Source organism: Prunus avium, chromosome 2 (assembly GCF_965620075.1).
Source record: "Prunus avium chromosome 2, drPruAviu1.hap1.1, whole genome shotgun sequence".
Lineage (NCBI taxonomy): Eukaryota > Viridiplantae > Streptophyta > Magnoliopsida > Rosales > Rosaceae > Prunus > Prunus avium.
In genome coordinates, this window is record NC_142285.1 from 2,212,022 (window position 1) to 2,356,200 (window position 144,179).

The 144,179-nt window shown below is 36.0% G+C and overlaps 10 protein-coding genes and 1 pseudogene across 13 annotated transcripts in view; 5 read left to right on the forward strand and 6 right to left on the reverse strand.

Moving 5' to 3' along the window:
* Nucleotides 1-6,578, forward strand: part of LOC110745273 (protein SEMI-ROLLED LEAF 2-like) — a 12,211-nt gene extending 5,633 nt beyond the window's left edge. For both annotated transcript variants that reach the window (XM_021945354.2, XM_021945355.2), the window contains 13 exons: nucleotides 406-587; nucleotides 692-888; nucleotides 1,017-1,309; nucleotides 1,484-1,633; nucleotides 1,755-2,279; nucleotides 2,390-2,536; nucleotides 2,937-3,009; nucleotides 4,413-4,537; nucleotides 4,727-4,927; nucleotides 5,009-5,146; nucleotides 5,229-5,357; nucleotides 5,853-6,080; nucleotides 6,222-6,578. In XM_021945354.2, the coding sequence (XP_021801046.2) occupies nucleotides 406-587; nucleotides 692-888; nucleotides 1,017-1,309; nucleotides 1,484-1,633; nucleotides 1,755-2,279; nucleotides 2,390-2,536; nucleotides 2,937-3,009; nucleotides 4,413-4,537; nucleotides 4,727-4,927; nucleotides 5,009-5,146; nucleotides 5,229-5,357; nucleotides 5,853-6,080; nucleotides 6,222-6,377 (2,544 nt within the window). In that variant the 3' untranslated portion in view covers nucleotides 6,378-6,578. The remainder of the gene's footprint in view (nucleotides 1-405; nucleotides 588-691; nucleotides 889-1,016; nucleotides 1,310-1,483; nucleotides 1,634-1,754; nucleotides 2,280-2,389; nucleotides 2,537-2,936; nucleotides 3,010-4,412; nucleotides 4,538-4,726; nucleotides 4,928-5,008; nucleotides 5,147-5,228; nucleotides 5,358-5,852; nucleotides 6,081-6,221) is intronic.
* A 3,923-nt stretch (nucleotides 6,579-10,501) lies between these two features.
* LOC110745532 (histone deacetylase 8 pseudogene) lies at nucleotides 10,502-12,497 on the reverse strand (annotated as a pseudogene).
* An 11,698-nt stretch (nucleotides 12,498-24,195) lies between these two features.
* Nucleotides 24,196-29,762, forward strand: TWD1 (FKBP-type peptidyl-prolyl cis-trans isomerase family protein). 2 transcript variants are annotated; one of them, XM_021975189.2, is made up of 9 exons: nucleotides 24,196-24,469; nucleotides 24,738-24,826; nucleotides 25,192-25,269; nucleotides 26,112-26,294; nucleotides 27,583-27,672; nucleotides 27,921-28,105; nucleotides 28,222-28,344; nucleotides 28,461-28,613; nucleotides 29,219-29,762. In XM_021975189.2, the coding sequence occupies exons 3-9, from the start codon at nucleotides 25,233-25,235 to the stop codon at nucleotides 29,543-29,545; spliced, it is 1,098 nt and encodes a 365-aa protein (XP_021830881.1). In that variant the 5' UTR covers nucleotides 24,196-24,469; nucleotides 24,738-24,826; nucleotides 25,192-25,232; the 3' UTR covers nucleotides 29,546-29,762. The 2 variants fall into 2 exon arrangements, with proteins under 2 accessions (XP_021830881.1, XP_021830880.1); XM_021975188.2 differs by lacking the exon at nucleotides 24,738-24,826 and having other exon boundaries at nucleotides 24,197-24,469.
* A 6,069-nt stretch (nucleotides 29,763-35,831) lies between these two features.
* Nucleotides 35,832-41,099, reverse strand: TTA2 (fibronectin type III domain protein (DUF1423)). Its single transcript, XM_088249545.1, has 2 exons — nucleotides 37,597-41,099; nucleotides 35,832-36,636 (listed from the first exon to the last, which is right to left on the reverse strand). The coding sequence occupies exons 1-2, from the start codon at nucleotides 40,745-40,747 to the stop codon at nucleotides 36,077-36,079; spliced, it is 3,711 nt and encodes a 1,236-aa protein (XP_088105671.1). The 5' UTR covers nucleotides 40,748-41,099; the 3' UTR covers nucleotides 35,832-36,076.
* Nucleotides 41,100-48,931: 7,832 nt separating this feature from the next.
* Nucleotides 48,932-56,344, reverse strand: TOPII (topoisomerase II). Of its 2 annotated transcripts, none has more exons than XM_021969074.2 (19): nucleotides 55,642-56,344; nucleotides 54,529-54,821; nucleotides 54,370-54,436; nucleotides 54,007-54,277; nucleotides 53,723-53,922; nucleotides 53,431-53,640; nucleotides 53,200-53,313; nucleotides 52,992-53,102; nucleotides 52,686-52,850; nucleotides 52,263-52,604; nucleotides 52,023-52,156; nucleotides 51,576-51,930; nucleotides 51,294-51,480; nucleotides 51,151-51,200; nucleotides 50,639-51,067; nucleotides 50,362-50,548; nucleotides 50,181-50,248; nucleotides 49,969-50,074; nucleotides 48,932-49,649 (listed from the first exon to the last, which is right to left on the reverse strand). In XM_021969074.2, exons 1-19 carry the CDS (start codon nucleotides 56,209-56,211, stop codon nucleotides 49,099-49,101), a joined length of 4,410 nt encoding a protein of 1,469 aa, XP_021824766.1. In that variant the 5' UTR covers nucleotides 56,212-56,344; the 3' UTR covers nucleotides 48,932-49,098. The 2 variants fall into 2 exon arrangements, with proteins under 2 accessions (XP_021824766.1, XP_021824765.1); XM_021969073.2 differs by having other exon boundaries at nucleotides 49,969-50,077; nucleotides 55,642-56,342.
* Nucleotides 56,345-59,733: 3,389 nt separating this feature from the next.
* On the reverse strand, nucleotides 59,734-60,733 carry LOC110751027 (L10-interacting MYB domain-containing protein-like). Its single transcript, XM_088248106.1, has 2 exons — nucleotides 60,371-60,733; nucleotides 59,734-60,285 (listed from the first exon to the last, which is right to left on the reverse strand). The coding sequence occupies exons 1-2, from the start codon at nucleotides 60,731-60,733 to the stop codon at nucleotides 59,734-59,736; spliced, it is 915 nt and encodes a 304-aa protein (XP_088104232.1).
* Nucleotides 60,734-72,757: 12,024 nt separating this feature from the next.
* On the reverse strand, nucleotides 72,758-73,917 carry LOC148296238 (uncharacterized). The gene is made up of 2 exons (XM_088249546.1): nucleotides 73,558-73,917; nucleotides 72,758-73,444 (listed from the first exon to the last, which is right to left on the reverse strand). The coding sequence occupies exons 1-2, from the start codon at nucleotides 73,915-73,917 to the stop codon at nucleotides 72,758-72,760; spliced, it is 1,047 nt and encodes a 348-aa protein (XP_088105672.1).
* A 2,734-nt stretch (nucleotides 73,918-76,651) lies between these two features.
* RLF (reduced lateral root formation) lies at nucleotides 76,652-81,686 on the forward strand. Its single transcript, XM_021969077.2, has 6 exons — nucleotides 76,652-76,806; nucleotides 78,072-78,148; nucleotides 78,329-78,689; nucleotides 79,581-79,715; nucleotides 80,371-80,421; nucleotides 81,377-81,686. The coding sequence occupies exons 2-6, from the start codon at nucleotides 78,116-78,118 to the stop codon at nucleotides 81,469-81,471; spliced, it is 675 nt and encodes a 224-aa protein (XP_021824769.1). The 5' UTR covers nucleotides 76,652-76,806; nucleotides 78,072-78,115; the 3' UTR covers nucleotides 81,472-81,686.
* A 373-nt stretch (nucleotides 81,687-82,059) lies between these two features.
* LOC110765833 (protein TEEBE) lies at nucleotides 82,060-84,417 on the reverse strand. Its single transcript, XM_021969071.2, has 3 exons — nucleotides 84,208-84,417; nucleotides 83,236-83,733; nucleotides 82,060-82,774 (listed from the first exon to the last, which is right to left on the reverse strand). The coding sequence occupies exons 1-3, from the start codon at nucleotides 84,290-84,292 to the stop codon at nucleotides 82,254-82,256; spliced, it is 1,104 nt and encodes a 367-aa protein (XP_021824763.2). The 5' UTR covers nucleotides 84,293-84,417; the 3' UTR covers nucleotides 82,060-82,253.
* Nucleotides 84,418-98,779: 14,362 nt separating this feature from the next.
* Nucleotides 98,780-100,342, forward strand: LOC110774608 (protein FAR1-RELATED SEQUENCE 5-like). Its single transcript, XM_088248107.1, has one exon. It carries the CDS (start codon nucleotides 98,780-98,782, stop codon nucleotides 100,340-100,342), a length of 1,563 nt encoding a protein of 520 aa, XP_088104233.1.
* A 28,098-nt stretch (nucleotides 100,343-128,440) lies between these two features.
* SMT1 (sterol methyltransferase 1) lies at nucleotides 128,441-134,166 on the forward strand. The gene is made up of 14 exons (XM_021969075.2): nucleotides 128,441-128,601; nucleotides 128,743-128,862; nucleotides 130,087-130,153; nucleotides 130,794-130,867; nucleotides 130,956-131,040; nucleotides 131,133-131,188; nucleotides 132,130-132,184; nucleotides 132,387-132,434; nucleotides 132,581-132,664; nucleotides 132,755-132,871; nucleotides 132,977-133,060; nucleotides 133,148-133,273; nucleotides 133,420-133,517; nucleotides 133,879-134,166. The coding sequence occupies exons 2-14, from the start codon at nucleotides 128,780-128,782 to the stop codon at nucleotides 133,940-133,942; spliced, it is 1,041 nt and encodes a 346-aa protein (XP_021824767.1). The 5' UTR covers nucleotides 128,441-128,601; nucleotides 128,743-128,779; the 3' UTR covers nucleotides 133,943-134,166.
* The last annotated feature ends 10,013 nt before the right edge of the window (nucleotides 134,167-144,179 follow it).

Consider the following 144,179-nt stretch of genomic DNA (forward strand, 5'->3'; position numbering starts at 1 on the left):
TTGTTATGTACTTTTTTTAATATTATAATTACATCGTCACTTTTCTTGATTGCTATTTTGTCTAACTGGAAAAATATGCTCATGGTATGATCATTGACTCGGATAGCTTCTAAATATTATCATCAACTTGTTAGTTGCAATAGCTGTTGGAAGAAATAAAACACGCAGATGAATAACCTTTTCATGAATTAATATTCCATGACCATAATATTTGACCCCGTAGTAGATGCTAGCATACTGGATGGCAGGCATTGATTATCAACTATTGTTTACAAATTCTTTTTCTTTCTGTCTCTATTCATGTCTCGTTTAATTTATGAACTTTTAATCGCATAGTCCTCTTTTTCCAGCCGCAAATCATGATCTTTAGCTTCTAATAACATTTTATTTTCATTTCTAAATCAGGTTGTTTCAGTTGTCTTGGAAAATTATGGAGGTCCAAAGAATAAGTCAGATGCTGGTATACATGAAAAACAAGACACCCAGATTGGGAGTTCAGAAGAAGCTTCTTCTTCAGGAGAATCCATGACAAGTATTTTGTCTTGGAGGCTGCTAGTGAGTGAAAATGGCGAAGTCAATGTCTCAGGGTAGTTTTTTTTGGCACAATTTTCTGTAACTTTCGTTATATATCTAGCTATTTCAACATGTTATAGCTAACATCTACCTTTCTTCTTCTTGTTTTCATTTACAGGGAGGACATGAATAACCCCAGATTTTGGTCAAGGGTTTGCCTGCATAACATTGCCAAGTTAGCCAAGGAAGCTACAACCGTACGACGTGTATTAGAATCTTTGTTCCGCTATTTTGATAATGGCAATCTCTGGTCTCCTAAACACGGGCTCGCATTGTGTGTCTTGATGGATATGCAGTTAATAATTGAAAATTGTGGTATTTAAATTTCTTCAAATTGCTTAGACCTTGTTGACTCTGGGAACTTGACTAGTCTTCCTTTGTGTTGAGATTAGCTTTAATCTTTCAATTTGATATTTTCATGATCTCTGCACTGTTTTTTGCAGGGCAGAACAGGCACTTTATATTGTCCATCTTAATTAAGCATCTTGATCACAAGAATGTTCTTAAAAACCCAAATATGCAGCTGGACATTGTTGATGTTGCCACCTCTCTTACTCGAGAAGCAAAGGTTCAATCATCAGTTGCTGTAATTGGTGCATTGAGTGATATGATGAGACACCTGCGCAAAAGTATACATTGCTCACTTGATGATTCAAATTTGGGGGCCGAAGTCATTGAATGGAACCGAAATTTTCGAGCAGCAGTGGATGAATGCCTTGTGCAGTTAACACATAAGGTGATTGTAACATCCTTTCTATTTTTTAAAGATCAATTTATGCTCAATCATAAAACTTGTAGGGATTTGGTCAATTATATCTAGAATTGCCTCCTTTTTGTGAGATGTTATGGAAAAAACTTTATGGAATAATTATTCTCATAAGCTAGGTTCTATTTCTCTTATATTGTGCAGGTAGGAGATGCAGGTCCTGTGCTTGACATGATGGCTGTGATGTTAGAAAATATGTCTAACATTACTGTTATGTCTAGAACCTTGATTTCTGCTGTTTACCGTACTGGTCAAATTGTGGCAACAATACCTAATTTGACATATCAAAACAAGGCAAGATTGCATCGGGTTTATCACTTCCTCTTATCTACAATTAAGTGCACAAACTTGCCAAGGTTTCATCTGATTTTATTTTTCTTTTCATTTTCTGGTTTGAATATCTGAAACTTTGTAGACCTTTCCTGAGGCGTTATTTCATCAGTTACTCGTAGCTATGGTCTGTGCAGACCATGAAACCAGGGTGGGTGCACACCGTATATTTTCTGTCGTTCTTGTTCCATCATCTGTTTGCCCTCGTCCTTGTGCTCCTACTCCCCACACTGCAAAAAGAAATGATATAGGAAGGACACTCTCGAGAACTGTGTCTGTATTTTCTTCATCAGCTGCACTCTTTGAAAAATTAAACGTGCGATCTGCCTCACAAGAAAACATTTGTCAAGAGATGAAGGACAAAGCTGTAATTGAAGAAGAATCCAAGGTTACTAATGATTCGATGTTGAACAGATTGAAGTCCAAATTTAGCTCAAGAAGACATCAATCAGCTACTAGTGACTCTATAGGTAATGAGGATTCTGCAATCAATTCTCATTCTGTGATGAACCGGTTGAAGTCAACTTATAGCCGAGCCTACAGTATGAAAAGGAATCCATCAAATACGACTGCTGATGAAAAACCTAGGAGTATTTCACATAAAGAATCGGTATGAATTGTTGTCCCTGCTATCCTGTTATATAGACTACGTACATTTGACACTATATTATTGCTTCATCATCTTCTGTTATGACGATTTTTATCTGACTAATTTTGCAGACAATGTCACTTAGGTTAAGCAGTCGCCAGATTGCCCTTCTGCTTTCATCAATCTGGGCGCAATCCATCTCTCCTTTAAATACGCCTGATAACTATGAAGCAATTGCTCATACCTACAGCCTTGTGTTGCTATATGCCCGAACTAAGGTATGGCTTCTACATGTTGAAACAAAAATAGGAAATCATTGTATTTCATTATACAAATGAAGGAATAAATCGTATTATAAATTCCTTAGTAATCAGCTCTACCAATCAAGCCTTATCAACTCTATCATTTAATTCGTAACTAAACCCAAGTGACAATCAACCCTTGGATTAAGCGTAAAGGCCTATAGCAATAACAAGGCACAATGAAGATGCTATGTCTTTTTACCCCTTGTTTTGATCATAATAAGTGTTTAGGGAGTAGTTAATATTACTCTATATAGTTTCAGGGTTAGAGGATTTTCCCAAGTTAAAAATCCACTTTACCCTGAAATCCATAATTAGTTATTTTTCTTATTTGGTCCCCATTTTTCACTTTGTTTCGATTCACTATGTCATGTAGAACACCTCTGACGAGACTCTAATCCGAAGTTTTCAGCTAGCCTTTTCCTTAAGGAGCATATCTCTTGGAGGAGGTGAGTTCTCAAGTCCAAATTTTCTACATTTTTGCAGTTTATAATTTCTTTGAAGGTTCCAAGTCTAACCACATAATGCATTGCTCATACTATGGTGAAATGTCAAGATTTAGATTGCGTAGTACCTAGTATTCCTTGCTCAACTACTGTAATATTTAGAAATCATGTAGAAGTTATGAAATAATTAAGGTTCAGTAAAGCAGCTCAGTTTCTGGTAATTAACAGAGGAGCTGAGAGTAGTTTGCAGGTTGATTTTTCCCTCCCTGTCTTCCTATAACTGAAGCTATCCTTAACTGGGTGATTTAGTTTATAGAAGAATTGAAATTATGCCAGTCATGTGTGATAATGGTGAGTTTCAATTATGAATCTTGTACTTGTTAAATAACTTGCTGCTGGATCTTGTTCTTTAATGTAACCAACGGCAATAGACTAAACTAGCAAATATTAGGAAACTTAGACACACAAGAATTATACTGGTTCGGCAGAACTTTTGCCTACGTCCAGTTGTGATTTCTCTAGGTAGAGAAATCACCGCTCCTTTGATTAATAATAGAGATTACAGAACTTTTGCAAACCCTAGAACTAATCTCAAAAACTCTTGGCTGTCCCTGGCTATTTTTCCTCTCTCTCAAAATAAGCCTTGCCACACCCTATTTATAGATATAGAGTTGGCTTACATGTCCTAAGGCTGATTGAATTCCTATTCCTAAGTGGATTAGGAAATTACACTTATCCAAAACCAAATAGGCTTCTAGAAATCCAAACCTGAATTGAATAAGGAAAAACTGAAATTCTTTCCTAATCCCTCTAGGACAAGAATACCTCTAATTTTCCTAAAACAATCCTAAACTAACTAGGACATATTTGACGAGCCAAAATCCTAACAGTACTTGATCACGAGTCTCAAGTTTGACTTGATTTAAAAGTAACTATGAGTAGAGAAATAGGAGATTAATTGCTGTATTGCTTTGGCTGTAAACCTGATGTTGCATCTTTTCACCTAACCTCAGCTAACTCAGGTTATATAATATCTTTGCTTCTTTTGCACTTTATGGTAATCTTCTTGTTGATTGAATAGCAAGAGATTAGTGGCTTAAGATATTTAGTATGAAAGGACGAGAGCATATCTATCAAATAGGGGCAAGCATTGTATTGTAAGAAGCAATGTTCCTTCAATCATGTCCATTTATTTGTCATATCCTAATTTCCTTTTTCTTTTTTTTTTCTCAAAGATAAAGGGTGTGATTTTAACAATGAAGGTATTTTAAAATTTAGTTTGTAAGTCTAGATTGGACATATTTTAACTAACTTCATTGCATTGAAATGTAATGATCACTAAGAACTCTTTTGTGTTGTAAATTTTGTGATGCCATCTTTGTAATTAGGGGATTTCACATTTTCAGGATTGCAGCCATCAAGGCGCAGATCTCTCTTTACCTTGGCAACATCAATGATCATCTTCTCAGCTAAAGCCTACAACATTGTTGCTCTTGCTCCTTGTGCTAAAGCAGCACTTACAAATGAAACGGTAGGTGCAACAGAGTTGCCAGACCTCATTTTCATTGATTGTTGGTGGAACCTTTTAACTTATTTCTACTTTGACATAAGATACATTCTTAGTCTTGGAAAAAAAAATGTTTCCATGCTCATATACATAAGGTTTCCTAAGGTAATCTTACTCAATACTGATCTGTATGCTTTCATGATTTGGTATCAGGTTGATCCATTTCTACGGTTGGTTGACAATTGCAAGTTGCAAGCTGTCAATTCTGGACCTGACCAAGTAAGGGAAGTTTATGGATCAAAGGAAGATAATGAGGATGCTTTAAGGTCACTTTCTGCCATAGAAATATCTGAGAGCCAATCTAAGGAATCATTTGCTACTATGATAGTGCAGACACTTGGAAATTCACCAAATGTAAGCTTCCAATCACATATTGATTATTGGAACCATATCTAGTTCTTTGTTAATGAGGAGTGTGGTACTTTTGTACTGCAGGAGTCATCAACTATGAGACAGCAGTTGCTTAATGATTTTCTGCCTGATGATGCATGTCCGTTGGGAACTCAGTTGTGCATGGAAACACCCATACAAATTTACCAATTTGGCATAGAAGATAAGGGAACTCGTGATATGGTAAGTTACTTGAACAACCATCCTTTTCTTTTTTTATATAATGTGCAAGCAATTGAGTGTACACAATGGTTTTACTGTGCAGGTTGAGCCCCCATTATTCACAATTGAGGATGATGTCTTACCCAATGCAACTGAAAGTCAAACAGATCCTGACAAAAAACTTTCCACGGAAAGTCTGAGCCTCATAAGTGTTGATGAGCTTTTAGATTCGGTAAGTGTGGTATCTTGCTCACTAGCAGAGTGTTGCGGGTTTGCAGCCTTTGCAGAAATCAGACAGAAAATAAGTAAATAAATGAACATATAGATGAATTAGTTTTTGAAAATTTTAGTCATAGTTTTCTTTCCTGGTTGTCATGTTGGTTCTCATAAAGTTGGTATATGGTGGTGGTGGTGGTGCAACTATGACAAATACAGCTTAAATTCGATTTATCACTTGTTACATGAGATCTGGAAAACTACCTCTGTGATTGGGATCTGGAGAAGGAATTTGAGCCCTCAAATTTCTTATATCAAATCCTTCATGAACTTTATAGCTGAAATTTATAACCCTGTTGTTTATAATCAAAGATATTATATATGATGCCATATAAAACATGAACGTTTGCCATCCATTTGTTCTCTCTCCAATTTTCTGATTCAAGGCGTCTCAAGGGCTTTAGTGGTACACTTACTTGAACATATTGCTAAGTAAGAAAGTGGTATGCAGGTTTTGGAGACAACACATCAAGTTGGAAGATTATCAGTCTCAACTGCTACAGATATGCCTTATTTGGAAATGGCTGGCCTTTGTGAGGCCCTTCAAATGGGGAAGCAGCAGAGATTGTCCACTTTCGTGGTTGCCCAACTGAGACAAGAAAGTTTGATGAGATTTTCTCCTCATGATTGCAACCAGCAAAAGGAAACACCCTCTGTTGTTCCGCTGGGTGCTCCGACGGTATTTCATTTATCATACAACTGTCATTTAAATTTTTAATTCAATCCTTTTAGTGCATGCATATTGTTTCTACTCAATTTTTACTTAGCTTCTTAGTGTCTTCTGAAGCATTCTGATTTTGTAAACAATCTGGGATTGCAGAGTGGAAATCCATTCCTCGATTCAAATGCTATTTCACTCAACCAATCTGTTGGCGACGGGCAAACACTTTGGGCAACTGAATACCAGCATTATCCCCGATTTCAGCTACCTGCATCAAGCCCGTATGATAACTTTTTAAAGGCTGCTGGTTGTTAATGTGTAGAGAAAGGTTCGTAGTCCTTGTAAGAATTGAGTGTTGCATTGGAGCAAAGAATCAGGCTTTAAGTTCAATCCACCAAAAAGTCCATGTCTGTCTGCTGTTGTTTTGTTCTAACAGCTATCTTTGTATCTTTGTATCTGAAATTTTGTGTTGTCTCTGATTCAGCCTTCTTGTTTTATGTTCATATCTCTTCAGCCACGATTCTTTTATTCTTTAATTTTGATGGGGAGGTTTCATTTTATTATGGGCTCCCTTTACATATTTTGATATTGTAAAGATGTGCATAGGTACCTTTCATACACACTGGTGCATGGGCTTATTATTCATACCAGCATTGTTAAATGAAAGAATTTGTATAAATTATTTTTGGGTAGAAGAGAAATTTTGCAATGTAAGTCTCTACATTTAGCATCGGTACGCATTTGAAAAAATCTTAACCATTTAATTGATCCAATGAAATTTAATTATTCCACCTCATGATATTTGTATTAGATTTGTTTTTTTGGTCAGAATGATAGTTATATTAGATTAAAACTCTCCTTTTGTGCAAAGGACCCACTAGTTGTAGTGGTTTGGTGTAGGGTTTATTTATAGTTTTAGTGCTAATAATGGTTATATGACTAAATATCTCTAACTCTTAAACATAATTTCTAAACCGGTGTAGTAGTAAATAAGTTAAAATGTATTTTGTAATTTTGTAAGTCTAATCAGCATGTGTTTTTTCTTTTTTTGGTCTGAACCACGAGGTGGTCCTGGATAGGCCCCAACTATGGGTGGCACTTTTAAGCCTTAACCACAACCCAGACTAATCCCCACTCACACCGGGTCGGCCCGTAAGGAGTAAAGTGCTGGCCAAAATGGTGACTCCATACGAGAGCAGGAATCGACCCCTGACCTCTCTTTGCTCCGTTTGGATGAAGGAATTGCCAATTACATAGAATTCTAAAATGACGGAATTTAGATTTCCGTCATTTCAATTTCTAGCAATTGAAGATTTCAGTGTTTGGATTTATGCATGTCGGATTTCGTAAATGACAGAAATTGAAAATTTCAATGTTTGGATATCTCATGTAAATTATAAATGACAGAAATTAAATATTTCGAAAGAAAAAAAAAACTGATAACCAACATAGAAGGTATTCCTCGAAGTATAAAATAACATATCGTTTGATGAACTAAATAACTCAACTTAAACAAATAGAACATATTAGCAAACCAAATCACTCCCCACGTGCAATAAACATCTGCAACATACTCTTTTTTTTTTCTCAATTGGGAGTGCCTTCAGCATCTGAAATTGTTTGTCATTTTCTATCAGCCAAGCACATGCTTTGAGTTGTTCATTTTCACTAAGACCTGGTTCTGATTAACTTTTTCTAACTAAAAAAACAAAAAAAAAATCATGAAGTACATGAAACAAGAGAAACAAAGGTCCAAGTGTGAACAATAAATCAAGAATTAATGATGTCTCGTTGCACTTGATAATTATGGTAGATCTCTACTGCCAATGTGTCTCGAAAGTTTGTCCATTGATCAGTAACTTGAACACTTGCAATCCTATCATGAGCATTATTTCCCTCCAATGTCGAATGATTTGATATGTCATGATCCACAGAAGCTAAAAATTCCAAATCTTGAACTTCTAAAACAGGATCATTACCTTGCTCAGTTTGAATGAAGTTATGCAATACAAAGCATGCATTTATGATTCTAACTTGCGTTTTGATGTTGAAAAATGAAGGTGTACGTAATATACTCCATCGTTTCTTCAATAGTCCAAATCCTCTTTCAACTACATTCCTTGCAATTGAATGACGTAGATTAAATAACTCTTTGTAATTTTCAGGTCGATTGTTCCCACTCCATTCACTCAAGTGATATCTAGTTCCTCTATACGGTGCTAAAAACCCCGGTCCATTAGTATAACCCGCATCCACAAGATAGTACTTATCTACAATAAGAAATTTTAAAAAGCAAATTAGATATAAAGAGCTAGCTTGTATTGAAAAAAAAAAAAAGAGGAGAATTAAGACTATGACAACAGTGACTTTAGGCATCAGTAAACACAAAGATCACAAAACCCATTCAACACATTCATAAATTTAGTCAGAAACACCCAATTTTGATAGCCATTCAGAAACCATGGTAACCCTAAAATAGAAAAATATAAATTGAAGGAGAGAAATGCTTGAAGACTAACCTTCAAACTTGATCCAGAGAGACGTGTAACCCAAGAAGAACTCCTTCTCCTTACTTCTCTGGCTCACAGTTTTTTTATGATGCTTCTTACTTCTCTGGCTCGCAGCTTTTTTTTATAAAGCGACAAGGCAATCTGTTGTTCAGGGTTTCATAGGTTTTATAGAGCGACAAGGCCTCCAAACTTGGCGCTGTTTTTAAGTTTGGCGCTTCTTCTTTTCTTTTTTTCTTTTTTTTTCATGAAAATTTTGGCGTTTTTTATTATTATTTAAATTTTGGCACAACGGAAAATATGAATTCCCGCACTGTGGAAATTGTCAAATGACGCCTATTTTGGTGGAAATTAAACTCGGAAATTTGATGCCTCAATTTCCATGATTTTTTCCGCGCGTCATTTAATAAATTCCGCGCTTAAATTGCCAAACAAGGGAATTGTCAATTTCTCATCTTAAATTCCCAACTTTTAGCTAAATTCCGCGTTATTTTCCCTCATCCAAACGGAGGGTTAAGGAATGAAAGTGCCGAACCACTCACACCAACCACCTTGGTTTAATTAGCATGTGTTTTTAACTAAGCAATAGAGCAGTAAAAAACCTAGCGTTTTTTTTTTCACAAGTGGTTGAAGGGAAATTCGAACTAGGTATTTCAACATTTTCAATAGTACAGAGTAATACACAGCATGTTACGGCGACCTCATTAAAACTTTTCCAAAGAAAACCACGTGGGACAAAACCCATAAGTAGGAAAGAGTACTACCCATGCTATCAACTAAACAAAATAGTCAAAACCAATGTATTAAATGTCGATATTATCAGTGATATTATCCCGATAATATCGGATTTTTGGGGGACCGATATTTTCGCAACAAACCATGGTGTTATCGTTAATATATCGATATTATCCCGATAATATTGGGGACGATAATTTCAACATTTTTATGAATGATTTGGGCAATATATCGCGATACGAAACCCAAAAATATTTATATACATGGTTTTTGTGAAAACCATTTTACTCCTTCAACACCTTAAATGATTTTGCTTATGTACAACGTCAACCAATCTCAGATCCATATGGGTGGCATGTTAACAATTACATGCAAAACTATTTTGGGGATTTATCATTTGATGACTACTCTTCATAATATACTTACTCTACACATAGAGATGATGAAGATAGTGAAAATTTTGAATCTCATAGGAACTCTATGTGGTACTAAGTCACTCATGTATCTTACCATGCAATGTATAAAGTGTAAAATATTGTAGTAATTCATTATATATGAATGATTATGGTGTGTTTAATCTTCTTTCATTAATTACTACATATTTTCTACACTTACAGTATTTGCCAGCTCGCTATATAATCAACTTAAATAAGTTAAATCCATCATGCAATGCATTTCCTTCCAATTTTTTTATGATAAACTAATAGATAATTGACTAAATAAACATCCTGCAAAGTTTCAATAAAAATTTCCAAGTTTTTCTTACAATTTCCGTGATTTTTATTCAATTTTTACCGATACCGATAATATCCCGATATTTCCATCAACATTTCCATGTTTTTGGACTTCCGATATTTCCGATACCACCGATATTTTAGACCTTGGTCAAAACTCACACAAACAAATCATTGCGAATCCACCTAAGTATTAACAAAAGTGAGAAATTTGATCTTCTGCCCCAGCCATGGCATGTTTCAGTTTTTTTGTATAAATTTTTTATATGAAAGTAGGTGTACTCTGCAAGATAACAGTGCCTTCATCTTTAATTGGGGATGCTCATACAGAAACATTGAAGCAATAAGCAATACTCAATCAAATTTTAAAAAATAAAGTAAACGACTTGTTTGTTGCAATAACAATCTTATACCATAGACAGAGTACAAAGAGAGAATGAGGTTTACTAAAATAAATTCCAAATTAAGCTCCTTTTAAGAACGGTACATTGTCTTTCTGGAACTTTTTAATGGATTTAATAACTTCAACAGCCAATGCCTCATCCTCTGGGTAATAAGCTATGGGATCAGATTGTAGAGAAATTGGTGGGTTAAGCACACCTTCAAGTGTGGCATGGAGACAAAGGGCTGAGTAGGTAACATGATATCCACCTTCGTGGACAATCAGAAGACGTCCACTGCAGTGTCAGTCCGCCAGGCTACAAACAATCCGGCCAATCTCTTCGTAACCCTCCATTGTCAAACACTGCCTTCCAATTGGATCATACTGAGAACAAGCAGTGTTATTCTATAAGCTACTTCAATTTTTGTTGACAATAAAATAAAATTTGTTCAAAGGTAGCCAGAGAAAAACTTGAAGTTCTTCCTGTGAAAAAGGATATTGTTAAGGGTTTATGCCAAGAAAATAAAAAAACAGTAATTACTATACAGAAACAGCTCTTTCAAAAGATGGGAAGTCTATACATAAAGATGGTGAGGATTTCAGTTTTGTTAAGCGGTACTAATTTTCATTGTAACTCTAAATTTGTAGAAAAGCAAGACCAGGAACAGAACCTCATGCTCAGCTCTATGTCCAGAATGTATCAAGATATTGAAATTTAAATAGAAATCTGACAATTTATAGCTCAATTAGGCAGATATTAAGTAGATTTATATGGTTCATGATTAAATTTAAGTTCTTTCATATAAATGACGATGTAGATAGTAAAAACCAGACAATCTTCTCAATAAATAAACAATCAAGCAAATCATCTAAATTGGAGTTGAGCAGAAAGATTTAACTCACAAGCCAGTTTGGCATTGTTGTGCTGTGAAAATAATCGCTGCCATATTTGCTGTGAGAGAAATCAGCTGTGAGAGAAATCAGTTTGGCGTTTGGTAAACTTTTTGTTAAAACTGTTGTTGGTATGGATTCCCGTATAATAAAAAAAAGATTGCAGCATAATCATTAAACTCATCGCCTCTTCGAAACTGATTACTGCATAATCAGAAAATGAAAGCACCTTATTAGCTGCTTTCCCTCATAGCTTTCTCTCACAGCAATTTTTAACAATAAGTGATTTTCTCATAGTTTACCAAACAGGTTGGATTTCCCAAAATTTTAAAAAAATCACTTATCACCCCAAATAAGCAATACCAAACGGGCACTTACAGCACTTGAATCTTGGCCAGCTACCAGAACCGTCATTTCAGGCTCAAACTTTTGGATTGCAGGTACAACCAACTCAGTCATGGCATGCCTGTATCCACGGTCCCCTGTCCCATACAGGGACGGATCCAGGAATTTTCCTTCCAGGGGTCAACCTTTGCGCAACCAAAATTTAAAGCCAATTGAACAGCAAGACCGGCATTGTTCAGGAAGCAGAAGCCATCAGCTCGAGTAGGCCTGGTGACCCGGAGGCCTAACCAATGCATAAGCAATTTTCCATGTCCATCAAGTACATGCTTCATTGCTGATAATGTAGAACCAGCAGCAAGAAGCAAGGCATCCCATGATCCGGGGTTAAAGAAAGTCCCAGCACATAGCATCTTACCCCCATCTCTATCTGCTTCAACTAGTTCATTTATGTATTCTGCAGACAACACAATATATTTGAACTTACATCAGACTCTAACTTAACCCGAACCAATATTCTTCATAACTTTACCAACTCATATATATATATATATATATATCTCACAAATGTAAGAATTTAAATAATCAAAGGATTAAAATTTGATACCAGGAGAGAGAAAGGGAAGTAACTCAAAAAGCATAGAAACTAGAACTTGAAAAAGTAAGCAAATTGATCCAAAGTGAATCCAAGTACCTGAAGAGTGGAAAGAGAGCAATTCAGAGAGCAGAGCAGCCCTTCCAGGGAGCCAAGAAAAGTAGGAGCGATAGGACCTCTCTTTAGAATAGAAACCATGTTTTTAACTCTGTCAGGGTTCTCTGGGTGCTTTTCTAACACGTCCAGATGTAAGATAGTTTACTATCTTAAACTCACATAAAGTGGTCTTCTAATCATTATCGGATTGCAAGAACTCCAGATTAATCAAGGACTTAAAACGACCTCATCCAGCAGACTTTGTATCAGTGTTTTAATTGGCTTACAAGGCTAAAGGGGTTTCTAGTTCTGTTAGAATTGGGATTCATTGTTCTATTGCAATAAGGATACCTCAAGGAGATTCTTGATGGGCAAGACTCCTTGAGTGATGCATATAAATAGAAGAGCTCCCTCTAAGAGACGCGACACACAACTCATAAAGATATTCACCCCATCTAGAATATTGAGCTAAGGCAGTCGGTTATCTTAGAGAAGAACTCTCTCCCTCAAGCGTTCATTCCAATGGTAGAACAAGGTTAGTGTTCAAGTCTAATAGCTTATAAGGTTTACACCAGAAACCCAGGATCCATTCCAGTGACGTATACTCCATTGCCAGAGTCCCAAAACACTCAATTACATCATTTAAAATTCCATAAGTTGCAAATTCAATGTTTGGATAACTAATGCAACTAGAAGGGTTCTTTTCTTTAATTGTTTTTTTAAAAAAATAAATAGTACAGCCGGGCGGCTATACTCCTATTAAATATAATATTTCCTTTTAAATATAATATACTTAAAGCGTATAGCCGGGCGGCTATACTGTTTTTGACACGTCAGCACCCGTAGCTGGGTCTTTTTTATTTTTTATTTATATATAAATCGTATAGCCGCACGACTATAGTTGAGTTTTTTTAATTAAAAAAAAAAGGAGTATAGCCGTGCGGCGTTACTGGGGTGCTTTTCTCTTAATTTTTGTTTAATAAATAGTATAGCCGTGCGGCTATACAGTTTTTAAATATAATATACTTATGAGTATAATATACTTAAGAGTATAGCCTCGCGGCTATACTATGTTTTTTTTTATTACAAAAAAATTGTATAGTCGTGCGGGAAAACTCGGGATTTTTTTATTATAAAAAAGAGTATAGCGGCACGACTTTATTGGGGTCTTTTTTATATGAGATATTTAGTCATATACCCATTCTTAGCACTAATAATATACATAAACCCTACACCATTTAATTTCTATAAACAAACCCAAAAAAAAACCCACAAAATGATAGCTGCCCTATTGAATTTAATTTTGATTATTAAATTACTTTGATATCCTATTGAGTATTTTGAGTTTTATATGAGATTTTGGGTTGTGCTTATTTTAAGAAATTGATGGCAGTTTTGTAATTTATAAGAAGTTAAAAGCATCTTTGTTATGTTGTAAATGGGCTTTGGGTGTGTTTCTAAAGTCCATTTCATATAGGGATTTTTATAATTTGGGCCCCTATATTGGGTATAATAGTGAATCTCCCTTTTTATAAATAGAATAGCCGAGCGGTTATACTCTTTGCATAGATATTGCCGAATAAAACACGTATGCATTTTATTCATATTTTTCTCGTTCCGTACTTTACTAACTATGAAAAAGACAAGACCCACCCCGGATTTCCATGACGAACCTTGCTTCCCATCTGACATCTAACCTACGACGGACCCGCTTTACTAAAAAGCCCTTTAAGCCCAACTTAAATAGATAAACCATTTGACTTCTACCGAAATTTTGGCAGAGTCTCCCATGTAATGGGAACAATTCCCAAATTTTAGTACTTGCAAACAAGTACAAAACTAATCCCAACTTTCAGCATGCACAAGTTAAAAGCACACACAACCAAGACTAATGAAATGGGCCTCATGCCCTCTACCCAAACTCAAACGAGCAAACAGAGCAACTAAAGATTTAAGTTTACAACCTGAGAAAAAGGAAAGTAGAGAATGATAAAGGGAAGTTCCTACATTGCGAGCTTACGGAGAGAACAACGATGATGTCTCGATGTGGTGGTCTCGATCCCAAATATCCAAAACCTGGGGGAAGGGGGGGCGCAAAACAAAAAATGTGAGTAAAAGAAAACAAAACGTTTAACATAATTTATATTCAACTTAAATATCCCCCTCCGTTTTAGGAAATAACTATCAAAACTCTATGCAACAAAGTTCTTTTGTATACGTACATATTTACCATCTGATACTCTCAAATATTTTAATTCAATTTAACTTGTACCTTAGGATGCTATAATGAAAACCAAATCTTTAACACTCCTTCAATCCCTTGAAAAACATTGTAGACTCAAATAATTAATCCTTATTATGAAATACAAGCATCAAATCCAAAATCTTTTTCTTCGTAACCATATCCTTGCAAAAACACAATATGCACAGTAATTCCCAAATATTCAATCTCAATTCCAAACTTAATTTCAAATGGTACAGAGTAGTCTCAATGCACGTGCTCAAGAAATCTCAACATGGAAAGTATCTCAACAAATATACCCGTATACATATACATATACCCACACCCATACTCAACACATCATTATCATATACCGGGGGAAACAATCCAACCAGGGGATCGTTTGACTAGCTTGTAGGGTTTCAACTTTCTACCCTGCGACTAAGGATGAGTTGTCCAACTAGGGGACTACCGCTCCACAGCACACATGCCAGAATCCTACATCGCCCGTGCTGCTAAATCAAACCAAGTTCTAAGCACGCAGATTGCATGTCAAGGCCTACAACACACCAGATCAAAGGTGCCCAGATCTCAATCCACATGACGGCATCCTACATCGAACATGTGGGCCCACACACTGGAATCCTACATCAGCCCGTGTGGTAAAAAAAACCAGTAACCAGTATCCAAGTATCAATATTCATCCACACGCCGGCATCCTCCATCGTGTGTGTGGGTAAGGTATTAGTATCCAAGTCTCAGTATCCAAGTAACAGTATCTGAGCAACAGTATCCGAGTAACGGTATCTAAGTAACAATATCCGAGTAACAGTATCCTAGTAATAGTATCCGCCCACACGCCGGAATCCTACATCGGCATGTGTGGGTAAAGTAACCAAGGGGAGGTACATATAATGGCGTGTAACCCCTAGCCAAAATCTGAAATCCACTTTCATAAACCAATATATATATATATATATATATATATATATATATATATATATATATATATATATATATATATATATATAATATAATACACTTTCAAAATTCAATTTCCAATAATCATATCCGAAATTAAGTTCTCAAATTCACATTATGCAAATTCAACACATCTCGATAATATCATAGTTAAAACAATAATGTTCAATATACAAAATTCATAACTTAACCGATATCACCCAATCCAAAATCACCATAGTCCGAAACCCAAATCCATATACTTTAATAATAATAATAAATAATTCCAAGAAATCCTGTATCACATTTATGCAAGCAATTCCATAATTGAAAAACAAAGTACACTAACAAATGTCCACTCACAACAAGTCCAACGCTGCTCAATCCTAAGAGGGCTCTTCCTTTGGAGTACGCAAAGCATGGGTATCTATTCAAAGGAGTAACGGTTTAATTAACAATGTACCCAACTACGAACTTAACCCAAAACTCTAGTTCTCGGGTCTCAAAGTGTGCACAACCTTTAAGAAGGTTTATAAGGTCATTCTAGTACGACCCGAAGGATGAGACGCTCTCAGAAGACTCATGGTTAACTGAGCGATCAAACTTTCTATATTGGTCAATCGAGCCCACAGGGCCCATGACCTCCAATTTCCAATCCGAAAGTTCATATAAGTCCAACAAGTCCCGAAGGTTTCGTCTCGATTAAGCGGTCGGATCATTCTTAATTGCACAATCGGACGACGATCATTTTGCCTAAATTAGAATTATTGATTCGGAGTATTCGGGACTCCGATTCTCGATCCGCAAGTTCTTACACGATCCTAGAGGTACAGAGAACACCATATTTGAAATTGGAACCAATCAAACGGTCTGAACCTATCGAACCCGGATATCGCATAATAGTCGCATTATCCGCTCTATAGTCAAACAGTAACCAATTTCAAATTTGAGCATACTATCGTGCTCATGACTACATGGGGAGTGTTTTAGAACATAATGGGCCTCCATAAAGTAGTCCATGGGCCGCCACCTGCCGCTAGCAGCGCATGGGTGCCTTGAGTAATTTCCGGTGACCAAAAACTCCAAATCTCCGATCAATACTCATACCATCGTATCAATCACAACTAGAGGCACAACTTTTGGTCTTGGACCCCGGCCAAAAAGTGGTTGGAACTAGGTGAATCGAAGCCAAACCCGTGAGGGTTTTAGCTGGAACTTCCCGGCTTCACAATCGCAGCGACAACCACCAATGGTTTCGCACGACCTAGGGGAAAGCAAGAGGGAGGAGAGACAAACTTGTTCCAGGTGGTGGTGTAGCCTGAGGTGGTCAGAAAGGTTGCCAGTAACGGTGGAAGTTTCTGCTGAAACTTCTTGTCAATCCAATCCTAAAGCCTTGAGGTTTTGAGCTGGGAAAATGGGCGGGTTAGATAGAGGACGTCAATACAAAACTTTTGCAACCAATTTCGCCTGAAACGGATGCCGGACGACGACAAAATCTATAGTCAAAGTTCCGGCGTCGCGCGGAGAGAGAGTAAGGGTCGCCGGGAGAGAAAATAAGTACGTGTATTAAATATGAAAAATACGTACATACATGTTCAATACGAGCATAGTACTATTTATTTTATTAAAAGATTAAAAAATCGAGTATACCCCTGCGGCTGTACTATTTCTTATTAAAAAATTAGGGGAAAAGAGAGTATAGCCGTTGGGCTATACTATTTCTTTTAAAAAACAATTAAAAAAAAATATTACAACTTAAAAGTTCGGCCACTATATAATATTTTAATATATATTATTTGTATTCAATAATACTTGAATTTTGTGTGTATTATTGAAAATTTTGTAAACAATACGTGTATTAAATATGAAAAATATGTACGTACATGTTCAATACATGTATTGTACTATTTCTTTTCAAAAAAACCGAGTATAGCCGTGCGGATGTACTATTTTAAAAAAAAGAGTATCGCCGGTCGGCTATACTATTTATTTTTAAAAAAATTTAAAAACCAATGGAAAATGGGTCACCTCGAAGAAGATGTGCAAATACGAAGGGGGTGAGTCAAAAGGCTTAATAGTTCCACGGACCATCAAAGGAAAAATTGAAATTACCCCTACCATTGCAATTATGGTATATTCAAGGAATCAGAAGAAATGGCCAAGTTGAAGCAACAACAAGTGGAAAGGGGATTTGAACTATTTCGTAAGTTTGCAAAAATAGTGGATCCGGCAGGAAACTGGGCCAACATCACTGTGGCCGGAGTCATGAATTTCATGGGTCGTGGTCGCCGCACTTGAAGAGTATGCAAACTTCGAATTTGTCAACAGCAGGGAAATGGAACTATGAGGTGGCCTCTTTTTGTATTATGTAACTATGGGGTGCCCTGTTGTTGTATTATGTAAGTTTGGAAATAGGATTTTATGGAATGATCATGCCTCTTTTTGTATTTGTGCGTATACAGTTTATCGGTGTCCAGTTGAGTGGCGATATAGCAGCAATAAATATTCAATAAACATGCGTATAATGGCAATATTATGTCAATAAGAGTACAATAGAGAGATGATAGAGTTGCAATATGATCCTATTACAGTACGTACTACATCATAATGTTTTTAAAATTATTTGCTCCTCAAAAATTCAAGAAAAAAAAAAAGTAATTACAACCTGGAAAAAGGATGAAGTATACATCCCTTAAAAGACAGATGGCCTACATTACAGACCTTCAAAATGAACTCTATATATATAATGCATGCCTTGTAGCACCATCACATCCCCCCCTAAATTATAGAAACATGACACCCCAAAACCTCATGCTCCTTCCTCTTTCAACCCCTAAATTATCCATTGGATGCCCAATACTAGATGACTGCTGGGGGGGTGGGATACCCTGCAACTCCATAACAGAATTGGTAGGGGAGAGTGGTTCCGGGAAGACGCAGCTTTGTCTCCAACTTACGGTATGAGCTCAGCTCCCACCCTCACATGGCGGACTAGGGGGCTCCTCCGTCTACATATTCACAGAATTTAGCTTCTCATTTTGTCGATTGCAACAACTAGGCAACCTTTATCATGCATCATACCCCAACTTAATAAGGTTGGAGCCATTGGAAGACATATATGTTCGTGGTGTTCATGATGCTCAAGAACTCATCCATGTCCTTGGAGACATAGAAGCATTTATTGCCATTGATCACACCCGCCTACCTGTGAAACTCATTGTCATTGATTCCATTGCTGCATTGTTCCGATCACAGTATCAGACAACATCGGCAGATTTCAAACGACGGTCTGAAATGTTCTTCAACATATCTGAGACATTGAAGGATTTAGCAAATAAGTTTGGGTTGGCGGTGGTTGTCACCAACCAAGTGGTGGATTTTATTGGGCCACATGATGGAGTGAATGGGGTGAGGTTGGGAAACTTGGAGTCCCTGGACACATCAGGCAGACGGGTGAGTCCAGTGATAGGCTTTTCAGTACCTGCGCAAACAGGGTTAAAACTCCTACAAAACTTGCAAGAATGACAAGGTTATTGTAGTATAAATGATTCTCGCAAGGTTGTTCTCCGCAGGGATTATTAAATAACTCGTAGCAACCAAATTCTAATTAATTATTGTAAAAGAGAAAGTTGAGATGTTTGATTTTAAGACCTTAACTTAAAACGAATTTAACTAATAAAAATAAGGCAATATGCAAACTTAAAGCTAAGGGCAAGAGAAACAGTTGTGTTTTTAGAAATCAAATTAAGAAAGCACTAGGGATCCGCCGTCACCTTAACAATTCTATATAGTTCTCCCAATTACTTATGACCTATACATGCATATTTCGAAGGTTAGGTATTCCTAATATATGCCTACTTGGACCCCCAACATAGAGCGTATATCACACATGCAATCCGTCTGTGGTATTCAGATCAAATCTAAACATACATGACTCATTAAGTTCTGTGAAACCTTTTGAAAAACCATGCAACCCTTAAGACGTGGTATTCATCCTAAGTGAACTTGCACATATTAATCACAAGAAGCCTTCGTCAATTTCAGGGACCGACCTCCGACCGAAACTGCATCAAATTACTTTTCTAAACATCCTAATGGTGATCAAGCATTAAGACACTTAGATAGTTTAACCCAATGATGAATAATTCGAAAACCTGCATGCATATAATCATAAGCAAATTGGACAGAAACTACATATTCTTGCTAAGGCTCGTGGCCTCACCCTAGCAAAAGAGAGTTAGTTACACATGTTCATAATAAAAATAATCAAGTTCTTCATTAAAATAATAAAGATCGAAAACACCTTGAAGTAGAAGTTCTTCTAAAAATCCTAGCAAAGTCGCGTTCAAAAGCCAAAAGAGAAGTCCGAATTCTGTGAAATAGAACTTAAATACTCCCTAAAACCTAGCTGCCCTCCACCTGCTTTTCTATCCCCACAAGGAAACTAAATAAAATAAAATAATGACATGACATAAAATCCAAATTGGACTAGGAGAATCTGGCCCCAATCTGCCCAGCCACGTTTTGGCCTCAAATCTGCTCCAAATCCGGCCCAATACAGCTCGTTTTAAAGATAAAAACGTTCTGAACACTTCTCCAGAAGGCCACGAATCCATCAGAGGTCATCTCGGGCTCCAAAAACGCCATAAAAGCCCAACACGTCACTTTCCAGCACTGCACACTGCTCCTTTATTTTATCGCCAGAAAATAACCGCTTGGTAGAAAAGTCTGAAATTTTGATACGATCAAGCCAAGTGACTCACGAACATCCTCCAACTGGAATTACTCCAAAATTCATCCATTTGATTATGTTTTGCTCCAGAGGAAGTCGAAAGTCCTATATTGAAAATATAATTCAAAGTATCAAAATTCTTCCAAAATATTAACCAAAATATATTAAGAATGGGGTTAAATATATAATATGAAATATGCCCATCATCCAGCTTTGGGAGTAGCTTGGGCACATTGCATAAATTCAAGAGTGTTCTTGGCAAGACATGAGCAATCTATTGGGGTTAACATTCGTAATGCTCCTTCAACAACTATATGTAGTCAAACACATAGGACATTTCACCTTGTATTTGCCCCACATCTGGCCTATGCATCGGCCGAATTTGTAATCAGAAAAGAAGGTTTAGTCGGAGTATCATGGTAACTGTGTAATAAAGGAATTCTAAGAACTTTAATGTTTTTTTATCCATTTGGAATTACATTCCAGACCCTTTAATTTCGCACTCAAATTATAATAGCAATCTGGAAGCAATACCAGTACAATAAAAGTACAATATAATAGCAATCTGGAAGCAATACAACATGCTGTAGCAATGCAACCCAAATTATGCAAATTTAAAAGAATTCCCATTCAACATAACACGAAACCCACCACAAATAAAAGTAAAGTTTACATGACCTACCAAAGCAACACAAATCATATTGTCTAAGATACATTGCGCAATGGAATATTGTTTTTACAGGTGCTTTTATTGTGGCCTGCGGAACCACACCTTGAGCACTTTCTTCTAATGGTGCCCTCTCCGTGCGAGGGAATTCTTATCTTCTTTCGTCTGCCTGACATGACCCTTGCCATGGGAGGCAGCACAACTTGACTTCGAACATCTTCAGGAATATCCCACATTCTGTGAGGCTGTACCGGGTAGATGCTATCCGAATAAGCATCCATCCAAATTTTCCGAGTGTAATACCGAGAAGCCTTTAAGTATACATTTACTTTCAAGAAGCGGCAAACTGCAACTACATGCTTGCAAGGTAGCTGCTCAAGCTGAAACTTTCTACAACTACAACTGTTGTTTGTCAAATCTATGAGCCCGTCCATATAACCGTCCAAAACATTATACTGTGCATTATTTACTTTAACCACATTCATCCTTGCAGTATCCTCCAACCTGTTCCTCAACTTCTTCTCTCCAAAATTGGGGCACAATGTTGTTGTGTAATTCAAAGCCAAGTCACGACGTTCGATGAACCATTTCACAAGGAGATTAATAATTTCCCCTATCAAATGAACCACTGGCATCATCCTTGCAAACCTAAGGACTGAGTTGATTGACTCCGCAATATTTGTTGTCATTACATTGTAGCGGCGTCCATTCATGTGAGCTCTAGACCACTTATGTAACCCTGCCTCTTCAAGATATTGAGCAACATGTTCCTTTTGCTTGATCTTGCGAAAATGACAATCAAATTCAGCAATGGAATAAGATTTCGCAGCCTTCTCAAAGTGCATAAGTATGTGATCATGCTTTTTCAACTTGCAAGTGCGTTTCATGTTCTCCTTCATATGATAAAAGCATATGCCATGTTGCGCAGTTGGAAAAACTTTGTTCCACACATTCTCTATGCTAACATTGCGATTAGAAATAATAACAAGATTAGGACACTCACCAATGGCTTCATGAAGTTTAGTGAAAAACCAATGCCATGATGCATCCGTCTCCAAATCCCCGATCCCAAAAGCAAGAGGATATATATTTCGATTACCATCGAATGCATTTGCTACAAACATAACACCCTTGTACTTGGATTTTAAGAGTGGCATCCACGGCTATCACTGGGCGCATGGAAGAACGAAACCCTCTAATACATGCGCCAACCGCCATAAAGAAATACACAAAGTGATTGTTCTCATCAGTTTGGATGTGTGTTTTTGTGCCGGGATTCATACGCTCCAATTCATAGCAATAAGCTGGAAGGATATAATATGCCTCCTCCGTTGATCCTCTAATGGACAATAGAGCTAACTCCCTTGCTTTCCAAGCTTTCGAATAATGGATGCTGAAACCAAACTTGTGTTTCACATCTCTCATAATGTCACTTGCTGTGTATATTGTCCGAGAATCCTTAAACTTCCTTTTAAATGAAGTGGCTACAAGTGCTGCAGTTGCTTGACGATGGTTGTCACTTACAAACCTCAAATCACATTCATGGACAGTTGTACACCTCACAATCATGAAGCTGTATTCTCCAACTCTCAATGCTCGGACTCGCCATGGGCATGGACGTTGACAACAAACCACAAGCAACCTCTTAGTGCAAGACAATTGCACCTTAAATTCAAAGTGGCCTCTTAATGTCATCAACTGTAACTCCATCAACAATGCTTTCTTTGTAGAGAAAATTTGCCCAACTGTAATTTTCGGATTTTTTTCACTTCGCGAAAACCCCCTATCCAAATATGCTTCTCCATCATTTACACCAGCTTCATTGTACCGGTTCTGTTCACCTATTTGATTCCAATAATGTTCACAACTGGGTTCAGATTCTCCTCCTAAACGCATTATTGACAGTTGGGCAGATGTGTTCAAGCAGCCCAAAATAGGAGGGGCAGAGTACACTGACACTTCATTTCTTTCAGTACCATTATCACCACCATGCATCTGATCCACCTCGCTAAAATCAATCATATCCATAAAATCTGTCCATACTTCACCTCCCACATCAGTGCCATTTGTATTATTCCAAGTTACTTCATTGCTTTCAACAATGGCAACTGAAGAATAACCCATCCGACTACTATCTGTCGTGATATGCATACTATCAACTACATCATATGTCAGTCCTTTATCTTCTATACTCACGAGTAAGGGAGCTAGTTTTGAAGGTGTTACCTCAGAATTGTACTTCATAAAAAATTTGACATCATCATCGTCCTCAATCTTTATGTGCTTCGACTCATTCGAGGCCACCAAAACTGAGAATTTTAAGCTAACCTTGTCTTCCCTGCTGTTTATATTACCAATCTGATGCACACGGTCCAACAGTTCAGCAAATTTGATGGTCCGTGGAACTATTAAGCCTTTTGACTCACCCCCTTTGTATTTGCACATCTTCTTCGAGGTGACCCATTTTCCATTGTAGCACACGAGAATAACAATTGTCTCCATTTCTGACCATGACAAAACAACATTTCATTAATACAATATAACCACAATAACCATACAATACAATAGCAATATAACCACAATATAATAGCAATATAACATCAACATAACAGCAATACGACAGTAAAATAAGAGGAACACAACAGCAGTACACCAGTAACACATCAGCAATCACACTATACAGATCTACTACATCAAATGGAAAATCCCAAGTTTCAAGATTCACATATCCAGACCAATTTAAGTGCAATTGGTATAAACCCAGATGACTGAGCATGAATATTCAACAAAACCTAACCCAAAGCAATTAAAGCCAAAACAAATTTAACACAAACCCAAACAATCAAAATATAACCCATTTCACATAATCCAACTTATTTTAAGAAAATAACCATCAACACTACCTTTTCGAGGTCGGCGATCCACTAAAGCTTCAAGGTTGCAAGCAGCTATTCAGAAGACATACCTAAAGGGAGAGGTTCGCGATTCCAAACAGAGAGCAAGAGACCGAATAGAGGGAGAAAAAGACATAACGAAGCTAGAGAGAGAAAGAGCTGCGCTATGAGAAAGAGAGCAAAGAGAGAGACAGAGAGTTGCGCTAGAGAGAGAGAGAGCCAAGAGAGACACAAAGAGCTGCGTTAGACAGAAACCAAAGAGAAAGAGAGCTGTGCCAGAGAGAGAGAGAGCTGAGTGACCTAAGAGAGAACAAACTTTCTAAACTTGTGAAAATTCAGCTTCGTTATGCATATAAAATTGGTGGCATATATGGCTATTTCCCTAAAAAAAAAAACCTAAATACCCCACCCTCTCTCTCGCGCGCGTAAGACCCCCTTCCCCTGATTCATTCTCCTCCCGACGGCGTCATCTCTTCTCCCCGACGATTCACCGCCGCCCAGCCAACTCAGGCCACGGCACCGGTCCCATTAGAACGGCGTTGAGCTCCTCTACCCAGCCCACCTGATTTCCCGGCCGTAAAACTCGAGGATCGGTGGCTGTGTCGACTGGCAGTTGCGCCAGTTTTCCGGCGACGTTTTGCTTTGAACCAGGTATGAAATCGCATCCTCTCCTCGTGTTTTTGCTTTTTTGCTGTTTCTATAGGTTATTAAGATCGAATTCTTAGTTTGAAACTCAGTTCAAAACCTAGAAATTTTCAGTTTTTGGATTAATTTTCCGGCCACGGTTTTGACGAACCAAGTGTGACTTACTGGCTTTGATGGATTGTTGTGTTAAATTGGGTCTGCAAAATTTTTTATATTTGTTTATTAGAGGCTGTTGTGATTTGATGCTTGCAAAAATCCAATTCCTCTCTTCTAGAATCCTCTTCGGTCGTTGAAAATTAAAGACATTCTAAAGAGTTCAACCACAAAAACAACCCACTCATCATAACAACAGAAGAGATCCAAGTAAGTCCAGCTTTTATTTTTTCTGTTTGTAGTTTTTTGTTTGTTTGATTCCCGAGAAAACTTGAAAGAAAATACAAGAAAATGAAAATGTTGGGTTTTGGTGTGTTCCCATTAGTGTTGTGTTTTCTTCCTCGAAGAAAATGAAAATGTCAGGTGTTCCATCTCAGCGACCGTATTTCCTTGTTTGTATCTTTTATTTGGTTTTCTGAACATTTCTGGACATTTCCTAGTAACCAAACCAGCAAAGAATCTGGTTTAAGTTATATTTGTTGAAATGTACGGAATTTCTTCCTCTGTTCGGAATTTCAATACAATTCCCGTGAAGTTTGCGTGTTTATTGGGGTCTTTCATTTGGGTCTGTGCAGAAATTTGAGAAGACCCATTGGACTGTAAAGATTTTCAAGTAATGGAGGATGTTCTGGACCAGCAAAGTCAACCACTTGGTATGTATAATCATACTTTGACCTTCATTTTCAGTTAAAGAAATAATTTTTAGTTTCTACACTCCATTAAATCTTTGAGGTACACTCGGATACTGTAAGACATGTCAAAACTATCTATATTGTTACTGTAAAAGCAAATCCGTTATGTAGTTCTATAACAATCTTAAGAGGCTAACATTACTTGAATGGATGGTGTCCAATAGAAACTGAATTGAAATCTTGTCGGATGCCAGAGGTATTTTTGGTTAATGCTAGGATCGAACTGAGTGTTAAAACTTCATTTATAAGTTCCATAATTTTATAAGTAGAATTTTCTTCAAATCCTGGTTGTGTTTCAACAACTTTCAAATAAGGTGGTTTTGAAGTGATTGAGTTGAAATAAATACATGAAGATCTTTTCTTATCCTTTTCTCTAACATGACAAAATCTTCAATCTCCAATTCTTGTTGGTCATTATCAAGCCAAACTATTGTTCGGTTAGAACTTGATAGCATTTTGGAAATAATTTATGTTTCGAGAAGGAACACAATGCTTGGACACAATGACGGGGGCTTTTCTCCTCCCCATACACTGATTCATCATTCCTCATTATTTTTATGTTAGTAACTGACAAATCCCTGTATTCACAAATCATAATAAATATGTGGGGATGTCAGTTATATAGGCCATGTATAATGTGTACAGGTGAAAGAGAAGAATGTTGTTTTCCCCTCTGCTTAGGAGTGGAGCAGATTTTTAAATGACCATATATTATGGTGCACTATGAGCATTCTATTGAAACTCATGTGAGTTTTGGAAAGAGACGTCACAACATAGGCTAGTGACAATTATATTCTTTGTAGGTCAAGACGGTGAAAGTGAAATAGTAACTGAAGATGCTGCATTTGTTCATGGGGAACCTCCTCAAGATGCTAATGGCCTCCCAAAAGTTGATTCTAAGGTGGAAGTCCTTCATGAGAAAGTCACGAAGCAAATCATTAAGGAAGGTCATGGTCCAATACCATCCAAATATTCAACATGCTTTTGTAAGTGTCAAATGCTTGCGTATTCTTGCACTTCTGCCACAATAACGTTTAAATACTAGTAGATATTGTTTCCTTTTTGGTTTTTCTATGTACATTAGTTGAAAATCCAGGAATTCTTTTGTGCGCATGTAATTTCTTAGCATTACTTACCATTGCATTCTTGGGCTTTGTGATATGATCTGATATAATGCATTTTAGGTGTCTTTTGTTTGGCATTAAACATACAGTTTTAGATGGATCCGATTTCTTGTTGGAAATTTGATGTTATCACATAAACTAGGGTTCTATAGGGTTTTGGGAGAGTGTAACGGGAAGGGTGCGATCAATTAAGTTGAGGGTCCCAATTTGGCATGCAAGGCTTCAAAATCTTTACACTCACTACTCTAGAATACTCACTTGTGCATATTAGTATAACAATAGTTGGTGTATGAGGAGATCATAGTGCATGAATACAGTAAATAGGTGTTTATGTAGAAAAGAAATAAATCAATTCTCCAGTATTTTGGTCTAGAAATCAGCCTTGTATCAAGTTAACAGACAACCTTGAATTAAGCCAGTCTGCAAGCTGTAAGTCGCCATCACTACCGGCATACTTTCCCGCAAGCTGGAGACTACATATCATTGGTTGAATGTTTTGTTTGCACAGTAGTCAGTATGAAGATAACTTTATTTCACTCTGTTGATTGCTTTTCATTTCAGGAAAGAGAAAACGCCAAACAATAAAACTTTCATTTTTTTTAACGTATGCCTCATCAACTTTGACTTGTTTCAATATGATTTCAGTTACATTTTTATATACTTCCTCCAATGCAGTTTCAACTACTAGTTACCTGCGCAAGTATTTGTTAGTATAGGCAGTAAGGCATATGAATGAGCTTGAGACTTGCAAACAGACACACATGACATTCACGTAGACAGAGGTTTCTGTACACTTAAACAACACAGTTTGTTATAATACAATTTGTGTAATAGTATTCTATCATTCCAGGAAAGAAAGAAAAAACAGAAAAACAAAACTTTCATTTTTTTAATGTATGCCTCATCAACTTGGACTCATTTCTATATGATTTCAGTTACATTTTTCTACACATCCTCCAATGCAAATTCATCTAATAGTTACCTACTTGTTAAGGTAAAATGCATCGTCAAATTATTATTATTTTTTTATTTTTGCTTGGATAACCACATAGAATTACATTTTTGTACACATCCTTCTCATAGCTGGTTTACGTATAACTTTAGTTAGTCAGGTTCCTTCAATCACTAAGTGACTGCATATATGTGACAGTGCACTACAGGGCATGGACTCAAAGCACACGGCATAAGTTTGAAGACACATGGGATGAACAACGACCACTTGAAATGATTTTAGGAAAAGGTATTCGCCTTGCTGAGTCATCAGTTTCTTAAAATATATACAAAATATATGCAAATGGATTCTGACACATTCCTTGTTCAACCTGCGGTTAGTTCTTCGATTTGTTTATTGCATTTATTCTCTCTAATTACTCAGATCATTTGTGTTCATAAAAAATTCAAGCATCCTATATTAGTATTTATTTAGACAAGTGACGAAAATAAATGCATTGGGCTTCTCCTGAGAGAAATATTTTGTTTCTACAACAGAGAAAAAAGAAATGACTGGCTTGGCTATTGGTGTCTCCAGCATGAAATCTGGAGAGCGTGCCCTTTTACATGTAGGCTGGGAGTTAGGGTATGGGAAAGAAGGAAGCTTTTCTTTCCCGAATGTTCCACCCTTGGCAGATATATCATATGAAGTTGAGCTTATTGGGTTTGATGAAACCAAAGAAGTAAGTTGCTTCCAAATGTCTCTTCACAAGTAGTTATCATGGAAGTTTCAAAATCTCTCTGAGTGTTTTGCTTCAGTAATATGCTAACATATATCTGTGGACTCTGCCTTTCATAGGGGAAAGCTCGTGGTGACATGACTGTGGAGGAAAGGATTGGAGCAGCAGATAGAAGAAAAATGGATGGAAATGCTTTATTTAAAGAAGAAAAACTAGAGGAGGCTATGCAACAGTATGAAATGGTTATGCACTTGTAATTCTTAGATATTATATTTATGGTTCTAGATGAGCTTCTGAGTTGTACAGTCTCTTTATTTAGATTTCCTTTTTGACAAGATTCTGGTGGGTTTTCTGTTAGGCCATAGCATATATGGGTGACGACTTCATGTTCCAGTTGTTTGGGAAGTACAGGGACATGGCTTTGGCTGTTAAAAATCCATGCCACCTTAACATTGCAGCGTCTCTTATAAAGCTCAAGCGGTATGAAGAAGCCATTGGACAATGCAGTATTGTAAGTATATGCTCAAACAAGAAAATCATATTCATGTCATGTGCTCAGCAATTGTACCATTCATCCTTAGACACTTGAGAGTTGGATTATAGTAGGCTTATTTGGGAAGTGAATAGCATACTGCATCAACAAAATTTGGATTCTTTCTTTAGCTTTGACCTATTATTTCGGATTGTCGTCGAAAACGGAAATGCTCTTTAGTTACCAATACAAATTTTGAAGGCTCACTGGCACCATTCTTCAATCAAAATTTAAAAGGTCCCTGCTTAAAATACTGCACTCTTATGATCTCTGTAGTATGTGCCCATGCGCCATCCTGTTGTTTCAAATTATATGACTCTTATAACTTGAAATTGTAAATGCGCTGATGTCTAGTAATTGATTTTTATGCATTGTATGAAGGTAGTGATACTTCAATACCCATCCATATAACATCAAAAATGGACCGTGATTAGCACTCCAAAAAAGTCATCATGCACTTCCACCATGTGCAATTTGTCTCTTTTGTTTTTACAAGAGAGGAGTGCAAAATGACTTTTTTGGAGTGCCAATAACAGCTCCCTATCAAAATTCTGTCTTAACTGTAATTGAACAATCGCTCACAGGTACTGGCAGAAGATGAAAACAATGTCAAAGCACTATTTAGGCGAGGAAAAGCCAGAGCAGAGCTTGGGCAGACAGATGCTGCCCGGGAAGACTTTTTGAAGGCAAGTAAATTTGCACCCGAAGACAAAGCTATTGCAAGGGAGTTGCGTCTACTTGCTGAGCATGACAAGGCTGTTTATCAGAAACAAAAAGAGATCTACAAGGGAATTTTCGGACCAACCCCGGAACCTAAACCCAAGCGAAATAATTGGTTGATCGTCATTTGGCACTGGCTATTATCATTATTCTACCATGTCTTCAGGCGTGAAAGGCTTAAAGCTGATTAGTCAAAGCTTTTGAAGTCATGAGTTGTACGATAAATGAAGAAATTTATGTATGAAGTCTATTATAATAAACAAGACTAGGAGTTTCATTTGTGGAGGGAGTTTCAGGCCTTTGAGTTAAATCTTAGATGAAACAGTTTTAGCCTGGAAGATACAAAGTGACTGTTCTGAACTGTTCAACAAAAGCTTATTTATCTCATTTCCCCTTTGTTTGATGATAGTTTCAGTTGTGAATTTTTCGTCACTGCCATAATCTTTCAGATTGTTCGTGTGGAACGAGTCAGATTGCTTTCAGTAATGCTTCTTGTTTCTTTAGTTTACCTTTTGCTGGAGAATTCTTGTTTCTCAGTTATAAGTCTATTTGAATGGAGTTTTTTTTTTGGTTTTTTGGTCATAGTTTGAACGGAGTATTTGAAAGTAAAGGATTTGGATTTTGACAATATTACTGAACTAGTTTAAGAAAAACTATAAAATAATTATAATAAGTAATAAATAAATAAAAACACTGCATGGAATGTATTCGAAATTAACCATTGGATTTAGGTTTGAAATTATTCATTCCAAATGGACCCCATCTACGACTTTCTTGAGCATATTTGCGAATTTTGGTCTTAAATTCTGGAAATGGAATAGAAAATGTTAACCATTCAATATTCATGAAAAGATCATTTGCCCTCTGTGAATTTCTAATTTTCTATGTCCTTTCAAAAGGAGACGGGCACTGAAATTGTGAAAAGCATTGCTGTAACTATTTTTTTAAATTTTATATATATACAAATGATATTCTACTTAATTTAATCTAAATATTCTACTTAATCTAATCTAAATTACGGGGAGGAGATTTAGAAGAGCACATTTCCAATTTCTGTTGTAACGATTATTCTTTGTACATACATTAGAGGTGAGTTTTCCTGTCATCAGTCACCAGTATAATAATAAAATAAAATAAAAAATCATCCCAGAAGTAAACAACATATCTAATACATATTACAAATATAAAATCAGGGTTTGGTTTAGAATTTTACATAAAGCAAGAAACCCAAATATTTTTTATCTTTTTTTACCAAGGATGGTTGGGCATGGACATCCAAGCACAGTAAGCGCAGACAATCCTTTGGGAGATGTAAACATACACAGCAAATGATAAGCTCATCAACATCAAGTCCTTCCAGTCACCCTTTTGCTTTGGACTTAGATTCTCCTTCAAGTTCTTCCCCAGCCTCTCAAAACCAACAAAAAGCCCCAGCAACAACGACTGCTTATCTCCTTGCTTCTGATCTTTCTCTACGGGCTCACGGCCTTGGCAAGATAGAAGAATGGAATCTGTTCTTGGGCTGCTTCTGCTTTTGGGTTCAAATTGAATGGAACTATTTTTTATTTGGAAAGAATGGCAAATTGAAAGAGCAGATGGACATGGAAGAAAGATCAAATTTTGGGTAATTACGAAGGGTTGTTGGGAGGTGGAGTTGAACAAGATTGGTTTCTCCATGGATGCTTGTGTGGGGAAGTGTCTGGTGTTTGACCATGGAAAAGAAGGAAAAGAAGAAACTAATTCATTCTCAGTGGCCAATGTATAAGAAAATATCTTTTTGTTTTTCCCTATTACATGTGAGAAAATATCTTTTGTGGGCGTGTACAACTTTTTGTTTTTTGTAGGCTAGCATGTATTTAGTTACCCAAAAAAAAAGTGAGCAAGTATTTTTGTGGATTATTTATGTTTTCATAGTTTGAAATGCAAATATAAAGAAGAGTATGAAACTAACAAATTTGGAAAATCCACTATAAACTGGTCATACATCCATTGTATATGAATCATACGCCCATAGGTCCATCCCAATGAAAAAAGTCCTTGATTACAGATTGGTGGTCTCATGTTTGAATACCTATGATACCTTGATAATGTCTGTGTGTGTGAGAGAAATCTACATCTCATTCTAATTTAGACTTATCTTATGTATTCAAAAAACATAGGGAGGTGATTTTCTCACTCTCATTTTCTCCACTTACACTTCCTTTTGCTTTTTAATAATTTTTAATCAATTTTGTTCTTTTTTGTTCTATCTATTTCCTATTCTACCCTTACCCTACAATTCCTTTTAATAAGAAGACATGTACAATCACTTGCTAATATTATGAAAGAATAAAAATATGAGACTTATGCATACCTTGCTCTCTGCATATCTAAGCTTGTAATGAAAGTTTGGTTAGTAGCTTTCTTTGGTTCTTCTACCTATAAACATGTTAGCCCAAAAAATTTATTATCTATTAACTACAACAAAGATAAATAGTACTTACATACTTGGTAAAAAGACAAAGAATTTGGCGTATAAATACTTACATTCCTATCCATTTTCAAAATTTATTTTTGTTTTATTTTATGTTAACTTTTCTTAATTTCAGTTATCAAAACCTTAAGGGTAGAATTGGAAAGAGAAAGAACAAAAAAGAATAATATTGATTAAAAAGTATTAAAAAGCAAAAGGGAGTGTTAAGTGCAGAAAATGGAGTGGGAAAATCAGTTCCCAAAATATATTAATAATAATTAATAATATGATGTGACGAGAATAAACAAAAAAATCTCATAATCAAGGCATGTTGATTTTGAAATTCATAATCAAGGCATGTTGATTTTGAAATTCGAATAATTTTAGCGCTTCAAATATCATTTTTTGCACTCCTTTATCACTCACGCATGATTGCAAGATGATTTAAAATGTGAAAAATCATCACCCTTTTGGAATTTTGAGATCCAATTTGGTATGCCAAAGTCGTTGAAATCAATCAAATTGGATTGTAATGATCGGTGGCAAGCCTCCTCAAAGGCTCATACCTCTCTTTCTTCCTCTTCTACACTTATACGAGGTTGGCCTCTCATTAAAGTTTAGGGTTTTCTTTGTTTTTGTTTGGGTTCGGTCTGTTATGTTTTGTTATCTATGTATTGTCTTTTTTGCCTCTTAGTTTTTGTGATCTATGTTTTGTTAGCTCTGTATTAGTTTTTTATCAATGAATTTGATGAATTTGGGATTCAATGTCCAGTTTTTTTATTCAACATAATAAATTCTCGTCCATGAAATTTGAACTCAAATTTCCTCTTAAAAAAAGTGGGAACTAAATTATGACCAAAAAAAAAAAACGGTGATTGGCAAAAATATATATTCTTCTATGCGGATGTTCAAACGTTAAAATTGTGCAGACATCATATATTTTCTACTATCCCTTTTTGCTTTTCTCCCTATTTACAATGACATCCGCATACGAGAAGAACTATATATATATATAGTTTGAATCCAAAATCTTAGTAGTGTGTGCCTTGCTTTACTTATGACTTGTGAGGATGACTGTAGAATATTATGTTGTAAGCTGTTTTCAAACAACTTTCCTTAGATCTTCTTGAGTTGTAAAGATTTTGGCACTTCTTTTCTAACAATATGCACTTCAAACTAAATATTTTGTAATTTTTCTGACAAGAAGAAAGGGGGAGGTCATGTAAGTAAAGGAAGAGAGAGAAAGTAAGAGGACGAGCACACTATTTTGTAATTTTGTCTAGCATTTTCTTCTTTTCTTTCTCTCATTCTTTTATTTAAGGAGCTGATTTTTCCACTCCTCTTTTCTTCACTTAAACTCCCTTTTGCTTTTAAATACTTTTTAATCAATTTTGTTCTTTTTTGTTTTTTCACTTTTATATTGTTTCTTTTTCTTTATACTTAATTTTCCAATTTGCACTCTATTTTCAATTTTTTTTTTCCCTTTAATCGAGTAAGAAATAATTAACGCTGTATATTTGTCTAGGCAAAATTACATGGTCCACTTACAAAAACTCATGCCCCACGAATAAACCTTGCAGCCTTTTTTTTTTTTAAAGAAAACAAATTTTAGGTGGCCACAAAGAAATATAAATGCATCTAACTACACATTTTTACTTTTTTTTTTCCATGTTCGTCTCGCTCTTCTCCCTCTCTTCTCCGTCATAACCATTCGGAAAACAGATATTGAATGAAAAAAAAATTTATGAACTTGTGGACATGAATCGGAAAATGAAATTGAGTTTGAGACTATGAGTTTCAAGTTCACATTAATGGAGTTCTCTTTGTTTCATATGAGATCATTTCAAACCTTCATTTTGTTTGGGTACCTTCTCAGAAAATACAAACAGCCAGGGATTGAAGAGAAAAAAAAAATAATGGAAAAGAATTCTTCTCATATAAATATTTCAGCATTCCAAGTCTGCAGGGGAGTCCAAAAGCCTAGGTTTTGTTATGTTACAGTGATGATGGTGAAATCCAAAAGCCTGGGTTTTATTCACTCTCATTGATTGAGTATCCATATCAAAATATGAAAGAGAAAGAATAAAATTGATTGAAAAGTATTAAAAAGCAAAAGGGAGTAAGCAAATCAGCTCCCTTTATTTATTCTTCTCTCTCTCTCTCTCTCTCTCTCTCTCTCTCTCTCTCCGTTCTCGTTTTCTTCTTTTCTTTTCTTTTCTTCCTCTTTCTTTCCTTCTTTCTTCTCTCTATTATGTTATGGTGCTTGGTTATTGGTGGTGATGATGGTCGATTGACTGATTAGGTGGTGATGATGGTCTGATTGGGTCTATGGTGGTGGGGTTTTAATTCAAGCCAAGGATCTGACTCTAGTCGGACTCACGCTCACTATTTTGCGAATCACATTTCGGCCTCATTGTATTAGTATTAGATAAGCGAGTTTGATGTTTTTACCACTGTTGAATTATACAATCCCATTTAAGTTAATCCCCTTCCTTACCAGACTTGAAGTTCAACCGTTATTTAACCTAGTCGAGTACAATGAGGCATACTAACACATGTCATAATTCATTACTCTACATTTACTTTGAAGAAAAGAAAAATACATATCTAGAAACAAAAAAACAATGCGTTGACGTTTGTGGTATTTGAAGACCCCTTTCAAACTAGGTCTAGTCTCTCTTATCCCCTTTCTTCTCTCTATTATGTTATGGTGCTTGGTTATTGGTGGTGATGATGGTCGATTGATTGATTAGGTGGTTATGATGGTCTGATTGGGTCTATGGTGGTGGGGTTTTAATTCAAGCCAAGGATCTAACTCTAATCGGACTCACGTGTTCAAAATAGCACGCTCACTATTTTGCGAATCACATTTCGGCCTCATTGTATTAGTATTAGACAAGCGAGTTTAATGTTTTTCTCACTGTTGAATTATACAATCCCATTTAAGTTAATCCCCTTCCTTACCAATCTTGAAGTTCAACTGTTATTTAACCCAGTCCAGTACGATGAGGCATACTAAACATGTCATAATTCATTACTCTCCATTTCGAAGAAAAAAAAAAATACATATCTAGAAACATAAAAACAATGCGTTGACGTTTGTGGTCTTTGAAGACCCCTTTCAAACTAGGTCTAGTCTCTCTTATCCCCTAGGTTTTCACCATTTTGACTATTAAGTCTCAGATTTACCTTACACGTGTAGGGTGCCTTTCTCAATCTTATCTCGATGTTGGGCCCCATCTGTGACCCCCACACCTCAAATCTAAAACTTAATCTACACCCTCCGATTATAACCCAACGAACTACTACACCCTAGATTCAAAGGAGACCAATATCAAAGCCAAAGTCAAATAAAGAAATGATAATGACGTAAAAAGAATCATTAGTAATCAAAACCCTCCTGAAAACGTTAAAGAAAACGTGCCGTACGAGGCAAGAGATTGAAAACGTGAAGGCCTGCTTTATCTTTCTTATACGACATGACGTTTTTCTGGTCCAGCCAGTCTTGATCTTGTCATCCAAATATCCCTTCCCTATTATATATTCTGCTCAACCAAAAAAACACTCGAATTCGACCCAAAAAAAAACTAAAAAACAGTTTAAGAATAGAACACCAAATTCAAATGGTTTCTGAAATTTTTTTCTGCAACAATCTTTTGATCTACAGTCATTGAACTGCAAACCCAGGTAGTCCAGTGCTGATCAATCGTCGGAGTCCACTCGACAATGTTGTTTTATGATCAAAACCGTTTATTTTTCGTTCAATATTTCAAGCATTGCCCTTACAAAAATTTAGCCAAATCGAAAATCATTTCATCATTTGATTATCATTGTGAACATTATGTTTATAGAAAACGGTAATGTTCTCACATATTGACCTTTACAGCATTAGGTTGAGCAAAATACCAGAGACCAAAGTTATGAACCTGCATTTGCTAAACCAGATTACAAGCAGGTACATTCCAACCATTGAAGTAAATTCCTCTGATAAATCAACACCCAAGCCGCCGTTAACTCCAGATTGCTTCCATGAATAATAAATGGGAGCTGTTTTATAACATTAAGAGAGATGGGGCAGTCTCTGTACAGATTCTGGTTAGTGGTGAAAAAAAAAATGAAAAAAAGAAGAAGAAATACAACAGAACCTACTTTGGAAATAAACCTAAAGATAGCCATAAAAACTACATTACAACATAAAATTATCGGGGGGCAAGGTTGCAAACACCGGCCACAGTGAAAGTTCTATAGAAACCCCTGTTGATCTGCCAAATCACAAAGAAAGGTTCCTCTTTGTAGCTTCCATTTTTAATAAAAGATCTTTAATATCTGCTTCCATCCTCATCTTCATATTTGAGTACTCACGATGCGCTCGATCTAGAGCCTGTAGTTCTTCGAGTTTCTTGTTCCGCATTTCCTCGGCCTCAACCAAACGCAACTTTGCTATTCTACTCCTATATTCTTCTTCAATTTTTTCATTCTTCGCAATCGCTATGCGTTTCAGCCCCTCAGCTTCTCTTCTTGCATCATCTGCTCGTGTTTGGAACATTTTAGCCTCAGCCTGCTTGACTCTCACAATGCTCTCCAACTCATCGAAGAGAGGTTCTTTCGGGGCGATTGTGTGCAACTCCGTCTCTAGAATGCGTTTATCATGCTGGTCATAGTTAAAGCTAGGAAGAATGCTAGCTGCAGTTTCCAGCGGAGGTGCCTTTTCTGTATATACAGACTTCAGCCATGCGGGTTCCTGGCTTGGCCCAGCAATCCCATTGCTCACTTTACCTTGATCCTTCCCAGATAAAACGGGTGTTTTGCCTAGCTTTGAATTGTCAGCATCTGAAACCAAAGTTAACGACTTAATTAGCAATCTTATGGTTTCCATTTTCAACTAATTAAAAACAGAATTACAACAACAAAATGGCACAGCTTTCAGATTCAATAAAGCCAAGAGTTGCTGCTACGACATTCTGTACTTGTCCTATATCCTTAGCAATACTGGTACTACTTTTTTCCCTCTTTCCCCTTAACATTTTCCCATGAGCATAAAAAAGAAGTTCAGAATCATTGAAATAGACATTTTTAGTCAAGCCCCCAAAGAACACTAAGAAACACACAAGCTGCAAGACACATAATGTATGTAACACATCTTTTAAAAAAAAAAAATAATGTATGTAACACAAGGACCAAAAAAAAATTATGTATGCAACACAGAAAACAAAGTTACAGATCATAGATCCAAAATGACAAATTTGAAATTGGCAACTATGGTTTTAGTAGCTCCTCAATGATTTTGCCTGCATTAAAAACCATCAGCTCTAATGGTTAAAGCAGAAAGAACAAAACTTCCCCAAAATATGTGCATTTTTCAGCTTCAATACATAAACAGAAGGCAAAAATATTGTTCGATATATCAAAGGGTTTCCATATATCTCAAAACAAGGAAAACAACCGAAAACAGTTCACTATTGACATCAATTCGCAAATATCCCCTAAAATCTCCATGTAACATCCATATCTTGTAGCATGATATGCCAAAGCCACTTTCCAGATATAAATTCCAAAATATTAGAGGAAAGTCATCTTAGAAAACTACGCATAGTGCTACATGATTGGTCTTTTATACTTCAAGAGAACTAAACAATATATGGCAAATTGAAAATATATTTTAGCCAACTTTTTTACAGACAAAAGGCATGATTTCGAAACTAACATATTATGATCAAGTCTACAGATTATGACCCCAAAAGTTTGGAAGGACAAAACAATAAATCCTTTCTGATAAAACAAATAACTTACCCACAAGGAAAGCCATGATATAACTGTAAACATCTGGAAGGTCAGACTTATGTGCCAATCTTGCCAGGGATTGATCAGCAATTTCATAAAGTCGTCTCCCTCTCATGTCCTTGCTGACAACAAAAATTCTCTTGACATATTCAAGTTCCCTAGCAAGATTTTCAATTGTCCAATCCTTTGCGAAATTCTGAAAAACCTCCTTCACAAAGCCAAACATCTCAGAGGGATGATCGCAGGCAACACAATGGAACTGCATCTCAGTAGTCCCTTGAGATCCAGTAGCACTGCGTCCATTTCTAATATAAGATTCCCGCAATGCACAATCCGCATGGCACCAATGGAGACAAACATCACACCCAATCCAACTACATGTATTTGAGGCCATATCAAATTTTGAGCACACAAGACACATACAAGCACTGCAAAAACCATTCTTTTGTGAACAAACCTTGCAATCACATTCATCCACAGGCACAGGACTCCGACAAGAAGGATTTCTGCATCTTGAGTTCAGAAAAATCTCAGCCAAATCAGAAGATGACGCATCACTCTCTTGCTGGAGGAAATCTGGTAGACCAGTCTTTAGAGCAACCAAGATTTCTAGTTGCACACGATGGGCTTTTAGTAGCGTCTCCATGGTTATGTCAGACCTGCTTTGCAGTGCCTTCTGAAATGCAACCAGTTGCATGCGCTTATCCATATTTAACATAATCTCGCGAATGGTCTCCTTCACACGTGCTGCGGATTGTCCTGTCATTTCATGAAACTTTCTGGCCATTACATGTATTGGATCAGAGACGATCCTGGCAATGATTGCCTCGACAAAATCAGCCCCACCAATGAGAAACTGTTCTTGTTCCTTCTGGCTGCTAGTTCTATATAAACTACCACTACTTTTCTCTCTCATTAGTCGTTTCCTGTCAAAACTATAATTTGATCCCATTTCATGAGATCCAATGCTATGCGAAGGTGATCTAACATCTTCCTGGTGCCTTGATTGTCCACCTGTCAACTGCTTATGGAAGCTCAGCTGCCTTTCCAATCCATTTGCCATTTTAGAGCTTCCTTCAGGATGTCTAAGATGTTGTTGCCCTTGGACGGATTGACCATTTTGAACGCCTTGTGATGATTGAGACTGTTGTTGATGAGACCCATTTCCATTCATCAAGAGTCTTTGATACAAAGGAACTTCTTTACTCTTAGCCTCATTCTGAGACAGTGCCTGCCAAGGAACTTCTTTACCCTTAGCCTCATTCTGAGCCAGTGCCTGCCAATCAATCCCCTGAAAAAGGGGGCGACTTTTAACCGATTGTTCAAAGTCCATCGAGTTCTGGGTTAGCGAACAACTAGGATTGTGATAAAATGACTGAGAACCTGAAAAAGACACTGACTGAGTAAATCCATCCGAGTTAGTACGAAAAGTGCTTAAAGACTGAACACTCCTTGCTTGATCAGGAGAACCAGGAGCTGCCCCAATAGGTAATAAAACATTAGGCAAGCTAAGCGAAAGATCAAGGGGCTCAAGTGCCAACTTCTCATCCTTCATACTAACACCAGAGTGATCAGCTTTCTCCTGCCTCCTAACAGGAGAGGTAGAAAACAACTCGAAACCCCTAGTGCTTGGTCCTTCCATATCATTGTCCATGCAAGTTAGTAGTTCTCTGGATTCTCTGGCATTCCACCCACCATCTTCTGCTGAATCCACCATATGGGCCGGTGCCACAGCCACGCTTTTCCCTTTGTCCTTAAAATTCTGACTCAGACCCACACTCGCATCGACCATATCCAGCTTAACCACTTCATTCTCCTCCTCCTCCTCTGTTACTTCCTTATCCGACTCGGTGATTTCATCATCATCATCATCATCGTCATCCTCAGCCTTCACTTCAAGGTCTATTCCCTTGTCTTGCTTTGGTCCCTCTTCCAATTCCATCGACCTCTCCACAGCCACGCCCTTGCTCACTTCCTCCTTGCACTCATTACCTTCCCTGAAACTCTCTTTTTCACCATCCCTATCTTCATGACCTTCCATATTCCGAGCTTCATCAATCATATCGTTCTCACTATTTGGCAACCCCTCATCTTTCTTTTCCTCATCTTTCCTTTCACACATATTCTCTTTACTCACATCTTTCACCTCTTCTTCATCCAAAGACTCGCCTTTCTCCTCCCTATTCTCTTCCTCATCCAAAGACTCACCTTTCTCCTCCCTCACCTCGTCTTCATCCAAAGGCTCACCTTTCTTCTCAACCCTATTGGTATCCGTATCAGACCCAGTTCGATCCCGGGCTTCTTCCATTTCAGCTCCACCTTCAGGACCCAATTGGGCTTGACCTTCACCTTCACCTTCACCTTCACCTTCTTCAGCTCCAGCTCCGGCTACAGCTTGAGCTTCAGCTTCAGGCTCAAGCTCACCTTCCTCCATTTCACTACTAGCCCTACTCCCACTCTCAACCTGAACCTCCTCCGTCTCTCTCTTCCTCACCTCAACACTCTTCGACTGCTCACTCCCCACCGAGTCCTTGGACCAAGTCGGTGACTTGGACTTGGACTCCGATTTCGACCCCTTTCCATCCCTAAATCTCCTCACCGGAGACCTAACCCTAGACTGTTCGCTCCCCGAATCTCTCGAATTCGACCACGTCGGCGACCTCACATCCCTCAACCCCTTCCCACCTCTGTCTTCAAACTCCTTCCCAAACCTCCGCCACGACAACGCTCCGCTCCCTTCGCGCCTCGGCCGGTCCCGCTCCGATCGAAACCCTTTCGGAAACTCCGCCGGCGACCGCCTGGACACGGAGAAGCTCTCCGACCTGTGCATCGAGCTACGATCGTACCCTCCGCCATCTCTATTATACCGATCGAGCCCTTTTCTCCGGTCGAACCCGTCGAACTCTTGCTCCGGCCTCTTCCGGGCGGTCCTGGACCCGCCGCCGGCGCCGGCCGAGTCCCGATCATCGTAGGAGCGAGCCGGCGCCAGAGAAGACGCCGACGAGGAGGAAGAGAGCAAACCCTTGCGTACAGTGTCTGGTTTGTAGTAGAAGCTTCTGTGCGAGGTAGAAGAGGAGGTCCGACTGGGGTTCGGGTTGGGGTTCGGATTCGGATCCTTTCCATACGAATCGAGATCGTCGCTGGATCTCAGCCTCTTCATTTCTCCCCCAAATTAAAGAAACAGAAAAACAAATCTAGAAAAAAAAAAAATTAAAGAGCTAGAATATGTTACATGAGCTAAAGAGGCGTGGAATTTTGCCCCGAGGACATGTTGAATTTATGGGGATTGCCACGGTAGCTGTTCGAAAGTGAGCTAGGGGGTTGCAGAGAGACCGGCGGAGGAAGGTAGGGGAAAGAGGGGAGGGGTAAAATTGGGAAAATGGTGGTGGTGTTGGTGTTTCAGTTTCGGTGTGTTGGATTCAAAGTTTGGTAATGTTTGAGTCAACGCAGTTTTAACTACTGAGGAGAGAGAAAGCGAGAGAGAGAGAGAGAGAGAGAGAGAGAAAGTGAGTTGGATACGCAAAGTGCGTGGAAACGCATTCAAGTGTGAGTCGTTTTGTTGGCAGAGCAAGAGAGAGGTGTACTTTTGTTTGAATGCACAAGTAGAAAGCTGCGTACTGCACCAGGCGCACGTTAGCTGTTGGTGGTGTTAATTAAAAACTAGGGCACATTGACACATAGTAATAACGTTTTGGCAAAATTGTAGTAATGGTCTTGGAGTAAGACCAAATTTTACTTTTCGTCCCTTATATTGCTAAATTGTTACAGTGGTACTTTAATTATGCCCTCCACTTTCAAAAATCGTCTTTTCCTTCATTGCAATCAATTTTTCCGTTAAAAATGATGACATGGCATGGACAAGTCCTACTTGGCATGGGCAAAAATGTCTTTTCAATACTTTTTGGGGTTTAATGCTGCTTCAGCTATTTCTATTCCTTTTTTTTTTTCTTTTTCATCGAACTGTTCTGTTTACTACAATACAAATAGTACCACCTTCTCAATCTCCAAACCTAGGGATCAACATAAAAGAGATTAAATGTTAGAAATTTTCTAACGGAGATTTGTAAGATGGTGTTGTTCTAGTCAAACAATATGGGTAGAATATTTTCAGATATATTTCATTCTCCGAAAGGAGGTATTTATAATACAGGTTACAAACCCTAGTAGTGTTTAATTAGGAAATAAGTGGAATCCTAATTACATAATATCTATACAAAAGGAAAAATAAATAAAACCCAAATAGAATAGGATATATTCTACTCGCCAACACTCCCTCAAGTTGGAGCAAAGACGTCACGCATGCCCAACTTGTCAAGCGAGTTGAGAAAGATACTTGTAGAAACAGCTTTCGTAAGAACATCAGCTAACTGATACTCTGAACGGATGAAGGGGAAGGACACAATCTCTGCATCCAACTTTTCTTTAATGAAATTTCGATCAACCTCCACATGTTTTGTACGGTCATGTTGTACAGGATTATGAGCAATTGCAATCGCAGCCGTATTGTCACAATATAAATTCATGGGTTTATTAGGCCCAAAACCAAGGTCTTTCAACAATCTCCTCAACCATAGTAACTCAGATACACCATGGGCCATTCCCCAATACTCGGCCTCAGCACTAGATTTAGACACCACATTTTGTTTCTTGCTCCTCCACGTAACAAGATTGCCACCCACAAACATAAAATACCCAGATGTCGAACGCCTATCTGTGGCTGAACCTGCCCAATCAGCATCTGTATACCCTTCTACATTCGTATGGCCATACTTGGAGAAAATTAACCCCTTGCCAGGAGTTACTTTCAGATACCTTAAAATACGAGTTACAGCCCCCATATGATCCACACTAGGAGAGTGCATAAACTGACTCACTATATTTACAGCATACGCAATGTCCGGACGGGTATGAGCTAAATAAATCAATTTCCCCACAAGTCGTTGATAACGTTCTTTATCAGTCGGAACTTGATCGGGATATATCCCCAACTTATGATTCTGCTCACTAGGGGTATCAATTGGTTTACAATCTAACATTCCAGTTTTTGCAAGTAAATCCAAAACATACTTTCTTTGGGATAGAAAAATATCATGTTTAGATCTGGCAACTTCAATCCCAAGAAAATACTTTAAATCACCCAATGATTTCATCTCAAACTCATAAGCCAGATACTTCTGAAGACTCTGTATCTCCACATGATCATCTCCAGTCACAATCATATCATCAACATAAATAATTAAAGCCGTCAATTTACTTTTATGACGCTTCAGAAACAAAGTATGATCAGAGTTACTTTGCACATACCCAAACTTCTTTATGGATGCAGCAAATCTTCCAAACCACGCTCTTGAAGACTGCTTTAATCCATACAAGGATTTCCGTAGCTTGCACACCACACCCTCCTTAGAAGTCACAGGGATACCCGGCGGAGGATCCATATATATTTCTTCCTTGAGGTCACAAAAACTTCCATATTTTCCACTCCGAAACTCTTCAATTCACTCCCCCTCTCCCCCTGAATTGAAGAGGAGGGAGAGACATAGTAGGGTACTTCTTCATGAAAAGTAACATCCAAAGTGACATGTACCTTCTGAGTAGGCGGGTGATAACACTTATAACCCTTCTGAGTAGTAGAATAACCAATGAAGACGCAGCGGAGAGCACAAGGATCAAGTTTACTCCGTTGATGGGAGTAGACATGAACATACGCAACACACCCAAACACCTTCGGAGGTAACTTAGAGACCGAAACCGGAGGAGTAAGAGCACACAACACATCAAGTGGAGTCTTGAAATCAAGAACCCGACTAGGAGTACGGTTAATCAAGTAGGCCGCGGCCAAGACACCATGTCCCCAAAGATGATGAGGAACAGACATATCCAACATAAGAGAGCGGGCAACTTCAAGTAACTGACGATTCTTCCTTTCTGACACGTTATTCTGTTGAGGAGTGAATGGAGTGGTAGTTTGGTGAATGATACCGTGATCACGAAAGAACTGATTCAATGTATGATTCACATATTCACCGCCATTATCAGTCCGAAAAACTTTAACATGAGCATGAAACTGAGTAGACACCATGGCACAAAAAACAAGGAGAATAGAGGCAACATCATGTTTATTCTTCATCAAATACACCCATGTTAAGCGAGTGCAGTCATCAATAAACGTAACAAACCAACGGAAACCATTTGAAGTCACACGAGCAGGACCCCATACATCAGAATGGACTAACTCAAAAGGCAAGGCAGCTTTATTATTACTTAAGGGAAAAACAGTACGGTAACTCTTGGCCATTACACAAGTCTCACATTTGAAGCTAGACTCATCACAGGAGCGGAATAAAGATGGAAACAGACGCTTAAGGTAGCCAAATGACGGGTGTCCCAAGCGACGATGCCATAACCAAATTTGCTGTTTGTCTTTGACACTGCAACGTTGAACAGTATTAACGACACGATCACGAACTGGTGCAGAAGGTAATGTCAAATAATACAACCCCCCTATCCGTTTACCATGCCCAATCACCTCGTGAGTCTTGAGATCCTGAAAAGAGCAATGGGTAGGATAGAAAGTAGCAGAAGCATTAAGTGTATCAAGTAAGCGACCAACAGATAACAAGTTACAATGGATATTGGGAACTAATAACGCACGAGACAAGGACAGAGTTGGGGTGAGAGAAATGGTGCCCTCGCCAGTAATCGGAGAGGGCAAACCATTAGCACTAGTTATATATGGGTCACTGGTGTTACTAGACAACTCATCAAAAAATTTAGCATTATAAGTCATATGATCAGAAGCACCAGTGTCAATTATCCAAGTATTAGAGCCAGTACCTGGAATAGAGTCAGAAACACGCAAATTTGCAGAAGCAGCAGCAGCACCAACAATGGAATTATCACCCATGATTGTAGCAGAAACTCAACAATTCACGCAGGGTATACAACAGATCACAGCACAGACACAAATATGGCAGATGCACGAAGTAGAGGCACAAACACGACAGAGCATACAGCGGAACACGGCAAAGGCACAGACACAAGAACCATAAAAGAAATTAGGGCACACAGTAGAATACGGGTGGGCACAACACACACAGGTCACCAGAAAGTCGGCTCTGATACCAAGTCAAACAATATGGGTAGAATATTTTCAGATATATTTCATTCTCCGAAATGAGGTATTTATAATACAGGTTACAAACCCTAGTAGGGTTTAATTAGGAAATAAATGGAATCCTAATTACATAATATCTATACAAAAGGAAAAATAAATAAAACCCAAATAGAATAGGATATATTCTACTCGCCAACAGTTCTTGTTTTGGTGGGGGGGGGGGGGGGGGGGAAGAGAAATCGGGGTTGTGAAGAAATCTGGGTGGATAGGGGGAAAGAAGAAATTGGGGGGAAGAAGAAATCGGGAGCGAAGGATGTCAATCTCTCCCAACCTTTGATATTTTTAGTGTAGTGACCCACCAAAAACACTTTCTCCCTCCTCTCCTTTTCAACTTGGGAAGAAAGAAGACATAAATTTCTCTCATTGCTTTGAATTAAAAAAATGGTAAAACATTCAAAATTCTTGCCTTACAATGCAGGTGGAGGAGAACGACAACGTTTTGGTGTTGCGCGGGGAGCGACGGAGGGAGAAAGAGATCGAGGAGAGTGGGGTGAAATACGTGAGGATTGAGAGGAGGAGGAAGAAATGGGTGGGGTGGGGGGAGGGGGGGGGGAGAGAGAGAGAGATTTTATTTATTATTTATTATTTATTTATTTATAATAATTAATATTTTAATCAATTTAAAATTAATGAAAAGAAAAATATGCCCTCATTTTTAACCGAAAAGTTGATTGAGATGACGGGAATGACAATTTCTGAAAGTGAAGGCATAATTAAAGTACCACCGTAACAATTTAGCAATATGAGGGACGAAAAATAAAGTTTGGTCTTAGTCCAAGGACCATTGCTACAATTTTGCCTAACACTTTTATTAATGGCAGATGTAGTTAGATTAGTTGGTCAGGTTAATGAGTCAATGTACTTGTATACAAGTTTGAATTCCCCTTTTTATAGATTAAATTAATTTGTAATAATTTAAACTAAAGTTTGTATTATAAAATAAAAGTTTTATTAATAAATTAAAATCAACATTAAAACTTTTCATGGACGTACATCAATAAATGTTGACGTTGCAATATTTTTTTTTTGTACAAATGATAGTCTAAACTAAATGGAAGGGAGATTCCTCACATACACAACTAAGATGTCATGGTGGTGCGCAAGGTCTAAAATATCAATGGTTTCGGAAATATCGATGGTTCAAAAACACGGAAATTTCGATGGAAAAAAGGGGAAATTATCGATATCGATAAAAACCATGGAAAATGTAAGAAAAACTTGGAAATTTTTCTTGAAACTTTGGAGGATGTTTATTTAGTCAATTATCTATTACTTTATCACAAAAATCCTTTTCGTTGATTTCTCATCCAAAGATTGATGATTTTATACAAAAATAAAATCTCCAAATGACAAAGTTGGCCGTTGAGATTAGATTGCATATACTTCATTGATGTTAATTTTGTTAGTTGCATAAGTTTTTTTTCAATCGAATTATCAATTTTTGGACAAATAATCAAAGAAAAGAGGTTTTGTGAAAACAAACTGAAACCTTAGGGGGTGTTCATGTAATTTTTGGGACTGAAGGGGTTTTTGTGAAAACAGAAGAAACCTCATAGGGTGCTAGTGTAAATAACTCTTTAAATTTTTCATTGTCTTCATCATCTCGATATTATTAATATTATAGCGATATTTTGACCAAATGTTACTGAAGTATGAGAGTAATTATCGATGTTGATATTTTCTGATATTATCGATACTTATACGATATGTGTATGTATATGTTCCAAAATACCCGAGACCCAAAAAAACGATAATATCCTCGATTTCGTTGATAGTAGTGATATTTTAGTCCTTAGTGGTGCGAACCTGTGACCTCTGGTCAGCAAGTCAAAACCTTTTTTCATTAGGCTGGATCCTGTTGGTAATAAAATATTCATATTAATGTACAATAAATTTGGTAAAGTAAGCCTATTTAATTAGATCAACACTACTTTGAAGAAAAACAATTTGTTCTGTTTAATTTCAATAATTTGTTAAGAATATCGAAAATACTATGAATATTAAATACTACAAGATCATCAAGTTTCGGTTTGTTTTATAGTGCGACAAATAATTTGAATAAAAAAATAACTTACGTATAATGTGACTTATTTTAGATGCTTGAGATGGGGACACTATAACATATATAATGGCCTAAAGTTACATCAACTTGTGACGAATATGGCAAAAGAACGACCTTTTTTTTTTCGAAGGATGGGTCATTTCCTTTTTAATAATTCACCTATTCAATTCACAAATCATAGATTCACAAACACACGGAAGAAAAATTTCGTCATTGTTGGTATCATTCTTCAATCACATTCAAAACACTGCTAATAATAGTAATATATAAAGTAAATATGAGATTTCGAAACTTTATTTACTCTAAAATGTTTACTTGTCAAGAATGAATAGTTGAATATTATTTCAATTATTGCTTCTCGTGTATTTGCTAACTGTGTATCGGTTAACACATGGGTAGTTTAATAATTTCAATTTGTGGCATCCCTTACATTTACTAACACATAAAAAAAATAAAAATAAAAATTTTAAATTTTTAAATGTTAAAATCTGTAGTCAAATACCCTCATTTTTTATATTAATTATTTACGTCACATCAAGCAAAAGAAATTAATATGTAATGAAAATTGTTTTAAAAATGATTCTGTAGCCTCGTAATGTCAACATGCTTAATAGTTGAAGGCGGCTTGGGCCATGTTTAATATTCTTGTATGCAGCTACGTAAAACTAAAAAAAACCCAAAAACAAACAAGAGCCGTTCGTTTTTTTAAGCAATCAAATTGTTTTATTGATTGGAGTAAACCGTTGTTTATTTGATTCGACGGCCGAAAATAAAAGAAGAGCCGAATCACTATAAAACTTTGGGAAGAGATACAGAGAGAGACGTCGAGAGCCCATTAAACTGTTCAAATCGTAGCCCGGGACCCTAACAAGGCGCCAAACCATTTGAACCCTTTTCCTTCTTCTCTCTAGGTTTAAATCCATTTTCTTTAACCAATAAAAGTTGGGTTGAATGTCCTTCTAATTCCGGTGTTTTGTTTGGATTTTTAATCTAATTATTTTGGTTTGATGTCTTTTTGTGTGTAATTTGCACATAGCATACATTAGAGGCTGTCACATCGAAGTCGATTAATGTCAAATTAGGCAAAATTGAGAAATTTCCGATGCAACAATACCCTCATTTGGTGTTTCCAATGCACTCGTGTTATAATATATGTGTTTATTTATTAATATAATGCCATAAAATTAACATGTTGAGATTTTTTATGCGATCGTTACACAATCACATATTGTTACCAATCTAAAAAATAAAGTTAGGCAGAGATTGTTAACTAAATAAAACACAAGAAACAAATTGTCCAAATACAAAACACAAAAGGCCAAAGTAACAATTTGACAAAGCATATCGACCAAAATGGTATTTCGGCCCTTAAAACTGGGTGGAAACCACACATCACACAACAGCCATTTCCAGTTCAAAGTCGTTGGGTTCCAAAAACAACCCAATAGCCAAGCGTCCAAAAAGTCGTTGGGTACCACTTTGCTTTTACGGTTTTCAGAATGAAAAGAGTTGGGAAACTAGACAAAAGCAGGCCTATAAACACTTTAATCTGGTCATCAACAGTAGAAAATGACTTCTTCGCCTATGGTAATTTATTGATTCAAATCAACAAAAAGAAAAGCAAAAGCTTGTCAAATGCTTTCTTTCTTGACAAGGCTCTAAAGATTGTGCCTTGCAGTAGGGAACTTTATCAAAGTCCAAAAACTGGAGTTAACTTTTGTACGCATCAGCTACCACCAACGTGAGAAAAACTTGTATATCATGAGATAACCCTATTTTATTATTTCCAACAAATCACGTTCCATCACGTGTGATAACTTTTTCACTGACAACGTGATTAGTTGGGGATAGCAAAATTGTGTTTATCCCTATAACATGCAAGTTCTTCGCATACAGAACTTGATGATCTCAACATCCAATTGGAACTTGCCACATCAAAACGAGACCAATACATACCAAACTTGAAAGTGAAATCTTCAAACTTGGTTTATCAGCATGATAATAAACTCCTCAATCTTGGTGACCAATTCACAGTTCAATTTGCTAAACTAACACAAATCAAGCTAGATCTTCAACAGATTTACAACACAAATCAAACTTGATAGTAAAATATTAAAACTTAGCTTATCAGCATGACAATAAAATCATAAAACCAACAATTTAAAATACAAGGGGAATAATGAGCTAGAATTCCCACAGCAAGCTTCTTTCTTTGCACACTCAATTTTTAGCCTTTACCATCAACAACAAAAATATATAAAAAAACCTAGTCCTAGTCCTCTTCACTTGCATCAAAATCAGAATCCGCACTGACCTCCTTCTCACTCTCCGAGTCACTCAACACATACCTTGTCTGCCTGCGGTTTGCCCTCTGAGGTCTAGCTCTGGCCGCCACTGGAGCGTCACTTCTTTCTTCAGTGGATGGAGTGTCCACCTTCTCTTCACTTTCAGCCATCTCAACCTCCAAACTAACTTTGCCCATCACGGAACCACTTTTCTTGTTGAATGGGGATGCCCTCATCTTCCTCACTTTCGACTCCGGTGAAATCCCAGTAGTTTCAGCAGGCTTTAACATGTCAGTTAAAAGCTTCTGGCCTGATGATGATGAGGCTTGAGATTGCTTGTTAGCTGCGCCTCTCTTCTTTGCCGCCGCAGGGGGTTTTGATGCCTTTGTAGTTCCAGCTGCTTTTCTTCCTCCCTTCTTTCCTGCTGCTGGGGCAGCTGCTATTTCTACCTCAAAATCCTCGTCATCATCTATTTGCATGGCCCTTTTGGTAGGTTCTTTTCTCTGGACTGGTTCTTGTGGCACTTCGGTTTCCTTGCCTGTCGCAGTAAAACTAAGTTAATTCACCACTTACTGATTAGCTGGAAAAGCTTGTTAAAGGAACCATGAAACTCATTATTCATGCTTCTTTTTAAATGAACATTGCAAGTTAATCCTAGTTTTTTTTTTCCAATTACTGAGAAAAAGGAAAAGAAAAACTAATGTTCATTAAATAAGCACATAATTAAATTCCCAAGCATACTGCATGTTCCATTCTCTTTTAATCCAGACATGGCCTCTGATTGATAAATCATAAATGTTATCTAGGAACGTAAAAAAAAATTAGAATACACAAAGAAGTATAAATATAGCGCGTACCTGCTGAATTTTCGGGAGATGAATCAAGATTATAGGCAGCTAGTCTGTCTTTCAGCTCAAGCACTTCATCATCATCATCACTCAAAACTACAGCAGATTTTGCCTGCTGCTGTTAAACAAACAGAATAACATAAGTTACAGCTTTCAAAGGTAAAGGGTATTCCCTTAAAAAGGTAAAACAAAACAATTAGAAATAAAGCAGCAGCGCAAACCTTCTTGCCAGCAGGAGCTTTCTTTGCAACTGCTCCAACTTTCCGTTTCACAATCTCAGGAGCTTTCTCTGACAAAGCAAGCAGATCATATTAGTTAAATGAGTACATAAACCAAAAATTCAAAGACGAACTAATGTCTGAGATATTTTTAAAAGAAAGCTTTTAACTAATCTAGGCTTACCCATTTCAAACACAAAACTGGAAGATGTTTCCCTGCTTTCAGCTGCCTCTGCATTGTTGGCCTTCTTATTATTCTTGCGTGGGTTTTTAGGTGCTGCTTTAGAAACCTTAGCAGCAGGTGCATTTTTCACTTGGTTTCGTGATTTCTTTTTTGCCTCCTCTGCCAGAGCCTCACTTTTCTCCAGCTCCTGATAGAAATAATAATACATCATACATGAGAAAGGTATAAAGCATAGTGAATAAAGAATGGTGAAACAAAATTAATTTTTAATACATACACCAAGTTCCATTTCAAGAGCATCAAGATCCTTCAACCACAGTGACCTTGGTGTTGAATTTCTCAACTCAGCAACCTCGTTATTGACCTTATCCCTATCAGCACATAGGGCCTGAACCCTCTCAATGGTCAAGGACCCAATTGCCATGGATATGAGATACTCATAATCACTAATACGTGCTCCATTTCCACTGGCAGACTCAGAGTTCTCTTCCGTTTCTTCTGTATCTTCAATTGCCCCAGCAACTTCTGGCTCTTGGGCCTTGGTCTTCTTTGGAAAGGGAGTGAAACCTTTCTGTTGGAGCTCAAGGAATAAATCAGCCCTCCTTCTATTGCTCACAATGATCTCTCCATTTACGACAGCCAGGATAAACCTGACCTTGTTTTCCAATTTTAACAACTCCATCTCAAGGTTATCCAATAGTACTTTCTGCATATATAATAGAAAATCAGTTAACAGTTGTATCCGTATCCAGGTCAACAATACAAACATTTGTCTGCTGATGAACTCACCTTTCTTTTCTCATAGAATTCAAGTCTTAGGTGAAAAAAGTCCTCAAGAACTGCAGAAAGAAGAAAATAAACAAACAGAAAGTCCAGTTATATGAATTGTACAACAAAGAATTAATCAAACAACCTCGAATTGTGTCACATACTTTGTTCTGGAGTGTCGTATTTCTTTATCACGCCTTTTGGATCAAACAAGTGCATATTACTTGTGCTAATGCTGGTGGTCAGTTTAAATTTCTTCAGCAAACCCTCTTGCCTGGCAGCCATTAGGTTCTCTTCAGGTAAGTGGACTATGATATCTACAGTACTGTGATCACTGTGCTGTGTGAAACCCTGCAGCATGCATAATGCACTTAGACATTGAAAATGATCTGAAACACATAATGTTGATGAATATTGCAACTGTCAAGAGTTTTAGGTGACCTTACCTCAATGAATGGATCCTTGGCCTTGTCATTTCCTTGAGAGATAGACTCAAGGAATTCCTTATAATCTTGAGTCCACCTACGGATTGGCAACTCCGAAATCCTAACTGTTGTCTCATTGCCCTCCTCTATGATCCCACATACGGTGTAGCTTACACCTGATTCCTTGACAGTTTTCTCAATAGTTCCAGAAAATCCTCTGTACCAGGGATCCATTGGCACCATTGCTTCACCATTAAGCAAGCGCCTTACATTTGCAACAATGTCTCTTGGATTATAATTAGGAATGTAAGAGCTCCACCCAGTCCCAATTCCTTCACTACCATTAACTAAAACTGTTGGTATAATTGGAACATACCTATAAAACAAAAGCCATATGTTAGTTATATTTATCCACCATCAATCTAAATGCAGTGTTCTTACTGTAGAGACAGGAAAAATTATAAATACCAAGTTGGCTCAATAGATTGCCCATCTTCATCCAAGTAGTCAAGAAGTCTGTCATCATCCTTCGGGAAAAGGAATCTTGTAATAGGAGAAAGCCGAGTAAATATATAACGAGCACTTGCATGGTCTTTGCCTCCCTAAGGTAGCAAAATACAAATGTAAATAAAAATATCTTGGAATACAGTTACGCAACATGACAAGCTTCAATATTCTTAAATAATTGACATGCATGGTTAGTCTCACCAAGTTACGGGTACCAAATTGACCATTTGGTTGAAGAAGATTGATATTATTGCTGCCCACATAATCCTGTGCCATTCCAATGATAGTACTCGCAAGACTCTGCTCACCATGGTGGTAGGCAGAATGCTCAGACACATAACCAGAAAACTGGGCAACTTTTGCTTCCTTCACAAAGTTCCTCTTAAAGGAGCAGAACAGAATCTTCCTTTGACCTGGCTTCAAGCCATCAACCATTGAGGGAATTGACCTTTGCAGATCAGCCATGGAAAACTGTATAAGCTCTTTGTGAACAAAGTCACTGTACTTTATAAGCTTCTCCTTCTGATCAAGATGTACAGAGGGCTGCAAATACAGAGAGTTAAGAGTTTCCATAGAATAATTTCCAAAATAAAAATGTAAATGTAAATTGCCAAAACTTCCCACCTCAAACTGCCGAAGCCAGTTCTTCCTCTCTTCTATTTTCTTCTTACTGAAAGCAAGCTCAATTGCCTCCCCATCACGCTCATCTATCCAAATAAAATCTTTCTTGTGCATAGCTAGATTTTGAAAATAGTCCCTCCCTTCTTTAGACGTGCTTGTTCCCAACCCCTAAAAGGATATAAATGTAAGTAGAGAATAAGAATATAAAAATGGTACAATTTCAGTAACACTTCACGGACCATACAAAAAGATGGTACAATTTCTGTAGGTATAAGAATTAAGAATATTTCACTTAAAGTGAATACAAACCTTATAATACTTTATGGACCAGCCACTTGCATTGCCACTCAAACTTTCCTTCCATGCCTCATACTCAGGCATGGAGTAAAATGCAAGTGATTTCCCATTTTTGTGAGTTGCCTGTATAGAAATAATATAAGTTATAGTTGTCTTTCAAGAACAATCTTCCACGTATGTTGAATTTGCTAAGCAAAATAGCTAAATCAAGTAAGCCAACCTTGACAATCGGAGTTATAAACTCAACCAAAAAAGATGGAATTTTAAGCAGTGATGGCCAGAAGGAATGAATGAAGTTGATCAGAAGTCCTTTGATGTGGGAACCATCATGATCCTATACAAACATTAAACTTCTCTTAGTGATCAGAAGAGAAAGAAATGCTGTTAAGGCTTCATAGACAATTTCAAACGAGAATAAAACCAAAAGAAATAGAAGCTTGAGGCATTCAACCTGATCAGTCATAATCATCAGGCTACCATATCTCAAGGACTTAAGACTGGTATACTCTTTATCTTGCTGCAGTCCAAGAATCCTCTTGATATTCTTAATTTCCTCATTATCCCTGACCTGAGTGGCACTAGCTTCTCTTACATTAAGCAGTTTACCTCTCAATGGGAAAACACCGTAATGATCCCTACCTACAACAGCAAGCCCTGCCATCTGTGTAGGATAAGGTATGTTAATCTATTGTAGACAAACAAGTTAAATGAATGTACCGAATTTGTACAATATGAAAACTTACTGCAAGAGCCTTAGCTGAATCCCCTTCTGTCAAAATCAAAGTACACTTTTCAGAGTTCTTCCCTCCAGCTAAGTTAGCATCCTCAAGCTTGTTGATATTATGAACCCTCTCTGTTTTTGTCCCATCAGTTTTCTTCAGGTCTTTGTTCTGCTTAAAATTTGCCCAAGAGAGGAGACTATCCACAATTCCAGACTTTGCCACTGCAAAATAATTAGTACATGAAAATCAAGTTTGAGTATTTCAGTCTAGTTGTCCACTTGAACAATTGAACTAGTGTTACATACCTTTAGTTAAGAACGCTGGTGTAAGTTCACATTTAGATCCAAAACTATTTGGGCGAATCGTCAAAGTTTCCTTTGTTTGGGAATCAAATGCAGGGTTGTCAATAAGAGCATTGACAAAGACCCATAGATAATTCTTCACATTATGGGCTTTGAGGTTGGCATTCTTGTTCTTCTTATTTACAATATTCATCACATGATTCGTGATTTGATTTGTGACGTAATCAACATGAGTTCCACCCTTGATTGTTGCAATTCCATTCACAAAGCTGACCTGGTAAAAAGAAATCCGACAACATGAGACTCACAATTCCAAGTGTACAAAACTTAGTAATTTCTCTATATCAAAATTTTTTTTGTTCAAACCTGTTGAAACTGCCCGTCACTGAGACTAACACAAATCTCCCACCTATCATTAACTTTCTCTGTCATCCTGTCAAATGAGTAGACAGTGAGAAAATTCCTATTATAAAGAAGAAGAAAAAAGAATGAAAGATTCAGAACCAATAACTTCATAACAAGAACCTTGGAAGGGGAGTATCTCTAGATTTACAGGCAGATTGTAAGTAGAGGTCAACATAATCAAGAAATGACTTTACAGGGACCCTCTTTCCATTCAGCTCAACCTTCACAGTCTTTCCAAGGCATCCAGCCAAGTCAATCACTCTCTTTTTCATCAATGCAACCACGTCATCTTCCAGATGGGTCATGTTAAACTTCGATAGGTCAGGCTTATATGTAACCCTGGTCCAGTTCTCACTCTCTTTACACTTGGTGATGACTGGCTCAGTTTTCTTCCCCATGTTGTTAGTGAACACCTGAAATCAGCAAGAATCAGATTATTCAAGTGACATAAATGAGCATGATATCTCTGCCAATTGAATAAAACTCATAAATATACTTGGAAGTTGGTGTTCACCATTTCGAACCCATAAAAAGTGAAATCCTAACATTTGAACATTTTGTTTTTCTTTACTATTCATATAATTTCATCAATCAAAAGGATCCCATGATGAAAAGAAGGAGATTATTTTCCTGGAGGGTCCTAGAAACAAAATTAGGCTAACACCATATGATGGTCTTTTGTATGTCAAAAGTAAAGTTCTCCGTTCATGTCCACATCAATGTTATCAAACAAACCCCTAAACGACTAACACAAAACTACTACACTAGCACACTAGTACTAAAATACAGTCAAATCAAGAATTACATGCAACCCATAAACAATACACACACTCACATAATTTTCAAAAGATAAAGAATAAAACCAGAATCACAATTGGATACTAAATTCAAGATCCTATACCAGGTCCAATCCAAGCACAGTAGGCTTCAAACTGAAAATGAAAAAAACCTAAAAGCATCTGATACTACTCCACAAGAATTGAAAGCCTAGATCCGAATCAATTGGAAAACTACCTAGTCAGGATCCATCATTTTAACAAAAACCATAAAGAATCCCGAATAAATCACAAGTTACAAAAACGAAAATGCATATAAAAAACGAACCCTAATTAATCAGAATCCCCGTATATAAAAACAGCAATAACAAACCCTAATTCCTCAATTCCACCATACATTAAAATCCTACAATACGAACCAAGCATCACAAAACTTCTAGAAAACACATATTAATACCTGCTTGTACTTCTTCTGTCGCTTTCCGTCAGCAGTCTCGATGATGAACTCGGTAGAGAAAATGTTCGTAAGCTTGGCACCATAGCCGTTGCGACCACCAGTGGTCTTCTTCTCCGTATCGTCGTAATTGCTACTGGTCAATAGGTGTCCGAAGATCAACTCCGGCACATACACCTTCTCCTCCTGGTGAATCTCCACGGGCACTCCAGCCCCATTGTTGTAGACACTTATACAGTTCTGCTCGACGTCAATGGTGACTTTCACGGTGTCCATGGACGAGTCTCGCTGTTTATTATCGGCGGCGTTGACGAGGATCTCGTCGAAGATCTTGTACAGTCCGGGAACGTAGCTGATAGAACGATTAACCATCTCGTCGTTTTGGTAGACCCATAGGATTTGGGTGTGCTTCTCGATCGACCCGATGTACGTGTCGGGTCGGAGCAAGATGTGCTCGAGCTGGCTCTTCTTCTGGTACATCTCTTCGATCGTCTTCCCTTGGCCATCAGTTGGGGCTGGGGCTATGTTCGCGCTGTTGCTGGTTTGGAGTGGGCGTTTCTTCTCGATCGCCATGGCTGTGGCGTTTGGAGAGACGGAGAGACGGAAGGTTCCAGAGAGAGGAAATGAGTGAGTGAGAGAGGGGGGTTAGGGATTTAAAGGAAGGGTGCAACGGTCAATAGGAATTTGAATTCAAATGGAGGAGTTTTGGGCGCGGTGTTTTGAAATTTTGGGATGGGCGATCAGACGGCTGTGGTTTTGAGTTTGGGAATCACGTGGATATGATGAAGGGAGACTAGGACAGAAGGGAATCAAGGGATTCGGGCCATCCCTGTTGCAATGGTGCGTTGCGTTTTTGATGAGTTGGCTGCAGGATATGGTTTCTCATATGATTATCTCATCATGAATATTTGTTTCTTTTTTTTCTATTTTTTTTAACATTTATTTTTCTATGTAGAACATTTGTGTTATTTTTATTGATTATGGGTTTTCTTTTTTTTGGAAGAGAAAAAAAAAACTACACTTGAGATCGTCTGGCGACTTGGATATAACTCACTAAATTCAAAGTATTTTATAGCGGAAATGAATGTAGAGGTGAATGATTTTATCATTACGTGGAGATTAGAAAGGATAAGTTATAAGGTGTTGGCATCTTACCATTTTGGGGGATTGAGTGAAATTTTCTTCTTAATTAATCCATCTTTCTACCTTCAACTTGGACAACACTTCTTCATTTCTTCCGTCATCATGTCTAAGTTGTTTAATACAATTCAATCCTAAGTACCAAATGAGAATATTGTTTGCATTCATAGAGTATGAGTCATTCCTCCTTATATACAAATCATAAATTAGCATCTATATTGAAAAGTGGCACTATTTCTTACACCATTCCAATTTCTCTCTACTTATTTTAATAATTTTTTTACTACAAATTTTCTCTTATATAATACGAATAGTGGTGGTGAAAAATACACCACTCATACTGAAAATGGCTTGTTAAAAATACACACACACAAATTGGATCACGGTTGTTTGAATGTCATTTATTTGTGTGGAAAAATGGCTCCTTATGCAAGGACCCAAGTTGTGTGTTTAAATCATCCTCCCTTATTATCGTTTGTATAAAAAATAAAATAAAATAATTTAAGATTGTACACGTATGCGAAAACAACCTGAAAGATAATGCAATTCAAGAAAGTTAAAAACTACAACTCATTTCTCAAAATAAAACTAACTTAAGCGCTCAACTCCCTTTAGGACACCATCCTAAAAGAACTTTTGCTTTGTTTTGAGCATCTTCGAGGGAATATTCAAATGAAGTACACAAAAATGTTCTATAACAACCTATGTTGTATGTTGAAGAAAGAAACCATTATTATATGTGGCAACACTTAACAAACTATATATGTGGCAAATGTATAAACTATTATTATATTATTTATTTTTATCTTCTTCTTTTTTTATTGATTATTACTTTTTTTTAGGTGAGAGATGTGAGATGATATTGTATTATAAAAAGTAAGTGGAGCCCCAGTACAAATATTCATTTTAAAGTGGGCAACACTGCATATTGGGGAAAGTATGTGTTGGTGTAGGTGGCTCGATACATGCCATTATGTGTAAGTCCCACATTGGAGAATACAATAATAATCTACAATTTAAATATAAGTGGTCCACTCCTTATTGTATCAAGGCCTTTTAAGGGCTCGTTTGGGAGTGATTATGTAGAAACGATTTTACTCATTAGTGATTTTAACATAATCACTTTATGTTAGTAGCGCTTTTCCGCAAAATCAGTTTATCGTTTGGCTACCAACATAAAAGTGCTTTTATATTGTAAAAAAGTGATTTTGATGTTATTCGTAGTGTTTGGCTTCCCAAAGAAAAAAGTGATTTTTTTTGGGCTTTTTTTGGTATTTTCATAATCAAACATTTTAAAGTTGATAACTAATCACATAATATTAAATCTTGGGCATTCTTAAATGAAAATTGAAAATCTATAGCTTCAAATCATACTTCTTGAAAAAGAAATGTTAATAAAATATATTGTTAATCGACACAAATATCAAGTAGACATAAGAAGATTTGCAATTCTCTCGCGTTCGTCATTCGTCTCGTGTGCACGAGTTTACATTTTCTTGTACAATAGTCTCTTCCGTACTAGTCCTTCCATCATCTGTTTGGGGAAGTAACTCTTCATCATCATCATATGGTTGGAACTCTACATCCGTCATTGAATGAATTCTTATGAAGTTATGGAGAGCCATTGAAGCGACAACGACTTGTACTTTTTTTTCCAAAAGAAAATTATGAATTTTACGTACCATTCTCCATCGGTTTTTCCAAACACCAAATGTTCTTTCAATTGTGCATCTTAGAGATGAATGCTTGTGATTGAAGATTTCTTTTTTCCCTCTTGGTTGGCTTCCTCGTCGGAAATCCGGAAGATGATATCGTTCACCCCTATAAGGGCCTAAATATCCTTTCATTTGTGGATAGCCAGCATCAACCATATAATATTTACCTACATATACATGTGAATCAGTAAAGGAAAATATTGATATAAGAAACATATCCAAGGTGAAATAGTAAAGGAAAATATTGAACTTGATGACATTTTGATTACTAACCAGTAGGTGGATGTGGAAATTTCAGTGTTGGTATTCTTAAGGCCTCCATGAATATACGTGCATCGTGAGCAGCACCCTCCCATCCAGCCCAAGCAAATGTAAAGCACATATTAAAATCACATATAGCCATGACATTTTGGGTAGTGATGCCTTTTCTACCAATATAAGGGACTTGCCTTTGTCTAGGCACAACAACTGGTACATGTGTTCCATCAATTGCCCAGATGCAATCTTTAAAGTATGGCCAATATCAATTATCATCTTTAATTTTCTTTGGAACTCTCTTGAATTCAGGATCACTAGGACTTATGAGATCAGTAGTCATTCGGTATATAGCTTCTAATATTATCCCAAACCACCTTGACACAGTCTCCCTTGAATGCTGGAACCTTTCTTGTACCATTCTATTAGTAAAGCCATGACCTAATGTGATCAGAAACATTGCTAAAGCCTCCAGTAATGGTATTTCTCCACCTTCTTTCAAACCATAGGAACTTGTAAGGGTCTCCAACAATTTCTTAAACACATGTTTTTCCATCCTAAATTGTTCATGACACCTTACCTCATGGCCATTCAAAACTTCAATTACCCATTTTATACCCAGTATGAGAAGAAGTCCTGCATGGTTCTTTATCAACATATTTAAACCATTCAGACACAACCACCACACACCCTACAGATATTAAGTCATAAAATTCATCATCACTATCATCTGACAAAGAGTCAGTATTATCACCATCACTGTTGCTTGAACTCACGTCTGTACAATTGAAAAAACCAAATAAACAAAACAATATAAGCATCTTTCCAACAAAAGTAACCCATTTAGATAATGTAAACAATTCAATAAATGTCAAACACAATAATATGTCCACCATTTCATATTGTAAAAAATAAAATGATAATAAACTAATAACTTTCCAATACTGAACCGATGAAGCTTATAAAAAAAAAAAAGCGTGACACATTAAACTTTCTTGTTTGTAAGCCACATCACTTGTCGGTTTGGTTGTTTTAACGCAATAAACATCTCCCTATTTTTTCTTTCATTTAAGATATCAGCAGCTTTCATGAAAAGGTCATCATCATTGACAATTTCTGGAATTCCTTCAACCATCTGCATCACTTCCTCAATGCTACAACCAGCCTTGTCTTTGCTTTTAAAAGTGCTACTTCGATTTTCAATTGCATGTAAAATAGAATCTAACAGCTTCGTCACGTTAACCCTAACTCCAGGTCTTTTCGAATCTCTTTTCCTTTTATTGTCAGTTTCAACATCAACTATATCCTCAAGTCCAGCATTAAGATCAGTATTATACCCAAAGTCATCGTGTTCCTCAACCAGAATCTCTTCATTAAGTTCTCCTATGGCTGGACCATTGTCAACATCCTCCACCATAAAACCTTGTGAAGGTGCCCAAGCGCCTTCACCCGTGACAACAACATCTTTAAACAAAATATCTAACTGGTCAACATGTTTCAATCCATGTGTTCGAAATCTTGCAAGCTTAGGTTTTTCCTACAATAATAATATGAACTAAAATGTTAAAAAATTGATATAATACTACAAATTAAGTATTAGCTCTAAGAAATAAAATTTTCACCTTTATTTTCTTATCCCACCATTCATCAGTAGCTTTGATTGTTTGCTTCACAGGATCCCATCCTAAGCCGGTCTCTTTTGCAACCAAACTTGTCCATAACTGCCATTCTTTCTTAAGTCCAGTCCATTTATTCTTCAATTGTCCATAGTCGTAGTTCCTTTTAGTAATATCATTAAACTTCTTTATAATATTTTTCCATCCAACCTTATTAAAATGACTACTTGATCGATTACCACATAACGTCTCAGCAACACAAATCTTGATGAAAACCTCAGTTCCCTTGTCATCCCATTTTGCTTTCTCTTGTTTTTCTTTTTCTTCCCGACTTTCATTTTGGGATGGGTTAACTATATTGTTAGACATTTTCTAATAAACAAATTGGACAAAGAAAAAAATTTAATGATGATTGTACAATATAACAAGAAGTTTGGCTTAACATACAAGTATATAAGACAAAGCACAAACAAAAGGAAATAAAAAAACAGCAGCTAGTATCAAAGATGAAATGGGGGCGCACTTTCACACAACATGAAAACGTTTGCATCAAAAAAAGTGCTCAGATAGAACAACAAATTGAAACTAAGCATTAATACATAAACCAACAATTCTGGTAAGTGTACGTGTCTCTATGCATGTATAGGTTTTGTGTTATTCAAATCATCATTAAAATCCAACAGTTTTTTTTTAATATCTATGTGTCTGTACGTGTCTCTCTCCCTCTCTTAATTTCTATATGGCAACCACATGACATTGACATCAATGTGGAATGAAGATTGCTTTACATGTTCATCTATGTCATATTCTTATGTCGGATGTGGGGAAGGGAGCTCAAAACACATTTATATAACCCAAAATTGCAAACTAACCCATCTAAACAGATTGTAATATGAAACAACTCTTTCTATATCCTTCTATTATTGCAAAAGAAAGTGTTTATAATAGCATCGACATATTATAGCCAACTGCTACGCTAGCTTTGACCCTTCTCTCTCTCTCTCTCTCTCTCATAAATTCAATTTCTGATTCTAATAATATTTTTACTAATAACTAGTGGTGATATAATATATGAATCAAGAAGCATGAGAATTTCATAGTACTATATGCTAAAAAAGAAAAGCTAAAATAAAAAATATCAAGATAAATATAGAAGTACATAAACAAATATAGTGAGAACAGAGAGAATTTACCTTGAAGAATGATAGCCTTACTTGCAGAGATTGTAGCGAGAGAGGGGAGAGCAAGAAGCTTTTGCAAAGAAAGAATAGAGGCAAGGACAAAGACGTGATAACTAGGGTGGATGAAACGTGTGGATTGCTTAAAAATTGTAGGGTTAGGCTTTTTGGCCATATTGTAAAAATAATAGGGATAATATTGTAATTACAAAACTTTCATTAAAAGGAATCAAGTGATTCCCTGTTTTTTGAAAAAAAACCACTTCCAGGGAGAAGCACCTCCCATGTGCTTCTCCCTAAAATCATTTCAAGTGATTCTAATACCTATTTTAAGCGCTTTTAAATTTTTGCCAAACACCCTATTTTTTAAGAAAAAGTGATTATACTCAATAGGAAGTGATTTTGGCCCTCTCAGAATCACTCCAAAACGAGCCCTAAGTTAAAAACCCCACACCAAGAGGTCTATTGGGCCTTCTCTCTTCTAGGTGGTTAAGGTGGGGACAATATCGGTGCATAGTTTGGATCGATAGTGGAATCCTATTGGGCCCGTTAGTACAACAATATGTATATTTTGCTTACTCTCTTGGCATGTCAAACATTGTTTGCATACTCATTTGCCTATACCCTTGGTGATGCTCAGAATATCCCCAATGAAAGTAGCAAATTTTTTCTTTGAAAGTGTCATTTGTTAACCTATATGTGGCACCTTTATACTAAAACTTGCCACTTTAAAACTTTACTAAAATTCTACAGTGCTCCAGGTGTATGGATGCGCCACCTATTATGACAATTGGATGAGTAGTTTGGACATGTGAAGTAATCCACACCGTTGATTGTTGGTTACTGGTTAACTTGTTGTTGATGTAGGTAAAACAAAAACAATTGCTTTCTCCTTTAGTCAAAGACATTTCACAGCCGCTCCTCTCATTTTTCTTTCCCTCCGAGTTTAATTCCTTCCACAACCGCTCCTTTCCTCCTTATGTGACAACGAGACAGCGCCAACGACCACATCTCTTCTCCTCTCAGGTAAGTTAGTCTCCTTATTCTTATTATTCTATCTCCTTACATCTCTCTTTGAACAGAGCCGCTCTGTCTCCTCTTTTCTCAATCTCTGTCTGATTTTGATTCCTTCCATGGGCGCTCCTCATTCTGTGACGACGTCGACAAGACAAGGTCGGCGGCGTCATATTATTTCCTCAATTCCTCTCTTATATCAGTTTAAGGTAAGCATCCTCTTCCTTTGCATTTAGGGGTTTTTTTTGTTAAATTAGGGCTTCTAAATTGAATTGGGGGTTGAGGTAGATGATTTTTTCTGTTAAATTAAGGTTGTCAAGGTGGTTGAGACTGTGATGGATTGATAGTTTTTGATTTATGGATATTTGGTGGGTCTAATTTATTTGATTTTTTTAAATCTTTGAATATTGATAAGTTTGGAGCTCATTTATTGGAATGTATTGGACTTCAAAGCTTTTTTTTTACTCATGCTTTAACTGCCCCGACAAGTTAATTACAGTGTGTGGACTTAAATTTCGACCTCCAATCTCTCACACCTCTGTTTGCTCTTATTTTTCTTATATATATATATTGGGTTCAGTTCCTTAATGTGTTTTGCCTCGTGCAGGTAAGACTACTTTTTCTATGTATTGGTTGTGTTTGAAAAAAATAAAAGGAATTGGGTTTCAATTCCTTAGTGTGTTTTGTTTTTTGGTTTCTGGTTTAATTTGTTGGTGGGTAGGCATTATGATTCTGCTTTGGGTTGATTTTTTTTTAAAAAAATTATGTTTCTCTGCTATCCATTAGTTGATGTGTAGATTTACAACAATTGCTTATTCCTGGGTAATCTTCATTGTACATCCCTCCAGATTTATAATTGCTGCTAGTTCTTGGTTTTTTTATTTATATATTTCATTTTTATGCTTTTAGTTGGCATGTTACTAATTTTCAAAAAACTTTAATTATGGTTCTGATTGAAAAAGCTTCTAAGCTGCTTCAGGCCATGGAGTTATGTTCTAAACTAGTATTTGCCAAATTGAAAGTTCGACAATGATTGCAGTGCTATTTTATCATATTTGCTTTTGTATTCTAGGGAATTTTGATTCCTCAGTTATTTCCATTGAAATACCATTAATCTTTCCCCTGTATTGTAGGGAATTTTGTTTTCTCTGGCCTCAAAGCAAAGACTAGGTAATTTGGATTTGAAATGTGTGTACTTTGATTTCCGTTCTTAGGTAAATTTTCTTGCTTTATATGATTGCTTTGAGTATTGTTGTTTCAGTTGCATTTAATTTTGTTTATGTAAGTGGAAGTTCAACAACTGATATAAACTTTTAATCATGGTCATAGTAGAAAAAAATATAGTGGAGGTTGATGTGGTCTCTGAGATAGTTGCAGGCCTTTACAAAGGTAGTTCTAACTTCTATTCTATTGATGTGGTCTCTGTGATAGTTTTCATAATGTAGCTGCTTCTTGGTGCTTGTGTAGGGTTGATCTGGAAAAGAGACGTGCAAAGAAAGAACGGGCAGAAAAAGGGCACGTGCCTTATGGTTATTTTCTTCCTCTTACTTTCAAAGTTTTAGTAGGTAGTTTCTTGCCTTTTTATGAATGATTTTCTTAATGCCTAGTCTTTGCAATATACGACATTTGACTTTAGACAACACCGAATAGTTGAATTGTGGGTAGTTAGCTATAACTATTGTTTTATTTGGCTTGTATGTTTTCCTGTTTACAGGACTTCCCAACCCACTGAACATGAAACTTCACTGCAATCAATGGTACCATGCATATGAAGAGTCCTAATTTACATGACTTCTAAATCTTCTACATGGGAAAAGGACTCACTCTTCTTCTTGTGCTTCTTAATTTGAAATTGGTTTTGATTATGTTTTCCAATTAGGTATTGTTTTGATTTTGGTTTTGGATTTGCAGGTATTCCAACTAGCAGCCCATCCACCCTTCCCAGCATCTGATATGGGTAAAATTTTGTTTCTTTTTTTGTTTCTTCAGATTTATCTCTCTTTGTCTATGTCTTTCATTTTGGTGAATGGTTGGAGATTTTATTTATTTATTTTAGTGATGCATGAGGAATATATATATATATATATATATATATATATATATATATATATATATATATTAACTGCATGTTAAAAACTATCATGCTACATTGGAAGTGGTATTATTTGCCTAATCTTAGCATAGTGCTAAGAATAGTTAAGTTTCGAATCACAAAATGAGGACGTAAAGACAAACACCATGCCGTTGTACATGGTCTTGGAGATAATGTTTGAAGTTGGTCCCAGCTTTTGGTTGCTTTCTTTGCACTTTTTTATTTGATATTCAAAACCTATAAGATTGATGATCGTTATACAATCCAAAAAGTAAAATTTTTTTTAAAAAAAAGAAAGAACAAATCTCTACCCCAAATTGACACATTGCTTTATGTTATTCAAGTTAATTATGTTGTAGGTTTGTTATTTTTTTGTTTACAATGATGACTTTGTAATTGTTTTCATATTAGCTATTGCTTTATGTTTCCCATTCATTTTATTGATGGTTTTGTGATTGTTTTTCAGGTTGGGGTAAAGAATTAGGCCAAGTACAAGACTAATATACTATTTTGGACTCTATTTATTTGGCTACTTGAATTTGTAATATTTTCATTGTATCTGAAGATTGTAATTTTTTTTTTATACATAATGACTTGAGATTTTAGATTTATAATTATTGATTCTGTAAAGTGAATGTATTGAACAATAATTTCAATTACATGAATGAAGTTTATGTTGGCTTTAATGAGGATATAGTACCATTGAGAATAAGCTTTTAAAGTAAATTTGATTGTTATATCATAGTTTATATACCAATTGAAACAATCGTCCCATTAGCATTGTGAATGGGCATTGTACCATAAAGTTGTGTTTTGAGATAGTAAATACAATATATGATTTACAATTGACAAACAGGTAGTGTAATTTGCATTTCAATATGCAATTGACAATCAAAGTAGTCCCATTTGCATTTCAGTCTCGCAATTATCATTATCTGTGCATAATTATGAAACGTAGAATCTCTCACTAATGATAAATCCTTCATAATTAATTGTATGTTCAAAATGTTGTAATCCATGGGCAAAAAAAAAAACTTAGTAGAATGCATAAAAACATTGCTTAATAGAATGCAATTGCATTTTTCTTTGCAATACGTAACTTCTGTCCTTGCAATGCATTTTATGTGCACTATTGCAAACGTGGTTGCAATCATTTTATACATTTTATTCTTAGAAATGCATGCTTTATATGTTTATCTTGAAAATACAAAATAAAATTGAACTATATATTTGGATAAGTTTATTTCCGAAAAGAAACATTTGAATTGATTAAGGGTAATTTGTCTCCTGTTAGGCAATTGCCTTTGATACCCCCCAAGGAAAAAAAAAAGGGTCTGACTTACTATCAATTGCCAAATTGATACCCATAAATTGCCTATTTTGCTTTCACTCAGACTCGTCAAGTTAGCAATCGACAGACAACACGTAATTACCATTCCAATTTGTTTGTCCAATTCACATTGTTTGTTTGTTGCTTTCATTGTCCAATTCAGAATCCTTCATGTATTACCACACACCATACCATGAATGGGCAAAATATATTTATGTTTAATCATTTAAGCATTTTCATTTTAAGTAACTACTTCTAGTTAGTATTACCAATATTCAAGGCAATTTGAGTAATTGACAAACAGGGAGCACGTAATTGACAACTAGGGAGCATCCTATTGTATACCAATATGCAATTGCATTTTAAGTACAATCTTATAACTTACAAGTTTAGGGATCCTGTTTACGACATTACATTATGTTATTATTATATCCAAAACATTGTAACATCGACCCTAACTCTTGTAAACTTTTTGTTTACTAGAATAAGGGCTATTTTTTACATAACAAAAGCCCAACCTTATCAATTCATTGTAATGTGGATCCATATCCTTGTAAAATGAAGATTTACAACATTATGGATTGGATAAACCCAAACTTTGTAATCCCGGTCCATAAATTGTAACTTGCAACCAAATCTTGTAATGTACATGTTTATGGATCATCTTTACAACGTTATGGTACCATTGTATCCCAAAATTGTAAAATCAACCCTTAATCTTGTGAACCCTCATTTTACTAAAATAAGGACCTAATTTACATCATCATTGTCACGACCCGACTCCCCTAGCACGATATTGTCCGCTTTGGGCCCCCCTCTCTGCCCTCACGGTTTTGTTTCTGGGAGCTCATGAGCAACTTCCCAGTGGGTCACCCATCCTGGGATTGCTCTAGCCCCCAACTCGCTTAACTTCAGAGTTCCTAAGAATCCGAAGCCAGTGAGCTCACAAAAGGCCTCGTGCTAGGAAGAGAAGTGCCCACACATTTAAAGCACTTTACCTTTCCCTCCCCGAGCGATGTGGGATTGCTCACCGTTCTTGTTTCCCCAAGACACGGGTCTTACAATCATGGTCCGGACTTACCCATTCTTTATAATATGGATCTACATCCTTGTAAAATATGGATTTATAACATTAAGGATTATGAGAACTCTAATGTTGTAATCGTGGTGCAAAAACTTGTAAATCACTACCTAAATTGTGTAACTTACATGTTTATGGATCCATTTTACAATGTTTTGGTACCCTCGTATCCCAAAATTGTAAAATCGGCCCTTAATCTTGTAAACCCTCATTTTACTAGAATAAGGACCCCCAATTTACATCCTCATGGTTTAGACTTACCGATTTCTTTGTAATGTGGATCCATATCCATGTAAAATAAGGATTTACAACATTAAGGATTATGAGAACCCTAATGTTGTAATCGTTGTGCAAAAACCTTTAAATCACTACCCAAATCGTGTAACCTACATGTTTATGGATTCTCTTTACAATGTTGTGGTACCCTTGCATCCCAAAATTGTAAAATCGGCCATTAATCTTGTAAACCCTCATTTTACTAGAATAAAGACCTAATTTACATCCTTATGGTCCGCACTTACTAATTCCTTGTAATGTGGATCCATATACTTGTAAAATAAGGATTTACAACATTAAAGATTATGAGAACCTTAATGTTGTAATTGTGGTTCAAAAACCTGTAGATCACTACCCAAATCGTGTAACTTACATGTTTATGGATCATCCTTACAACGTTATGGTACCCTCATATCCCAAAATTGTAAAATTGGCCCTTAATCTTGTAAACCCTCATTTTACTAGAATAAGGACCCAATTTACATCCTCATGGTCCAGAGTTATCAATTCCTTGTAATGTGGATCCATATCCTGGTAAATGGGGATTACAACATTATGGATTAGGTGAACCCTAATGTTGTAATCCTGGTTCAAAAACTTGTAAATCGCTACCCAAATCTTGTAAGTTATAAATTTTGTGATCCTCTTACAATGTTATGGTACTCTCATATCCAAACTATTGTAATACCGGTCCTTAGTCTTGTAAATCATCGTGTTTACTAGAATAAGGATCCCATTTTATATCCTTAAGGTCCAGACATACCAAATCCTTGTAATGTTAATCTATGTCCTTATAAAATGGGGATTTACATGAGAAGCTAGGGAATTGGTAACTTTCTTCTCCTTCGTTACCTCATTTAGTATTTTATTATGTTACAATACATATATAAAAAATTTAGTATTTTAGTTGAAATTATACATTACATATTATATTTATGAGTGGATATTCTTATTAAACAATTTTTTTATGGATGGAAAAGGGGAAACCTATATAACAAGGATATGAACCAAAAATGAGAGGAGGATCGTAAGGGAAATTTGTGTAGGAACATGAATATGAGGATGACAATGTATTAAATTATTTGTTTAGGCATAGAAATAAGTTTGTAAAAGCATATTTTGAATATGCTATGAGTCATATTCAAGAAATAATATATAGTTTTAGTTTTAAGACATTTCTCTCAAATTATTTTAGAATTAGCTTGAATTCTAAAATTTCGTACATGAGAAGCGAATGAGATGGTAACTCAATCACTTTCTTCCCCTTCATTACCTCATTTAGTATTTTGTTATGTTACATACTTATATAAAATTTCGAGTATTGTAGTTGAAATTGTATATATTATATGCAAATATCATATTATGTATTATATAGTGATTATAAAGTGCAATATATATATATTATTTAAGTATTATATTATTATATATTCTTATTTAACATTTTTTTTATTGATCGGAACATGAACCAATTATATTACGAAGATATGAACCAAAAAACAGAGAAGGATCATAAGGGAAATTTTTGTTGGAAGATGCTCTGAGTCATCTTTTGTTTAAAGTTATTTTTAGAATAAGAACGAATACATATATATTTTTATATAATAATATGTCATCTTGAGAAGTAATTATAGTGTGGTTTCAGAGTATGGTCATATTTATTATAATATAAGTGGATATTTATTGATATTATGTCTTAAAAGTTGAATATCTTATCATTGATATTAAACACGTAAACGAGTTATACTATGTAGTCATATTTTAGTTCCTTATAATAATTTATTCACATTTAAGAAATAACAAAACAAAAAGAATAGTTTAGATGTTCAAAAATTGTTTTTGGTTACCAGTTAAAAAAAAACAATTTCAGTTTGGCTAATTGGATTTATATAAAGTTACCCAAGTTTTAATGTTTTTGGTTACAAGTTATATAAAGCAACCCCTAACTCATGAATCATGAAAAAAATCTGCAAGTGTTGTGAAATAATTGAAATAATTATAACAACATTATGGTCCACCCTAATCCATAACACTATAATACCCTAATTTACAAAGAAAATGACACATAGTCCCAAGGTAAGAATGGACTTTGGAGGAGTAAAATTATGTCATTATCCTTGTAAACACAACTGAAAATCTTGTAATCTACGAGAAAACTTGTAAACTTTATACTTTTATACTTGTTTTTCTTGCCTTTTAATCTTAACAATGTACTATAAAATCCATGGCCATGTTAGGAAAAGAATATAAATTTATAATACTTCGTGGATGTCCACAAAGGTACAACCATGTAACATAGAGTTCAACAATTAATATAGTTCTTATTTTAGAAATTAATTTCAACCAATTACATAGACAAAACTCGAGGTGAAATTTTTTGATGGATAAAGACTTTCAAGCTCTCAAAGTTGATGCACATTCACGAATTCTATGAAACAAAAGAAACAAAAAAATCAAAACTATCAATCTCAATTGATTTTTAAAAACTAGGCATAAAATATGAAGGAATTAACCACAACTAGCCATCATAATTCATATAAATAAAACCAGCAACTCATAATGAACTTGAGTAAAGCTACAATGAGGTGACATATCGAAATCAGAAGAAAAAAAAGAGTCTAAAATCGTAACTTTAGATTTATAAAAGTAAACAAATGCCATTGCGAAATTCATAAGCATGTCCTCGTGAATCAAATAGAATAAACTCAATTGAAAAATAACATGTCAAATCATATGCCAATTGCCAAACATGAAGGACATAATTGCATGACCCTTGTGCAATTGCATTTGCGTTAAATATTAACAAAAAGTGAAAACTTGACAACTTGTATAACTGGTAACCAATTTTTTTTAAAATTTGGGCGCAATAGATGTTGCATAAAACTTTGTCTCTCCAATGCACCCTTCAACCCATCCTTCAAATATGTTAGGATGAATAAATAGACAATACTTTTGATTAAAATATGTTGTGGGACTTAATTTGCTATAGGTAACTCACATGTGCACATGACATGACACCATAGTGGAAAAGTGGGCCAAACTCTCTCCCTCCCCCCTCAAGAGCACCTGGGTTCCATTCATGTAAGAGACAATTTTGAGGTAACCCAATATAATACTCCCCTCTCCCTCCCTAGCAAATGACAAAAAAAAAAGAAAAAAGGTTATATTTAAAGGGTTATTTACTTAAATGGTTCTCAAACTAATACCCAAGTTGCATTTTGGTCCATCAACTAAATTATTCGTTCAAATAGTCCACCAACTTTTTATTAATCGGCGCGTTGGTCATACTATTACACTCCATCAATATTGCCGTTAATTTGAGGGTTAAAATCGTCAATTTATACTAAAATATTAATTAATTAATTAAAACATAGATAGGGGAGGACGCATAGGGGGTGGGCAGTGGGTGTGGGTTAGGGCTGGTGGTGATGATGGCTCTGCCTTCTTTTCTTTTTCTCATCATGGAGAAAATATAAATTTCTTCATTCTCTTAATGAAGAACATATAAAAAAACAAGTGATAAATAAAAAAAAAGAAATATCCCCTTCATCTCATCCCACATCTATCCTACAGAGCAACAAAAGAGAAATTACTTTTTACTTTTTTCTTTTTTGCAACTCCAGCGAGAGGAATCCAATACCATAAATTGATCAAGGCACCCATGTGCCTTCTCCCTCAATCCTCTGCTCCTATTTCTTATGATTTAGCAGTGCAACAAGCCGACTCCACCATTGTAACTTGTCGTGGTGCTCAACGCTTGCTGCCACCGTGGCCATCGAAGTCAGAGAAGTCATGTCTAAATGAAGCCGTTGTCGCTGTCATCTCTCTCGCGCCGACTGGTTGTCTTTTGACGCCGTTGTCATTTGGTTGTATAGGGAGGGAAGAAGAAGAAGAAGAAGAAAACGGGAAACGAAAACTCCACTATGAAAAAGTCGCATTTACCCTTCCTATTTCCCTCACGTGCAATTCACATGATTAAAACTCATAAAAAATATAACGGTGGACCAATCTACCGAATAATAAAGAGTTGGTGAATCATTTAAACGAATAATTTAATTGAGTGATCAAAATACAACGTGTGTATAAGTTTGAAGACCATTTGAGTAAATAACCCTATATTGAAATTACTACGTTTTAAATTTGCTACTTCCATTTGAGGGGCTTTTGTTCTCTGTGGCATATCAAATCAACATTGCTGCGCCATGTACTAATTTCATTGGGGATGCTCTAAAATCTCCAATTCTTAAGCAGACTTGTACATAATGTGGCAAGCCAAACAATTTCACAAGAATCACCATAATCTAGTTTCTATTAGTAGATGCTCTTAGAAATTAAGTTTGAATTCCCTACCTAACCTATGAAATATTCTACTTGGCCAATACCCTTCTTTCCAAAAAAACACGTGTGAAATAAAATATTCTTTATTTCTTTACTCATGCTGACGTGGTTTATCCTTTCTTAGATTTCTCGTTTCTTAAATTATTTTCAACGTTTGACCCAAAAAAAGAATATATTGAGGGCATGTTTACGTATCAGTAATGGAAAAAGTAAGGAATCAGATAATTTAGGAATCGGGGAACTACTGAATCGGTATGGGAAGAATCATTCCCATTAAGCTGTTTACTAAACATACGGAATTAGTAAAGGAATGGGGTTGATTTCCATTGTTATTGTTTACTAATTTTCATGAATCAGAATCCAAATTAATTTGATTACTAAAATACCCTGCACATTTTCACCACAGCACATGATTTGCACAAGTGAAGTAAGGGGAAACTGCAGCAGAGCCTCGGTGAAGACCAGACCAAGAATTCTAAGGAAATATTCTACTGCTCATGCAAGAACCATATTTGCATCAATACAAAATTTCAGAAAAATGCTTACTCTCAACGAGGCATTCACAATAGGTAATAAAAGTAATTTTGAACCAGAGCACCTAAAAGGCTAGGAATTTATAGAATGTATCACAAAATCACAATAAATATGCAAAGATCAGACCAAACTATTGGAAAGGGAGTTTCAAATTTATCAGTAAGAGGGAATCCGTTATCAAAGAAAATTATCAGCAATTTATTCTGAACCAAAAGCTAGACAAGCTAACCTGGCTAAGAAATCTTTGATCAAGTGAGATAAAATTCACAAAAGAAGTCACCTAAGGGCTATGCAGTTACAAAGAGAACAGAGAAAACCAACAAAAGCAGAGCCAATTCAATGATCATGTTAATAATACCTTTGTCCAGAGCCAATTTCAAATGAAAAAATAAACTCCAATAAATTTATATCTTTCACCTACATAACTAGTAAACAATCAAATAATAATAATCTGCAGAATCTTCATACGATTAAATACATAATAGTCATACTACCAAAAGAAGAGATATATAATCTCTACAAAAGTCATTCACCCATTACTCATCAATCACAATCACTGTAAGCCATGCTCCATAAGATTAAATACATAATCTTTTTTTTCTTCATCAGTCATGGTAAAGAAGACCCTCAGCAAATCGTGCTCTTTGGCTAAAATGTTGGTGATACGAAATACTTGCAAAGGAGATAGGAATTCTATTTTCCTCAATTCACCACCAAGGTTAGCTTGCATATCAGCAAGATCCTTCTCTGTGGAAAGAACATTAACCAAGCCTGCAAGCTGAGGTGCCATTCCTGCTACAGCTTCAGCCATAAGTCCAAATTTGTTAGACATTTCATTCAAAGCATTTACCTTCCTACGAGGATTATTTGGACCACTTGCTACATCTTGTGCGGGTCTCTTCTGTTGGGCACGTTGTTGGGCACTTGAGGGTTGGGGGTTTGGTTGTGTAAAGGTTGTCTCATCATCTTCCAAATCCTCAACATCCTCAAATTGAGATCCCTCATATTCTGAACCCCCATATTGTGACCCACCATCAGGATGTGAAAACATCTCCTCAATAAAGTCATCACCCACACTTCTATTCTTATGAACACTTGCATCATCTCGCCGAACGTCTTCTTCATCATCATCAGCATTTCCAGCATTTGTTCCAATAGCACGATCTTTTCCGTATATCTCTCCAAGTGCATAGTAATGTGGAAACGACTTGCCATACAAACCACTTGCATCCTTTTTGTTCTACAATTACAATATATATCTGCATTAGTATTCTTAAATAAATATTAAAGACATAGCATAACATATGTATTTTTTAATTCAATACGCCCATAATAGGATATGCTTAGATTTACCTTCGCCCATGCATCAAATACACTTTTCTCACATACCAACATCATCTCCTCTTCATTCCACCCAAAACCACTTTGAGATAATGCGTCAGCTAAAGCACCATATTTTCCCTTCAAAGTCTTCACCCTTGATTCAATATGGGGTGATGCCTTCAACCCAGAATTCGGAAGTTTGACTTCTAGCATAGTTTCTAATTTATTCAAGTATCCATTTTTAAAGCCTGAGTCACCTCGCCAATTGGTATTCTGATGGAGTTCCATCAAGCATTCCATCAATGTGTTATCCTCCTTAGTTGTCCAATAGCGCTTATTTTGTCCCCTTCCTCCCTTTACTTTTCCACTTGAAGTAGCAGTAGAACTCATGACGATAAATGATCTACTACATAAATAAACAAAAAAAAATACATTTTTTGAATCAAAAGGCATGACAAGCAAGCAATGTCATATAACAGATGTTGTCAATATCAAAGGCATGAAAAACAATCAATCTGCTACATAAGTGATGAATAACATGTAATTATTGAAATTTTTGAATTTCTAGCTCTAAAAAATGAATGAATGAATGAATAAAAAGGTTCTTAAAAACACAGGAACTCACATTAGTTGTTCATATTCAATACATTACATAAGCACAATAAATAAATAATGTCTTGAGTACATTAAATAACATGATAAAAACAAACAAATAATGTGTTCATCACATGTCTTTATTCCCTATTTCCATTCCATGTATTCCACATTTCATTTGCAAGGTTTTGCCTCCATACACTCCACTCGTCTGAGGACTCAACTGTACCAATGTAATCATTTGTTTCCAAAGTTCCATCTACAAGCTGATTGTCCACTTGATGTTCAATAGGATCCAAAGCCATCTCTCTTCTTATAAAGTTATGGAGCATACAACACACAGAAATTATACGACGTTGTGTTATAATATCATAAAAGGATGGACTCCTAAGAATTGCCCAACGCATTTTTAATAAACCGAAACACCTCTCAATAACATTTCTAGCACTCGAATGTTTCATATTGAAAAATTCATTTGGTGTCTCAGGTCGATGGCCATCCCTCCAATCATTAAGATGATAACGTTGTCCTCTAAAAGGTGCAAGGAAGCCTGTTCCGTTGGTGTAACCAGCATCCACTAAGTAATAATAACCTAATGTAAAAACAAAACAGTAAGAGACATAACCCTAAAGTGATATTTTATGCATAACGGAAAATGCACTAAATTAAAATATTAGTTTTTAAATATTACCATTAGGGACTTTTAGTCCATTCCTCCTACTCAAAGCATCTTTAAGGACTCGACTATCATGTGCAGAACCCTCCCATCCAGCCAAAACATATATAAACTGCAAGTCTTGAGAGCAGACTCCCAAAACATTCGTTGCTATTTCACCCTTCCTTGTTCTGTACTTTGGTTTCTCTTGTTCCGGTACCTTCACTCTAATATAGGTTCCATCTAATGCTCCTAAACAGTTCTATATTAAAATATAAAAAATTATTAATAAGGTTCTTAAAAGAAAATAAGTATTTTTGTTTTGAATAATTTCATAGCTATAAATAGTGCATACCTTAAACCACTTCCACCTATAGTCTGTTGAGTTCTCAGGTATGGGTTCAGGTAATTTCCAGAAATCCTTTTGGCATCGAATCATTGCCTTCAAGCACTCATGAAAATATTTACTAACAGTTCGTCCCGATCTAGTAAAATTAAATTTTATGACGCGATTCTTATGATGGTGTGCAAGAATATTTAAAAAAATTGCAACCATCTCCTCTGTGGACATGTTTCGGGTCGATCGTAGTTCTCCTTTAGTGACCAAAATTTGACAAAGCTTATGAAAAGATTGTCTATCCATCCTTAGTTGGTCAATACATGTAGTATCACTCTCATAAACTAGTCCATGTAGGTATTCTAGTTGTTTGTAAACTCTTATCACCGAAGGAAGACTTGGTCGACGACTTTTTCGACAAGCTAAGCGTGCATAGACATAACCCGCAGCACATACAACAAATATTATTCGAAGGTAGACAATCAAAGCATTTATAGTAACACGCAGTTTCCTCTTTGTGGACAAACTTAATCGAGCCATTTGTCTACATGACATTAAAATATATATATTATTCAAGATATCAATACCTCAGTATCTGAGAAAGTTGAATTTTAAGAATCTTACCAAATTTGGGATATGATATTGCTTCACAAACGTTGCTTTCGTGCTCAACAAGATATACTCACAGTCACTTTTATTGACACCTGCAAAGAACCAAAATTGTAAAATTAAATATAAGCCTTTGCAACGTGTACAGAAAAACATCAGAAAGTTTCTTAGAAATTTTTTTCGGAAATTTATTGGAACTGTTATTGAACTTTAAAAGGTAAGGAAGATTGGAGACAAAATCATCCAGAGTTTCCAAGAGTAAATAAAGAGAAATAACCCTTTTCACATTCTCCTTCAGAGCAGGTAAAGGCCTCACAGCAGCATTTGCATTCGGTGCTCCTGTGCAATAGAATTATTGAATGGTAGAAAACTTAGCACAATAGAATTATGGAATGCAAGGGAGTCTGTAAAAAATCTTGAATTATTTAAATCTACAGGGCCAAATAAATCACTTTGTAGTAATTATCTAAACAAAAAACAAAATAGATTCTTAGAATAGTAATTATCTAAACAAAATACATGCATGAGTGTTTTTTATTTTATTTTAAGTGGCTGTATGGTTTGGGTTGTTTTAGAAGCAAGGCCGTGCGACTGGGATTATTCTAAAAGCAAGCCCCAAATTTTTTTATACAGTTCTCATGACTATTTAGGGTTTGGGTTGTTTTGGAATTATGGTAAAGTGGTAAGGGTATTTTTGGAAGTTAATAAGGGAAAACATGAATGGGAATCGTATCGACTACCCCTAGTTGATCTGATACCTGGTTTTGAGGGGATGTGATTACGGATTTTGAGGTAGGGCCCACTTATTTTTTCATTCATGATTGCAAGTAAACGCAGGGGAAGTCAGGAATGGAAATCATTCCCTTTCCTCACATACCCATTACTGATACGTAAACATGCCCTGAAAAGAGAGTTTATTTTGGATTTGAATAGCTCTAGTCTAGACGACTGCAAATGCTGAAATTAAATAATAAAAGTATGTTTATAAAATAAACGAATAAGTAAATAAACGAAATGAATGAAAAGCCTATCAACTAATTGGGTGGTGTCGAAGACGATCGCATACTGAAAGGAGGGAAAGCAGGTACCCATCAACCGAATTTCTACTGTGTTTTTGTTTTTCCCATCTCTCATCTACTTAAATTATTACTGGCTCTCTGTTTGGTGGCCGAGAAAGTTCAATGAAACCGCAAAGAAAATAAAATTTCAAAGTTTCTCGATGTTAGATGGGATCTTAAAATTGGATTCATAGTTGGCAGCAGCGAATTGTTTTCTTGAAATTGAATTTGAATGTATATGAACTTGGGTTCAAAATTATGGGGATTGGGTAGTCAGCTGTTTGCTTGAAATCAAGTTGGATATTGGATTGAAGTTAATGGGTTAGTTCTTGAAATGACATTGCTATTTTGAAAATTTGATTTTCACAGTTAGGCATGCAGAGTTGTTCTTTATTCAATTAAATTGAATTTTTGATGATGTGCAATGGACTTTAAGCTTGATGAATTGTTCCTTAGCTTGAGATGAATCATGGACTTTTGTCATAAGGATTATGCTTTGTGAGTTTCATGGGGAAGAAAGGAGTTTGGGCCAGATATCTCCAGCATCTCTTTTCCAAAACGCCAAGAGAAGAGTCCTGATCTTTTTCATAATAAACCAATTAATATATCTAAAGGAAAAGGCTTTACTGAGAATTTTTTGTTTTATTATGAATTTATCTTTTTTCCTCTTGAGGGAGAGAAAGACACGTTTGGCCTGTTTGGCTGAGTTTTAGAAAACAATATAAATTTAAGTTGGGTTTTCAAAAGTAGTAGAAAACAGTTCTTATCAGTTGTTTTCAATATTTTTGTAAGTTTTCAACTGAAAACAGGTTCACGAATACCATTCAGTTCTTTTCTGTTTCCAAGCTTGTTTTCCGAAAACAGTTTTAAAACTCGTTTAGGTACATGTTTTCATATTGTTTTCTGTTTTCACGATTTTTAGTGGCAAGTATTTCTGAATGAAGAATTGAGCATGTCCTTATTGCTTTACTGGTTGTGATAATTATCTATTCATGTAGAATTTGAATAGATATTAACATAGACACCAGAGTTGGAGCCCAACAAATTGGCAGTGTGTATTCAAGAGTCCTAATAGGTTTTGTGTTAGAAAATCATTGTTTCATTCAATCTGCGTTTCTTTATGTACTCCTCTCTCTGCAACAATGTTCCAATTGTCCCAGTTTCGTGGATTCTGTCTTATTGCTTATCATTTCAAGTTGGTTATCAAATAATGGTACAATAATTGTTTAGAAAAGTCATCTCATAATTGTTTTGATGTCAAAAGGTGATGTTTTCTAATATCTTTTGACAGGAAAGTTTGGTTGAAATAGCGTGGGAACTTCATTCATCTTACAGATGGATAATGATAACGATTTCACTTTTTGCCAGGTAATTGTTCTATGCACATTTCATTCAAGATCAAGAAAGCTATAGCTCTAAAATATGCTCATTGGTTTCAATGCAACATTTACAGTGGACTGTTTTTCCGAACTATGATTCATTGTTGGTTGGGTCCAATTTATACATGTCATAAGTTTATTTAAATGTAAGGTCTGTGGTATATTTTAGGTTGGCTCGCCTGGCAACCAGGATGGTCTTGAGACAAAGAAGCTCACTTTAGATATAGAAAATATTGCCATAAAAGATGGATTGTCAAATGGCATTAATAGTAATCAGAATAGAGGTTTTCTGTGGCAAAGTGGATTGCCATTAGGTGCCACTTCTGAAAAGCAGGAAACAGTTGGTTCTCTTTCTGTCAGTGTTATTGATGCGTCATCCACGAACCGAAAATCTGAATTACCAAAACAACCATCGTCAGGAGGTGCTGGGAAGTCAGTGAAGCCTGTACCTCGTGCCAAAGTTCCTTTTGAGAAGGGGTATAGCCAAATGGATTGGCTCAAGCTTACTCGAACACATCCTGACCTTGCAGGTACATAGTGACATGTGCTTCTGGCTGAAATTGCTTCTCATATTTCATAACTGCATTTTTCTTCCCAGCAATCATTCTTTTGGTTTTTTTTTTCTTGTCATTTGTGTTCTTTTAGCTATCGCGCATTCATAATTACTGAGTTTTTTTCCTTCTCTGGTTGTAAGCTTTTACATCTCTTATCACGAACTCTGACTAATTTGACTTATCTTTCTTAAAGCCTTTGTACTTTTTGATAATCCTAAAGGCAATTCTCAAAATATATAAGGAAAGTTACTTCAAACTTTTCCAAATGAAAAGGGTTGGATTGGGAGGGCAATATTCTAGCTTCAGGGGTTTATTGATGTTCCTAATTTGTTCTTTTTGGAAAAAAAAAATGTTTAGCAATATTTAATTGTGTTCTTAAAGCACAAAACTGTTAATGATATCCTATTTTCAATTTGAGCTTGACGAGGTGCATCTCTTGCTCGAACCTCAGAGCTACGTATTACTTTGTGTGTGGATCTATGACCTCTAACAGACCCAATTGTCCAATGTATCTTCATTTTCATACCGACTAAACCAATGTATTCTGGTAATATTATTCCTGGATTATCCATAGGGTTTCTGACTTCTGGTTGACAAAATCTTCATTGCTTGCAGCTAGAAAGTACTGGGTTTTTTTTAGCGATTCTCATTTACCTAGTGTGCCTGCCTTGAACTGCTTAAAGAAGCTAATGAATGTAGCTACTTCAGTGTGTGTGTAACATGTATCTGAGATAGGTTCTTCGTCGTGAATTTATGACGCATATTATTATAAGTTCAGGAAACAACTTGTGATTTCTGATATTGTTTTAAGTGCAGTCATATTGTTTCGCATATTATTAGCTTCTTGATATACGAGTTCGGTCTCAGGTTTAAAGGGACAGTCAAATAAGAGGCTGATTTCAATAAATGAAGTTAAACAACACCAAAAAGGGGATTCAATGTGGACTGTTCTAAAAGGTCGTGTGTACAATTTGTCTCCTTACATGAGATTTCACCCTGGAGGTATGGACATGATCTTATTCTGTTCAAGTTAAAATGTTTACTGGATTTAGTTCTGTCATTCAATGTGTGTATTGCTAATGCAGGCTATATTACCTGCATTTTCTTCGTGAGACCCAAATTTTTTAAATGTATTTATTTGTCGTAGGCATGTTTTATCGGGTTACTATCACTCTTATTGAAGTTTCCTTGCTCCAGTATGCCAACTTAGCTGACAAAATAAGATAAATAGGATGGGACATTTACGAGTACTATACCAAAAATCTGGGCATTCTTTGTTGCTTCTAATGAAGACTAGCTATAAAAAGATGAGGGCTATTGGTTTAAGTTCCTTGATGGATGCATACCCTTGTTTTGAGCTCATTAATGACCTAGGAAGAGTGATAATATGGAAAGGCAAAACAGTTGAATTGATGAACAGTCTGTTGTTAACAAAATCATTTTCTATTAAGCATTTGCAAATGCATTACCACCAATTGATTACATCCTTAATATTGCAATTGGTATCCATCCCCTAGAAACTTCTTGGTGACGGGGTCATTTGTTCTTACTGCTGCTAAGCATAAATATTTTACTTTGACAAGAGTTTCTGTATGTCTTAGTTGGTAAGAACTACATGACATACTTTCCTTATTTCTAACGAAACTATTTTTTTCAGGTGTTGATATGCTAAAGAAGGCGGTAGGAAAAGACTGTACATCTTTATTCAGTATCCTTTCTAAAATTTACTTGGTTATGCTGATTTCCTGAGTATGTTTGGCCTAGTTACTTCTTGCTGGACCTTTGGTTTTATTGTTTTGTTCTTCAGTCAGACCCCTCTGTGAGAACAAGAGAATAGATTTGCTCACAAGCATTAATTGGTGGTGAGCAAATCTGTTCTCTGAGAACAATTGCCCATAAAACTTGTTACTACTAGTGGAAGAGTTGAATTAGGCAGATTTTTTTCTTTTATTATTCACCAAAGAAATTTTGAATACTAATATCCAAAACTCAGTTATACTTTAAGGTTGTATTTGTTTCTTGGAATCAAGGCTAGGAAATGGATTTAGTCCTCCCTAAGAATGCCTTTGTTAAGTGCAAATTACTTTGGGTTTGGCCTTTCCATGGACGACCCACAAAGTTAAGGTTTTGCATTTCTAAGGGAAGTGGTGTATCTCCTAAAGCCATTCCCTGGTTTTGACTTTGAACTTGGATCCAATCCTTGGCAATCTTTGGTTTCTTATATAAGTCATTTATGAAGTTCCCCAACTTTGTTTAGGGTTCAATAATAAAACTTCAAAATACCTTGTAACCTTTGGAAATAAATGACTTATGCTAGAAACCAAGGATTACCAAGACAGAGAAGATCTAAATCTACTTGTAATTATAATGATGACCATACCATATATTTATGCTTTCAAAAACTGAAAGTCTGCTAGTATCCTGATAACCTTTGGAATGTTGGATTCTGTTGGTTTCTAATCACTTCATTCCAAGGAATGAGTTTAGGATTCCTAAAATCCGATTCAGCGAAAAAACACAACCAAACAGTTTTCCTAAGCCTGGCCGAACCTTAAGCGAATCTAGTGCATACAAATCAGCAATGTGTTTTGGACCATCTTCCTTTTTACTTAGCGTATTGTGAATTGCTATTAACTTTTGCAATCCTTATCACACTACTCTAGATAAATACCATGCTTGGGTGAATGCAGAATTTTTACTTGAGAAGTGTCTTGTTGGTACTCTAGACGATGGCGAAGGGCAACATTCCAATCATTAGAAATTTTAGGCCAGTTCATCATACAGGCAGATTGGTACAGCAATTTATTTTTCAATTCAAATTTTATCAAGCGAACATCATATTATCATACCGGAAAATAATACATTTTTACGTTAGAACTAGACTTTCTCATTCATTGTTGTACCATGTTGTCAAATTCAGATTCTGTTGTATATTATTATTTTCATAATAAGCATATCAGAAATGTTCTTTCATGCTTTAGGGCTCTTGGTTTGTGCTATGAAATAATCAAAATAGTAATTTATGTTGTTTAAACAAAGCTCTTGATTTTAAATGCTAAATAGCAGGTTTGGCACAGCATATCACTGATTCAATTCTCTCCTCATAATCTAGCTTAAAAAATTTCGACATTTATTTTTTTTATGATCACAGCGTGCTCAGCAGTTTAGCAGCTAAACTAGTAAGGGCAACGGGTTCTTAACAAGCTGTGGAATATGATTTTTCACATCATCAGACATCCAAATTTAGTAAAAACCCTTGATATATCTCAATGTGATCAAGAGGAAGGCTTCTTATTTTAAGCATAAGCTGCCAAAGAAAATGACCTGACTCATTCTTCACTTCATATATTCGTGAAATTCAGTACTTCGCATGGGCAAATTTTCTTAAATTTGAAAAGTACATAGCTCTCTCTAGTCGAAAATAGGTAAACATCTACCTTCATCAACGGTCAAATTTACAAAAAAGTAGGAATAATATCCTTGGCACAATCTCAGTAATGATATTGTAGTCTTATGGTGATGATATAACTAAACTAGAATCTAAGCAACAGGGTAAACCCTAACTTGGTCTAGGATAGGGCCACAAAGAGATCCGTAGTCATCAACCCTGGTGTGGTAGAAAGAGCTGTAGAATGTAATTCTGGTCCTGGGTGAAGCTGCTTTGAACTTGAGACTAGCAGCCTTGAACCCGCCTTTTCCTTGGGAGGTGAAGGGAACTTTTAAGGTGTCCTTACCGGCAAATGCTTCAACCATCATCGAACCGTGGCAGCCGTTCCTTGCATCGCCAACGACGAATGAGAGATTGTAGATCTTGTTGGGCACAGTTCTAAGAACCTGGGCTATGGCACTTTCTCTCCCTGCAACAAGCTCAACGGCGCCTTTTCCAAATGGGACATTGAAGTGTTGGGAGTCGATGAACTTTACGGCTTTGAGGGACTCGATGATCCAGCCAGGAAGTGGGGATGTTACATCTAGTTGTTTTGGGGGGAGGAGTACACCATGGGAAGAGTTGAATAACCTATGGGGAGCCTCCTCGAACCCAGGATTTCTGACCAAATTATCTGCAAGAAACTCAATGTTTTAATAAGCAAAACAAACCCAAAACAGGAAACAGAGTAAGCTTATAGCACTGAGTTTGTTTCAGATCAAATTGAATGCTCAAATTCTCAACCAACGTATAGGCCTCAGAAAACAGGGAACACAGGGTATACAATTTAGCTAGCTAAATGTGTAGCTCAATTGTTCTTCACCCAAAAAAGAAGAAAAAAGGTCAGAAAGGCAAACTCATTGTTCATATGGATGCATATCAATAAAAACCACATCTTGGATATCACAGAGGACAGGGGAACCCAGATCTAGATAACCCACATAACAATCAAGCAACAAACTTTTGCAAAACCAGCAGAGATTCTATAAGTTTTAGAAGAACAACCCCCAATACAGATTGATCCAAAATTTAGAAGAAATATGTTCTTAATACAGAGAATGGCATAAACACAGTTATAAGTTTTTTTATAATTACCTCTAGTGGGTAGTGCCGGGAAGAGTTCCTTGATAGCAATTGCATCCAAGAGAGGACCACAAGCAGGGTCCTCTTGAACCCCAGGATTGTGAAAAGTCACTTTAACTACATTGGAAGTGGCTCTGAAACCCCAAGCATAAGTATCACCTCCATTGCTGCTATAGAGAGTCTGCAAAGGAAGGTCCCCTGCCTGAGGAGGCACTGAGACCCTCAAAACCTCTTCTTGTGCACAAGTCCTTGATGCCCCAAATGTTAGAGCATACAGAGACCCTGCTTTCACCTTTATGGTTTGAGAGATGGAGGCCTCATTGCCAAGCCTCACAGCATGAACACCATGAGCCACAGAAAAATACATTCCACCCGGTTGCGGCCCGCCGGAGATGTACTCCACGAAACCATTGATTTCCCATTTGGGCAGTGCATATTTGCCTATGAGTACTGTTTTCTTGAGGTTTGTTGGTTTTGGTGGCTCTTCAAAGTTGCCATTGTTCAAGAGCCCTGAAGAAGATAAGCAGATCAAAGATATGATAACTGAAAAGAAAGTGACTGACTTTGGGGTAAACAACCAAAAAACAAGAAGAATGTTCAACAAATCTTTGTGGGTATCTCAACATATAAAAACCCCAACTTTCGTATAGCATATCAGCTCAGAATCAGAATGTACCTTTTTTTTAATTTTACCTACATACACTACATGCCTAAGACCAAAGGGGGGGGGGAGAGAGAGAGAGAGAGAGAGAGAGAGAGAGAGAGAGAGAGAGAGAGAGTACAAAATTGAGCAAATATAGACTTTAAAACAAACTAGATCAGTTCATAGCTCAACAAAATGCTAAAATAGTTTAAATTAGTTAAGACAGAGCTCAGTAAACAGATCAGAATAAGATATTCACCATAGCTACTCAACTGAGGAAGATTAGATGAGAGAGAGAGAGAGAGAGAGAGAGAGAGAGAGAGAGAGAGAGAGAGATTTACCATCCAAAGGCACATGTACAGCTGCATAAGCAGGATTAGTGAACATAAATGAGAATGCAAGCAGAAGAGAGAGCACAGCTGCCATTTTCACCCCAAAAAGAGTAAAGAGAGTGGTGAGAGGTGTTTGGTGAGGGAGGTAGGGAGAGCAGAGCTTGAGGGCTTACATTTATAGTGAAGAGGATAAGATGGGAAATGGGAACGAAGGAAAGTTTTGCAGAAATCACGTTAACAAGAAGCCACCTGGCAACCTGCCTCCTCCTATCAATCAAAGCTGTGAAGCATTCAAGCACACCCCTTGTTGGGTTTTTGTCTGCTTCTTCTGGTTTGTGCAAACCGCCTTTTTCTCCATAATTCATGCCAGTGTTATTCTTGTAATTTTGCTTTCTTTTTGTTTTGGTCGAAAATTTTACTTTCAAAATTTTGGAACTCAATGACCATCTTCCAAATTCAAAATCAACAAGAAGGAAAATGTACAGGTTCTGTTTTGTTTATGATGAACCATGAGCCTAAAACCCCATTATGTTATGATTAACATAAATTATAATGTCGGATTAGTGTTGAATACAAGTTATCTTTGTAGAATAATAGGATTAGTGATATGAATTTTCTCTCGTTCAAAATTAAGTGGAATTTCATTTCCTGGGTTTGAGTTTTAAGTTTTTACCTTTGATACAAGCAATATTGAGGAAATGAGAATAATAAAAAAAAACTAAGAAGTTTGAGTGCGAGAGTAAATACTCTAAACTACTTGATGAATTTCGCAACCATATAACCAATCAATCCTTACATTGAGTAATAATCAAATTAAGTTAGCATGTAATTATTTAACATGATTAATAAAACAAGTCAACTACCAACAGGAGTTGGTCCAAGTGGAAGGGGCTTGGATCCTTTAAACAAGAGATCCTGGGTTCGATCCCAGGCGCTTGCGAATAGAGTAGACTTTGTTGGGAGAGATTCCCGCTTTGCGCCCGACAGTACCTCGAGGGTTAGTCCCCGCAATCGCGCGGGGATACCTTGGTTTTCACCAAAATAAAAATAAAACAAGTCAACTCAAATTCGTTGACTAATATCCAACATACGATCCACCTATGAACATGCATTGATTGGTGCACCTCTCATTGGGATTTTTTGCAAGAGCTTTGGAGGAGGGTTTTAGGGTTATGGATGTCTTTTCCGTCTGCTTTTGGAAGGTCTGACGAAAATGGCTTAGCAAAGATATGTCAGATTCTGTTTCTGCAAATTAATTATTTATTTGCTTTCGTCTGCTAATTAAACTGATTTTTATTCTTTCAAAAAAAAACCGTGTGGGCTCATCATCATTCAGTTATTATAATGCAGGACTTCGCTTTTTCCAGTTTTCACTTTTTTTCCACCACAAATTCCATTTCCACATAAATAATAAAAATAAGTAGCTAGAGAAAGACGACCTATTATCATTTCGTCTTTGGGACCTATATCATCATGCCGGGTTGGAGCTAAAATTGTAAAATTATGGGCCGAGATAGAAAACACAAATATATCACATATATAAAGTGTTCAAAACACATGTTAGAACTAAATTTTTTAAAATTAGACATGCGTGTCATATAATATTAACACGTGATTTACTGATATTATAACACGTGATTTAATAATATTGTAGCATTTTTACGATCATACCAAAAAATTTCCTTACCTTAATAACTTAAGGACATATCAATGTTAATGATAATGATTGTTTGTTAGGGATTGAAGGCCTATCAAATGTTTAAAAAGTACGAACATCTGTCTTTACTATTATTATATCAGGAGCCAAGCGAGCCAAGCATTGTCCTAAGAGAATTATCGTTATTAAGTAAAGAGGATTATAATGTATATATTCTTAAAAACCAAAGGTATTATGGTAATTTAACCTTAATTTTAACACTCATTTTATCTCTCACGCTACTTATGTTCTCTCAATTAATTCTCTTGTGCTTTTTTAGTTGCGTGCCCTGCATAAATAAGTGAAGGCATACACACCAAGGTTTTTTCATGTGGTCAAAGTTAGAAAGGAAGGGAGAGAAAAATTGATAAACACAGATGTTATGAGAGCTTGAACTCAGGACCACTTGAGAGCACACTGAATATTTAGACCAATCCAACTAACGCCCTATTAATAGATACACAACATAATTCAGTGAGGCCTTAATGTTAACGAACTCTAGCCGTTTGACTTCAATGACATTTATCAAAGCAAACAACATTTTATTTATGAAATGATTAAATTAAAAAAAAAAGGACTCAGTGACATTCAATTCTCACGTTCTTGTTGGTTGAGAGAGGTTAATTTCCATCATGGAAGGCTCAATTGCTCTTTAACTCCAAATGTAGGTGTATGTTCTCTTCAAAAGCAATATATGCGCTTTAAACAATCAAACCTACCATGCAATATTGACCCTCCCATGCTTATACCGATGTTGCTACATCAGGGTGTTTGTATCCTCCTGATCAGAGACAGTATACTTCACAGTATAACTGTAAGGCCAACAAGGTATCACAACTGATTTTGTAAATTTCAGATTCTTTTCCCAGTGGTTTTCAAGGTTCTTTTCAGCTTGCTGCGATCTTTATTTTTTGGGTCAAGGAAACTCTATTCATTAATAGTGGGAAACATTACAAAATGAGAAAAAACTCAATTCAAATGCAGTCCAACACCAAAAAATAAAGCAAGCCCATAGATACAAACCATAAAACAACAAAAGCCCATAAAATATTACACAACGAAACCCTAGATCTAGAATACAGGAGCTGTCGCACCACTGAGGAGCAAATTTCTCTTAAGTGAGCAAGATGCACTAAAGTGAGGCTCCCTTGTGGTGTCCTTCTAAGTGTGATAGCCATCACCGTTTTCTGTTTTTTATTGTGCTAGCTAGCTGTCCATCTCTCAGTTCTTGTTTTGCTGATTTAAAGTGAATAGTAATTTCCCTTTGCTATGGCAATGAGTGGAAACACAATTTGCCTTTTGCAATGGTTGGGACTATTCATGTGAATAGTAACAACCCTGGCCTCTCCTTGCCCTTTACCATAACAAATAGGTGGAAATGCTCTTAAATTAGTGGGAAGCGAGAAGAAGCTACAAAAAGACATTGCCAACAAAAATAAGTAAACTAAACACTTAACCTTGTGCAAGCAAAACACGTTTGTTCTCTATGGGCTTGTTTGGTACACAGGATTGGCTTGGACTGGCTTGGACTAAATTTAGTACCATGTTTGTTTTATCTAATCCTAGTCTTAGATGAGATTGCTAATACCGGGCCCACCAAAAACACCTCCTTAGGAGGGGACTACTAATCCCATGTGAAAAGGGAGGATTAGCTAGTCCTAATGCTCACCAATGTATAAAATGCATATATTATATTGTAAAATTAATAACATATATTATTATTATTAAACTTACTTACACATATACTATAATGTACATATATACATGTATATACACATAAATATATCATATATGTATATATGTATATATATACATACACATATATACATATATAATATATATAATATACATATACATATATACATGTATATTATTATTATAATATACCCATATACACATATACATATTAATATTATAATAATAGTATACGTGTATATATGTAATATATATATTATATATTATATATTATAATACATATGTATATATATACATATATGTGTATATATATTATACCCATGTATGTATTATAGTATACATATACACACATATATACACATATACATTATATATATATATATATATATATATATATTATATATTGTAATATACATATATAAATGTATATACATGTATATATATATATATATGTATGTATGTATTATACCCATGTATATATTATAATATACATATATACACCTATATACACATATATTATATATGTATAATGTATGTATATATATTATATATATATATATAATATACATATATACATGGGTATAATACATACATATATATAAAAAATATAATATAATATACATATATTATATTATAAAATACACATACATGTATATACACATATACATGTATACATGTATATACACATACATGTCACATATATTATAAAATACATATGTACACATACATAATACATGTATTTATACATATATACATATACATAGATAGTTTTGAAGAAAAAAAAAAAATCTAGTCCTAGTCCAAGCATACACCAAACGCAGGATAAGTGTTATCCAACTTAGACCAAGCCAAGCCAAGCCAAGACAGTCCCTAAGCATAGTCCATGCCAAGACAGTCCTGTGTACCAAACGAGCCCTATTTGTTTAAATCTTTCCAGTGCGAACGGAATAACTGAAAAAAAATTGTATAGTTTTTTTCTTTAATACAGCCAAACAGACCCTAAATATTCTGAAAACCTGCATGGTCTACGCTATGATCCTCGTAGCTTCTGACATGCTCCATTTTTATAGTAGGTTTTGATTAGGACGCCGTATCCCACGTGCATTGTCGGTGTGAAGTGAAGAGGTATGCCTCTCTCTCTCTCTCCATTGAAATACAATAATGATCAATGTTATTTTATAGGGCTTTTACTTGTCCTTATGTATATTTGCCATGTTACCAATACTTATCAAAACTTGTACACAAAGTATGGGTCAGTACTCATTAGGCCCCAGTTCATGTGACCTCAGCCCATCTTGGACAGTTGAGACCAATTTTCTTCTCATCTTTTTGGCCTACATGTGGCTCCGACTCTCATTATTCACAATAAATGTTGCACCCCATGATTCTGTAAGCAATCTCGAGTGCTAGAGTGAGCTCGATTGGCTATGCAATAAGTCCGTGGACTGTGACTAGGATTTAGAGTTTAGGGTTAAAGGAAGGCTCCATCGCTGGCATTAGAGGGTCTTAGTGCACAACTATTTTGGGTAACTAAGAAAAGTATAAGAAAAGTATTATAATCGGCTCCATCATCGAGTACAAAAAAGTAAAATCTGAATAAGTGCAATCATTTGTAAATCACATGGAATAAATTCAAATGTTTTTTGAGTTGGGTTAGTAAGTGGGCCAAAAGATTTCTCCAATTATAGAAAAACAAAAGAAAAAGGCATTGTGGACCCTAATTGGGGTCATGAATGTGAGAAAAGGACATGCTTTATCCGGCCTAAATCTTTTGGGCGACTGCCCAATTTCTTGGGCCACAGCCACATGCTTAACCAAATCGAGTTCTACTAATTCTTGAGAAATAAAAAAAAACATAAATTTTTTTTCAAATGAATCCTTTGTATGATGGGTTATTATTATTGGAAACATGGCTAAGGCTCATTTTGGTTAGCATGAAAGGTTCTTTGAAAATGCAATTCCCATGTCGATTGTTGGAGAATGATAAGATTTGTTAATGGATCATACCACCATTGTCAGCCGAGCTTATTACAGAACACCACGTGGCTATTTTATGGTTGAGTTACCCTTCTATCAACCCGATCAGATATAATGCCCCGGGTGTCAATAAAAGGCCTCCCAGCCAAAGTCTGACAGGAGGAAGGGCGAATCAGTGCTCGGGCACTCGAACACTAACCCGACTACTGTGGTGCCGTGTATGACCAAAGGCGCATTAATGATCGACATGCATGATCAGATCCCTGTTGAGTCAATCACTCCACCCATTTGATAAACAGCCTGACAATTGAGATAGATCAGTTAATGTACTTCCCATCCAAAACCAGGTGTCGCCTTACCCTTTGATCCCCGAGTGAGCAGGCAGGTGATGGAGAGGGATCATTTAATATGCCTCCCTTCCAAAGCCATATGTCGCTTTATCACACCATCCCTGTCAGATAGTATGGTGATCAGAAAAGGATCTCCATCATTAGGGCAGAAGAGCTGCGAAGATCATCATCTCCACCAGCACCTAAGAGCAGACCAAAGGTGTCACGAATAACCCAACCAACGCCTCCTTTCAGTGGTTGGGCAGACCAAGCGGCATCGCAATTAACTTTGACCAGGCCCGCTGGTGGTTTATGCCATCTTTGGAGCTCAGCGGTGTTGGGGGGCTGACCAAGTTGCAGATGAGACTCATCCTTAGCCACGCAGTACTCAGTAACTTGAGTCTGCAGAAGATGGATCGCTGCTACTGGATCAATAGGTGCGCCCTCAAAGACTGCCAGGTTCATGCATTTCCAAAGTCTACATATGCCAAAAACAAACCATTGAAGCGCCTCATCTGCTAGCTCAAAGGAAGTGAGCGTCTTCACCACATGTTGCTAAATATAAATGAAATCTTCGCCTGCTATCCTGGTCATGTCAAGTTGAAGGGGAGAAGCAAACCAAAAAACACGAGCAAATTCACATTTGAAAAATAAGTGGACCTGGGTTTCATCCTGCAGACCACACAAACCACACTTACCAGAGCAGGGTACATGTCACTTGCGCAAATTGTGTCTCATAGCTAGGATGTTGGAACAGCCACGCCAAATGAAAGCTCGAATTTTGGGCGGGGCATTGACGTGCCAAACTTACTTCCAGACTCTATTGTTTTCGCATCTACCGTTGGCCTCACCTGCTCCCTTTTGTCCCAGCTCACCATTCCGCTGTAAGTTTCTCAATTATTAATAGGTGCATTTTTGCCCAGATTCTGCATTGCAGTTTCCATGTCTATATAATTTTATTTTTTAAAAACTTATGTGCAGTTTCCATTCTATGTGCAGTTGTTTATGGATCATTTGGATTTTAGTGTGAATTATATGGAACATATACAATTTTATCAAAAATTGATGTCTTTTGATTGTTTTAGTATTTTCATCATGATTTTGCATTTTGGTTCCTCACTTATTAATATGTTTATTTTTTACGTACTCTGCATTGCATTTTCTATTTCTATAGAATTAGATTTTGTTTTTCTTTGAAAATTATGTTTTTGTTTACATCGTTGATATCTAGATTGTTTTGTTATAAAGTAGTTTTTTTTATTGCAGTTTTTGTTTTTACATCATTGATATCTACATTCATTATTATATAAACTTAAAAAATATCAATATAATATACATAAGCTTTAAAAACTTATAAATATTTGTAACTTTAAATTGATCTATTTATGTACAACTCTAGACCATGAGGGATTTGGTACAAATGTTGTGGGAATCTGTGTAACTATTGATCGTTTATATAAATATTGTGTAATTGAATAAATATCACAAAAACAAGTTTGCTATAATGGTTTGTGAATTAGGCTTCCTCCTTTGAAGGTCAAGGTTCGAGTCTTCAATCACACAAAATCTTCTTCTTTTATAGGGTCAATAAAGGGCAACAGAGTTGGTCACCGGCTGGTCGGCGATGGGCGGCTAGCCGAAAGGGGGATTGTCGAAGGTGGACATGTGGCATAGTGTGCTTGACTTAGAAGTAGTGGCATTGTGTGTAATTTTGATGTTTTTTAATTACATTATTGTAAAATTAGATACTACTTTTTGGTCTTTGGCCTTACTAATTAGGTGAAATTGTTTTTCTATCTTCTTCTATTAGGGCTGGGCACGGTACGGGATGACACCTGATGGAGGTCATCCAGGTGTCAATCCCGGATAGGGGAATCGGGATGAGATGACACATGATGGTAGGTTTTGAAAATACATTCAAACCATACCGGACCCAAACGGGATTGGTATGGTTCAGTATCAATGTTGATATCGTAAAAAATTTGCAAAATTTCATAAATCAAGCGTAATACAACCCATTGAATGGAAGTTTTGCTAGGAAACATCCAAGGAAGAAGAAGGCCGGAAAGGTGGGGGTGGGAAATCTAAAAGGACACCAATCTAAGCCCCACAAATATGGCAAGCAAAATAATACTAGTATACTACAAAGAATTAACATGAGTGTTGATTTCTTAATGCTCACCGAGATCTTAACTACAAAATAGATCAGTTCTTATACAAACCAAAATAGGAAGCTGATGCTTATTGAGTTGGGCCTTTCCTTTTCCACCAGTTTGGAGAAGAAGAAGAAGAAGAAGAAGAAGAAGAAGAAGAAGAAGAAGAAGAAGAAGAAGAAGAAGAAGAAGAAGAAGAAGAAGAAGAAGAAGAGAGAGAGAGAGAGAGAGAGAGAGAGAGAGAGAGAGAGAGAGAGAGAGAGAGAGAGAGAGAGAGAGAGAGAGAGAGAGAGAGAGAGAGAGAGATGATCAGTTCATAATTGTATATCATTTTGTACCCTTCTAGCTTATGATTTGGTTATGTTATTGAGTTAAACTTGTGCTTTTAATCCCTTTTCTGTTTATCATTCAGTTCATTGGGCCTTAGGTATCAATGGTGGCTTTGGATAGGAAAAGATGCATAATGGTGCAAAAACGAGCAGACTGAGTTAGCAATTTGTTTCGGCCTTAACTTCCTCCTCCCGACTTGTATTGGCCCAATTAATATGTGGTTGGAAAAAGGAGATTCTGAACTGCAAGATGGACTACTCAAACGTATCAATTGATGAAGTCAAGCCCAATCCGTGAGGCCATCAAAATGCACACCATGCTCAGGATTGCAGCTGCCAGCTGTTGAGCCTTGTCACCTTCTTTAAGCCATGTGCCTCACCCCAGCAACCAAAAGAAAACCACATGGGTTGGCAGCAAAAGGCAGCCACAATTGAACACCTTTGAAAACCCATGTGAAGAAAGCTTGAGGTGCAGCAGCAAAAGAAGTATGGGATGGAATTGATTCCAACCACACTAATATAGACAAGATGAAGTGGGAGTTATGGATTGTATTAAAAGAGGAATGGTGGTGTTGGAATTCATCATGATGTTTCTCCCTCTTAGCCTTATAACTAGAGAAGTCTTCAAGCTACAAAATTCACTCCAGCCATCCTCCACACTTCCATCATTCCATCAACACATCCAGAAATCATCCTCATACATTCCCACAACCCCAAACACTCCAGCAATCAACCCAATACTCTAAACTGCCCCAAATCACCAAAACAGCTCTAGAAAGCCTCCCTTCCATTTCCTTACGAATTTCCTCTTTCTCAGCCATCACCACTCACCCAAACTCATCCCAAATCACCTACTAGCTGTCATACATCATTCTAGACGTGGGGAAGCTCTTGGAGAAGCATTAGATGTGGAGAAGCACTTGAAGAAGTCTTGGACACCACAATAACTTCAGAAAAAGGGTTTTTCTACTCTTATTGCATTCCTTATGTTTTATCATTTCTATCTAAGTTTCTTTTCCATTATGAGCAGCTAATTTCATAACTAGGGCTTCGATGTAACCTAACATGAATATTCTGGGTTTATAAGTTTGAAGTTTGGAGTTTCAAGTTGGATTCATGATTCATGTTCTTATTCGTTATGCTTATTAGTTAATATGCTTGTTTGAATGATTGATCACCATTAGAGCTTGTATAGTTTGAATTAAGAGTAGACACCATGCTTTAATTCAAATTGAACTATGAATAGGAAAAGTATGTATGGACATTCGACAACAGGGATTAGATACATGCTTGGTTGTTTAAATTGTTCTTCTATGTTTAATGGGTTCCTAATGCTTAATTTTAGGTTAGACAACAAATGATCAAATTAGGGAATTAGGAACACAAGGTTAGAACCAGACACCATGGCCTAATCATACCTTAGCTAGAATCAATCTTTGAATATGAATTAGACTTGTTACTTAACTCCTTATAACCCAAAATTGAATTGTTATGGTGATTCGAATGCCCTAGTCTCCAAATCTGTTTTTCAGCTCTTAAAACCACTCTTTGTTACACTTACTTAATTTGCTTTTGTTTGAAATTTCATTTTGTTTCTTTTGTTCAACAATCACAACCACTCTTGCTTTAAATTCTGTTTTAGACATAACCTCCTACTTTCTTGAATTTGGTAACCTAAGTACATAACTAGTTTTAACTTCTCAGTCTTCGTGGGTACGACCTCGTACTTATCTTGCTATACTACTAATTTCCCCGTACAATTGCGAGTTAACATAATATTAACAACGAGAGAGAGAGAGAGAGAGAGAGAGAGAGAGAGAGAGAGAGAGAGAGGAAGGAGGAGGAGGAGGAGAAGAAGAAGAGATCGATTAATGGTGGAGTATTTGGGAATTACAACTTCAAATCATGATTGAGAAAGAAGAAGAGAAGAGAAGAGAAGAATCGATAGAGAGGGAAGGAAAGGAAAGGATGAAGGAGAAACAAAGAAGAGTCGAACTGTCTGTGGAGAGAGAGGAGGAACTGAAATTAAATTAGGGTTATTATTTACATGTACTATTCGGTACGGTATGACACCAAACGAGATCACAAATCTGGAATCGATGTCGTGCCAAACAGTAACGGGATGACACAGTATCATCTCGTTTACATGTCAACACCAAACGGGACGGCACGATTTTGCACGGTTTCGGGATGGTTTCGATATTCCGGTTTTGATGCCCACCCCTATCTTCTATATTAATATATTATATAGTGTTTTAAAATGAAAGCTCTCTTTATTTAACAAAATATTTTACAGAAATTGATAAAGTGACAAATTAAAGTAAAAAATGAAGTAAGTGTGACAAATTGTCCACCTTTTTATTGAAATAATAAATATACACATTCTCTAAACCTCCGTTTGGATGAAGTAATTGAAAATTACATAGAATTCTAAAATGACGGAATTTAGATTTTCATCATTTCAATTTCTGGCAATTAAAGATTTCAGTGTTTGGATTTATGTATGTCGAATTATGTAAATAATGGAATTTTGTAAGTGGCACCATGGGAATTATGAAATGACTCTTATTTTGGTGGAACTTAAACTTGGGAATTTGATGCCCCAATTTCCACTATTTTTTCTGCGTGTCATTTAATAAAACACTTAAGTTGCCAAACAAGGGAATTGTCAATTTCTCCTCTTAAATTCCCAACATTTAGCTAAATTCTGAGTTATTTTCCCTCATCCAAAGAGAGGGTAAGGATATTTTTGTTCATGAGAAAATGGACTAGGGAATGAGATGTTTGGTAAGTCCATGTTTGGGCTCAAGGGAAAATCTGAAGAAAAATGAAACTATCCATCCACCTTGGGTTTCATTTTCCGTTCACATAGAACACCAAGGCAAAGCAAGTTTTAGTTACATTTTGTTATGACCAACATTCCCCTATCAAAAATTACAAATACCAAGAAAAGCATTAATTACACTTTTGTGTGTGCATATTTCTAATGTAGAGCATCCACAATGGGCTCCCTAAACTACCTCCTTAGACCAATTTTATGGAGGAATTGTAAAAAATACAACTCCAATCATGCTCGCTATCCACCTCCTAAAATAACGAGACCTCTAGGAGCTCCTAAATCTGAGAGGGAAAAGACTCATAGTGGCTCCCTATAATTTAATGCTGTTTTGTTTTATGCATAGTTTAAACTTTTAATTAATGCTAATTATTTTCTTATATATATATATATATATATATATTTATAGAGATGGACCAATCATATTGAATTAAAAAATAACTATAGTATTTATGATTCCCTAAACCAGAGAGTGTGATTGAAGTTCAAATTTTATAGAGAGCTCCTAAAATAACTTTAGTGTGTTTTTAGCTAAATTTGAACTAAAAAATAGGGAGCATGATTGTAGATGCTCTTAAGAGTATAATTGAAAAAGACTAAACAAAGTTTGTTTCCAATTCTTGCACAAATTAAACCTAAAAAATGAAATAAAATGATATTTTCTAGTTACTTTTTAAACATTACCAAAATGATAAATGAATTTCCATTTTTTATCCAGGAAAAAAAGACATAGGAATTGAATTGATTTTCCATTAATTCATTTTCTCGAATTAAAGGGGCCTAATACCACCTACCATAATTTATCTTTAATAAAAGTTTGTTTTTAAAAAGGGTGTTGATTAAGTAGAGAGGATCGGATCCAAGAGGAAAAATATGTTTTGATTTTGTGGGGATAAGGTATAAGAAAACATATGTTATCACACCCCTTTGGAATCTTGGATTTTCCAAATCTTTATATAATATTTTAAATCATTATGATAATAGTCCAGGAGCTGAGCTCACGTGTTGTGGGGCTGAAGATGCGGGAAGAGAAAGACAGTCTACAATCTTTATTTGTGGTCTATCAACTTTGTCAAGCCCTTTGACTCACTGACTCATTGACTGCTTGGTAGAGAGTGGAGACGTATATAAAGCCGCTCCACATACCACATTTATATTCTCTTTTTAAATATTTTTTAATTAATTTTATTATTTTTCTTTCTTATTCTACATTTACCCTATATTAATTTATTTTTACTTCACTTTTATATTAATTCTTTTTAATTTTCCTACTTGCATTCCATTTTCATTTTTTTTTTCTTTCATTCAGAAAGAAGTAATTAACATTGTATATTGTTAAGGCAGAATTATATGGTCCAGGTGTTGTAAAAACTCATGCCCTAGGAATACACCTTGCAACCATAGTTAACATCAAATTCCTCATATACTCAATACCATAGCTCAAATTAAAATCACAACTTCACTAACATATAAAAAAAGGATTTAATTTGACCAAATTGTATCATTCCACATAAAACATCACTTCAAAATACAGCTTTTGTCAAATTAAAGGTTTGGTGAAATAAAGATGAATCTGTCCATCCACTTCATACATACACGAAAGAAGACTAATTAATTAACAAACTAATTGATCTCTAATAATACTATTTACTGCTGCAAAATTTGATGAGAGACAATTCCTTTTAACAAGAAGACATGTACAATCCCTTATTAATATTCTGAAGGAATAAAAATCTGAGACTATTATACATAAGAATTACCTTGCTCTCTGCATATCTAAGCTCCTAATGAGAGTTTGGTTAGTAGCATTCTTTGGTTCTTCTACATGTAAACATGTTAGCCGAAAAATTTATTATTTATTAACTACAATAAAGATAAATAGTACTCACATACTTGATAAAAAGAACAAAGAATTTGGCGTCCAAATACTTACATTTCTATCCATTTCCAAAAGGTAGAAATAAGATGCATCCAGATTTACCACATCAACCACGCTTGAATTACAAACAATGCTTGAAGATGAGGCCCTAGGAATACACCTTGCAGCCATAGTTAACATCAAATTCCTCATATACTCAATACCATTACTCAAATTAAAATCACAACTTTACTAACAAATACAAAAGAGAATTCAATTTGACCAAACTGTATCATTCCACATAAAACATCACAATATGAGTTGCCAATAAAAATGGTTCGTTGCTAAGAAAATTCAACCACTCAAAAGACAAAAAGCTATAACAGGTCTGAGCCTAAGCTATATCTTCGATTCAAGAACGGATAAAAGTTATAACAACAAATAGGAAAATTCTACAATGGGCGTGGTGTATCCATGCGCCCAAAATATCAGCCATTGGATGAGTAAGTGGAGATGAGGGTTAAATCCACACCATTGAATGCTGGTAACCTGTTAAAAGGGTTGGTGTAGGTAAAAGTGAATAAAATAAAAATTAAACAGAAAAAGAAAAAGAAAACAAGAAAAGAAGAACAGAAACAGAAAGAGAGAAGGGAAGATCGTGAACTGCTGTCTGAGGCTTCTCCAAGAACGGCACTCTCTCTTTCATCTCTCCCTCTCTTCCCCTACATGTGAATCGCTTGATTCTGGAGATGAATTGAGAAGATCTTAAATCTCGATGGCTGGGCATTTTGCGTGGTTCACAAAAAACCAGTGGAAACGAGTTGCTGTTGCTGAAACGTATTTAAGTGGCCATTGCAAAGGTAAAATTAATAGCTTTATTATCATTGTCCACACTTGAGTTCCCAAAGACCAGCAATATAACATTTTGCTATATTGATTTGCTAAAAGAAAACCAGCTATTTCTATGGGTAATTTTCCCTCTATGAAATCAAGTAATTATGTTATGAAAAGAAAACTAGAAAAACTAAGCAGAAATTAATGCAGCCCAGGAAGCAACTAAGCAGAAGTAAATGGGTTTTTGATTTGCTGAAAAGAAAACCATTGTAATTTGAGTTATTTCACAGACAAGAAACACAATATGATCAATGTCAATATCTTTCTCTTCTTTAATGTTGGGCATATTGTTGATGTTGAAAAGTCTGTGACTCATTCGAAAAACATTAGATAGAATTTATTAATTGTAATGCAAATGGCATGATATTTGTAGCCTTGCATTTTGGTAATGGAAATGTAAGAGGTACTTCAATATGTCATTTTGAATCCAATTACCAATTGGTTAGTCCTATTTTGCAATGATTGTATCCATATTGCCATGTTATTGGTAGCCTCTTACATTTTGAGAACATATGTGATTTGTGAATGCAATTGACAAACAGTTACGTCTAATTGCATTATAGTCTTGCAATTGACAAACAGTTACGTCTAATTGCATTATAGTCTTGCAACTGACAAACAGAATAGTCTCCTTGCATTCTTGTCGTGCAATTGCCATTATATGTGCACAAGTATGAAATGTAGAATCTCTCAGTAAGGACTAATCCTTCATAATTTAATTGTATGTTTATATTTCTACTAAATGCAATTGATGTGTATCCATTTATGTTCATATTAATTATGCCATGGAAGACATGTTGCCTATTTTCAGGAAATGGATGCAGAAGCAAGTAAAACGAATGGAATTCAGGGCCAAAACTCTGTACCTAACAGTGAAGGTTATTTTGCAGAGGCTGAGTCACTTGAAGAAACTGAAAATGCCCCATCTTTACAGATTTTGGACAGTAGAACAGAAGAAATTACTAAGAAAAGCGGACAATTTGAGTATGATGGGTTAAACTTCCAAAATATGAGCATTGCTGATTTAGCGGAGAGAGAGTTTGCAAAATTTGAGGAAGCAGAAAGATTTTACTGCAACTATGCTCTTGCAATTGGTTTTAGCATAAGAAGAAGTCGTTTGAGACGTAGCGAGGGTGGGGTTGTGATGGGAAGACAATGGGTGTGCTCAAAAGAAGGGAGTATATCAAAGAAATGGACGAATAGAGATAATATGGTTCGTACACCAAGGAAAGAGACTAGAGAGAATTGCCACGCTACATTTGCTGTGAAGTATTGTCCTAAACGGGATGCTTATATTGTGACTAAATTTGTAACGGAGCACAGCCACCGACTTGCTAACTCACGTGAGGTGCCTTTTCTTCGTTCGCACCGGTGTGTTACGGAATCTAACATAGCACAATCTATGTCTATGAGAAAAGCCTATATTAAAACCAATCGGACATATGACTATATGGTTGACCAAGCAGGTGGATACATGAAAGTGGGGTTCACCAGTAAGGATCTATATAACAGGATGGATTTCGAGCATCGACAAGTGGTATTGGATGGTGATGCAGAAGCAGCAATAAGCTACATGAATGCCAAGGCAATAGCGGATCTGGAATTTTTTTGCATGTTTAGTGTAGATGAGGAGAATAGATTGGCAAATTTCTTTTGGAGAGACTCTCAATCTCTACACGATTATTGTTGCTTTGGGGATGTGGTGATATTTGATAGCACGTACAAAACCAACGTATATGACAAGCCTTTAGTGGTGTTTGTTGGTGTAAACAACCATAACGCGACTACAGTTTTTGGTTGTGCATTTCTTGTTGATGAGACTGCTGATACATATCGTTGGGTACTCAGAACTTTTTTGACTTCTATGAAGGACAATAAGCTTGTATCTATTGTCACGGACGGGGATGAGGCAATGCGTGTAGCGATTGATGAAGTTTTTCCCGATGGACATCATCGTTTATGTACATGGCACATCATGAGGAATGTGAACACCAATGTGAATAACCCAAAAATTGTAAGGGAGTTTAGCTATTGTGTGCATGGTGGTTTGACACCAGTGGTGTTCGAACAACATTGGCAGCAAATGATAGATACATATGATCTAAAAGGCGATTGGATCGAGATGATGTATCGTAAACGGAAACGATGGGCTGAAGCGTACTACTCGAGGCATTTTTTTGGTGGGAATACCACCACACAACGTGTCGAGGGTATGCATAAGAACTTGAAGGATGGAATTGGTAGAGGCATGAAGTTAGTGGAGTGTATTCCACGGATTGAAAGATCGTTATTGAGGTTGAGAAATGAGAATGTGAAGGATGACTTTGATTCCAACAATTCACACCCACTCCTTCGTACGCACCTCCGATCACTATAGGAACATGCAGCTTCTATTTTCACTCACGATATTTACAAGTTGATAAGAAATGAGATAAACAAGGAGGCAAAATTAATTCTCGTGCAACCTGTAAGAAACAATGAAGATCCTCGTGTTTACACATTTTCCAAATTTGGAAGACCCGATGAGAAATGGACTGTAGTGTACTACAAGAAAGAGCAACATCTGCAGTGTTCGTGCAAATTATTTGAATCTAGTGGAATTCCGTGTTGTCATATGTTTGGAGTCATGAAATGTGATCATATGGATCAAATACATCCGTCCGTAATAATGAAGAGATGGACAAAGGATGCAAGACGTGGGAGTGAATTTGTAGTCAAGTCGGATGATGTTCCCAATGAAACTATTCAAATGGCTAGGTTTGAGTCATTAAGCGCTGATTTTAACAAGCTTTGTTTTTATGGGTCGCAGACAGAAGTCGCTTACAAGAGGCTAAAGGCTAAATTTGGGAGATTAAATACTTTGGTTGAGAGATGGAAGGAGCAACATGAGCAAACTAGTCTTAATCTAGGATGCCATAATAATGTTGTAAGAGACCCCATAGTTGCTAAGACAAAAGGAAAGCAAACAACGGGAAGCAAAGGCAAAAAGGCCCCACAATGCGGAGAGTGCAAGGTTACTGGTCACAACAAAAGAAACTATCCAAATAGCATTGTTGGTGAGAGAGGTAAGCGGAAAAGGGGTTATACAAGTGACAGGAGCGATATTCTTTCTAGTTTTGGACCACAAGATGATACAACTGTTGGAAACAAAACATTTTATTCCTCCTCGAGTGCTGTTCATGGGACTAAGACGTTGTCCTCTTCTTATACAACCCCTAACTCGGGCTTCTCATATGGCGAAGTGTCTAGTGGCTCCACTCATTACACCTCAGATGGTTTCACCTTTGAGACACCCTAGTATAGTGTATTGGAATCACAATTTGACACACAAGCCTCACCACCTAGAGATCGTAATAGATTTTGGGTTCCGTTCACCCCAATAAAATGACATGGATTGTAGTACTTCCACTATATATATGGTTTAGCTTTTATGTACGAAATATTCATTAGAACCATATTGTTCATGTATTTCCCCAACTTTTGGCATGACATATATTATTAGTGTTATTTTGTATCTATGTTAATGTTACATGTAGGAGTTTCGGTACATTAATATTGATATATATATTTGTGTTGATATTTTATTATGATTTTGCATGATTAGAATGGTTAGATGCAATAAATTCTATTGTTTTTCATATTAAGGTTAGGTGCTTAATTATGAAGCTACATGGAAAATGGGAAAAATAATATGGCAGAGTTCTTTGGAAATTGCCAGATAGTCAATATGATTTTGCAACATGAAATGGCAATTACACATTGTCTGTTTGTCAGTTTCATTGTCCAATTCAGAATGTTTCACCATCAAACTTTCATAATTGAGTTAGTCAGATATAGTCATTCTTAGTGTTTGTTAAACTACAAATTTGACATAGTTAACAACCAATCTTTGTGGGCAAGATTCTTTACTTGCACCCTTTACTATTTTTCAATATGTGCGCTATTGTTCACAATGTGCACTTGCACGTTTAACTTTGAATAATTTGAATCTATTAATTAGGTTGAAACAAATATTTTCGCACAAAATTCTTTAAATATCAATTTGTATTGTTTATATAGATTTACTACGGTAGTTGATTTATGGTAGGTCATAAAGTTATTACAATGTGGCTTTAAATTTGATAAAAAAAATAAATAAATATAGATAAAGCTCATGACTACCTTACATTATGTCCGACTCACCAGATTAATTTGGAACGTGAGAGGAGTAAGTGTCGTTTGTTACACACGGTTGGCTTGGCTTGGCCTAGACTAAATTTAGTACCATGTTTGTTTCATGTAATTCTAGTCTTATATGAGATTGCTAATACCGGGCCCACCAAAGCACCTCTTTAGGAAGGGACTACTAAACCCATATGAAAAGGGACGATTAACTTATCCCATGCTCACCAATGTATAAGATGCAGATATTATATTATTATTATTATTATTATGATTATTATATACCTATATTTATTTATTACATTATATTATACTTACATACACATGTACTATAATGTACATATTGTTCGGACCACTTTGCAAAACCCAAGGGAGGTGTCGCATAGCAGTGTAGCTCAGAAGTCCGAGTGTCGTATCCACAGAGAGCGGTGTAAAGATAACAGAGCTGAAAAAGAACAATTATGATTGAAAAGTAGATTTATGCAAGATTTGATTTCAAGAAAAATCAATTGATTAAAACACTAAGGCATTGGGTTTCCACTTTTAACATAAGCATGCAACTCTTAATAATTTGATCCACAAAATATTTTCCTTTGTAGTTGTTCAAAATAATTAAAGCCCTTTTTAATTTCCTTTAGAAGTATTCTAAGCATAACTTGTACCATTGGCAACAAACTATCAAAAAATAATATTCATCAAAATTCTATTAATCTTTAGTAATTCTCTTCTCTTTTAAAAGCATGAAAGTTTTTACTACACAATGGGAAAAACATGATTGAACCCATGAAATAGATTATCAAACATTCATCAATTAATTAAAAAGAAAACTACAAATTCCATTTGAACAAAAACTACAAATTCACATTAAAGCTTAAGTTTGGATCAAACTAATAACAATTACACACTCATATTAAAAGCTTTCTCCCTAGCCTTAGCTAGGGAGTTAGTTCCCCATAAAATAAAACTAAAACAGAAATTTAGAACTAGAAGAATTGGAGGAAGGAGAGAGAGCTCAAGAGAAGATTGTGAGCTTGGTGTGGTTTGAAGGCTTGTAGAGCTTCCTATTTATAGCCTTAAATCTCAACAACTAGGGAAATATTAAAATCTAAAATTCTCATCTCATTCAATGCACAACCGTAACCCTCATCTTAATATTTCTTCTTTTCTTCAATTGTTGCTCCACTTCTACTTGCTTTTGTTATTCAATCCTTTCTTTTGGTTAAGTGTTGCACCTCTTATCATCATCCTTCATTTCATTTGCTTAACTCACAATTTTAATAGTTCATGATTCCACATCTTCAAGCCACCATCTTGTTTGTTGCTTCATCCACTCCATGCATGAATTGAATATGTCTTCCACTTGCCATCAAACCAATTGCCAATTTGCTTCATTTATTTATTTCATAGTGTTGATGACTCCATTCTCCAAATTCTTCATCTTTTTGTTTCATTGGTTGTTGCATCCATTTGCCTACTAGCATCCAATGATCTTCTTCAACCTTAAGATGAAATCATCATCAATTATGTAATGGGTATGTAAGCAAGTGCAAAAGTGAAAAACAAACCTAATTAACTAAAATTGTAAGAAAATCAATTACTAACAAATATATTTAGGGATAATAAATGTGATAGTTTATGTGCTCATCACATATATACACGTATATACACATATATGTAATATATGTATATATATATATACCTACAGTGGTGGATCCAATAATTCTTCAACGAAGGGGCAATTTTTAAAAGAGTAAAAGGAAAAAAAAAAAAAAAAAAATATATATATATATATATATATATATATACAGTTATTCTCTTATCCGGATGTCCGCATGTTATTATCGTGCGGATCCCATTGTAAACAGGCAGGAAAACAGAGAGGGGTAATACAAAATACACGGCGTCCGGACGATAATAACGTCTGGATATCCGCATAAGAGAATTTCTATATATATATATTACATAACCAATTACCCTGAGAATTTAAATAATACCAAAGTTTTGAAAGACGATGCGTAGATGCTAGGTAACTTTGGTCCCGCAAAGGTGAGATGTAAACCTGGAAGGGATGATGAATAAGTCTTTGGAGAACAACAATTATAAATAATAAAATATAATGAAACTAAATCAGTACATCTGATTGAGGGTTAATATTCAATTACATCTAAGTAATACATATTATAATCAATTTCAAAACCTAATATTATCCAATTAGTCATACAATTGAAATGGAGTAGGATGATTCCTAAATTGACAAGAGGATTAGGGCTTGTAAACACATGCGGATTAGGCTGTTTAGGTTAATTAATTTTAGTAATTAAATAATATATTTGCCTGGTTTAATTAGTTAAATTAATAATTATATTTTAATTACTATTTATGAAGTGAATAATTAGTATTCAATATTTTAATTATCTTCATGACTTATATTACTTAATAAATAGTAATTCAATTTTGCTTTTTCTTTTTTTCCTTTAATATTCACTAAGTAAACAATAACTAAAACATAACTATTAATCAAAGTAATAAAACAAAAAAGGTTTCAAAATAACTCAAAACGCATAGTTCAATTGTTGCACCCATAAAATTCAAAACGACGTCGTTTAAGGACAACAAAAACCTTGCGCACCCTTTAGAATCATACGCGCTGTAGCCACCAGTAACCCTCGCTCAGCAACTTCTTCGTCGAGCTCTTCTTCTCCTCTCTCTATCTCTTTCTCTCACCCACCCCAAATCACCCATCGTCAACTTCTTTTTTCGAGTACAATCCGATTTTGGACTCTATTCTTCAAGGTTTCAAGTGTATCTCTTACTTTGTACACAGTGGCGGATCCAGGATTCTCGGGTCATAGGGTCATGGTGTAAAAAGTGTCGAAGTTTTTTTAGGCTAAACTGTTGAGGTATTGTTAGGACAAATGAGTCATTTTCTATCCATTTATTTTTTAAAAATTAAAAAATTATTTATTTCACATTAAAAAAAAAAAAAGGAAACATGGGACTACATTCATTTGTAGATGAATGTTTTTGTAGATGAATTTCCTCTTGATAATTTCCATGAATTTTTCAGTAGAGGGACAATTTTAAAAGGCTAAAGACTTGAAAAACAAATTTAGACAACTAAATACCCTTGAAATTTAAATAATATTAATGTCATTCATAATTAAAACAAATAAAAGTACATTTGATTTGGAGGTCATGAGATAAAAATACACGTGATTACAAGTTTGGGGTAATTTTCGATGAATTTTTCAGAGCACATATGACTTTTGATTGAATTTATGAAGTTAGTCCAATTAAAAATAGACACGTGGCGCCTTACTAATGGAACATTTCAAAAAGGAATTAAAATGAGAAGTGCTGGATTATAACCCCAAACACGCTGAGTCTTTCTTCTTCGTCGAACTTGCTCTGCGACTTCAATTCTAAAAGTTGTTAAAAACTTCTAAAATTCATAACTTTGGTTGTGGGGCTCCGATAGACGAACTGTTTTCTTCATGAGATCGAGCCCAACAATCTAAAGTAATATTCAGGGTTTCACACAGCAGCAAACAAAACAACCTCTGTGGCCTTTCGTCGAGCACCTTGCGTGTATCTCTTGGGGTCGTTGTTTTGCTCGCCATGGGGTCTGCTTAGGCCTCCACAGGCTGTCCATAGCCATTTTCCGGCCAATTCATGGGGTCAAGAGACCCTCTTGTCCCTTAATCCGCCCGCCCCTGTTTGTACAGAAATTTCAAGTTAGGGTTTTGAAATTTTTACTACGGTAATTTCGAATTCTCTCATTCTTGTTGTTTGATTTTGTTCATTTAATCCTTGTATCTACATAAATGCCAGAGAATAGAATGAGTAATTGTTCTTCATTAATTATTGAATTCTTATGGTGTTTGTATTTTGTAATTTTTGTACATTCCCAAACTTTATGTTTAAATTTGTTTGGGCTCATAGTGATGGCCACCAACTGTTTGACGAAATGTTGTAAAGAGTCTCTAAGCTCCTATGCACATGACTCCAGCTCTATTTTTACATGTGTTGTATGTGTCTCTTTGCCTCCCTTGTGCCATTGGAATTGCAATTCCATTCACACTAATTGGGGACGTGATACGTATTGTTTAGCTTCCATTATCCTACTTTGGATTTTTTTTGTTACTTTCGGCCTGTGCATCTTAGCAATTTTAAATGTGCTCAACTGTGCTTTGTGATTGTAGCAATTTCAGTGAGAAATTGGAAATTAAAGATTATAATAATTGAGGAGGAAATTCGATCTTTTGCTAGTTTTCTGATTGGAGGGTGGCTTTATTGTAGGGCCTGATTAGGTTGTTTTAAAAGGTTGCTCATGTGTGTTTGTTATTAGCTAGATTTGGTATTCAGTGGACATCGTATCCTCTTTTTTTTTGGTATGGTGAGGATGGTGATCAGTTCAAACATTTTTGGGTTTGGAGGCCGCATGAGTGCCTTTTGTATTGTCTGTTTGGTGCCACATCCTTGTCTTTAACCTCAACATTACCAATCTTGTTCCCCTTCACTATAAAATCAGATGCATTTTCCATTACTTTCAATGTTTCATGTATTATCACATCACGCAATTGATTTTTTTCATTTCGGAGCAACTCTATAGCAAGTCGCATTCGTTGTACATTAGAGTCGTACTGCAACAACAACAAAAAAACATTTAGCGTTTCATTACGTATTAATCATTTTTACCATAAAAATAGCATATGCGCAATGCATACCCGGTCATGCCACAATTGACGATAATATTGCATGTGTCTTATGACAAAAATGCCACAATCCACACCATTAGGGCTTAGTTTGGTATTGCTGTGCTTTTTAAAAAAAACTGCTTCTGCTGTGCTGCGAGAATAAATAGCTGTGAAGAGAAGCAGCTAGGTGTTTGGTAATTCGTATTTGTAAAAGTGCTGTGAGTATAAAAAGCAGTGTCATAGCGTTTGGTAAACTTTTTTTTAGAAGTGCTGTGAGAGTGTATAATGACAAAAAAGGGCATAATACAAAAGTGTTACTTATTTATTTATTTTTTGTAAAACACAAGGAAGTTCAATACACTTACAATTTGTTTTTTAAAGAATCTTAATTATAATATACACTTTTCCCACACACACACACAAAAAAAAAAAAAAAAACTCGATGAAACAAATAATTGTTTTGACAAAGCTACTTCTTTTTTTGATCAAGGGCCCTTCAAACCCAATATAATATAAAACAACAATCGCAATAATCAGAAAATGACAAAGAAAGGAAGGGACTAAAATAATAAATATGCAGACTCAAACATCTTCAATCTCTAGTTCGCATAAACCCCCAAATTCCATCAAATAACAGAGAGATAAAGGTTTTACACAGAAACCCCAAATTTCAGAAAACAAAAGCAAAGATATGAAAGTTTTTGCCCAAATTCCAAATTCCAGAGAAAGGTTTTACATAGAAGCCAGAAAACAAAAGCAAAGATATGAAAGGTTTTGCCCAAATTCCAAATTTCAGAGAAAGGTTTTACACAGAAACCCCAAATTCCAGAAAGGTTTTACCAAGAGGATATGAAAGATAGAGATACCCAAGAAGAATAAAGATACTCAGGAGGACATGGAAGATACCTGTAACGCAGCTTCAGTGAACAGATTTGAGAGAGCCCCTCTTGCTGAGACAACTCCAGAAAACTTGAGGAACGGCTGCAAGGATTGGAGAGTGCGATATGAGCTTCGTAGGGTTTGATCGAGAAAAAGATGGGATATAGCGTGTCATTTGTTAAAATAGATAAGGGCAGTATAGGCATTTTGAAAGTTTCATTAAAGCCTCCGCATGCTTCTCCTGGCAGCAAATTTCAGAAGCAGCTCCCCACCTGCTTCTGTTTTTCAGCTTTGAATGACAGCAAATTATTAAATAAGCAGCTTGGATTTGATTTACCAAACACCCAAATCCCCAAAACTTTTTTTTAAAGCTGCTTATTTTTTAAGTTAAGCAACCCCAAACCAGCCCTAGGTTGGACGGGATTGGCATCCAATGGGGACACAACAGAAAAGGAGGAGAACGTCCACCCCGTCCCAAATACCGATAATATGTCATCATGAAAAACGGAGTCTAGGTACAACAACTGTTGCATACACAAGAACATAGTCGACATTAGTAACATGTAGTAAAAGAAATACGTATAATTGCATTGAACAAAAGCTTCTCCACTTACAGTAATATGGCAATCGTTCTCGGGTTTCTTATTGTGACGCGCATCAGGTAAACTGTCCCAAATTTCAACTTTCTTATGGAAAATGTCACAAACCAAAAGATACCAGTGACCAATGACTTCATCGTGCATCGGAATATATATCTGCAAAAAAGTGGTATGTTCATTATCACCGATAATTGATATTATTGGAGCTTGCATACGAAACCCACCTGCATGCAATCCTTCAGTCGGCCATTAAATCTTGCGAGACGACAAAGCTTGTGTGTCCTAGCACATGACGTCATACGATCACTGGGACATACAAACTTGGCGCCGTCCTGTATTTTATGAGATATAACATATCACCTTTAACCAAAAAATATCCTTCATTAATCTTATCCATTTACTTACCGACCAAAAATACGTAGGTAGGAACCACTTAGTGGAGGTGGTATCATATAAATATTCTTCCATTACATTGATTACCTATTACAAGATAAGACACGATTGTTAGCATCCTAGTACCAACATTCTAAACATATACTAATGAGTAGTTAAATATATATTCGATTCATAGTCCTTACATCATCAAAGAGAGGCGACCCAGGGGCAAGGCTTCCAAAATGGCGACGATTTATAGCTACAGCACCAGTGTTAACGAGTAGTTCACTGTTAAACAGAAAAAATAAGTGTTCTAACCAATTGTTGTTATGTCATTATGACAACACATATAAAAATTAATTTCACAAATTTGGTTCAGGGTATACCTCCAAACATTTGGATCCAATGGATTGCAACAAAATGCAAAACTTAGTAGATCTCTATCATCTTCAGAAATATCGTTGCTCATCCGGAATGGACCGATATTTAATCTCTTCATAATCTGCTCGTGAGCAATTACTTGTCGGGTTTTTGCATTTGCTTTAGCTTTCAACACATTGACGTCTTCATAAGGAGTTCTCTTGTGGGGACCCGGCTTTCTAATCGCTGTTGCACGAGTCACTATCGGATCCCTTGTTGAAGTTGAACTACAATTCTCTAAGAACAAACTTTTTACGTCGTTGTGACCCATTTTATCCTAGTGGTCACAAATCATTACGAAATAGCATTTACAAATCAATATAACTGAAACAAACATATATTAAATGATACAAAGAATCTGCATAAAATAAGGACACCTAACTTTGTTATTACATAGGGAGAAAACCAAATAAAATTACAACATATTCCATAGTACAATGATTTCTGCAAATCAAATACTCGATAATTGTCATCATCCAAACATGTAAACAAACAAGTGAAATTATGAAAACAAATACAAACAAGCTACAACCAATGCTCATCATACCTCATTCTGAGGTTGTTTTGCATGTATTTTGTCACGGATGACTTCAACAGAGGGAGCGTAAGTTTTATCAACAGTTGCAAATCCTTTCACATTGTCATCTTGCTTGTTGGGAGTTCCGTCTTCTTTGTTTGACCTACTTTTTGGAGGTTTAGTATTTCCAAGGTCTTCTTGTCCCCCATGACACCCGATTTCAAATATGTTATCATCTTCCTTATTCTGTTTAACTTCTCGTTCATTATGGCATGAAGTGCGCAATGTTCTTTCTTTCTCTTCATTTTTTGATGATAACTCAGACATAACCTTGGAGAGCGATTCGTCCATACGAGCAACAGTGGCCACCAAAGTTGCCACATCCTTTCTTATTGAACTTAACTCTTCGGCAAAGTGAGTCATTGTTTTGGCATTATCTCTGAGATCTCCATATTCAGTTTTCATAACAACTACCTTATCACTTCCAAACCCCCCTCTTTTTTGTAGCCACTTCATTTTTTCGGTCTCTACTTTCCCCCACACAATGAGTGGTAGCACAGACCTATCCACAAGTACGCTACCATGAGCTATAGCATCAAGGTAAAACAATTGAAGGAATAACAAGCAACCACCGATGTAAACTTGATTGTTCTCCTTAAATGACCTGACACTGTCTAATAAAAATCTGAATGAATAACTTGCGCAATTTTTCTTTGCTATTGCCTTGCTATCTCTTAACGGAAGCAGATATTTTAGATTCACATACACGGAAGTGGTTGGACATAGCAACGTGCATAGAGCAAACATGACAAAACCAACTTTGAAAAAATCGTCTGCTTCTTCTGTCCCCACCATTATCTGCTTCAACTCATTATTTTTTAAAAACTTCTTCCCGCCCAAAAATGAATTTTGCACCTTTACAATGTGTTGGTCATCCATGGATCCGGTGAAGTCAACTTCCTCTCCTCCATCCTTAACACCCATTATGTGCACGAAGTCATCCACAGATATCTTAAGTGTTTTCCCATGTAGCACGATTGATGATTCACCAGGATTCAATTTATCAACCAAAAAACGACACATTGAACGAGACAGTTTTCCGCACTTCATTTCCAACAACAAAACAAATCCCATTTCTTCAATGGCTGCTTTTTTCTCATCGCTTAAAACATTTATAGTGTCCTTTATATCCTTTGGACTGCATCGTGTGGCTATCTTCAAACAACTTTTGTTCGAGGCGTTAGTTGAAGCTGTTTTAGATTCATACTCTGCTTTCTGAGTAGCATCCAACTTTTGCCACATCTTTGCGATTTCCTTCTTCATCCGAGGAAGAAAATAATAAAATTCAATCAATTCATTATAAGTTGTGAGCTGTAACGTCTCTATTTAAATGTATTGTTTACAATTTATCAACTTTGTATCCACTTTCTCCACTATTTTTTGTTGCTTCATTTCATCGCCCTTTATTTTCCTATTTAAAACATTCACATTTAGTTAGTCCTATAAAAAGTACTTAATATACTGGAAGAGCTGTTTAAACAACTTTTGTTTGAGGCGTTAGTTGAAGCTGTTTTAGATTCATACTCTGCTTTCTGAGTAGCATCCAACTTTTGCCACATCTTTGCGATTTCCTTCTTCATCCGAGGAAGAAAATAATAAAATTCAATCAATTCATTATAAATTGTGAGCTGTAACGTCTCTATTTAAATGTATTGTTTACAATTTATCACCTTTGTATCCACTTTCTCCACTATTTTTTGTTGCTTCATTTTATTGCCCTTTATTTTCCTATTTAAAACATTCACATTTAGTTAGTCCTATAAAAAGTACTTAATATACTGGAAGAGCCGTTTAACACTCACAGAAAGTTAAAGTAACCGGTCTTTCGATGAATCATCATCTTGGACTCGTCTTTTGTTGTTTTTGGATTTTTGCCCTTACTATGCACATCACTGTTCTTTCTCACCATTTTATAAGTCCAATTAATGATAAGCCTGCATTAAACAAGAAAAACATTTAATATATCAAATAAACTCAATAGAAAATAATAACATGTCAACTCATATGCAAATTGTCAAACTATATCAAATAATAACATGTCAACTCATATCAATGAGAAAATAATATTTGAACTCATATATTTTGTGAGGAGATATGAAATTGCAAGACCCTTAGGCATTGCATGTTTGTGCTCCAATATATCTCCCATTCAACGTAATTCTCAGGGATCCAAAACAATCTCAATGCTTGTTCTCATGCCATCCACTTTCATGGAAATTTTTACAATGTTTAATAATATGTGAACGAAATTAACTTCAACCCATTATTTTTTAAATCTTTCAATCCATTCCATAGTTCGAACATCCAAGAACACAGGATATTAAACAAAACAAAAAGTAGTCTTATCAAATAAACAATTGAAAAATAACATGTATATGTCAATTGCCAACCAGGTGCTATGAAATTGCATTAGCCCTAGTCAATTGCCAACCAGGTTCATGAAATTGCATTACCCCTAGACAATTGCCAACCAGGTGCAATGAAATTGCATTACCCCTAGGCTATTGCATTTTCGTGCTATACTATATCACCTTCTACATATCCAATATAATTATGAGGCATAACGAAACACCTTTAATGGTTGTTCTCAGCCTACTGACTGTAATGACTATTTTACAATTTGTAATAAGGTTACCCACCCACAAAAATGAAATTCATATTACGTTTTCAAAAATAAACTTAAAGAGGTGAGGTTAGGGTTTAGCAAAACACAAGTCATATTACGCAATACTAATTTTACAAAAGGTTAGGGTTTATTAAGAGATAAAATGAGATTCTTCAATATACTACCCTTACAAAACTTCTAACTAAGTGCTTTAAACCTTAAGTAAATAGCTACCAATCAATGGAGAAATCTTCACCACATAATATAGGTCAACTCATATTCAATTGCCAAATCATAGAAACAAATTGCATGAACCCAATATAATTCCATTTTAGTCAGTCATACCGAATAAACTAAAATAATAACATGTCAGCTCATATTCCAATTATCAAACAGACGTTTATTGAACCATATATGAAATTGTATTCTCGCCAATCATATCAAACAAACTCAATTGGATAGTAATATGAAAACACATATGCCAATTGACAAACAGAAAGCTATGAATTGCATGACCCCTATGCAATTGTATATTCGTGCTCCAATAAATCATCTTCTATACATCCAACAAAATTCTTATGCATAATTTTACACTACTTGTTCTCTGTATAAAAGATAAATTACGATGCAACTTCCATTCAAATTTTACAATTTAGAATAAGGTTACCCACCCACACAAATTCAATTCAAATTTGGTTGAAAACTTAGGTGAGATTAAGGTTTACCCCTAAACAGAAATTAACCTAAATTTTTTTGAGATTAGTTAGGGCTTAGCAAGAGAGAGATGAGATTAAGGTTTACCCATAAACATAATGAACTTAAAAAGAGGTGAGGTTAGTTAGGGCTTAGCAAGAGATAACTGAGATTGCTCAATACTAACCTTAAAACGCTTCAAATCAACTGCTACCCAATGTTTTCAACCTTAGGAATCAACTGACCACTGGAGGAGATACATGGAGGAGATCGCCATATGCAAGAGAGGTTTTTGGGTTTTGAAGTTCAGAACCAGTTTGGGGAGAAGCGTGCTAAAATATCACAGAGAAACATATTACCTCCACCTGTTATAGCAGGTTTTCTTTTTATTTTTTTACAAATTTATTGGCATGTGCACTGCACATGCTTCATAAACAACAAATGGTGCATGGGTGCACCTGGTGCATGGGTGCACCTGGTGCACCGTAGAAGGTGCCCAACAAATAAACCTTGCAGCCATATCAATCAAATCCAAGTAATGCGTTCTGCCCCAAAAAAGATAATTATGGCAACCTGACCAACAATTCTTCTTTGTGTTAAAAACCTTAATTAGACTTTTATTGTAATGGACAAGTACTTTTATTGTCGACAACATCTTTGCAAACACTATATTAGACTTTTCAACTATCTCAAATTTTGAAGGTTCACACTTTGTAGAGTTAGATTCATTTCTCTTTTTTGACCATATTGGACGTCCTTTATGGCCAATTCTTTGTCGGATATGGCCAATTTTCTGCTTGATATGATCCTCAATGGCTGATTATGAAGTCCCAAAACTTTATTGAACATTTCTAGAGCCCGCACATAATCCTTCTCTTCTTCTTTTTGCACGAAGACAAAACAAGAGTACAATGAAATGTTGAAACTTGAAACTCCTATTATATCTAATAGTGGCATCTTATAAGTGCAATCCATAAAAAAGACATGTGGGTAACTCCTTGTCAATTCAATTGACATAGGATGAGCAAAGAACAGATGAGACAAATGCCCTTTTTGGTCATACTTGATGTTATAAGAGAAACCATCTTCACCAAGTTCATCCAAGAATGCTTGAACAACCGTACACCCTGCTAGGCTCTCATCTAGAATTTTAGCCTTCTTATTATAAATGTTTCAGGAAATTGCTCGAAGATGAGAATTGCTTTGTCGAATTGAAGAGAGAAATTGGCTTGGTGGTAAACCAACCATAGTCATTTCTTTAATTTGCATGATTTTCTCATTTGAAAATTGACAACAAGAGGGATGTCCAGACATGTTTGTTGAAGGTTCATGGTTCCTTTTCTCTTTGCCCCAAATTTCAAACGGATAGTTTATGAGGCAAGATGTTAATTTCTTTTTTCTTTCCTATGGTGGAACTTTTCTGCTTTTATAATTACCGCCTCTATCACAACCAAGGACAACATATTTCTCAGATTTAGATCTTCTAATAACTAGTGCAGACCCTTGCATAAATGCAATCTTACGAGCATCTTCAATGAGCTCTTTTTGACTTCGAAATTTTTTGTTTGTGAAAGAGAGCATTTTGTTACTTTCATGAGTCACTGCTTCACTGCCTATATCACAAACCATCTAATTTATATAAAACATAAACCACACATTGGCTACCTTAAGAAATTACCTTTGGAAAGCTATAGTAGTCACTCATATATGCCTATTACCCACCACTGACCCAAAAACAAAAACCAAACATCACCATAAACTCTCAGGAAATTTCTCATTCTTATACGACAACCCAAAGTTTCACTACTACCTGGAAAAACATATATTAAGCATAATAGCTTAGTAAGAAACACTACTAATAATTGATAAAGTTATATTTACTAAGAAATTAAACGTACCATGCATAATATCTTGAGACTTAGAAGGATTACTATGTTTTATCATTCCACTTAAATCATTGATGCCCACCATGTCTAAAATCCTTTGCAACTCATACTCTAATGTTTGGTCTTCATCTATAGCTAACCTTTCACCAATAATTAAAGAGTATTTGCTTTGGGTAGGAGAAGAATTGTTCTATTCCATGAATTGCTCTGATCAGTAGTAGTGAAGAGAGTAGCTTTGGGTAGAAGAAGTGGGAAGACACGAAGAAGGCGAAGAAGACATTGGGAATTTTTTTGTTTGTTAATTTTTCTTAATTTCAGTTATCAAAACCTTAATTCAAGGTAAGGGTAGAATAGGAAAGGGAAAGAACAAAATTGATTAAAAATTATTAAAAAACAAAAGCGAGTGTAAGTGGACAAAAGAAAAGTGGCAAAATCAACTCCCTTATTTTATGTACATACAACTCAACTTTGCTTGTCACTACCTAATCTAAGTATGAAAAATAATAAATTTTGTATGTAATATAACCAAAAAAAGTATTGAAAAAGGAAGATAGATAATTCCAAATTTTAATTAAAAAAAACTAAATAGATATTAGTATAATGGTATGTTTATTTTTATTATAAAAAAATGACTTCAGTTTGAATTTTAATTAAAGAATAAAAAATTATTTTAAATAATATAAAATTTTGTTTATTTGCAACTCTTGTCATTAGGGGGGAGCTCTATGGGGACAAGAGGGTTTCATGCCATTTCTGATTATTTTTCGAATTTGTTTTCAGGATTGCATCAAGGATAAAACCAAAGTGAAACAAGTACATGTTTGAAGAAAAAGTAGGGTTGACCTCATAATCTATACATGCACCTTCTCTCTATGTATTTTCTCTGGCTTTCACGACTCATTAGCTCTTTCGAAGTGTTCAATAATGATTTAGATACATTTTTATGTTACTGGATGAGTGGCGCTATCTTCACCCTCTTTTCCTATTCTCTCACCCCTTTTTTTTTTAATAAGAAAATTCAATTACAATTATTCCTTTACAAAATTATACATACATTTAGCTGAAAAAATTACAGCAAATAAATTCATTAAAAAAAAAAAGAATCAATGCAAATATTACATAATAAAATGTAAAATAAAAAATAAAAAAAGTTAAAACAATTGTTAAACAATGAATGAAAACCGAGTCTTAAATTTCGAAATTACATGGTTGGAGGAAAAAATTGTCGCCATGGTGGATTAATTGACACATTACATGAGCTAGTACAAACGCAATTTCAAAACCCTAGTCGCTCTTTCCCTCTGTGAATCTTAAGGGAAAACTCCATAGAGAGAGGAGGAGGAAAAAGCGTCATTGCCCCTCCTCCCCCTCCTCTCTTCTCGTCTTTTCCTTTTAGGTTAGTGAATAAGTCCATTGGGGCATTTTGAATAAAAAGCCCCCTTTGGTATTTTTTTTCTTAGCCATGCTTAGATTGAAGTTTTCATTACCCCTTTTAGTTTATGTTCTCAATCAAATCCTTCTCCCAAAATCCGCTCTCTAACACCACTCATGTTCTCTAAATTTGATTTTGCATCATCTTTGATGGAGGCTCAATTGTTCTTTGGCAGGGTTGTTGTTTTCATTTATTTGTTGCTCTTATGAACAAGTAGATCGCTGGAAATTATATTTTCAAGTGGTGGTGGTATGGTTCGTTTAGGCTCATGAGTTGTTTTAGGGTTGGTTATGTTGGGAAGGCACTTCTTGTTGATGTTTTTGATTGTACCGTTAAAGTTTATCTAATGAAGTTTCTCTTTGATAAAAATAAAAATAAAAATTGACACATTACATAACAATAATTAGTCAATCAACTACCTTTTTTATTATGTGGATTGAGATGAGATCTTTTCATTATGTAGTTGTCCTATAAAGTTATTTGCACTGACAACCCTGAGGTTTTTTTATATTTTCACTAAATTCCAAAAGTTTCGGAAATTATACTAACACTTTTGAGGTTTCAAATTTTTGTCACACAACCCTTTCACTAAAATTCCATCCAAAAATTGCTACAAAAGCACATGACAAATATGTTTTTGTGTGTGCCAAAGTTAGGAAGGGGGACAAGGAAAACTCACACACACAGGTACAATGGGGCTCGAACCCAGGACCATTTGGGAGAAAACCAAAGATCTGGGCCAATCCAACTAACACCTCATTATCACACAACAAATATGTTGAATAACCCAAATAATCTCATGAAGTTAAGACCAAGGAATGAAATGTCGATAATATCGCTGAAATATCGGGATTCGAACCCCTGCCTCTGTGAGAACAACCCAGCGCCTTATCCAACTCAGCTGCATATGTGTTTGTGATTATATTTTCGGCGTGTAATATTTACAACGTCTTTAAAATGTCTGTAAGCTAATATTTGTTATATATGATAAATTTCTATATTAAAAAAGACACCAAGGGGATTCGAACCCCTCCCATTTTACTCCTTCAACACCTTAACCACCATGGAAAGAATTCGAGACTCAATCTTCAAATAATTTTGCTTATGGACAACGTCAACCAATCTCGGATCCATATGTGTGACACGTTAACAATTACATGCAAAACTATTTTGGGGATTTATCATTTGATGACTACTCTTCACAATATACTTACTCTACACATAGAGATGATGAAGATAGTAAAAAATTTGAACCTCATAGGAACTTTATGTGGTACTAAGTCACTCATGTATCTTACCATGCAATGTATAAAGTGTAAAATATTGTAGTAATTCATTATATATAAATGATTATGATGTGTTTAATCTTTCTTCATTAATTACTACATATTTTCTACACTCACAGTGTTTGCCAGCTCGCTATATAATCAACTTAAATCAGTTAAATCCATCGTGCAATGCATTTCCTTCCAATTTTTTTATGATAAACTAATAGATAATTGACTAAATAAACATCCTGCAAAGTTTCAATAAAAATGTCCAAGTTTTTCTTACATTTTCCGTGGTTTTTATGCAATTTTTATCGATATCGATAATATCCCGATATTTCCATTGAAATTTCCATGTTTTTGGCCTACCGATATTTCCGATATCACCGATATTTTAGACCTTGGTTAAGACAATGTTATTTAGTTATAGTCAAATGTGGGTGTGTAAAACACAAGGTGTTTTTTTTTTTTTTTTTATTTTTATTTAGGGAGTTGATTTTCCCACTCTCATTTTCTCCACTTACACTCCCTTTTGTTTTTTTAAATATTTTTTAATCAATTTTGTTCTTCCTCTTTCCTATTTTAGCCTTGATGACGTGGCAAATGAGATACTCACTTTGAAGAGGTCGTGTGAAAAATAAAAATGAATTATTTAAAAATAATATTTTAAACCAAAAAAATATATCCCAAACCCCACTCACTTTCTATCTCTTCTCCCCTATGCATCCACCCTTACGTCTTCTCTCCCCCCTCTCTCTCTTTCTTTCTCTTCGACAACAACCAAGCCCACACCTCATTCTTCTCTCTCCCTCTTTTTCTCTCTTTCCCCCCTCTTTCTTCAACAACCAAATCCATATCCGGGGGGTTTTTTTATTTATTTATTTAAGAGGTTTAGGGTTTGAGTGTGGCTTGGCTATTGGGCATGGGGGGCAGTGCAGTGGTGGATGGTCTGGATGGTAGTGGGGTGATGGGGCTGAAGTGCAGAGATGGGATGAGGAGGAGGTTGACGAAGAGAGGGGGAGAATGAGGGGTTTGTTTCGAGTGGGGAATTTTTGTTTGTTTTTTATTTTAAAATATTAATTTTAAAGAATTCATCCATCCATTGAAAAAAAAATATATATATATTGAAAATTGAGTTCAAGTAGGAAAATTAAGTATAAAGAAAAAGAAATAATATAAAAGTGAAGTAAGGGTAGAATAGGAAAGAGAAAAAACAAAAAAGAACAAAATTGATTTAAAAATAAAAGGGAGTGTAAGTAGAAAAAAAGGATGTGGGAAAATCAGGTCCTGTTTTTTAATATTGCTAATTTTTGAAAGAAAAATGCAAATAAGTTTTCTTTAGGGTAATTTACCAGTACATACTCGACTATATGGTCATTTACAAGTTCATACCCGACTTTAGGGACATTTACCAGTACATACTCAACGTCACGGAAACCCTACAAATTGCCCCTTCCGTTAGCCAAACCGTTAGTGAATTTGTTAAATACTGACGTGGCAAATGTGGGATCCATTTTTTTAATGAGGTGAACTTACAAGTGGAAAAAAAAAAGTAATAAAAAATCATATCTTTAAAATAACTTTTTAAAAAAAAATCAAATAAAAAACCAACCAAAAAAAAAAAAATCATCATCCCCGACCACTCAATCTCGTTGTCCCCAACTCACCATCCCCAATCAAGGAGATTTATTTCCTAATTAATTAAGTGAGTCTCCTAATTAATCAAGGAGATTTATTTCCTTGATTAATTAAGGGATTTACTTTCCTATTTTATATAGTTGTCAAATCATTGTATAATTAGGAGATACTTTCCTAATTCTTTACTGGATCTAATTCCTTGTAAAGCATTCATGTAAACTCTTATATATACCTCATTATGGAGAAGAATAAAATAAGAACCTAACATATTCAAAACCCATATTAATATTTTAGCATGGTATCAGAGCAATCGATCCTCGGTTGTCTCTAAATTCTCATATCAAAATTTCTCTTCCCCTCCTCTTCAAGAGGGGGAGGGGGAGTGAAAAAGGATATGTTTCTCTTTCTCATGGAGATTTTGCTTCTTTCTTGACTCCGACATAACCTTCTCTTCATGGGGAGAAGAGGATTGAAAAGAAGTTTATATGTTCTTAAGCCGTATTCACAAGGTTTCTGTGTTCTTAAGCCGTGTTCACATGGTTTCTGTGTCCTTGGCCGTGTTCACAGGTTTTCTGTGTTCTTTAAACTCCTCATATCAAATTTCTCATATTTTTTCCCAAATCCAAATCCCTCAAATCTAAATCCTCGTATCGAATTTTCTTGAACCACAAACCCTGAATCAAATTCCTCATCTCGTATTCCTCATAATTCCATATCTAAATCATCGTATCGAATTTTCTTGAAACACAAACCCTGAATCAAATCCCTCATCTCGTATTCCTCATATTTCCATATCTAAACCCTGAATCGTTTCCCAAACCATTGAATCCACTTCCTCATCCCCCCTTAGTTCTTCGAGCATGGAGAATCTGCTTCAAAACTACCAGTCGCCAGTGGAAAGCGACTGGTAGTTAGAGAAGCTGTTTCAAACCGACCGGTCGCTAAAATCTAGCGACCGGTCACCAGAGGAAAACGATCAGTTTTCTCCACGCTGTCAAAACAAGTAGAGGAAATTGAACCGTCTTATGAGATTTTGCCCGCTTCAGCTCCAGTACCACACCACCCATTGAGATGAATCACAAGTTGTGTGAAGACATGGACCAAGAACCAACCAATAAGGAACAGTATCAAATGCCTTATTGGAAGGTTGATATACCTGGCACACACAAGACCAGATAGTGCATATGTTGTGAGTGTGGTTAGTCAGTTTATGCATTCACCCAGTGTTTCTCATATGAATGCTGTTGATGGAATCTTAAGATACTTAAAGTCAGCCCTTAGAAAGGTTTTAATGTTCTCAAAACATGAAGATCTTGAAGTTTTTCGGATAGACGCTCTACTTCTGGTTACTTTACATTCGTGGGAGGTAACCTAGTCACTTGGTGGAGTAAAAAATAAATTTTGGTTCCTCGGTCTAGTGCAGAAGCAGAGTATAGAGGAATGACTAAAAGAGGTTGTGAATTATTGTGAATCAGAAGACTCTTGACAGAATTGGGTTTCAAGCCAGAAAAGCCAATGGAGTTACATTGTGATAATAAGTCAGCCATTGACATTGCACATAATCCAGTCCAGCATGATCGTACCAAACATGTTGAAGTGAATAGACATTTTATCAAAGTAAAAATTGAGAAGAAGATCATCCCCCTACCATTCATAAAATCAGAAGATCAACAGGCAGATATCTTAACCAAAGCTGTTTGTGGCAGAGTATTTCATGACTCACTTACCAAGTTGGGCATTTGTGACGTACATGCACCAACTTGAGGAGGAGTGTTGAAGTGAGTCTCCTAATTAATCAAGGAGATTTATTTTCTTGATTAATTAGGGGATTTACTTTCCTATTTTATATAGTTGTCAAATCATTGTATAATTAGGAGATACTTTCCTAATTCTTTACTGGATCTAATTCCTTGTAAAGCACTCATGTAAACTCTTATATATACCTCCTTATGGAGAAGAATAAAATAAGAACCTAACATATTCAAAACCCATATTCATATTTTAGCATAACTTACCTAACAAAAATTTGGTACTTTGTTCCGTAGGTGGCCACTCTCATTGCTGTGTACAGTAGTTGGGGCTCTGCCAGAATTGAAGGCATTGGATGGCGATGGGCAGGTGTCATATGGGTCTACAGCATTAGCTCCTAAATGTGCTTTCAGACCTCTGCAGCCCCTCAACCATGTGATGTGATGATCGGTTTGTGATGTGCTCGATTCTCTCTCTAGAGTCTAGAGGCTTCTATGGAATGGAGGATGGAGGACGGAAGATGGAGGATGAGATTGGAAGATGAAGGATGTGAAATATGAAGCTAAGGATGGGGTGGGGGAGGTTGGGATGGGGCGGAACTTCTAGGTTTGGGGATAGGTGGCCTGAGTAAGATTGGGTGGTGGTTTGGGTGGCTAGGGGCTAGGAGGAGAGTTGATAGATTTTTATTTTTTTAAAATTTTAAATAATGATTTTAATATTTTAAAACTTATTTTAAAAAGTAGATAATTTTTTATTAATTTTTTTTGTCCACATGTAAGTCCACCTCATTAAAAAATGGAACCCACATTTGCCACATCAGCATTTAACAGATTCACTAATGGTTTGGCTAACGGAGGGGGCAATTTGTAGGGTTTCCGTGACATTTAGTATGTACTAGTAAATGTCTCTAAAATCGGGTATGAACTTGTAAATGACCATCTAACCACCCTATGGACATCTACAATTTCCTCCTCCAAAACCTCATCCCTAGGAGGACACCGCGCAAGATTGAAATCATTGATCAAATTTCAGGCAACCAACAAAGCACGGCGGGGCACACACTAGTACTTTCAAAAGCTTCAGAGCAACGGCTCTTCCAGATACTCCAGCAAGTGTAAACAATTTGGGAAGTTAGCCACTTCCGATGAGATCCCAAACCCTGCAAAATCTTCAAAATCTACAACATTCATTCACTCATAAAAGTGATACTATGCTTGTTTATCCTGTAGTTCAAGAGGCCTCCAAACCAAACAGCTTGGACCCAATTACAGAGAAGGAAAAGATGCTCAACGGATTTCGGGAACTCCCCACAAATAGGGCATAACAGGGAGGTGCTGAGGTGTCTCCTGAACAAATCATCCCTTGTTGGCACGGAGCCCCTAACCATTCTCCACCAAAAATTCATTAACTTGGGAACCAACTGAAAGCCCCAAATAAGCTTCCATAGGGCCTTATCTAAAACTCTTGAGCTTGAAGGCTTGACCGAAGCATCAAGGTGACCCATGTGGATCATGTTATAGCCAGATTTGACAGTGTAACTACCCGTCTGGTTTAGAGGCCAGGTAAGCTTGTCCCTCTCCCAACCATCACCCAAAGGCATGGGTTTGATAATTTTTGGGTCATTTGAAGAAAACATACTACCAATAGCTTCCAAATTCCATTCACGTGATTGGCGGACAATAATGGTCTCAACCTTTGCCTCCAAATCCACATGGCTATGATGGCTTGATTATAGAGCATGCTTAGAACACCCAGGGATCCACTTAATTATCAGTCCAAAGATTAACACAGCTACCATCAAGAACCTGCCACCTAGCACTACTCATGATTATATTCCTTCCTACTAGCAAACTAGACTAAGCCCCCTTACTAGCTTGGAGAAAATCGCCATTCGGGAAATATTTACTTTTTAGCAGTTGAGCCCAAAAAGCTTGAGGTTCCATCACCATCTTCCACCCTTGTTTAGCCAACAAAGCTACATTAAAATCCTTTAGGTTGCGGAAGCCCATTCCCCCTTCATTCTTAGGCATGCCAAGATCCTTCCAATTGATCCAATGAATTTTGTTTGATTGTTGAGACTGTCCCCACCAGAAATTAGCCAAAATACTATCAATCTCTTGATAGAAACCATTCGGGAATAGGAAAACAGACATAGGGTAGGAAGGGACATCCTAGGCAACATACTTAATCAGGACCTCCCTGCCAGCTTTGATCTTCCCCATAAAGTTGGAAGCCCAAGATACTTGCCCGAATCCTCAGAGATTGTGACATTAAGAATAGCCCTCAAACTATCCTTCACCTCCAATGGCGTGTTTGGGCTAAAGAACATATTTGATTTCTCAAAGTTAACAAGTTGACCTGAGGCTGTGCAATAAGAGTCCAGGATTCTCTCAATCACCGACAATTATTCTCCGTTGCTTTGAGAAACATAAGCGAATCGTCTGCAAAAAAAGGTGTGAGAGAATCGGGCCACCGCTACCAAATATCATTCCCTGGAGGAAATCGTAGGCAACAGCTTGATTGATCATGGCAGAGAGCACGTCACTAACGATAATAAACAAGTATGGAGATAAAGGATCCCCTTGTGTTTGTGCCTAATAAATCACGGCCAAGAACTAACTAAAGGAGCCCCTTTTCTCGGCCCTAACACTTGCTCAAGAGGCTAAAACACGGCGTTTCGCCAAGATGTCTGGCCTTCCTAAAAAAGCAAAGGAAAAGTTGTGAAGGCATGATAATCTCGGCCTTGATTATAGGCTGAGGCCGAGGCTGAATAAAATCACGGCCAGAGACACTAAGGTCAGATCATCAAGTGGCAGCAGGGTCCCACGCTTCATTTAATGAAGCAATGCCTCTGTTTATAATAGCAAACCCACTGACCACGAATAAGTATTTAATGCACGAGGGAAGGTGGGAAGTGATTGAAGTCAGGATTTGGTGACAGGAATCAGAGTGATTAGACGCAGACATTCTCACAAGAATTCTTGCAGTTTGAGAGATTGGATCACCAACTATCAGAAACAATAAATGCGTCTCCACAGCCAGAAGCGCAGAACCCACGATCAGGGCGGCGGCCGAGATTCACCGGGATTTATGGGGTCACACCACCATACTTCACGATCCCAAATATCGATTGGACAAGCCTACTTGCTCTAATCAGGATCCACCATGCGGATTTTTTGCCTCGATTACTCCTCCAAGAACTCTTCCTATAAATACGAGGCTCAAGCTACATTCACAGGGTTCAAACACCAAACAAAAACCTCCCACGGAGCAAATTATATTTTCCTGTAATGCACTTTCAATATCTTTACTTGCTTTCCTAGGAGTAGTGGTAGTCTGTAAGGAAAATCCATTCATCAATATATCATACGACCCTTGATTTTCAAGGCGCCGGAGCACCATCTCTGTTACTCATTCATTCACCCCATATATTATACGACCGCCGCTCACTGAGCAGCGCGCCGGAGCACCGCCCAAAACCCACCACCAGCATCACCCCTAAACGGCCTTGTAGCTCAGGCTGTGAACCTTGCAGCCGAGATTAGTTCCTCTCTCGGCTACAATCGTTTGATTAGAAGACGAGTTCAAACAGGCGCACCACTTGACCATTCTATCCACATCAACATCTCGACGCACAGTAGACCGTGCTGGCACGCCCGCGCACAACCGCACCGCATCCAAAAGCAGGAAGCCACGTGTTAACGCACATCCCTTCGGCCCGGAACCCCAGGCCATGAGATCTGCGCAGCCGACACCTTATCTGAGCCCTCTAGTCGGAGTGAAATAGCTCCCGGCTTTCCTATTGACAATTACAGCAAACTCAACATAAGATATACACCTCATGACCCATCCTACCCATTTACTAGCAAAGCCCATCTTTAACAGAATCGCCTGAATAAAATCCTACTCAATCCGATCGTAAGCCTTACTTATGTCCAGCTTGAGCCCCATCTTAAAAAAAAAAAAAAAATTCCTCCTAATCTTTAATGAGTGGAAAGCTTCATGAGCCACCAAGACATTATCTTGGATCTGTCTCCCTGGAATGAAAGCACATTGTTGAGGCGAGATGAAATTATCCAAGAGAGGCTGCAATCGATTTGCCAAAATCTTTGAAATAATTTTATATGAGTAGTTGCATAGGGAGATGGGCCGGAACTGGGTGACCAGTTCCAGATTGGGAACCTTAGGAATTAAGGCAATCTCGGTTCTGTTTAGCTTTTCCATAGATATGGTGTTTGAGAAGAAGCTGCTGACCAATCTGCAAACATCATGTCCCACAATGCTCCAGTACTTTTGGTAAAAAATTCCAGAGAAACCATCAGGTCCTGGTGATTTCAAGGCCCCCATTTGGAAAACAGTAATTCGAATTTCCTCATCAGAGATTGGGGCCAAAAGTGTAGCATTGATATCGTCCGAAATAACTGCAGGAATGAAAGCTAGAATGTCCCCCCAATCTCTTGGCCCCTCGGATGTGAACAAGTTTTTAAAATAATCTTTTATGACACTACGCACTTGATGCTCATCCATTTCCCAGTCTCCGGAATGATTCTTTATTCTTTCAAGACGATTCCTTCGCCTTTTTTGTATTGTGCAATTATGGAAAAATGCAGTATTTGCGTCACCATCCTTCAACCATTGAGTTTTCGCCCTCTGCTTCCAGTACAGCTCTTCGCAGCTCGAAACCTGGTTAAGGCTCCTCTCCACTTCCTTAATCTTCTTGGTATTTTCCTCCCAGTCTCGTTAGAGATTGTCTAATTTAGAGAGTAGAGTAGTGGCCATTTTCCGATTGTTTTGAAATTTCCTATCACTCCACTGTTTCAATTATTTTCTACATGTTCTAAACTTTGCGCCTCATGAAAAGCGAGAGGCAACACGAGTACTAGGCCCCCAACTCCTATCAACTACCTCTCTGCATTCAGGATCAGATGACCAGAACGCCTCAAATTTAAACGGCTTGAAACCGCTCCTAGCATTGGTTTCAGTCAGAATCAGAACAGGACAGTGGTCAGAGCCCACAGCTGGTAAGTGGATGGCATGGGAGTTTGCCCAAGTTTCCTGCCAAAGCACATTTATCAACCCACGGTCAAGTCTTTCTTGCACAACCACTCCGTCAGCCCTAGTCACGCTTGTTGCGTTGATTCAGCTGCACCAAAATGGATTCAGGTGCATCCTCAACTTGTGATACTCGCAAGTGCACAAGACGTTCGGTAGTATAGCATATGTAAGTGCGAGGTCGATTCCACAGGGATTGGTGATTGAATAATCCAATTCAATTTTCCTACACAAAACAGAAAAACAAGAAAGAAAATAAATAAAACAAGAAAGAAAAGAAAATAACTCAAGCAGATAAGTTCCCAAGTTCAATTAGATTAACGGATTGATTCTAGTTAAAGTATGATTAAGCTATGGTGTCTGGTCCTAACCTTGTATTCCTAATTCCCTAATTTGATCATCTGTTGTCTAACCTAAACTAAGCATTAGGAATCCATTAAGCAAAGAAGAACATTTTAAACAACCAAGTATGTATCTAATCCCTGTTGTCGAATGTCCGTACATACTCTTCCTATTCATAGTTCAATTCGAATTAAAGCATGGTGTCTACTCTTAATTCAAACCAAGGTAGCTAACATGCAAGCCTAAATGGTGATCAATCATTCAAACTAGCATATTAACTTATAAGCATAATGAATAAGAACAAAAACCATAATTGAAACTTGGAAACTAATCAAACTTGAAACTAAAGAAAAGATTTTACATAACAATGAAAAGTAAAGTGGAACTAAGAAAAACTTAAGGAGAATTTCAACACAAAGATTTCATTACAACAATTGAAAACTAGACAGAGAAACTGAGAGAATTTGAGGGAGAGAAGGGAGGGGAGCTCTAGAGAAGTGTTTGAGAGCTCCCCCCTTTGGGGGTGTTTTGTGAAGCTTGAAGACTTCTCTATTTATAGGGCTAAGAGGGAGGAACATCATGATGAATTCCAACACCACCATTCTTGTTTTAATACAATCCATAACTCCCACTTCATCTTGTTTATGTTAGTGTGGTTGGAATCAATTCCATCCTATACTTCTTTTGCTGCCGCACCTCAAGCTTTCTTCACATGGGTTTTCAAAGGTGTTCAATTGTGGCTGCCTTTTGCTGCCAACCCATGTGGGTTTTTTTTTGGTTGCTGAAAAAAAAAAATTCTTCTGAACCAGGCTTGGTGTAGGAAGGCCTGAGGTTTCAATATGTATCCAATGGGGCTCAAATTTGGATATGTCATAATAGACACCCATTGGAACAACTGTTATGAAGAATGTATTCCCATCTGAGCAATAAAAGTGTACGTTTTGGGCCTTGCAAGTTGACTGCCGAAAATAGACTGGAATTGACTTCATTTCTTTTCTTTCCTTTCTTGTTGCTTCACATACATGCACATTCTTTCTCTTTAATAGCTCCAGCATGTAACAACTAATCCCACTAGCATCCTGGAAAGTGCTTCTTGATTTATCCAAACATGTTTCCCACAATGCCTTGTTTTTGCTCATTTAGACTTTCATAACTGGAATGCCTATGTCATGCATGACAATGCATTGCAGTCAGCTTGTGGGCTTGTTTTGGGCTTGATCTTCCCTCCTACAAAATCTGGAAAAATCTGTATCTTCAAACCCTTTGAATTATCTTTCCAAGCATATGCAGCCCAACTCAAGAAAAAATCGGAAAGACCTTCAAATGTCATTTTGGGCCCAGTAACGCAGATGCTGTCGAATTTGACCTTAAGCTGCCAAAACTTGCATAACTTCCTCTAGGAGACTCGGAATCATGAACCGTAAAATGCTCCAGAAACTAGACTTCTGCATCTTTCCAATGATATAGGGCTTAGCGTCTGGTTCATCCTGAGCAAGTACAGTCCAATTCGTGAAGTTGACTGATCTGCAGACACCGTTTTGAGCTAACTTGTCTCCAAAATGCATTTAATGAGTCTCAAGCTTATTACACTGAAACAAACACAAAATTTATTAAAAGCATAAGTTTAACTCAAAAACATAATCAAATCATAAATTAGAAGAGTACAAAATGATATATAAATATGCACCGATCACCGCTCCAAGTGAAAGACGAGCCTTGAGCCCTAGTCAACATGGTTTATGTTCGATTTTTTCCATCCAATGCAACTTGATGTTCCATTTTTTCAATCTCGATGCCCGCCCCTAAACTAATTTGTCATTTAGAGAATTTTTTTTTATTATATCAATAATTTTTGAAAGGACAACTAATAGAAAATATTTTGTGAAAACAATTTGAAACTTCATATGTAATTTCAGAAACCTCAAGAGTTTTGAAAAAAAAAAAAAAAAACTTCAAAGAGTGCAAGTGTAAATAACTATTCTTCAACCTATATTTTATCATTATCTGTTAAAAAAACCTTCATTAAAATAAATTTTTAGTTTTGTTTAACTAAATTACAGCGAAAATTCAGAGATTTGGCGTTGCTTTAGTGTTTGGCCACCTCTCTCTCCCTGTCATGCCACTAAGTTTTTGTTTGAGACTGTCGTCACTCTGTATATAGCCAATTTGCTTTTCTTCAACGAATCTCTCTCTCACATATCTCTTCAGCCTCCCCCGAAAAGTCTCGACTTTATCTCGGGTTCTCTCGGATTCTTCTTTTGATGTAAAAACTCTGATTCTAATCATCCCACATTATATACCCAAAACATGTTTTCACTTTTTTTGTTTTTGCTGAAAAATCAAGAAAAGTTTCTCATTCAAATGCTTGCTTGTATTTTTCATGAAATGGGTTTCTGTTGTGTAGATCTCCGCAACTCTGTTTTTGGGAAATTCAAGAGGAGATGTCGAAAGCTGGAGCATTGGATCTCGCATCGGGTCTTGGTGGAAAGATTGACAAAACCGAAGTTCTCTCTGCTGTTGAAAAGTACTTCCACTCTCTCTCTCTCTAGAAAATGATCCATTGGGCCTATAACATTTCTCCCTAAACAAGCTTTGATTCAATATCTCTCCTTTTATCTATCTAGCGTCAGCTTTCCATGATACTCATGTTTTTGGTCATTTTTATTTATTTATTTATAATTTTGGTCTGTTTTTTGGTAATTAAAAAAAAGATGATAGTAATGTTTTTGGTCTTTGTTTGTCTCGCTTGAATTCTTCTTTAATGCCTTGCTATCTACCATAAACTTTAGGTTTTGTTTCTTTCTCAGAAATAAATGCTTAATGTTTTGATCTATGTTTCTGTCCATAGATTGATGTTTCACTATTTCTCTCTGTCTACCAATATCTTTTTAAGTCTGTTTCTCTCTCTAGCTTAGGCTTTCCCTTTTTGATTCTTACTAATCTGCAACCTGCTAGAGCTCTAATCTTTACTTAATATGAAGTTTAGATTGTCTTATCTTTTGGGTTCAATGCTAATTTTGACTTGGGCTAATCTCAATTGTCAGATGTCAAATCATAGAGTTTAGTGAATCAAGTAGTCAATGAACTAAGGGAATGTCTTAGTGTACGGGAATGTCTCTGTAGGGTCTCGTAATTTTGGGAAAGTCTGACTGATGTGGTGAGGTGTCCCTCCCTAACATGTGGTGGTAGGCTGCACATTATGAATATCTAGCTAACCAAATGGAGTAAAGCTTTTTCTTTGAATATCTTAGATGAAATTTTTTGTAACTTCTATTTACTACTACTACTACTATTTATTTATTTATATTTATATTTGCCTGGGCATTCATGGCAATTAAGTACTTGATGTACTTAGAAATTGAAATCATGGAGACAATACTAATATGTTATATTAGTGGATGTTGTCCTTTAGATGACCAAATAAATAAAAAGTGGACTTTTATGAGTTATGTATGTAATGGGGATGAAAGACTAGGATTTACAATATTGTCAAAGTACTTTACTTGTTATTGAGTTGCATGGCTTGTGAGGTGATGCAACAAGAATTTGAAAGCCATTTTGTTCAATTTTGTTAAACTATTAAATGTAAGTTGTAACCGAACTTTTAATCTTTTCATACATGGCATTGTAAAGTTCCTAGAAATATTTTTGGGGTCTAGTGTGAAATCCTTTAACCTGAGTATTTTTTTAGCTGTGTAAATGTTATGGGAAAACAGCTTATATCTCAGTTTATTGAATAATGGTTCAGGTATGAGAAGTATCATGTCTGTTATGGAGGCGAAGAGGAAGCAAGAAAATCTAACTATACTGACATGGTAAGAGAGACTCTTTAAAAAGTTTTCTTTCCACTAGTAAAAAGAAAGATATTATCTGCCATGTATGTCAAATATTCAAGAAATACTGCAAACCTGGGATGATCTCTAGCTGCTGATACTTGATGTCTCCAGGTTTATCTGATATTCTAGCTGCTGATGCTAGATGTCTGGCTAGACCTAGGATGATCTCTTTGTAGTTTCTTCTTGTTTGGGCTTCAGACCCCTTCCTCGCCAAAAAAGAAGAAGAAGAAGAAATACTGCAAACTTGTAAATGCATATATATTTGCTATCTAGTGTGACTTGTCATACTGGATAAGGCATGGGATTGAAAAGATTCTTGATTTGGTAATGGTCATCCATTCGGCCTCAAGGTTTCTGTGATGTCTTATAAAGTCACCTACTTAGTGTGATAAGACCCAAGAGAATGGCAAGCTGTGTCGTTCATGTTGTACTAGCTATTAACTTTTCTGATTATTAAGATACATTGATAATGTTGTATATATGGGAAAGTTCGCATTTGCATTGTCTCTTTTGATTATAAAGGATTAACGCCTCATTGTTACAAATTTAAACGGATGGCCTTTTGGTTCAAGCTTGGTAGTGGCCTACTTTCACTAAATTGGTTTCGTGTGGATTTCAGGTTAATAAATATTATGATCTTGTTACCAGCTTTTATGAGTATGGCTGGGGAGAGTCTTTCCACTTTGCACCCAGGTTCCTCTTTTTTCTTCTCTTCACATGCAAGCAATGAAATATTGTGTACTGTAGAAGAGTTTCTGATAGATGTCTTTGTTTCTTGAAGATGGAAAGGGGAGTCTCTTCGAGAGAGTATCAAGCGACATGAGCACTTCCTTGCTTTACAACTAGGACTAAAACCTGGACAGAAAGTTAGTCTTATTGAGTAGATTTAGTGGATTATAGATTAGCCAGAGAGATCCCTTTTAAATTTTTGACTTGGTTTTCCATTTTTTTGTGTTAGGTTCTGGATGTAGGTTGTGGAATTGGAGGACCATTGAGAGAAATAGCTCGCTTCAGGTGAATGCCATTTCTTTTATTCAGGCTTCAGTTGTGGTAGCTCTGCCTTCTTGTTGCTGTAATATTTGATTATGAAGTGGCAAATATGCAGACTATGCTACTAGTGAAGATTAATTTTCTATAGTTGTTTTCATTCATATGAATTTTGATTTTGTTGCTGGGTTCTACCGAATAATTATATTCATAATTTTGTATATTTATAGAAATAATATTGATTATTAGAATATTGTCTTTGTTCTGATTGATTATAACAATACAAAGCGAATGGTGGTTATTAGCTGGGAGAATCACTTTGAAAACGCCTTATTCGCTGACATTTCTTTTATTCAGGCTTCAGTTGTGGTAGCTCTGCCTTCTTGTGGCTGTAATATTTGATTATGAAGTGGCAAATATGCAGACTATGCTTTCTAGTGAAGATTAATTTTCTATAATTGTTTTCATTCGTATGAATTTTGATTTTGTTGCTGGGTTCTACCGAATAATTATATTCAAAATTTTATTCAGGTGATTGCCATTTCTTTTATTCAGGCTTCAGTTGTGGTAGCTCTGCCTTCTTGTGGCTGTAATATTTGATTATGAAGTGGCAAATATGCAGACTATGCTACTAGTGAAGATTAATTTTCTATAGTTGTTTTCATTCGTATAAATTTTGATTTTGTTGCCGGGTTCTACCGAATAATTATATTCATAATTTTGTATATTTATACTAATAATATTGACTATTAGATTATTGTCATTGTTCTGATTGATTATAACAATACAAAGTGAATGGTGGTTATTAGCTGGGAGAATCACTTTGAAAACACCTTATTCACTGACATCCTATTATGCTTATGGTTAAAATATGATTTAATAAGTAAGATGATATCACTGTGATTTGTGTAAAGACTTGTTATGCTGATGTCAGTAGTAACAACGCTTTTATACGGTGGTTTGTGCAGCTTAGCATCAATTACTGGGTTGAACAACAATGAATATCAGATCACAAGAGGAAAGGTAAATATATACTGGCGACGCGTTGTTTTGATTATTAGCCTTGATGGTATCTCAAGATAATTGTTTGTCCAACGGACAATGCTCAATTTAGTCGATGGAAATAGAAAGTCAAAGATTTATTTTTATATATTAGAAAGGACAACTCTAATGCTTCAGTTTCAAAGTGGCTAAATGCTATATCATGCTTTTGTTTGCCCCACAGGAACTAAACCGTACCATAGGAGTGGACAAGACTTGCAATTTTGTAAAGGTCGGTAGTATTGTGTATGAGTTTCATGTTCTTTGTAGAAATTACCTTTTGTTTTTTTCTTCCTGCAGTAATGACTTAGCAGAACTTGGAGAGAACAAGTTTGTGTTATAGATTTCATTCTTTGTATGTGTTTCTAAATTTTGCAGGCTGACTTCATGAAACTACCTTTTCCTGAGAATTCATTTGATGCAGTATATGCAATTGAAGCTACCTGCCATGCACCGGATGCAGTAAGTTATTCTTTTATCCTACTCTTTTAGTTAGCTCAATACTTTCTCCCTGTTTCTGTTGGCTTAACTTTTTTTTGTTGTTCTGGGTAGTATGGATGCTACAAGGAGATTTACAGAGTATTAAAACCCGGTCAATGTTTTGCTGCATATGAGTGGTGCATGACTGATGCATTCGATCCCAATAACCAAGAACATCAAAAAATTAAGGTAAGAGAAACCAGAAGCATGAAATGGAGCTGGTGATAGATGCTTAATTTACTTATGAACAGATTCTAGATTGTGAATATACATAAAATAACTTTATTACCACAGGCGGAAATTGAGATTGGTGATGGCCTCCCAGACATCAGATTGACAGGAAAGTGTCTTGAAGCTTTGAAACAAGCTGGTTTTGAGGTTGGTAGGAAGTTTTCCTTCTTTATGAAATATACAGAAGAAATATTGGCTTTAATTTTCTGTTTTTTCTTTTCATTGTGACCATAGGTGATATGGGAGAATGATCTTGCAGTGGACTCACCTCAACCTTGGTACTTGCCTTTGGACACAAGTCGGATTTCATTTAGTAGCTTTCGTCTAACAGCTGTTGGGCGTTTTTTTACTAAAAACATGGTAAGAGTTCATGAATATGATGGTCGTTCAATAAATTTGGAGACCCACTTTCTTATGGTGCATGTTGATGTGGAATATTGAATATTCCCGTGCTATCAAAATACTTGATGCAGTTGATCAGTGCTTGAGTTATATTCTTTTTGTAGGTCAAGGCTTTAGAATTTGTTGGACTTGCACCACCAGGAAGCCAAAGGGTTCAAGATTTTCTGGAGAAAGCAGCTGAAGGGCTAGTAGAAGGTGGAAAGTAAGTGTTCTTTTCAGCATGCTTATTCTCTTCTCTTTATAGACCTGAACCTCCATGCACCTCTCATATGGGAAAAAGTAATTTTGCTAAGATATGAGGTATCTTGTGTCTGGGATTCAAACAAGAACCAACAGGCCATGACTTCATAATTATAGTTTTAGGCAACTCACAATTGCATGACTGGTGATGTTGGACTGGAAATTTTTTCCCTTTGTTATCATATTGAAAAGCAGAGCCAGTAAATTTCCTCCTTGTAATTGGAGCATAACAATGGTAAATTAGATTACAATTTGCCTTAATAAGTCTAGAAGCTTGCATACGTTGGCTACTGAAATTTATTTTCTTGATGAATGTCTTTCAGGAGAGAGATTTTCACACCGATGTATTTCTTCTTGGCCCGGAAGCCGCTTTCAGAGAGTCAGTAAATTGGTAGTGAAGACTAGTTAACCTGTTATGGTTTTGGACAAGTATGTTAGAATTGGGTGTTGACCATGCTACCTGACTTGAGAGCTCTCTTACTTTGTTTGTGTTCATTTGCTGTGAGTTTATTTTTCATGTTTATTTGCCTGAGGAATACTTGTTAGCCTTGGACCTCCATTCGGATATGAAGGAATGAAGTTTCCACCCTGCTTCAGCTGGGTTTCTGTTTGTTTCTTTTCTCTATTTAATTTGTATATATTATTATTATTATTATTATTTTTATTTTATTTTATTTTATTTTATTTTTTGGGCTGGCCCTGGGTCATGTGCTACCATGTGGGGATTTGGACTTGTTCACCAGCAACATGTGCTAGAGTAAATCAGATCTATTATCAATCATGGGAACAACTCAAAGGAAGGCATAAAGTGTCAAAATCTGACACAATAAAAATAAATGTGCAACCTGTTGAATAAAAAAATTTGAGCCTAAATCATATTGAATATGAAAAAAAGTGTCAACAAGTATATTCTGCTGGCTCATTGAAAAATAAGAATTCACACAAACAAATGAAAGATTAAATAAGAAAATTGTACCAAGATTATTCAGCTGGTACTTGTTAGAAAATTCCGGAGTTAAATAACTCAACCAATTTCAGCTATTTTTCTCTTGCTAAGCTTGACATCACCAGCCCACTTCTATCCTCAACGAACCCAAGTCTGTTTCATTATTCTCAGGGTTATAGCTTTAGCAGTTAAGAGTATTTATTTATTTCATTTAGAAACAAACACTCATATTTTAGGATCACTAAAGAAATAGAGAGAGGGGACAATGAGCCGGAAATAAGTTATTTTATCCCTTACATCCAGTGTTTGAATTCTCCTTCCCCTTAGTCGATATAATATGATCAAGAAAAAATGCCATGCATTTTTAAGTCTTACTAGGTTTGCTATACACATAACGTCTAAATGGGATTAGCTAGTTGAAATCGTGTGTTGTGTCTATGGGTATGTCATCTACTATTTTTATTTGTTTTTGTAGAGTAAGAATACATTGTTTTGCTTCCATAATCATCTTAATTAAGAAAATGAATTAATTCGTTAAATCAAAGCCAATTCCATGTTATTGGTGGTGATTCGAGCATTAAGGGTAACAGTTACTTTTGAATTAAGTCAAAAGAGGTAATATTCTCTTTGTTGAAGAGGTAAGGGAAATACAAATTTATCGGATTCCAGTTAGAAAATGTCAAAAAAATTTACATTAAAAGAAAAAAAATCAAGACTTATATTCTTTTATGGAAAAAAAATCATGACTTGTCTAAGGTCATGAAAGAAAAAGGCTCATCTAAGAAATATTACTTCAGTATGGGCTGCATTTGGTTGTCATGAAAAGTCTAGGCATGGGAAAATGTATCTTGACTAATGGGGAAATGAAACTTTCCATTCACCTTAAGCTTATTTTTCCCTTCCCATAGAAAACCAAGACAAGCATTTCTTATATATTTTTATGACCAATATGCCCTTATTAAGAATTAAACATACCAAGGCCCGTATGAATTACGCTTTTTATTGCATATTTTAATTTGTGGGTATAATCGGTAAACTAAACCGAATATTTCCATTTGTCAAAGCCTATGTAACAAGAGTTCTATACTTGCGATATATAAGAGGAAACTATTCTATTTCTAAAATAGAAAAACAAAACCTCAAGTGGTTAGAGGCTTGTGCTGATAACGTGTTAAGGAAAAGTGTAGAGAGAATTGGAAAGTAGAGAAAGACAATAGAATTTGTGTCAATCAACTTATACACCTCCTCCTTTCATCTATGATAGAGCCACATATTTATAGGCTTACAAGATAAGAGATTAAGTACTACATTTACAACATATGAATAAGTTATAAGCACTAACTACAAATATTTAAGGCATAAGTTACATAGAATTAGAAAGGGTAGAATGCTAAAAGGTATGGTGGTCATCCACCAACTCATGCATTTACAACAATATGTAAATTATTTACCTATTATCTCTTATTGATACTTATCTACCTATTATTAATATTTATTTACATATTATTGATAATTATTTACCTATTCTAGTAGGTACATTGCTCATACAAAAAATGATAAGTATGTTAAATTAGATGAAAACACATATTATGTAACATCCCACATAAACCAACGTAAATGGGGTGATGTGCCTTATTTGTACATGCCCGTCTCCATATCTAGCATGAGGCCTTTTGGGAGCTCACTGACTTCGGAGTCATGGGAATTCCGAAATTAAGCGAGTTGGGGTTAGAGCAATCCTAAGATTAGTGACTCACTAGGAAGTAGGTAATTAACTATCAGTAGATTAATAACTGTCAATATAAGATAATAGGTTAATAACTTTTTAAACAGAGCCAATAAATTCTCTGAACCCTTTCCCTGTGTTATCATATTGAAAAGCAGAGCCATTAAATTTTCTCCTTGTAATTGGAGCATAACAATGGTAAATTAGATTACAATTTGCCTTAATCAGTCTAGAAGCTTGCATACATTGGCTACTGAAATTTATTTTCTTGATGAACGTGTTTCAGGAGACAGATTTTCACACCGATGTCTTTTTTCTTGTCCCGGAAGCCGCTTTCAGATAGTCAGTAATTGGGTTTTCACCATGCTACCCGACTTGAGAGCTCTCTTAGTTGTTTGTTTGTGTTCATTTGCTGTGAGTTTACGCTGGCCCTGGGTCATGTGCTGCCATGTGAGGATTTGGAAGATATTGTTTCCTCTGCCAATAAATTATTTCCCTTTTACCATTTGTTGAGGAATATTTCAATGAACATGATCAAAGGAAGGCATCTTTGTTGAGAAATGTCTTTCACACAATAAAAATCAATGTGCAACTTGTATTTAGGCCATCTTTGTTGACCATATCTACTGACTCATAACTAGCACTAATTTCTCTTTATTCTTAACACAATCTTCAACATCCTAGAAATTTATCTCCATCATTTAATTCCTCAGTGTGAAGTTTCTGCGAGCAACCAAAGTCGTGAATAAGTCCGATGACTATTTGGTTTAGCGACACTTGTCTTCATTTTGTTGGAGAAAATTTGAGTCTAAGTCTTTATTTTTTTTACTGATAAGCAATAAAATATTATTGATGTGCTATAACTAGTACAAGTCTGAATTCGTGTTGAGAAAAAAGGACAATTCCTTAATCATGAATTACAATCCTCATACAGTACATCAGAAATAAAATCAGGTAATTCCTTAAACTAGTACATAAAAGTTCTAATATGAAAGGCAAAGTGTGCTATACGATAAGTCACACCATTGACAGTACAATAAATATGGGTAAAACCTTCCCCAATGACTTGTGTCAGCAAGTTCTTGGTATCCTCCACCATTGGTCTAATGACGAACTTATCTATGGATTTACTTCGAATTGCTGTAGCGATCTAGAATGCATCATTTTGAAAGTCTAAATCTTATTGAATAAAAAAGTGTCAACATGTACATGCTGGCTCATTGAAAAAAAATAATTTACATAAACAAATGAAAGATTAAATTAAAAAAATTGTACTAAAATTATTCAGCTGGTCTTCACTTTTTATGGACTTACTGTTACTTGTTAGAAAATTCCGGAGTTAAACTCAACCACTCTAAGAGAAAGATTGGTATTCAATGACCAAGTTGTGGTCTTCTAGAATCGAATTTAGTGCTTAGCCAATTGTGGGCCAAGTCCTATAAGTCAAAAGAATCTGTTTTCTTGGTCTTTCTCAAATGTAAAGCTTGTGAGCAAGATAGTATTAGTCTAGATCCAACCAATTTCACCTCTTTTTCTCTTGTTAAGCTTGACATCACCAGCCCACTTCTATATCCTCAACGAACTCAAGTTTGGTTGGTGCCAAAGTTAGTGGCAACCCAAAATCAGCTAATTGGTGCAATTAATCTCATTATTTTTGGCTTATAACTGTAGCAGTTACGAGTATTTATCTTTTTATTTAAAAACAAATGCTCTTATTTTAGGTTCACTGAAGAAATAGAGAAAGGGGACAGTGAGCCGGAAATAAGTTATTTTATGCCTAAAATTTTGTGTTTGAATTCTCTTTTCCCCTTTCCTGATATAATATGATCAAGAAACTATGTCATGCATTTCTTAGTCTTACTAGGTTTGGTACATACACCACGTCTAAATGGGATTAGCCAGTTGAAATCGTGTGTTGTGTGTGTGGGTGGGTTTGTCATCTACTATTTTTTCTTGTTTTTGTAGAGTAAGAATAACATTGTGTGTAAATGTTTTGCTTCCATAATCATCTTAATTAATAAAATGAATTATTTCGTCAAATCAAAGACAAATTCCATATTATTTGTGATTCGAGAATTAAGGGAACAAATTAGTTTTGAATTAATGGAATGTTTACTAATTCATAATCAAAATTAAAACAAGGAGTTGAATTTCTATTATGGATACTCCTATGTTCACTTTCACATGTAGGAATCAAAATGCGAGTGGGATCCACACAAAATCAGGAATTCAACTCCTGATTTTGGAAGAATTGGACTCTTGGGTGGGAGGTGGTATTCTAATTCCTGAAAAACTAACACATTAGGAATCCTTTTTTTTTTACCCATTATATCCTCACACAATTTTAAAAATTCCAAATTTACCATCTACTTTAACCCAACAATGAGGGCATTTTAGTAATCAATTTGGTTCAATTCTAATTCATGTGAATTTAGTAAAGAACTTATAAGAAATTAGTACCACTCCTACCCCAATTCCATATAATTTAGTAAACAACTTCAATAGGAACTCGGAATCTAACTTTCCTCAATCCAACTCCTCCTCAATTTCGGATTAATAAACATGTTATAAGTCAAAAAAGGTAATATTCTCGACATTCGTTGAATAGGTAAAGGAATACAAATGTATTGGCTCCCGGTATATAAAAAAAGGCTAAATTTTTTACTTTTTTTTACATTAAAAGGAAAAAAATCATGACTTATATTCTTTTATGGTGCGTTTGGATGAGGGAAATAAACTTGGGATTTTGACAAAAGTCAGAATTTCTAAATTGACATGAACCAATTCCCGTGTTTGGATAAAAAAACATAGAAATTTAGAAATTCCGTGTGGGAAAAAACATGGAATTTGGAGACCATAAATCCCAACTTTAAATTCCATCTAAAAGTCGTCATTTCTAAAATCCCAAGAGAGATTGAGTTTTTAAAAAGATAACTTTACAAATAAAGGTTAAATTCCGTGTTTTAAATCCGTCACCCAAACAAAAAACTTTACAAATTCTAGAACATTAATTTCCGTCATTTTAAATTCCGTCATTTATGAAATCCTTTGTATTTTTAAATTTCCTCATCCAAACACACTGTTATGGAAAAAAAAATCATGACCTGTCTAAGGTTATGGAAAGAAAATAAAAAGACCCATCAAAGAAATATTACGTTAGTATAGGTTGTGTTTGGTTCATAGAAAAAGGGGCTTGTGAATAATTTCCCACATTTGGTAAGTTCAAAGAGGTAAAAAAGCATTCACAAGCATTAATTATATATATATATTTTTATGACCAATATGCCCTTATTAACAATTAAAAATACCAAGGCATGCATTAGTATACTTTTTATTGCATATTTTTAATTTATTGGTATAATTGAAAAACTAAACCAAGTGTGTGTTTCATTCATGCACAAACCAAACATGGAAAAGAAAGATATTTCCTACTTACTTTCCTAACATTATCAAACATTGGAAAGAACTCTTCGATTTCCCTTACCTGAGAAAGACATGGGGATTGATTCAATTCCTTTTCGTGAACCAAGCGCGTTCAATTGATAACTTCTTTATACAATTTATGTTTGCGTAAAGTAGCATAGCATATACAGTACAAATTTTTATTTAGTAATAAGTTCATGTCTCCAACAAAAAAAGAAATAAATAAGTTCACGTCTGTCAATTCATTTACTTTTAATGCACTTATTATTTCCTTTATATATTTATTTAAAAAATTCATGGTACCTCACTAACATTCAAATCATTAGTTTGACCAAAATCAAAATTTAAAGAAAAAATAGAAAACTAACAACTTTTGGCTGTGCAATACTCAATCCACCTGGCTCCTCTTCATTTTCAATTAGGTTTAATTATGTTCACAGGTCACAATCATACAATTCGCAAAATGTTTAACAATTCAACGCTTTTCTTTTCTCAAATCTGTCATCCTAAGAACAAACTCATCATGAGATGCATCCATGTAAATCAATTAGAAAATAATAATAATAATAATTTAGAAAAAGTAGTTTGAATTTTGTAACGCCATTTCATTTGAATTTTGGACAACAACCAGCCAGCCTTGCCTACCCCCAAAGTCCCAAACCCACCCACCATCAAAATGCACCAAATTTTATTCTATTCCCACTTCAGCCACCCCCCCTTGCTTGGCGCTTAATATTAAATTTGATTGGTTTTACGATTAATATTGGATTAGATTGGATTATTTAAAGCATGTTTGAATAAGAAACGAATTTAGAGTTAAAAAAATTTCATTTTGCGGAGATTAGAAGACATAAGTTATAAGGTGTTAATATCCTCTCGTTTTAAAGATAATAAGTTTCTTTCATGACTAATTCATCTTCTATATTCAATTTCGACAAAATTTAGAAATTGAACTCCATAATCTTAAAGACCTCGTTGGGATCCCATTGTTATGGTCAATGCCCAGATCCATAAATCATACAAAACACGCATGTCAAACCGTGATTTATTTGTAAGAAGAAGTGACTTCCCGGTAAATGAATCAAAAAGTTAATTCCTGTATTAACAATCATTTAGATTGATAGCATAGTTTATATCAGACCAATATCTATTTGAGTATAAATAGTCATTTAATCATGTTAATGACCTCATCCCTAAAATAAATTAAAAAATAACCACAGTTATTAGAGAAGTATAAAAGTTTGCCAATAAATAACCCAAAATCTCAATGTGTATAAGCGTTTTGCCTCAATAACAATACTGAATCAAACAGAGAAAAGAATAATAAACTCATTGGTATCAGCCTTCTTGGGACCAAAACACCGCATCTGGGCAGTCGCAGCATCGGCGCCACCGGAAGTGGTGGCCCCGCCGCCAAAGTTGTGGAGGTTGTGGTGTTGGTGGTCTTCATGGCTGGGCGGAGGCGGATGGTAGTACATGCGGCTGGTCTGCGGGCAATGAGAATACGATCTGGCAGCGATTCTCACTCCCTGATCCAAAATCTCCACCAGCTTGATCCCCATCTTGCTTTCTGGTTAATCTCTGTGTTGTATATTGTGTATGACTTGTATATGTCTCTCTCCCCTCTCTCTCTCTCTCTCTCCCTCTTCTCTCTCTAAAATTGTTGGAGAAAGAAAGGGCGAGAAAGTGAAAGAAAATGGAGGAAAAGGAGAAGAAGTGGAAGCTGGAATTGGAACTTAGAAGACGTCCCAGGCGTCGGAGCCCATAAAATGGGAGAGGAGAGCCTCAGAGAGAGAGAGAGCGAGGTTTCTGTGACGGCAGAGGGCTCATGTGGCTTTGTTTATATAGCTGCCTGCCTTCGCGTTTTCCCTAGCCTAATGCGTGTTTTTTATTTATTTTTATTAATTGTTTTTGTTTTCGTCTATTTGGTGGTGCTTCGTTGGTCTTTCCTTAATATTTTTGCCAATTGGGTTTCTTTTTAGGTGCTTCGTTGGTCCATACTTCTTATTTGCGCGTTGAACCTTTTAAAAAAGGGATTTGCAACCCAATCCTTTCATTTAACGTCCTTTTAAATGAGGAAAAATAACTCTGAATTTAGCTAAAAGTCAGGAATTTAAAAATTAAAAATTTAATAGCTAAAAGTTCAGAATTTATCTTGTTTGGCAATTTAAGTACGAAATTTATTAAATAACACGCGGAAAAAATCGTCGAAATTGGGCCATCAAATTCCTGATTTAATAGGTATCATTTTACAATTTCCATAGTGTCATTTTACAAAATTTGACGTATATAAATCCAAATACTGAAATTTTTAATTGCCAGAAATTGAAATGATGTAAATTGAAATTTCATTATTTTAGAATTCTATGCAATTTTCAATTGCTTCATCCAAACGGAGGATTATAGAATTATGATTAAAATCACAAAATTGGTTTATTTGATTGTGTGTTTTAAAAGAAAACCAAAACAAAACCACTGAGACTATGTACAAATAGGTAATCTCTTCTTCAAGGCAAGGAAAGGACTCTAATTCTAAAAAGGTTAACTTGAGTAACAAGTCAAGTATAGAGGAGTGTATCTTTAAAAATGTAGCTATGTGGGGGTGTGAAACTCTCCGTTTACATAGTTGTATCCTTATATTTAGTCTCTTAATTTCTTCTTAAACTTTATAAGTTTTGTTTAAGACGTTACATTGAACTATATTGTAATTCGGAAAATGATTTCAAATAATATAAGATAATAAACTCATGTAAAAGCATGAATCAATATGAATCCCAAAAACTAAACAAATACAAATAAATTGGACTATAATTAAATCTCATACCGTACCATGCACATAGACATTATTCTTTTAGTGCAGTCCAATCCAATCCAACATAATATTTAATCAAGTCCCATGTTCAAAAGCAAAAGAAAAAAAAAAAAAGAGTATATTCAAGTCCCTTGTTCTAAATTGAATTAGTAGTCAACTGACTACATATTTGTAGGGAAAAAAAAAATTAATTGAGAGGGGGCAACGCGAGAATAAAATAAGTAGACAAAACAGAGATACAAATATAAGAAAATATAAGGGCTTGGATGAAAGCGTGTCCAGTTAGGAACCGCAACTTCCGGTATTACTGGGTGGTTGTGTAGTTCTAAATATGCGTGACAGGTTCGCCGCGTTGGACCATCACAATTTCACACCAACTCTGGCTGGCACTTCTAGTTTTTAGGCCCTTATTACCTCACTACCTTGTTTTACCGGCATTCTCTCTCCAAGTCCAAGTTATGCCTTTTAGTTTAGTTTTTAATTACTTTTAATTGCCACTAATTTCACTTGTCATTTGATCATGATGATCAGCAAAGAAAATGGCTGAACTAATGGAAAAAACTTTTATGTCACTGAGATAGCATTGTTTTGTTATTACTAACCAATCACGTTTCGTCACACATAATTGATCGGGATAGCAAAACATCCCAACAGTACTACCACAATGACCTATCATGAGTTTATAAGGAGTTGGGTTCCTTATACATTCATGCTAAAAGTGAAGTATAGGTGCAATATCTAGTGACGGACCCATTAATTTCATTATAAAAATAATTTGCTAAGGAAAGAAAAGAAAATGTGTGTCTGCGTTTGAGAAAAGTAGCTGAATTGCCGTCTTGAGAAAGAATTCCCGAATTGGAAACTATCTTCACCCTCGATTAATTTAAACCAAACAATTAATTTAAAAAGAAGAAAAGAGAGCTTGTTAAAAGCCCTTTTATAGCCCTTTATCATTTTTTAAGTAGCCCATACACCAGAGCTTGTTAAAGCCCACTAATTGCTTTTCTTTTTTTAAATTTAAAGCCCTAGCCCAAAATGACGTCGTTTTGGCCTGGATGTTTTTTTTTAAAAAAGACACGTTGTGCGCAGAAACAACCTAGTGCGCAACAACAACCTAGCGCCTTCAAGCCTTGGTTGAGGCAATTCATCAAACACCTGGAGCGCACCACAAAACTTAAGCAGAGAGCCAATATGCAGCTGCACCTCCTTGCGGCTTAATAAGTCCGCTAGTGGCAATATCTATTGAGTAACAACCATCATTTCCAAGCTGGTATTACAAGTAAAACATTTGAATTTCATACAATGTGCCTTATGTTGAAGTTGGTATTCAATAAGAGAATATGTAATGAAATTTCGATACCCAAAAAGAAGACTCCATTTGGAATTTTAACCTTGTTCTTATGGCAAGAAGATTTCATTTTGAATTTTAACCTTGTTCTTATGGCAAGATCGATAAATTCCTTGTGCTAAAAAATTAGTATATATACATGATTTCTTATTATACGTAAAACAAGAAGATTATGGGCTATTAGGGAATATGTCTACATGCATTGTTATTTTTGTTAATATAACAAAAAAATAAAAAGGACAACTATGTAATTAAAAGAGTATACAAGACAAAGATATAAATATGAGGAAATACAGGGGCCTCGTCAACCACAATGATCGATTTTACCGGGATGGAGACGTGTCAGGATTCTGCTTGTAAATATGCGCA

Coding starts and splice junctions, on each gene's coding strand:
- RLF (XM_021969077.2), top strand. CDS start 78,116: ATGGATAATGATAACGATTTCACTTTTTGCCAG. Junction 78,149..78,328: donor ACGATTTCACTTTTTGCCAG/GTAATTGTTCTA, acceptor GGTATATTTTAG/GTTGGCTCGCCTGGCAACCA. Junction 80,422..81,376: donor AGACTGTACATCTTTATTCA/GTATCCTTTCTA, acceptor ACACTACTCTAG/ATAAATACCATGCTTGGGTG.
- LOC148296238 (XM_088249546.1), bottom strand. CDS start 73,917: ATGAGTTCTACTGCTACTTCAAGTGGAAAAGTAAAGGGAGGAAGGGGA. Junction 73,445..73,557: donor TATTTGATGCATGGGCGAAG/GTAAATCTAAGC, acceptor TTGTAATTGTAG/AACAAAAAGGATGCAAGTGG.
- LOC110751027 (XM_088248106.1), bottom strand. CDS start 60,733: ATGTCTAACAATATAGTTAACCCATCCCAAAATGAAAGTCGGGAAGAA. Junction 60,286..60,370: donor GGTGGGATAAGAAAATAAAG/GTGAAAATTTTA, acceptor TTATTATTGTAG/GAAAAACCTAAGCTTGCAAG.
- TOPII (XM_021969073.2), bottom strand. CDS start 56,211: ATGGCGATCGAGAAGAAACGCCCACTCCAAACCAGCAACAGCGCGAAC. Junction 51,931..52,022: donor CAATCTATTGAGCCAACTTG/GTATTTATAATT, acceptor TTTGTTTTATAG/GTATGTTCCAATTATACCAA. Junction 51,481..51,575: donor CCAAGGATCCATTCATTGAG/GTAAGGTCACCT, acceptor TGCATGCTGCAG/GGTTTCACACAGCACAGTGA.
- SMT1 (XM_021969075.2), top strand. CDS start 128,780: ATGTCGAAAGCTGGAGCATTGGATCTCGCATCGGGTCTTGGTGGAAAG. Junction 131,189..132,129: donor AGAGAAATAGCTCGCTTCAG/GTGAATGCCATT, acceptor TGGTTTGTGCAG/CTTAGCATCAATTACTGGGT. Junction 132,665..132,754: donor CCTGCCATGCACCGGATGCA/GTAAGTTATTCT, acceptor TGTTCTGGGTAG/TATGGATGCTACAAGGAGAT.
- LOC110774608 (XM_088248107.1), top strand. CDS start 98,780: ATGGATGCAGAAGCAAGTAAAACGAATGGAATTCAGGGCCAAAACTCT.
- TWD1 (XM_021975189.2), top strand. CDS start 25,233: ATGGAGGATGTTCTGGACCAGCAAAGTCAACCACTTG. Junction 28,345..28,460: donor CTATGCAACAGTATGAAATG/GTTATGCACTTG, acceptor GTTTTCTGTTAG/GCCATAGCATATATGGGTGA. Junction 28,614..29,218: donor CCATTGGACAATGCAGTATT/GTAAGTATATGC, acceptor AATCGCTCACAG/GTACTGGCAGAAGATGAAAA.
- TTA2 (XM_088249545.1), bottom strand. CDS start 40,747: ATGAAGAGGCTGAGATCCAGCGACGATCTCGATTCGTATGGAAAGGAT. Junction 36,637..37,596: donor TATCATGGCTTTCCTTGTGG/GTAAGTTATTTG, acceptor CTTTGGTTTCAG/ATGCTGACAATTCAAAGCTA.
- LOC110765833 (XM_021969071.2), bottom strand. CDS start 84,292: ATGGCAGCTGTGCTCTCTCTTCTGCTTGCATTCTCATTTATGTTCACT. Junction 83,734..84,207: donor TGTACATGTGCCTTTGGATG/GTAAATCTCTCT, acceptor TATCTTCTTCAG/GGCTCTTGAACAATGGCAAC. Junction 82,775..83,235: donor CCCGGCACTACCCACTAGAG/GTAATTATAAAA, acceptor AGTTTCTTGCAG/ATAATTTGGTCAGAAATCCT.